This window comes from Leptodactylus fuscus, chromosome 6, assembly GCF_031893055.1.
Source record: "Leptodactylus fuscus isolate aLepFus1 chromosome 6, aLepFus1.hap2, whole genome shotgun sequence".
Lineage (NCBI taxonomy): Eukaryota > Metazoa > Chordata > Amphibia > Anura > Leptodactylidae > Leptodactylus > Leptodactylus fuscus.
This window is the reverse complement of record NC_134270.1, coordinates 128,333,035-128,477,213: the sequence shown is the minus strand read 5'-3', so window position 1 is coordinate 128,477,213 and position 144,179 is coordinate 128,333,035. Positions and strand designations below refer to the sequence as shown.

At 42.9% G+C, this 144,179-nt stretch overlaps 5 protein-coding genes across 7 annotated transcripts; 3 read left to right on the top strand and 2 right to left on the bottom strand.

Annotated features, from left to right (window-relative positions):
- The first annotated feature begins 45,745 nt into the window (after positions 1-45,745).
- Positions 45,746-57,611, top strand: SP2 (Sp2 transcription factor). 3 transcript variants are annotated; one of them, XM_075277203.1, is made up of 8 exons: positions 45,746-45,846; positions 48,533-48,691; positions 51,154-51,222; positions 52,969-53,832; positions 55,799-56,084; positions 56,233-56,407; positions 56,531-56,724; positions 56,819-57,611. In XM_075277203.1, the coding sequence occupies exons 3-8, from the start codon at positions 51,160-51,162 to the stop codon at positions 56,917-56,919; spliced, it is 1,683 nt and encodes a 560-aa protein (XP_075133304.1). In that variant the 5' UTR covers positions 45,746-45,846; positions 48,533-48,691; positions 51,154-51,159; the 3' UTR covers positions 56,920-57,611. The 3 variants fall into 3 exon arrangements, with proteins under 3 accessions (XP_075133304.1, XP_075133303.1, XP_075133305.1); XM_075277202.1 differs by having other exon boundaries at positions 56,528-56,724; XM_075277204.1 differs by lacking the exon at positions 56,531-56,724 and having other exon boundaries at positions 56,819-56,924.
- Positions 57,612-65,766: 8,155 nt separating this feature from the next.
- Positions 65,767-75,394, bottom strand: LOC142208594 (uncharacterized). The gene is made up of 7 exons (XM_075277199.1): positions 75,241-75,394; positions 73,274-73,430; positions 72,713-73,188; positions 69,208-69,278; positions 68,794-69,102; positions 68,424-68,670; positions 65,767-67,169 (listed from the first exon to the last, which is right to left on the bottom strand). The coding sequence occupies exons 2-7, from the start codon at positions 73,384-73,386 to the stop codon at positions 66,916-66,918; spliced, it is 1,470 nt and encodes a 489-aa protein (XP_075133300.1). The 5' UTR covers positions 73,387-73,430; positions 75,241-75,394; the 3' UTR covers positions 65,767-66,915.
- PNPO (pyridoxamine 5'-phosphate oxidase) lies at positions 75,342-100,651 on the top strand. The gene is made up of 7 exons (XM_075277201.1): positions 75,342-75,499; positions 92,183-92,307; positions 92,460-92,559; positions 93,746-93,799; positions 97,900-98,028; positions 99,989-100,059; positions 100,143-100,651. Exons 1-7 carry the CDS (start codon positions 75,371-75,373, stop codon positions 100,300-100,302), a joined length of 768 nt encoding a protein of 255 aa, XP_075133302.1. The 5' UTR covers positions 75,342-75,370; the 3' UTR covers positions 100,303-100,651.
- A 1,962-nt stretch (positions 100,652-102,613) lies between these two features.
- PRR15L (proline rich 15 like) lies at positions 102,614-106,023 on the bottom strand. Its single transcript, XM_075278397.1, has 2 exons — positions 105,585-106,023; positions 102,614-103,620 (listed from the first exon to the last, which is right to left on the bottom strand). Exon 2 carries the CDS (start codon positions 103,606-103,608, stop codon positions 103,318-103,320), a length of 291 nt encoding a protein of 96 aa, XP_075134498.1. The 5' UTR covers positions 103,609-103,620; positions 105,585-106,023; the 3' UTR covers positions 102,614-103,317.
- A 6,388-nt stretch (positions 106,024-112,411) lies between these two features.
- Positions 112,412-135,336, top strand: CDK5RAP3 (CDK5 regulatory subunit associated protein 3). Its single transcript, XM_075277198.1, has 14 exons — positions 112,412-112,506; positions 114,153-114,198; positions 114,998-115,129; positions 115,610-115,710; positions 120,797-120,845; positions 124,602-124,780; positions 125,301-125,437; positions 129,059-129,212; positions 129,299-129,388; positions 131,443-131,527; positions 132,337-132,425; positions 134,093-134,298; positions 134,422-134,593; positions 134,715-135,336. Exons 1-14 carry the CDS (start codon positions 112,501-112,503, stop codon positions 134,778-134,780), a joined length of 1,512 nt encoding a protein of 503 aa, XP_075133299.1. The 5' UTR covers positions 112,412-112,500; the 3' UTR covers positions 134,781-135,336.
- The last annotated feature ends 8,843 nt before the right edge of the window (positions 135,337-144,179 follow it).

Genomic DNA, 144,179 nt, shown 5'->3' with positions numbered 1-144,179 from the left:
TCCAGCGCTGCAAGGCTGCAGTGCTAACCACTGAGCCACTGTGTTGCCCCTTCAATGAGTTTTTGTTGTATTTTAATCTGCATTTATTCTTTTTTTTACTAAATCCGTAGGGAAAACACTTGAGATCTGCAGCTAAAATAAACATGTTCCATTTTTCAAAACACAAGCATTTCACAGTTTGTTTTTTTTGGCCGCAATGTGTGAATGAAATTAAACAAAATCTCATTCACTTTGCTGGTACTGTAAAACACAGCCTTTCTGCAAAGTGTGGCCTTAGCCCAATACATATGCATCACATTTTAAAATCCAATATACATGTTGCTACTAGAGATGAGCGAACACTAAAATGTTCGAGGTTCGAAATTCGATTCGAACAGCCGCTCAATGTTCGTGTGTTCGAACGGGTTTCGAACCCCATTATAGTCTATGGGGAACAGATACTCGTTAAGGGGGAAACCCAAATCCGTGTCTGGAGGGTCACCAAGTCCACTATGACACCCCAGGAAATGATGCCAACACCTCTGGAATGACACTGGGACAGCAGGGGAAGCATGTCTGGGGGCATCTAACACACCAAAGACCCTCTATTACCCCAACATCACAGCCTAACAACTACACACTTTACACACTCAATACCACCTCTCTGACAGTAGGAAAACACCTTGAAACATGTGTATTTGGCACTTGCAGTGAGGAGAGCTTGTCACCAGCAGTGAATTTGGCCCTTGTAGTAAGTTGAGGTTGGCACCAACATTTGTTTTGAAAATCAGGGTGGATTGAGCCTCTAACCAGCAGAGTTTGGGCAAATTCATGGTGGAGGGAGCCTCTAAAAACCCCAGTTTGGACCAATTCATGGTGGAGGGAGCCTCTAACCAGCCCAGTTTGGGCAAATTCATGGTGGAGGGAGCCTCTAAAAAACCCAGTTTGGACCAATTCATGGTGGAGGGAGCCTCTAACCAGCCCAGTTTGGGCAAATTCATGGTGGAGGGAGCCTCTAACCAGCCCAGTTTGGACCAATTAATGGTGGAGGGAGCCTCTAACCAGCCCAGTTTGGACCAATTAATGGTGGAGGGAGCCTCTAACCACCCCAGTTTGGACCAATTCATGGTGGAGGGAGCCTCTAAACAGCCCAGTTTGGGCAAATTCATGGTGGAGGGAGCCTCTAAAAAACCCAGTTTGGACCAATTCATGGTGGAGGGAGCCTCTAACCAGCCCAGTTTGGACCAATTAATGGTGGAGGGAGCCTCTAAACAGCCAAGTTTGGACCAATTCATGGTGGAGGGAGCCTCTAAAAACCCCAGTTTGGACCAATTCATGGTGGAGGGAGCCTCTAACCAGCCCAGTTTGGGCAAATTCATGGTGGAGGGAGCCTCTAAACAGCCCAGTTTGGGCAAATTCATGGTGGAGGGAGCCTCTAACCAGCCCAGTTTGGACCAATTAATGGTGGAGGGAGCCTCTAACCAGCCCAGTTTGGACCAATTAATGGTGGAGGGAGCCTCTAACCAGCCCAGTTTGGACCAATTAATGGTGGAGGGAGCCTCTAACCACCCCAGTTTGGACCAATTCATGGTGGAGGGAGCCTCTAACCAGCCCAGTTTGGACCAATTCATGGTGGAGGGAGCCTCTAAAAAACCCAGTTTGGACCAATTCATGGTGGAGGGAGCCTCTAAACAGCCCAGTTTGGGCAAATTCATGGTGGAGGGAGCCTCTAAAAAACCCAGTTTGGACCAATTCATGGTGGAGGGAGCCTCTAACCAGCCCAGTTTGGACCAATTAATGGTGGAGGGAGCCTCTAAACAGCCAAGTTTGGACCAATTCATGGTGGAGGGAGCCTCTAAACAGCCCAGTTTGGGCAAATTCATGGTGGAGGGAGCCTCTAACCAGCCCAGTTTGGACCAATTAATGGTGGAGGGAGCCTCTAACCAGCCCAGTTTGGACCAATTAATGGTGGAGGGAGCCTCTAACCACCCCAGTTTGGACCAATTCATGGTGGAGGGAGCCTCTAAACAGCCAAGTTTGGACCAATTCATGGTGGAGGGAGCCTCTAAAAACCCCAGTTTGGACCAATTCATGGTGGAGGGAGCCTCTAACCAGCCCAGTTTGGACCAATTAATGGTGGAGGGAGCCTCTAAACAGCCAAGTTTTGGGAAATTCATGGTGGAGGGAGCCTCTAACCAGCCCAGTTTGGACCAATTCATGGTGGAGGGAGCCTCTAAACAGCCCAGTTTGGGCAAATTCATGGTGGAGGGAGCCTCTAAAAAACCCAGTTTGGACCAATTCATGGTGGAGGGAGCCTCTAACCAGCCCAGTTTGGACCAATTAATGGTGGAGGGAGCCTCTAACCAGCCCAGTTTGGACCAATTAATGGTGGAGGGAGCCTCTAACCACCCCAGTTTGGACCAATTCATGGTGGAGGGAGCCTCTAAACAGCCAAGTTTGGACCAATTCATGGTGGAGGGAGCCTCTAAAAACCCCAGTTTGGACCAATTCATGGTGGAGGGAGCCTCTAACCAGCCCAGTTTGGGCAAATTCATGGTGGAGGGAGCCTCTAAACAGCCCAGTTTGGGCAAATTCATGGTGGAGGGAGCCTCTAAAAAACCCAGTTTGGACCAATTCATGGTGGAGGGAGCCTCTAAACAGCCAAGTTTGGACCAATTCATGGTGAAGGGAGCCTCTAAAAACCCGTTTGGACCAATTCATGGTGGAGGGAGCCTCTAACCAGCCCAGTTTGGGCAAATTCATGGTGGAAGGAGCCTCTAAACAGCCCAGTTTGGGCAAATTCATGGTGGAGGGAGCCTCTAACCAGCCCAGTTTGGACCAATTAATGGTGGAGGGAGCCTCTAACCAGCCCAGTTTGGACCAATTAATGGTGGAGGGAGCCTCTAACCACCCCAGTTTGGACCAATTCATGGTGGAGGGAGCCTCTAAACAGCCAAGTTTGGACCAATTCATGGTGGAGGGAGCCTCTAAAAACCCCAGTTTGGACCAATTCATGGTGGAGGGAGCCTCTAACCAGCCCAGTTTGGACCAATTAATGGTGGAGGGAGCCTCTAAACAGCCAAGTTTTGGGAAATTCATGGTGGAGGGAGCCTCTAACCAGCCCAGTTTGGACCAATTCATGGTGGAGGGAGCCTCTAACCAGCCCAGTTTGGACCAATTAATGGTGGAGGGAGCCTCTAACCACCCCAGTTTGGACCAATTCATGGTGGAGGGAGCCTCTAACCAGCCCAGTTTGGACCAATTAATGGTGGAGGGAGCCTCTAACCAGCCCAGTTTGGACCAATTAATGGTGGAGGGAGCCTCTAACCACCCCAGTTTGGACCAATTCATGGTGGAGGGAGCCTCTAAACAGCCAAGTTTGGACCAATTCATGGTGGAGGGAGCCTCTAAAAACCCCAGTTTGGACCAATTCATGGTGGAGGGAGCCTCTAACCAGCCCAGTTTGGGCAAATTCATGGTGGAGGGAGCCTCTAAACAGCCCAGTTTGGGCAAATTCATGGTGGAGGGAGCCTCTAAAAAACCCAGTTTGGACCAATTCATGGTGGAGGGAGCCTCTAACCAGCCCAGTTTGGACCAATTAATGGTGGAGGGAGCCTCTAAACAGCCAAGTTTGGACCAATTCATGGTGGAGGGAGCCTCTAAAAACCCCAGTTTGGACCAATTCATGGTGGAGGGAGCCTCTAACCAGCCCAGTTTGGGCAAATTCATGGTGGAGGGAGCCTCTAAACAGCCCAGTTTGGGCAAATTCATGGTGGAGGGAGCCTCTAACCAGCCCAGTTTGGACCAATTAATGGTGGAGGGAGCCTCTAACCAGCCCAGTTTGGACAAATTCATGGTGGAGGGAGCCTCTAACCAGCCCAGTTTGGACCAATTAATGGTGGAGGGAGCCTCTAACCAGCCCAGTTTGGACCAATTAATGGTGGAGGGAGCCTCTAACCAGCCCAGTTTGGACCAATTAATGGTGGAGGGAGCCTCTAACCACCCCAGTTTGGACCAATTCATGGTGGAGGGAGCCTCTAAACAGCCAAGTTTGGACCAATTCATGGTGGAGGGAGCCTCTAAAAACCCCAGTTTGGACCAATTCATGGTGGAGGGAGCCTCTAACCAGCCCAGTTTGGGCAAATTCATGGTGGAGGGAGCCTCTAAACAGCCCAGTTTGGGCAAATTCATGGTGGAGGGAGCCTCTAACCAGCCCAGTTTGGACCAATTAATGGTGGAGGGAGCCTCTAACCAGCCCAGTTTGGACCAATTAATGGTGGAGGGAGCCTCTAAACAGCCAAGTTTTGGGAAATTCATGGTGGAGGGAGCCTCTAACCAGCCCAGTTTGGACCAATTAATGGTGGAGGGAGCCTCTAACCAGCCCAGTTTGGACCAATTAATGGTGGAGGGAGCCTCTAACCACCCCAGTTTGGACCAATTCATGGTGGAGGGAGCCTCTAAAAACCCCAGTTTGGACCAATTCATGGTGGAGGGAGCCTCTAACCAGCCCAGTTTGGGCAAATTCATGGTGGAGGGAGCCTCTAAACAGCCCAGTTTGGGCAAATTCATGGTGGAGGGAGCCTCTAACCAGCCCAGTTTGGACCAATTAATGGTGGAGGGAGCCTCTAACCAGCCCAGTTTGGACCAATTAATGGTGGAGGGAGCCTCTAACCAGCCCAGTTTGGACCAATTAATGGTGGAGGGAGCCTCTAACCACCCCAATTTGGACCAATTCATGGTGGAGGGAGCCTCTAAACAGCCAAGTTTGGACCAATTCATGGTGAAGGGAGCCTCTAAAAACCCGTTTGGACCAATTCATGGTGGAGGGAGCCTCTAACCAGCCCAGTTTGGGCAAATTCATGGTGGAGGGAGCCTCTAAACAGCCCAGTTTGGGCAAATTCATGGTGGAGGGAGCCTCTAACCAGCCCAGTTTGGTCCAATTCATGGTGGAGGGAGCCTCTAAAAAACCCAGTTTGGACCAATTCATGGTGGAGGGAGCCTCTAAACAGCCCAGTTTGGGCAAATTCATGGTGGAGGGAGCCTCTAAACAGCCCAGTTTGGGCAAATTCATGGTGGAGGGAGCCTCTAACCAGCCCAGTTTGGACCAATTAATGGTGGAGGGAGCCTCTAACCAGCCCAGTTTGGACCAATTCATGGTGGAGGGAGCCTCTAAACAGCCCAGTTTGGGCAAATTCATGGTGGAAGGAGCCTCTAACCAGCAGAGTTGTGGGAAAGCAGGGTGGAGGGAGCCTCTAACCAGCAGAGTTGGTGGAAATCAGGGTGGAGGGAGCCTCTAACCAGCAGAGTTGGGGGAAATCATGTTGGAGGGAGCCTAGTATTAGCAGAATTGTGCAACGCTTATGGTGGATGAGTATGAGGATGCGGAGGAATTGGAGAGGTTGAGTACAGACATGGAGTTTCATGTTGGGGTGCTTTACACAGGTGGGCACAAAAATGAAGGCTCTATCCAGTGGTGGTTCATTTTTATCAAAGTGAGCCGGTCGGCACTCTCAGCTGACAGACGGGTGCGCTTGTCAGTGATGATGCCACCGGCTGCACTGAACACCCTCTCAGATAGGACGCTGGCGGCAGGACAGGACAGCACCTCCAAGGCATATAGGGCAAGTTCAAGCCACAGGTCCAACTTCGACACCCAATACGTGTAGGGCGCAGAGGGGTCGGAGAGGACAGGGCTGTGGTCGGAAAGGTATTCCCGCAACATGCGCCTATACTTCTCACGCCTGGTGACACTAGGACCCTCCGTGGCGGCACTTTGGCGAGGGGGTGCCATCAAGGTGTCCCAGACCTTAGACAGTGTGCCCCTCGTTTGTGTGGACCGGTGAGAACTTGGTTGCCTACTGGAGGAACTGCCCTCCCTGCCGCCAACGTCACATGCTGGAAACATCTCCATCATATTCTGCACCAATTGCCTGTGGCAAGCATTGATGCGATTGGCCCTCCCCTCTACCGGAATAAAAGACGAGATGTTGTTTTTATACCGGGGGTCAAGGATAGCAAAGATCCAGTACTGGTTGTCCTCCATGATTTTGACAATACGCTTGTCGGTTGTAAAGCACCCCAACATGAACTCAGCCATGTCTGCCACAGTGTTAGTTGGCATGACTCCTCTGGCCCCACCGGAAAGTTCAATCTCCATTTCCTCCTCATCCTCCATGTCTACCCATCCGCGCTGCAACAATGGGACGATTCGAAGTTGCCCGGAAGCCTCCTGTATCACCATCACATCATCGGACAACTCTTCTTCCTCCTCCTCCTCCTCCTCCTCCTCCATTAAACGCAGTGAAGCGGACAGATGTGTGGACCTACTCTCCAGCTGTGACGGATCGGATGCTATCCCTAACTCCTCTGTGTGATCTGAGTTATCCCTGATGTCAATCAGGGATTCTCTCAGAACACACAAGAGCGGGATTGTAAGGCTCACCATCGCATCCTCAGAGCTCACCCTCCTTGTGGACTCCTCAAAGACCCGTAGGATGTCACAAAGGTCTCTCATCCATGGCCACTCATGGATGTGAAACTGAGGCAGCTGACTTTGTGGCACCCTAGGGTTTTGTAGCTGGTATTCCATCAAAGGTCTCTGCTGCTCAACCACTCTATTCAACATCTGAAACGTTGAGTTCCAGCGTGTGGGGACGTCGCACAAAAGCCGGTGTTGTGGCACATGCAGGCGTTGCTGGAGAGATTTTAAGCTAGCAGCGGCTACTGTCGACTTGCGAAAGTGGGCGCACATGCGCCGCACTTTCACCAGTAGCTCTGGAACATTGGGGTAGCTCTTTAGGAAACGTTGCACCACTAGGTTGAAGACGTGGGCCAGGCATGGAACATGTTGGAGTCCGGCAAGCTCCAGAGCTGCTACCAGGTTCCGGCCGTTATCACAAACGACCATGCCTGGGCCCAGGTGCAGCGGCTCAAACCATATTGCCGTCTCATCGAGGAGGGCATCCCTCACCTCGGAGGCAGTGTGCTGTCTGTCCCCCAAGCTGATCAGCTTCAGCACAGCCTGCTGACGTCTACCAACGCCAGTGCTGCAACGTTTCCAACTCGTAGCTGGGGTCAATCTAACAGCGGAGGAGGAGGCGGTGGCGGAGGAGGAGGCGGTGGCGGAGGAGGAGGCGGTAGAGGAGGAGGAGGAGGGGGGTGTTCTTCTCGTGTCCCTGCCAGGAATGTTAGGCGGGGAGACGAGGTACACCGGGCCAGTTTGGGAAGCAGTCCCAGCCTCAACTACATTCACCCAGTGTGCCGTCAGTGAAATGTAGCGTCCCTGTCCGCATGCACTTGTCCACGCGTCGGTGGTCAAGTGGACCTTTGTGCAAAGCGCGGAACTAAGGGCCCGCCTGATGTTGAGTGACACGTGCTGGTGCAAGGCGGGGACGGCACACCGGGAGAAGTAGTGACGGCTAGGGACGGCATAGCGAGGTGCCGCAGTTGCCATCAGGTCCAGGAAGGCGGGAGTTTCAACAAGCCGGAACGCCAACATCTCCTGGGCCAGCAGTTTAGCGATGTTGGCGTTCAAGGCTTGCGCGTGTGGGTGGTTAGCAGTGTATTTCTGCCGCCGCTCCAATGTCTGAGAGATGGTGGGTTGTTGTAAAGAAACGCCTGATGGTGCCTTTGATGGTGCAGGAGAAGGAGATAAGACAGGACCAGGGGAGGATGAGGTAGAAGTCAACAAAGTGGCGGAGGCAGATGAAGTGGTGTCCTGGCTCGTCCTCTGGAGTGCATCGCCAGCACAGTCAGCAGTGGCAGTGGCAGAGGCAGAGGCAGTGGCAGAGGCAGTGGCAGTGGCGTGAACGGCAGGCGGCCTTTGTCCTGCCGTTGCTGCCTGCCACTGATTCCAGTGCTTGGATTCCAAATGACGGCGCATTGAAGTGGTGGACAGGTTGCTCTTCTCAGAGCCCCTAATCAATTTCGAGAGGCAAATTGTGCAGACAACACTATATCTGTCCTCGGCGCATTCCTTGAAAAAACTCCACACCTTCGAGAAACGTGCCCTCGAGGTGGGAGTTTTTCGGGGCTGGGTACGAACTGGAACATCTTGGGAGATTCCGGGTGTGGCCTGGCTTCGCCTAAGCTGCTGACCTCTGCCTCTGCCTCTAGCTACCCTTTTTGGTGCTGCACCTGCCTCAACATCCACACTACTTTCCCCGCTTGACATCCCCCCTGTCCAGGTCGGGTCAGTGTCCTCATCATCCACCACTTCCTCTTCCAACTCCTGTCTCATCTCCTCCTCCCGCACAATGCGCCGGTCAACTGGATGCCCTGACGGCAACTGCGTCACATCATCGTCGATGAGGGTGGGTTGCTGGTCATCCACCACCAAATCGAACGGAGATGGAGGAGACTCTAGTGTTTGAGCATCTGGACACAGATGCTCCTCTGTTAGGTTCGTGGAATCGTGACGTGGAGAGGCAGGTTGAGGGACAATGAAAGGAGCGGAGAACAGCTCTGGGGAGCAGGGACAGTTGGGGTTATTGTTCTGTAAAGCTTCGGAATTTTGGGAGGAAGGAAGACAAGACTGTTGGGTAATAGGAGGAGAGGAGGCAGAGTCTGACTGGCTGCTGGAAAATGTGCTGTAAGCGTTCTCTGACAGCCATTGCAAGACCTGTTCCTGGTTCTCGGGCCTACTAAGGTTTGTACCCTGCAGTTTAGTTAATGTGGCAAGCAACCCTGGCACTGTGGAGTGGCGCAATGCTTGCTGCCCCACAGGAGTAGGCACGGGACGCCCTGTGGCTTCACTGCTACCTTGCTCCCCAGAACCATTCCCCCGACCTCGCCCACGGCCTCGTCCACGTCCCTTTCCGGGAGCCTTGCGCATTTTGAATTCCTAGTTAGAAATTGGCACTGTATACCAGTAGTAAAAATTGTGGGTGCACGTAACCCCAATATATTCTTTGAATTCCCAGTCAGACACTGGCACTATATGGCAGTAGCAAGAAATGAGGGTATTTGTATTCCCAATATACTCTTTGAATTCCCAGTCAGACAATGGCACTGTATACCAGTAGTAAAAATTGTGGGTGCACGTAACCCCAATATATTCTTTGAATTCCCAGTCAGAAACTGGCACTATATGGCAGTAGCAAGAAATGAGGGTATTTGTATTCCCAATATACTCTTTGAATTCCCAGTCAGACAATGGCACTGTATACCAGTAGTAAAAATTGTGGGTGCACGTAACCCCAATATATTCTTTGAATTACCAGTCAGAAACTGGCACTATATGGCAGTAGCAAGAAATGAGGGTATTTATAACCCCAATATATTCTTTGAATTCCCAGTCAGACAATGGCACTGTATACCAGTAGTAAAAATTGTGGGTGCACGTAACCCCAATATATTCTTTGAATTCCCAGTCAGAAACTGGCACTATATGGCAGTAGCAAGAAATGAGGGTATTTGTATTCCCAATATACTCTTTGAATTCCCAGTCAGACAATGGCACTGTATACCAGTAGTAAAAATTGTGGGTGCACGTAACCCCAATATATTCTTTGAATTACCAGTCAGAAACTGGCACTATATGGCAGTAGCAAGAAATGAGGGTATTTATAACCCCAATATATTCTTTGAATTCCCAGTCAGACAATGGCACTGTATACCAGTAGTAAAAATTGTGGGTGCACGTAACCCCAATATATTCTTTGAATTCCCAGTCAGAAACTGGCACTATATGGCAGTAGCAAGAAATGAGGGTATTTGTATTCCCAATATACTCTTTGAATTCCCAGTCAGACAATGGCACTGTATACCAGTAGTAAAAATTGTGGGTGCACGTAACCCCAATATATTCTTTGAATTACCAGTCAGAAACTGGCACTATATGGCAGTAGCAAGAAATGAGGGTATTTATAACCCCAATATATTCTTTGAATTCCCAGTCAGACAATGGCACTGTATACCAGTAGTAAAAATTGTGGGTGCACGTAACCCCAATATATTCTTTGAATTCCCAGTCAGAAACTGGCACTATATGGCAGTAGCAAGAAATGAGGGTATTTGTATTCCCAATATACTCTTTGAATTCCCAGTCAGACAATGGCACTGTATACCAGTAGTAAAAATTGTGGGTGCACGTAACCCCAATATATTCTTTGAATTACCAGTCAGAAACTGGCACTATATGGCAGTAGCAAGAAATGAGGGTATTTATAACCCCAATATATTCTTTGAATTCCCAGTCAGACAATGGCACTGTATACCAGTAGTAAAAATTGTGGGTGCACGTAACCCCAATATATTCTTTGAATTCCCAGTCAGAAACTGGCACTATATGGCAGTAGCAAGAAATGAGGGTATTTGTATTCCCAATATACTCTTTGAATTCCCAGTCAGACAATGGCACTGTATACCAGTAGTAAAAATTGTGGGTGCACGTAACCCCAATATATTCTTTGAATTACCAGTCAGAAACTGGCACTATATGGCAGTAGCAAGAAATGAGGGTATTTATAACCCCAATATATTCTTTGAATTCCCAGTCAGACAATGGCACTGTATACCAGTAGTAAAAATTGTGGGTGCACGTAACCCCAATATATTCTTTGAATTCCCAGTCAGAAACTGGCACTATATGGCAGTAGCAAGAAATGAGGGTATTTGTATTCCCAATATACTCTTTGAATTCCCAGTCAGACAATGGCACTGTATACCAGTAGTAAAAATTGTGGGTGCACGTAACCCCAATATATTCTTTGAATTACCAGTCAGAAACTGGCACTATATGGCAGTAGCAAGAAATGAGGGTATTTATAACCCCAATATATTCTTTGAATTCCCAGTCAGACAATGGCACTGTATACCAGTAGTAAAAATTGTGGGTGCACGTAACCCCAATATATTCTTTGAATTCCCAGTCAGAAACTGGCACTATATGGCAGTAGCAAGAAATGAGGGTATTTGTATTCCCAATATACTCTTTGAATTCCCAGTCAGACAATGGCACTGTATACCAGTAGTAAAAATTGTGGGTGCACGTAACCCCAATATATTCTTTGAATTACCAGTCAGAAACTGGCACTATATGGCAGTAGCAAGAAATGAGGGTATTTATAACCCCAATATATTCTTTGAATTCCCAGTCAGACAATGGCACTGTATACCAGTAGTAAAAATTGTGGGTGCACGTAACCCCAATATATTCTTTGAATTCCCAGTCAGAAACTGGCACTATATGGCAGTAGCAAGAAATGAGGGTATTTGTATTCCCAATATACTCTTTGAATTCCCAGTCAAACAATGGCACTGTATACCAGTAGTAAAAATTGTGGGTGCACGTAACCCCAATATATTCTTTGAATTACCAGTCAGAAACTGGCACTATATGGCAGTAGCAAGAAATGAGGGTATTTATAACCCCAATATATTCTTTGAATTCCCAGTCAGACAATGGCACTGTATACCAGTAGTAAAAATTGTGGGTGCACGTAACCCCAATATATTCTTTGAATTCCCAGTCAGAAACTGGCACTATATGGCAGTAGCAAGAAATGAGGGTATTTGTATTCCCAATATACTCTTTGAATTCCCAGTCAGACAATGGCACTGTATACCAGTAGTAAAAATTGTGGGTGCACGTAACCCCAATATATTCTTTGAATTACCAGTCAGAAACTGGCACTATATGGCAGTAGCAAGAAATGAGGGTATTTATAACCCCAATATATTCTTTGAATTCCCAGTCAGACAATGGCACTGTATACCAGTAGTAAAAATTGTGGGTGCACGTAACCCCAATATATTCTTTGAATTCCCAGTCAGAAACTGGCACTATATGGCAGTAGCAAGAAATGAGGGTATTTGTATTCCCAATATACTCTTTGAATTCCCAGTCAGACAATGGCACTGTATACCAGTAGTAAAAATTGTGGGTGCACGTAACCCCAATATATTCTTTGAATTACCAGTCAGAAACTGGCACTATATGGCAGTAGCAAGAAATGAGGGTATTTATAACCCCAATATATTCTTTGAATTCCCAGTCAGACAATGGCACTGTATACCAGTAGTAAAAATTGTGGGTGCACGTAACCCCAATATATTCTTTGAATTCCCAGTCAGAAACTGGCACTATATGGCAGTAGCAAGAAATGAGGGTATTTGTATTCCCAATATACTCTTTGAATTCCCAGTCAGACAATGGCACTGTATACCAGTAGTAAAAATTGTGGGTGCACGTAACCCCAATATATTCTTTGAATTACCAGTCAGAAACTGGCACTATATGGCAGTAGCAAGAAATGAGGGTATTTATAACCCCAATATATTCTTTGAATTCCCAGTCAGACAATGGCACTGTATACCAGTAGTAAAAATTGTGGGTGCACGTAACCCCAATATATTCTTTGAATTCCCAGTCAGAAACTGGCACTATATGGCAGTAGCAAGAAATGAGGGTATTTGTATTCCCAATATACTCTTTGAATTCCCAGTCAGACAATGGCACTGTATACCAGTAGTAAAAATTGTGGGTGCACGTAACCCCAATATATTCTTTGAATTACCAGTCAGAAACTGGCACTATATGGCAGTAGCAAGAAATGAGGGTATTTATAACCCCAATATATTCTTTGAATTCCCAGTCAGACAATGGCACTGTATACCAGTAGTAAAAATTGTGGGTGCACGTAACCCCAATATATTCTTTGAATTCCCAGTCAGAAACTGGCACTATATGGCAGTAGCAAGAAATGAGGGTATTTGTATTCCCAATATACTCTTTGAATTCCCAGTCAGACAATGGCACTGTATACCAGTAGTAAAAATTGTGGGTGCACGTAACCCCAATATATTCTTTGAATTACCAGTCAGAAACTGGCACTATATGGCAGTAGCAAGAAATGAGGGTATTTATAACCCCAATATATTCTTTGAATTCCCAGTCAGACAATGGCACTGTATACCAGTAGTAAAAATTGTGGGTGCACGTAACCCCAATATATTCTTTGAATTCCCAGTCAGAAACTGGCACTATATGGCAGTAGCAAGAAATGAGGGTATTTGTATTCCCAATATACTCTTTGAATTCCCAGTCAGACAATGGCACTGTATACCAGTAGTAAAAATTGTGGGTGCACGTAACCCCAATATATTCTTTGAATTACCAGTCAGAAACTGGCACTATATGGCAGTAGCAAGAAATGAGGGTATTTATAACCCCAATATATTCTTTGAATTCCCAGTCAGACAATGGCACTGTATACCAGTAGTAAAAATTGTGGGTGCACGTAACCCCAATATATTCTTTGAATTCCCAGTCAGAAACTGGCACTATATGGCAGTAGCAAGAAATGAGGGTATTTGTATTCCCAATATACTCTTTGAATTCCCAGTCAAACAATGGCACTGTATACCAGTAGTAAAAATTGTGGGTGCACGTAACCCCAATATATTCTTTGAATTACCAGTCAGAAACTGGCACTATATGGCAGTAGCAAGAAATGAGGGTATTTATAACCCCAATATATTCTTTGAATTCCCAGTCAGACAATGGCACTGTATACCAGTAGTAAAAATTGTGGGTGCACGTAACCCCAATATATTCTTTGAATTACCAGTCAGAAACTGGCACTATATGGCAGTAGCAAGAAATGAGGGTATTTGTATTCCCAATATACTCTTTGAATTCCCAGTCAGACAATGGCACTGTATACCAGTAGTAAAAATTGTGGGTGCACGTAACCCCAATATATTCTTTGAATTACCAGTCAGAAACTGGCACTATATGGCAGTAGCAAGAAATGAGGGTATTTATAACCCCAATATATTCTTTGAATTCCCAGTCAGACAATGGCACTGTATACCAGTAGTAAAAATTGTGGGTGCACGTAACCCCAATATATTCTTTGAATTACCAGTCAGAAACTGGCACTATATGGCAGTAGCAAGAAATGAGGGTATTTGTATTCCCAATATACTCTTTGAATTCCCAGTCAGACAATGGCACTGTATACCAGTAGTAAAAATTGTGGGTGCACGTAACCCCAATATATTCTTTGAATTACCAGTCAGAAACTGGCACTATATGGCAGTAGCAAGAAATGAGGGTATTTATAACCCCAATATATTCTTTGAATTCCCAGTCAGACAATGGCACTGTATACCAGTAGTAAAAATTGTGGGTGCACGTAACCCCAATATATTCTTTGAATTCCCAGTCAGAAACTGGCACTATATGGCAGTAGCAAGAAATGAGGGTATTTGTATTCCCAATATACTCTTTGAATTCCCAGTCAAACAATGGCACTGTATACCAGTAGTAAAAATTGTGGGTGCACGTAACCCCAATATATTCTTTGAATTACCAGTCAGAAACTGGCACTATATGGCAGTAGCAAGAAATGAGGGTATTTATAACCCCAATATATTCTTTGAATTCCCAGTCAGACAATGGCACTGTATACCAGTAGTAAAAATTGTGGGTGCACGTAACCCCAATATATTCTTTGAATTCCCAGTCAGACACTGGCACTATATGGCAGTAGCAAGAAATGAGGGTATTTGTATTCCCAATATATTCTTTGAATTCCCAGTCAGACAATGGCACTGTATACAAGTAGTAAAAATTGTGGGTGCACGTAACCCCAATATATTCTTTGAATTACCAGTCAGACACTGGCACTATATGGCAGTAGCAAGAAATGAGGGTATTTGTATTCCCAATATATTCTTTGAATTCCCAGTCAGACAATGGCACTGTATACCAGTAGTAAAAATTGTGGGTGCACGTAACCCCAATATATTCTTTGAATTCCCAGTCAGACACTGGCACTATATGGCAGTAGCAAGAAATGAGGGTATTTGTATTCCCAATATATTCTTTGAATTCCCAGTCAGACAATGGCACTGTATACCAGTAGTAAAAATTGTGGGTGCACGTAACCCCAATATATTCTTTGAATTCCCAGTCAGACACTGGCACTATATGGCAGTAGCAAGAAATGAGGGTATTTGTATTCCCAATATATTCTTTGAATTCCCAGTCAGACAATGGCACTGTATACCAGTAGTAAAAATTGTGGGTGCACGTAACCCCAATATATTCTTTGAATTACCAGTCAGAAACTGGCACTATATGGCAGTAGCAAGAAATGAGGGTATTTGTATTCCCAATATATTCTTTGAATTCCCAGTCAGACAATGGCACTGTATACCAGTAGTAAAAATTGTGGGTGTATATAGCCCCAATTCTATTGCTAGGGGACTTGCAGGGTATTTCTGGGGTGAAGGTGGGGGGGCACACCGTTGGAACGGGTATCGGGGTATATATCGGGTATACGGGAATACACTGACAGTGTATTCCATTCAGGATCCTGGGAAAGCTGGGTTGCGGCGATTGAGCCCGTCAGTGCCACGTTACACTGACAAGCTTCTCCCTGGAATTTAGCTCTTACAAGAGCTGTTGGTTGTCTTCTCCTTCCTATCCTAGCCTGTCCCTGCCTACCCAGAATCTAAGCCCTAGCTAGCTGGACGGAAACCTCCGTCCTCGGTGAATTGCAAGCTCAGAATGACGCGAAGCTGGGCGGCGCTGTTCTTTTAAATTAGAGGTCACATGTTTTCGGCAGCCAATGGGTTTTGCCTACTTTTTTCAACGTCACCGGTGTCGTAGTTCCTGTCCCACCTACCCTGCGCTGTTATTGGAGCAAAAAAGGCGCCAGGGAAGGTGGGAGGGGAATCGAGTAATGGCGCACTTTACCACGCGGTGTTCGATTCGATTCGAACATGCCGAACAGCCTAATATCCGATCGAACATGAGTTCGATAGAACACTGTTCGCTCATCTCTAGTTGCTACCTGTGATGGTTTATCATTGGTAATCCATACAGTAGGTAGAAATCAATATCTAAATATTTATGTGAGAGAAAAAATCCAACATGCCAATTTACCCAATTCCTCTTACTTGACATCTGCCTATCCTGAGGATGGTTGACCAACACTGCTGAAACAGGGGTGTAACTTGAGGGGGTGCAGAGGGTGCAGTCGCATCGGGGTCCAGGAGCCTTAGGCGGCCCATAGGCACTGGTATCTGCATTGAGATTGCAGCTTCTAACTGGCCCATAAGCCAAGGAGAGCCACAGATTACCCGAACCACACTAAGGAGGATTAAGCTGCTTAGCACCTATAACCATCACTATCAAGAATTCGCTGTAGTGTCCATTGCTAAAATCTTGGATGAATGTGGTGCTCAGTTTTGAAAAGTGTGCTGCCGGCGTATTTTTATGTTCTTTATGTTGCACACTGCTCATAAATATGTCATAAATGCCAGGTAATATAAATTTTGGTGCAAATGTAGACCTGGGGCTGCAAATAGAGTCATTGGGGTGTATTTACATGCTGTAGTCACATTGTTTTCTATCAAAAAAACACATGGTATCACAAAGCAGTCAACAACGAAATGTGAGTAACCCCATTGTGCTAAATACGGCCCCTTGCAGACGACCATGGCCGTGGTCAGTGTGTTAGTTGTGTATTTCACAGATAGCACACTGACCCATTCTTCTCTATGGGCCCATAAACACAACCGTGATTTTCATGGTCCCGTGTGCGAGCCGACAGTCTGGGCCGCAAAATATAAAACAGGTCCTATTCCTGTTCTATTTTGCAGCCCTTGCTTCCGTGGCGCCTATTCGTTTAATGAAAGGATTAGCAGAAGCACGGCGTGTGCACATGTGGCACACAGGGATATCCTCGTGTCCCCTGTGTACCACCTGTGCTATTAATTCATGGCTGGCCAGTTGTAGCGCGACCGTCTGCAACTAGCCTAAGGCAAAAGAAAAGCAGAACTGATGTAAATTTTTTTAGAAGTCTACCTGATCACATATATAGAGGTGTTTCAAAGTTTGTGAACCCATAAAAATTTTCAATATTTTTTCATAAATTCAACCTAAAACTAAGGCCCCACATAGTGGGCTACAGCAAAAAAGCGCTGCGGGAAAAACCACGACGGAAACACATTGTGATTTTTCCCACAGTGGTTTTCACAGAGGTTTCTTCTGTGGACTTTCTGCTTTAATTATACCTATAGGGATACCACCAATTTTTCAGCAGTGTGTATATTGGATTCTCATCCACTTTTCAGGAACTGTCAAATGCAGCGTTGTGCGCCACATGGGGCCCTGGCCTGAAACTGATTTTCATACAAGTACTAAAAGTTTATAAAGAGAACCATATCAAACAATTGTGGTAAAATATTATAATTGGTTATTTATAGAAGACAATGAACAATATAACAATATTTTGTTGCAGAGTTTGCTGCGTATTTTGATGTCTACAAAAGAAATAGAAAATATATAGAGAATTCTTATACTTGTATATTTTGATCAATCCACTCCAAACTGTGGTTCAAAAAACTAGAGCAAAATGTGCAACAAAAAAGGGGGTGTGGCCTAAATGGAGATTCTTTTCACGCTATAATTATGACTTGTGCCTTTTATAAAATTGTGTTTTTTCCTGCCGCCTTTTTGCTGAGGTTTTTTTTTTGCAAATTTTTCTTTTCTTTTTTAATGTAGATTGTAAGCCCCATATAGGGATCACAATGTACTTTTTTTTTCCATTTAAGTATGTCTTTGTAGAATGGGAGGAAATCCATGCAAACACGGGGAGAACATGCAAACTCCTTGCAGATGTTATTCCTGGCGGGATTTGAACCCAGGACTCCAGCTCTGCAAGGCTGCAGTGCTAACCACTGAGCCCCTAATTTTTTTTTTGCTAATTTTTTGCCCTTTATATCTATAGAAAAAAACGCCATTGTTTTGGCAAGGTATAATTAACATGCTGCGATCTTCAAAAAAGCAACTTTTCCCCTGTGGGTTTTTTTTTCTGCAATGTGTGGATTATGAGCCATAATTTCATTCACTTTGCAGGTACTATAAAATTCAGCATTTTGGAGGGGGGTTTTGCACTGCGTTTTCACAGCTGCAAAAACAATGAATTTTCACAACTAGGGTTTTAGCCTTTCTCGCCTTCTCCAAGTTCATCCCTCTTCTTTGAATTCATCTGTATCCGTGTGATCTGGAACGCTTTTAACTGGCCTCTACAAGTGCTGCAACGTTAACAAAGAAGGTGAAAGTGTACTCATAATATAAATATGGGATAGAGTTCCAGGACTTTCTGTCTTGGGTTGTCATGTGTCAAGAAGCACATGAAAGGATATCAATTTTTAACTTTGCTATGGGGCCTCCACTTTGCATTTTTATCATATTTTTCTTTGCTTTTTTATGTTTTACACCATAAGTTATATTAATAGAAAACTCTACTAAGAATTGTGCAGAATACAGGAATTTATATCCTGCTATCGCATAGACAGCTAGAAGCAAGAAGCAAGGACCCTGATGTTGTAGCTGGAGTTTCAATGTCAAAGTAACATTACAAGGGATTAGATAAGGAATCTGAGTACAGAATCAAAGATGTAGTCTAGATCACAAGGGCAGGATGAGTGCCAGGTAAAGGCAAGTCATGTTCAGTGCAAGCAATGAGCAGCAACATCAATATCAGGGAACTAAAAGACATTCTGAATAATTGAGATACCTACTTTTTTTTGGTTATTCCAAATATTCTGACCACTGGCAGACCTCCAGGCAACTATATTATCAGTAAATTTCTGCCATATATCTTAGTGCATTTTTTCCTTTAGCACAAGCAAGGGTAAAATAATGTCTTCCTCCTTCAGTATATAATCAGAAAAGTATTATATACCTATGCCCGCTCCAGTACTACCCAACTGCATCTTGTTGATGGGTGCACAACCGGTACGCAATGGTAACACAACTGCCTGGTGGCCCATTTGAAGCAGGCAATGGCTTTCTGATTCTTGCCCAAGTATCAGTTTTCTGTTTCCAGATTCTGCCTATAGCCTTCATACATTCTTATGGATGTTCTTGACACAATTTCTTGTATTTGGACTCACCGCTTGGCATATCAATGGCAGTTCCGTTACCTTGAAAGAGTCTGGAAGGTCTTACCCCAGCAGACACACAGCTTTAACTAAACATTGTATATGCAGAATGCAAGCTGTTGTAAGCGGCTGTGTGTTTGTATCACAGAGGCAAGGAATGTGAATTCATCAAACCAAAACTACATTTAAAGGGGTTCTATCATTGGAAAAAGTCATTTGTAACTAATCACATCCTTGCATAACCTTTAGAAGGGCTATTCCACACCTAGCTTTTGTATGTAAATTGCCTCAGTAATTTTTGAATTAGACCGTTTTTATTCATATGCTAATTAGCTTCTCAGTGCACCCCGGAAGTCTTCTGTATATACAGCACAGGCTGCTACTGACTCCTCCCTGCTCTCATAAATAGCACACAGCATAGAGATGAGAGCTGGCTGACAACTTCCTGTGCACGGAGGAGCCTGATTAGCATATAAATAAAAACGGAATTTTTCAAACACTACTGAGGCGATTTACATACAAAAGGTAGGTGTGGAATAGCCTTTCTAAAGGCTATGCAAGGATGTGATTAGCTGAAAATGACTTTTTCCAATAATAGAGCTGTTTTAAGGCTAAGTGCGTTGGGAGGAATTTTCTCCGCAGGTTTCCACTGGTAAATCGCTTTTTAAGTGGGCAGGGTCTCATTCTTTTAGCACCCATGCAGACTTGAACGACAGAGACCCGAACACTAGTGCGAACCTAGTGTATGCCACTTATATGCTGTTGTAGGTCCGGTTAGTGGATAAGTGAACATATCGTTCTTGTGTCAGATTGTAAACTTCCTGCTGAGAAAATCAATATTCATTTCATATGCAAATTAACTTCTCGATGCCCTGAGGGTGAGGCCACACCTGCCAGAGAAACCTTTTTTCTTTTGTGGTCACCACCCAGTGCCACCCCCAATAAAGAAAGACTGACATGTCCCGTGGACAGTGATTTTCAGTGACCCTGCAAAATATGGTGCTCCAGCAGGTGTGGCACTGCAAACTCTGCAGTAAAGTCTGTGCTTTACGGACAAAAATGTATAAAGATTACTTAAATAGCAGAAATGTATTAAGATTACTGTTTATTATACACAGCAAAATGGTTGCTAAATGGTTTCTTGCCTCATATAAAATGAGACCTGTGAACAGGGCAGCAGGGGAGGCCAGAATCTGAATCTTCTGCCTCCCTTGTTGATGCTCTGACTCTCGGTCATGTGATTGACTCCGCTCTACTCAACAAGCAATGGCAGGGAGCCAGTGACATCAATGAGAGTCAGAGGGGCTGCAGGGGAGAAGAGGAACAAGAGTTCCGGCCTCCCCAGCTGCCCTCCACACATGTAATGTAACTTCAAGGCTCCAGGGGACCAGCTTCTATATTAGTAATACAGATTACCAGTGCAGGGAATATGCCAATAAGCTTCATTACACCCCCCCCCCCCCATGACCCCTTTAAGTGAATGCCTACAGTCCCCAAGAACTATGATGAATGTGGATAATTTTACCTTACACGGGGACTTCTTCTATTAAACACATATACCCCAATAAAGCATGTCATAGGGGATTGTTAAAGTAGGCAATTCCTTTTTCAATCCATACATGTCAGCAAGATACAGAATGGATGGCGATTAGTCTTTTCTATGAAAGATGGCTGACATATCATTGTAACGCACTTGTATAAAAGAGGCAAACTGGAATCTGTCCCATGGATGTCATAGATGAATAGACACACACGTGAAAAATTGTTCATAAACACGTCACCATCGCACTACATGCACTCCTGCCTGAACTGGCTCAGGACTTCACGTGACTCCTATGTACCTCACGCCCCCAGTTCAGAACATAAACCTGTCAGTCAGGACCTGATGCCACCTGTATTAAGGAGACATCTCCCTACACGCGCAGTGACTCAGCCACAAGTGGAAAAATACATTGCAGAGTTACACACCATGTCACTTTCAGGTCACCGAGCCTGCCATTTTACAGTGACCTCTATATGACTGCACAGACAGACTCAGATAGTCATGACTTTTCAGTATCTAGTATCTCCTCACTTTGGAGAATTATCAGGACACGATCGCACCGTGCTGGGTTTCTGTGTAATGTGCAGTGATCTCCTGACCGCGGGTTATCAGGACAGGATCACACAGTGCTGTGTTTAAAGTGCATCTCCATTTCTAGATATCCATGCACCGCATGGAGCAGGAAACATGAATGTACGGTATTTTGGAAGGTATATGTATTTATTGGCAACAGAAAATGCCAGTATTCATGTGCTTACTAGGTATAATCCTCCATGATCAGTCCGGCCTACAGCAGCAATTGGCGCGTTTCTTCCTGATATCAGAGCTAGACATTGGCCGACTGCCCTGTTAACACCTGCTCAGGTCTAAAATACTGGATGTCGCGCACATACTGCGCCTATATAGTACTGACTGCAGGCAAGCACTGTGTAGCCACAAAGGTCAATTTACAGTGTCTTTTTTCCTCTAATATGTTATACAGATAGCTGAAAGGTCACATAGTAGATTAGGATCTACAATTACAGTGCTCCTATACCTTCCATGACCTTCCCAGCCGAATACTCACTGGGCCCCTCAGCTATTCCTCCTGATCCCTTATATACATGCATATTCCGTTCGTTCCTTCCTTCCTTTCCTCAAAGATTATCTGTCAGGGGATGGGAATTTATTAGGTTAGGTTACTTAAGGCTAAGATTCAATTTTGTTAAAACGCAGCATTTTTTCTGCTTGTGGAAATGTAGCAGAAAAAAACGCTGCGTTTTAGAGTACCAGCAATGCGAATGATATTCTGGCTAATCCTATCCACACAAAAAAATCGCTAGGGAAAAACGCAACTTGTCAATTTTGCTTGCAGAAACAGTGGCATTTTCCCTATAGATATAATAAGGGACAAAAGTACAGAGAAAAACGCAATGAAAAATGCTGCGATAAAAAACACATCGCGTTTCTGCTGTGGTTTTATCCGAAGCATTTGTGGCAGTCCACTGTGTGGGGCCTTAGCCTAAATGTGTATGAGACTTGAGACCTTGGAGCAGTCAACTGACTTCTCATAGGCGGAATTATACAGAGTCTCAGCCAGGCCTGGCTTGTGTGGATCTCACTCTCTGACATACATTCACTTTAGCATCATTTGAGCAAGTGCAATAAGTAACTAGTTTCTGCTAAGAATATGATGGAGACATCGGAGCATCTGAATTAGAAGCATGCAAAAAAATTTGCAGCAGTGTTCTCTACAGGCCATATGTACCTATCCATCCTTTACAGACACAGTGCAGTGGTAGCAGCCGCGATTGGGCCATTGACCCGGAAGACGCTCTAAAGGTCTCTCTGCCACGTAAAATATGACACTATTTTAAATGGAACAAGGTTGGTAGTGGCCCTATTATAGATTGTACACTGGGGCCCAGGAGCTTTATGTTACACCTTTGGTCCCTTGTCTCCACAATGGATCTTCAGTCTATCAGGGTAAGATCACTTAGTGCTAAGTAACTATGCATGGCGATCCCCAGCTCAGGTTCTATTTTTTGCAATATAGTAAGTTACGATTCTCTGACACCTGGCTCCAGCAGGAAGGAATAGCTTTATACCAGTTCCCTTCTCATACAGGCAGACATGGGAGCAGCTGTGTCAGGATTAGGGGATACAACAAAGGTAGATAATAGGTACATCCTGTGTGCAGTCTGCAGCCCTGAAATTAACAGGCAGCCTGTAATTCCAGAGCACAGACCGGCAGCCAGGAAACCAGACAGAGCACTGGGCACAGCTTCAAACAGGGGTATTGAGGAAGAGTGTGGCGGGCGGGGGGCTGAGGAGAGAGGAGGGGATGGGACAACATATCGCACATAACAAGTGACTCATGCAGAGTCCATTTCAGTGTACCCCTTCCCTGGATACAGAAGGAATCAATGTCTGTGTACAAACTGACCTATGTTACCGGCCTTTCAAGTATGGCTACAAAATGCTGTTCAGCGAATAGTTACTACTAGCTACTTATTAGTAAAAATTATTGTAGTGATGTAGCAATAGAGGGTGTGGAGGATATAGTGTGGATGGGATTGACCAGAATCCCATCCACTTTGCAGATACTGTAAAACGTTATGTTGTTTGCTTTTATCCTTCTATATCATTAGGATAGGTCATAAACTGAAGATCCTTGGTGGTCCTATGGGGGATCCCTGAGCACAGCTCCTGCTTTACAAGCCATGTGAGGTCAGATTCGTCAGTGACATGGCCTTATTGAAGTTCAGTATCATTCAGGAGAAGGGGCTGAGCAGTGATGGCATGCACGGCCGCTGTAGAAATGTATGGCCCTGTGCCTGGTGAACAATAAAGTCGCTGCAAAGTGTCGGACCCTGGACGATCTTTAACTGATGATCTACCTTAAAGATAGGTCACCAATTAAACCCCTATAAGTTGCTGCATCTGCATCAATTTCCAGCTAAAATCCATAATCATATAATAGTTTATAGGAGTGTTACTGAATATGAATATACAGTGAAATCTCTTTAAGATGGCCACTCAAATTTGTATAGCAAATGATCTATTATAGGGATGGTCCTCTTCTAGAAAAAGCATACAGAATGCAGGTTAAAGTGTATATTGGTTATATTGGTATCAGCAAGCATGTACAGCCCCCAGAACCCTGCAGAAAGTGATAAAAGATCATATATTTATGCTTGGTATACATCAGTATATTACATAAACTCCAAATGAAATCAGGGCTAATAACATCGCAATGGTACTGTACATAAATTGCTCCAACCCTCACACATAACCATAGGCGGCTCAAAACCTTTCTTATTTCTCTGGTATGTAATGGACCGACTTCCTCAAGGGATTGGGTCGAGGATAAAACAGCGCTCGCCAGTAGATGTAAAATTAAACTCCTTTATTGGCATACACAACGCGTTTCTGGCAAATAGCCCTTTTTCAAGTGTATAAAATTCTTAAAACAAAACAAAAAATACACAACATATAGCATATTATTTCACAGAATCTGGCGTGTTTAGTACATCACAAAATTATATGAAAAATAAAACTGATATATAATATATATGAGACATAAAAAAAGAATGAGTAAAACCAGGTTTCTAACAATAACCAGTATCACACCCAATGATGCACACTGATGGGTATAGTTATACGCAGAGCATAAGCCATAACAATAATATATAACTCTGTATCTTTGTAGAGACGTCCACCAAATACAAATGAAGTAGTGACAATTATACAAACACGCAAGCGAGTACTTTAGCCAACCGCAACAGGTCAACCATACTCTGTGTTGACGCTTGCGTGTTTGTATAACTGTTTTATCCTCGACCCAATCCCTTGAGGAAGTCGGTCCATTACATACCAGTATTCTACGTCCCTTTGGCGTCTACAGCTGCTGCCTCCGCTGCCTTACATGCTATTCTTAATGCATTAACGGTTGTTGTGTCATTCACACAACCTTTCCAGGTGAGAGGCTAATTGTTTCTTCTTACCTACCAAGTGTTATTGATTAATGCACAAGGATCCGCTCGGTGTGGCCTTCTCTCTTTTTCTTGTTTTTCTTATTTCTCTGGTGACTTTCTAGTTTAAGATGGCCACACCATTGTTGGTTCCTTAGCACAGCATCTCTCTGAGGCTCAATTGACACCAGTGCTTGTACTCCGTACAGGGATTCTGTTCCACTCTCCGCATGAAAAAGCGGTGCTTTTCACTCTGCATTTTTCGCTCTTTTTGAGCGGAAACTGAACCATATGGACCCTTTTATAGTCTATGGGTTCTGTGGGTTTCCGCATTTTTTTAACGGATTAGATTTTTGTTCAGGGGGTCCCCAAGTGTACCTTCCAAATGGTGCCTTGCCTCCCCAATCACAAAGCACTATATGAGTAACTGCATGAGCTGCTGAGTTCTACAGGACCCAGGTCAGCTCTAAAGTAAGTGATGCCCCCCAAAGATCTAGAAAATTATTTGAATAACCCATAAGAAAAAATGTTATATCCCTGAAAACCACATGTATGAAAAAACCTGAAAATGTGTCCAGTCCTGAACCAGGGAAAATGGCCCGATCTTGACATGTTTATTGTCACAACAATAAACAGAGATATTAACTTTATGTGAAGAATATCTAAAAAATCTACAGAAAAAAATGATAATTTTTAAATATTTTCCTGTAATCATCAGTTGTCGTAATTCTTACTTAATGTCATAACAATATATGGAGATATGAAAAATCTATTTAAAAAAGTATTAAAAATCTGAGAATTTTCTGATATTTTCCTGCAGATATCAGCACTCATAATCGTTCTTTAATGTCACAACAATATATGGAGATCACCTCTCCTAATCTCACATGTCATAACTCACCAGGAATGGAGCAACAGGCTTAGGCCTGTGTTAAAGATGTTCACAGGCACCTGTCCTCCAACATCAAAGCCCCAGGCACAGCTGAAGCCCTTCTAAAGCCCTCTAACTCCAGGCTTGGCGCACAACCACCTATCTATCCAGCGGAGCAATATATCACTTGTACACCTGGAATATTACTGGCGAAGGACCACAGAATTGGATTTATTGCAGCGTTCTATAGTAGTTACAGGTAAAGCTGAAAACAATAAGATAAAGCTCATATAAATCCTATTATAAATGTGAAAGTTTGTGAGTTTGTGGGTTTGTGTGTTTGGATGTTTGGATGTTTGTTCCTCAATCACGCAAAACCCGCTCGACCGATTTGGCTGAAATTTTCCACAAACATAGTTAATACACCCGATTGCGCAATAGGCTACTTTTCGTCACAATAGCGCACATACGTTTGTGCCAGGACCCCCACAAAACCCAAACTCACACCACCATCTCTGCAATCTCACACACTTTGGACCATAGCAAGCCCCAAAATTCATATTACCCTCTACAGCCTAGCCCCTAACCCCACACAATCACATATACTTTACCACTTTGCCCCTCACCTTAACGATACTCCAGGAGGCTCTCTTTAACGCTCCGGAGCAGTCATGTTTGCCGACCCCCACCGCTCTGACAATCCGCGACACCGCCCACCCATGTCAATACCCCTAGGCAGTCTAATAAATGCAAAAAAAAAAAAAAAAATAAATAAAATAAAAAAAGTATTACAAATTGAAATCCCCCCCCCTTTCCCTAGAACACATATAAAAGTAGTTAAATACTGTGAAACACATACATGTTAGGTATCCCTGTGTCCGAAATCACCCGCTCTACAAAGCTATACAAATATTTTGCCTGGACGCTTAACGCCGTAGCGGCAAACATACTGAGAATACAAATATCAATCAAAAGTGATCAATCCAATAGCATTTCCCGAAAATGCAACAACTAAAAACTACACCCGGCCCTGCAAAAAAAGACATCCGCCGACACAGACAAATAAAAAAGTGACTGCTGTCAGAATATGGCAACTTTTAAAAACAAAAAAATGTCAACACACTACTGGCAGAAAATAACAAAGCATACAATGTCGTATATCGAGGTATATTAACTTCAAATACCTCTGTCCCAAAGTCACTATGTACAGTTTATACCAACACCGTATAGCAGCTCAAATACAAATTAACTTCAACACAAAAGTCTCACGTATTCTCGCAATTACAGCAAAAACAAGATACACAGTTACATTTCATATCCCATACCTTATACACAGTACAAAAACCTTACCCGCGCCTGTATTTACCCACTTCTACAATCACTGCAGACGAAGTCGCGGGTACCAGCTAGTCTATTATATTATATGGATAAACACCAGTCAAAATTATATAAAGTAGATTATCTGTTTGTTCTGAGCCTTAATCTCTGTGTCGAAAAAAATATCTATTGGGTGTAAAGCCAGTTATATACATTAGATGTAGCTTAGCCCATTCACCCAACCATCTAATGTGTATGGGCATCTCCCAACTCTCTGCCAACATCTGCCGTGGAATTTGAACTCCCCAATCCTTTTGTTCTTGGAGGAGATATTTACTGGGGGCCTCCTGACTACCCCAGAGATTAGATGTCCAAGGAGAGAATGATCAGACATATTGGATTTCATGATAGAGTTGCCACTAGTGAAGTCTGGAAACAGCTTACTCCCCTCTCCCCATTGCACTCTCAGGGCTCGTTCACATCTGCGCCCGGTCTCCGTTCTGCAGGTTTCCGTTTCCTGCATAAAACAGAGCAGGAGACGGAAACCTGCAGGACTCTTTCTCACCCATTCATTTGAATGGGTTTGAAAGCTGTCCGGCCGTGAGCAGCGGTGAGCGTTTTATGCTCTCTGCCGCGAAACCGGGTTTTTTAATCCGGACACAGAGTCGGACATGCAGTACTCTGTGTCCGGATTTAAAAAAACGGTTTCAGGGCGGAGAGCATAAAACGCTCACTGCCGCTCACGGCCGGACCCGCTCTGTGGTTTCCGTCTTCTTGTATGCAGAAGACGGAAACCACAGAACGGAGACCAGAACCCAGGTGTGAACCTAGCATCAGCCGGGATTAGTAAAACAGTTATCTAATGTGTGTGGCCATATTATATTAAGGAGGCGAGGTTATGAATGTCTCACGAAGTGAGAAGTCAAGAACTACTTCAATGTTGGAACAGTAGGAACATGTATTTGTCTGTATGCAAATGTAGAAAACTTAGCGGTGCTGCTTCGGGCATACCTGGAAGAAGATATCTGTGAATTTCATTACATGTAATTCCTTCATGTAATACAATTAGTCACCTCAATACCACAGAAATTAGCAATTGCAACAGGGAGAAAGGAAGTTATAGACAAAGGAAGAAGCTGTCAGGTGATTTCTGCTGCCGTATCTGAGAGCTGAGATCGAGGGAGAGAAGCTGAGCTCTGTCATATATAGGTTTATATGACTTAGAACAGGGTTTTTGAGAGAAACATTGGCGTAAATCCTGACATTAAGTCTAAGGCCCCACATTGTGGAAACGCAGCTTTTTTTGTTGCAGATTTTCATTCGTTTTTTTGAGCCAAAGCCAAGAATGCTTAGAAAAGGAATGAGCAATATAAAGGAAGTTCTTATACTTCTACTTTCCACTGAATCCATTCCTGGCTTTGGTTCAAAAACTGCAGTAAAATCTGCAGCAAAAAAGTTGCGTTTCCGCAATGTGGGGCCTTAGCCAAAGGGAGCCTTCACACGGAGTTTACGCTCCACTCATTCTGAATGTAAACTCGTTCAGAGTGAGTGGTGTAAAAAACAGATCCCATTGACTTCAATGGGTGCCAGCATATGCGCGCTACCCATTGAAATCAATGGGAGGCTTTTTTACCTATTGCTTTTAATGTGATACTCACGTAAACCGGCACCCATTGAAGTCAATGGGATCTGTTTTTTACGACGCTCACTCTGAACGAGTTTACGTTTAGAATGAGCGGAGCGTAAACTCCGTGTGAAGGCTCCATAAAAGTCCTGATTACCCGGCCCACACACAGTGATTGACAGGTCTGTGTGCACACTGATACAGGGAGAGCTGTCAGTCACTGTATATGGGCGGGGTAATCAGGACTCTCACTGTCTCTTCTAGGAGTCCTGTCCAGATTATTCTGCATTATACTCACAAATCCTGCTCCAATCATATATATCTTTATCTCACAGAGCTTAGCTTCTCCCCTCCATCATATCCTACTCTCAGATAGGACAGTGTAAATCACTTGACAGGTAGATATTATGTTGACTGAGTTATTACATCTACGTGTTCTCCAACCTGTAGCTCCCCATCTGTTACTCCCAGTATGTCCGGACAGCCATCACATCTTGAGGACTAGTGGATGGAGACTACTGTCCTACAGAAAGCAGACTATGGCCTACTAATGGGTTGCAGGGAAACCATAAGAATGCTAAATTCCACAAGGCCAACCCTATGTAATATACTACAGAACTGCAGCTAATTCCTAATATTTTAGAAATTGTCTTCATATAACTCCTGGAGATATACGATTTATAAGTATACACTTTTTCTCTGTAATAAGCATTCATTACTAAGGAATGTTGCTGTGTAACTTTTAGACAAGTAGATCCTATGTTTCAGTAAATCAACATAGGCGTGCACCTTGCATTGAAGACAGATATATATCTTTCTGCTTTACATCACATGACAAAATTCACTCAAATTTATTGCATTCATTGAAATAAGAAAAAGGTAAAAAAAAATAGTTTAAATAAGTCTGTCTTCACATTGGTTAACACCCACTCAATTTTGACAGGTAGAAATTCGATTTGGCTTTTGATCAAGATAGATGCAAATCTGGGGAGTTTTAAAGAATTTTATAGTATAATTGTTTCATCGAGACAATTTCAAATTGGTCTGATCTTACGCAGTCATTACTGACCATCCGAGTTCATACGACCAATGAGGGGTATTTGGAGGTTACAGAGTAATTATCCGGTTGCTCTCATCCATTATACTATGAAAGCCACAGACATTAATGGTAGAATGCAGACTGGTGTCATAGTATTGTAAGCGGCCATTTTCTCGTGGCTGGCAGGCATGTGCAGTCGGCTTGCCCTAGGCCCGAGGCCTAGAACTTACAAGCCGCCACCGGAAGAAGACACGATGAAGACCTTGCTGCAGAAGAAGAGGAGGCGGTGCTGGAGACAGTTCTCTCGCAGCATTGGGGCCGCCCCCACTGCTGTTTGAGCACTGGGGTCCGCCACCAGTGCTGCGAAAGAACTCATTTACATACCGAGAAAAAACGGGATTTTAGGTGAACGGCGGTACGGAGAAGACAACAAAAGATAGGAGACGAATAGCCTTTCTTAAGGCTATTCCGATGTGTTAGTTAGAAAAAAAGTGATTGAATGATAGGATCCCTTTAAAACATTGGATGATAACATGCACATATGCATGTACCCCAACTGCACATGGAATGTTTTTAAGAAAGGAACAGGATGTCATATGAATGACCCTTTTAGGGGGATTGACTTAACATCAGTACTGCACCAAAAGGAAACCTCGGAGTGGTGGCTCTGGTCTGGCTATGCATCTAAAAGGTAACATCTGCTTCTTTTATTATTTTATACAATTTCCCACCATTGGATCATCGTTTTCTTGATCCTGGAAAACCTCTTCAATTGCCCAAAATGTAAAGCGACAATTAAAAAGACACATCACTACCAAATCACAAGAACTGCATTTAATTATATGTGTTTTTTTGTTGTGAAGCTTTGCTGTCAATTTGATGTTGGTTAAATAAATATAACACCCCTAGAGATGAGCGAACAGTAAAATATTCGATATTCGTTTCGAATAACCCCTCAATATTCGACTATTCTAACGAATATCTAACCCCGTTATAGTCTTTGGGGAAAAAATGCTCGTTTCAGGGGATCCCACTCTTCGACTCAGGAGAGTTACTAAGTCCACTATGACACCCCAGGAAATGATGCCAACACCCTGGAATGCAACTGGCACAGCAGGGGAAGCATGGCTGGGGGCATCTAAGATGCCCAAGTCACTGTATTACGTCGGGATCCCTGTCAGCTTGCGATATATGGGAGCTGACTTTTTCCCATAGGAATGCATTGACCAGCGTTGATTGGCCGAATGCCATACAGAGTACAGTATTCTTTGATGCAGCAGAGCTGAGTGTGCAGCAGGGATCAGGACACACTCAGCTGTGCTACATTTCTGATGCAGCAGAGCTGAGTGTGCAGCAGGGTTCAGCGCACACTCAGCTTTGCTACATTTCTGATGCAGCAGAGCTGAGTGTGCATCTGGGTTCAGCGAACACTCAGCTGTGCTACATCTCTGATGCAGCAGAGCTGAGTGTGCAGCAGGGATCAGGACACACTCAGCTGTGCTACATCTCTGATGCAGTAGAGCTGAGTGTGCAGCAGGGTTCAGAGCTTTAGGCTTCATCTCCGGTGTAGCAGTGCTAGCCATGCGCTCAGTTCGGCTGCATCTCCGGAGTAGCCAAGCTGAGCACACGGCCAGCTCTGCTACATCTCGGCATAGGAATGCATTGACCAGCGTTGATTGGCCGAATGCCATACAGAGTACAGCATTTGACCAATCAGCGCTGGTTCTGCCGGAGGAAGTGGAGTCTAAGATTGGTCCACAGCAGTCTCCATTCTGGTCCGATATTAGATTCCGCCTTCTCACAGACGAGCCTCCGGCAGAACCAGCGTTGATTGGCCGAATGCTGTACTCTGTATGGCATTTGGCCAATCAACACTGGTCAATGCATTCCTATGGGAAAAAGTCAGCTCCCGCATATTGTAAGCTGACAGGGATCCTGACCAGATAGAGCCCCAAAGAGCTGGGTGAGTAACATTCCCCCCTAAATAAAGGTAATCCCTAGCTAACCCTGCCAGTACATCTATCCCTGTCTCACAGTCACATAGTACACAGTCTCAAATTAACCGAATGTTAAATCCACCATTCGTATAAATTGGAGGTCACCTGATTTCGGCAGCCAATTACTTTTTCCGATTTTTTTTCGATGCCTCCGTTGTCGTAGTTCCTGTCCCACCTCCCCTGCACAGTTATTGGTGCAAAAAAAAGCGTCAGGGAAGGTGAGAGGGGATACGAATTTTTAGTGCGTTTGCATCGTGGTATTCAATTGCAATCGAATACCTCGAACGGCCTGATATTCGATAGAATATCTATTCGATCGAACAGTGTTCGCTCATCTCTAAAAACCACGCAACAATGATTTTGCTACTGAGAGAAAAACGTGATTTACACTAAAATGAGCACCCCGATTACAAATATGAACTCGGAATTTACCTGACACGTCTAGATTTTAAGTTATACATGTAAAGCCCGTTCAGTTGTAATATTAATGCATTATATATTGGAAATATTCCAAAGGACATACCCAGACCTGTCCCGCACCAAAACGTCACACTTTCGTCATCGACACACCAAGTTACCTGCATACCATGCAATGAAAAGTGATGTCTATTTCTGTACTGATGTAAATGGTCTTATGATGGAGTTAGATGGTAACTAGAGATGATCGAGTACTGTTCGGATCAGCCGATCCGAACAGCACGCTCCATAGAAATGAATGGCTGCACCTGGTACTTCCGCTTTGACAGGTGCTGGCCGCTTAACCCCCCGCGTGCCGGCTACGTCCATTCATTTCTATGCGAGCGTGCTGTTCGGATCGGCTGATCCGAACAGTACTCGCTCATCTCTAATTGTAACATGTTCCTGATGAATGGAGGCTAAATGGAAATGATCAAATACTCAGAACATACGGTAAATGGAAAATTTGTGCTGATCTGATAGTTGTAAGCATTGCTGCTTGGCCGACAGTTAGGGTACACAATGCAGATGTGTTTCTTGTGTCTATGGAACAGTCGTGATGACAACAATCATTACAAAATAAGACCGTGGCCTCTCAGAGTCCAGCACACAGTCGGTCAGTACAATGTACAACACAAAACACTAGCAGATCCACTTTAAGTTTATCTTTCACCACTTCATATTAAACTTGGTTTAATGAAAAATTTTGTAATTGCACTTGATGGTGACGGAATGTTATCCAGTATTTGAAGGAGAAGTTTAGCACACTGAAAACTGAGGCTAAAATAAAGGCCGGTATTTTTATTGGCCCCGAAATCATCAAACTAAAGCATGAAGACACATTCAGAACAAAACTCAACCCTCCGGACCTTGCAGCTTGGGATGCGTTTGTGCTTGTAGTGCAGAACTTGAAAACTCTGCTGAATTAATAGACAACAGGCTTACAGCATATGAACAACTCGGCTGCTGAATGTCATTGAAAATACATTTCTTACATTCCCAACGTAACTTTTTTCCTCCCAATTTGGAACACGTAAGTGATGAACATGGAGAGCAGTTTCATAAAGATATTTTTACAATAGACCACAGATACCAAGGCCGTTGGAATCCCAACATGATGGTTTTTGCAACGGGAAAACATGACTGTTCACAAACGCAAAAGCAAATGCCTGAAGCACTTTTAACCCCTTAGCGACCCTTGACGTAACTGTACATCATGGGTCGCATGGGGATGTATGGAGCGAGCTCACACGCTGAGCTCGCTCCATACACGGCAGATGCCGGCTGTATAATACAGCCAGGACCTGCCACTAACAGCAGCGGTCGGTGCCCGAGCCGATCGCTGCTGTTAACCCTTTACACACTGCGGTCAAACGCGACCGCAGCGTGTAAACAGCGCAGGCGGCATGGGCGCCGCCATGTTTCGCCGATCGCCGCCCTCCTGAACGTCACAAGAGGGCGGTGATCGGTTGCTATGACAGCCGGAAGCCTATTGAAGGCTTCCAGGCTTGTCTCTGCCCGAGATCTATTAGACGATGCCAGAGGCATCGTCTAATAGAAGTGCTGCGATTCTGCTATTCACTGCAGTACTGTAGTATTGCAGTGAATAGTATGAGCGATCAGACTCCCTAGGTTTCAAGGTACCTAAGGGGTCTGATCATAAATGTAACAGAAGAAAAAAAAAAGTTTTTAAAAGTATTAAAAAAATAAAAAAAATATAAAAGTTCAAATCACCCCCCTTTCCCTAGATCAGCTATAAAAGTAATTAAAGAACATTAAACATAAACATATTTATTATATCCAAAATGCCTGAACTATTAGAATATTAAAACATTTATCCCGTACTGCGAACGGCGTAGCGGCAAAAAAAATAAAAACAGCCAAAAAGCGTTTTTTTCAACACTTTGCCTCCTATAAAAAATTGAATAAAAAGTGATCAAACCATCGGATCTTTCCCCAAATGGTATCAATAGAAACATCATCTTGTTCCGCATAAAAAGACACCACAACCAGCTCCATACATGGAAATATGAAAAAGTTACAGGTGTTAGAACATGATGACACAAATTTTTTTTTCTATTTTGCAAAGTTTATCATTTTTTTAAAAGTATCAAAAAATTTCAAATACTATATAAATTTGGTATCACCGCGTTTGTACTGACACGTAGAACACAGGTAACATGTCATTTGTACCAAACAGTGAATGCTGTAAAAATTAAACCCATAAGAAAATGGCGCAAATGCATTTTTTCTCCAATTGCGCCTCATTCTGAATTTTTTTCCAGCTTCCCAGTACATTGCACAGCATATTGAATGGTGCCATTACAAAGTACAATTTGTCCCGCAAACAATAAGCTATCATGTGACTCTGTGAACTGAAAAATGAAAAAGTTATGGCTCTTGAAATGTGAGGAGGGAAAAACGAAAATGCGAAACCAAAAAATGGCCTGGTCCTTAAGGGGTTAATACTGCTGAGCCTTGCTCAAGTAAGGGTGCATTCACACTATGGAACGCCAGCATGTATCAGAGCCGTACACGCCGGCGTTACAGCAGGGCTGCCGGACATTTCCCATTCATTTCTATGGGAGCCGGCATGCGAGCGCTCCCCATAGAAATTAATGGAAAAAAGCAGTCCATTCATTTCTATGGGGAGCGCTCGCATGCCGGCTCCCATAGAAATGAATAGGAAGTGTCCGGCAGCCCTGCTGTAACGCCGGCGTGTACAGCTCTGATACACGCTGGCGTTCCGTAGTGTGAATGCACCCTAAGACTTTTAAACTGAAAAACAAGACTTTTTGAAATTTTGTTATTCCATTACATTTTCATACGCTGTTTACTACGAAAACTTTCATGTAGATCGGGCAATTGTAGGAGTAAAACTCGCTCTATTCAAAATGATTCAATGCTTTCCAAGTGTTCAATTCATTTAGGCATACTTATGCATAGCAAAATTTCCTGACGTGTTAAAGGGGCTCTATCAGCAAAATCATGCTGCTAGAGCCCCACATATGTGTGAATAGCCTTTAAAAAGGCTATTCAGGCACCGTGATTGTTATATTAAACTACCCCCCAATTTTAAAATAACCTAAAAAAGAATGTGCTCTATTTACGGATCGTGCACCCTGGGCGGGCATTCAGGGTGTGTTTTCATCTTCCTCCCCACCCCTTCTTCCTCCGATGTCCTCCGGTCCCGTCCTCCTCCGGTGCTCGCTCGCAGACACTGATATAAAAAAACGGCCTGGGCGCATGCGCAGTAGCATGTGGCTTCTACTACAGCTACTGCGCATGCGCCCAGGCTATCACTGTCCGTTCGTGAGCGCTGGAGGAAGACGGGACCGGAGGACATCGGAGGAAGAAGAGGCGTGGAAGAAGATGAAGACACACCCTGAATGCCCGCCCAGCGCGCACGATCCGCAAGTAGAGCACATTCTTTTTTAGGTTATTTTAAAACAGGGAGGGGGGGGGGGTAGTTTAATATAACTTTTACGGTGCCTGAATAGCCTATTCACGCATATGTGGGGCTCTGGCAGCATGATTTTGCTGATAGAGCCCCTTTAAAACAATTCTGACTTGGGATTTGGAATCCGCACTCTCACTTTAGTATAGGACAAATGTTTTTTGTCCAGTAGCAGACGAAATGTTTTTTTTCTGTTGTGTGGTGTAATGGTTCGCATTCCGAGTTCTAGGTAAATGTTTCTTAGGCCTACAAGACTGCGAGGATGGAACAGCAGACTATACATGTCCCTCAATGTTTAGGATGAAAACCCTTTATCTTTAGAAATAATTACTAGAGATGAGCGAACACTAAAATGTTCGAGGTTCGAAATTCGATTCGAACAGCCGCTCACTGTTCGAGTGTTCGAATGGGTTTCGAACCCCATTATAGTCTATGGGGAACATAAACTCGTTAAGGGGGAAACCCAAATTCGTGTCTGGAGGGTCACCAAGTCCACTATGACACCCCAGGAAATGATACCAACACCCTGGAATGACACTGGGACAGCAGGGGAAGCATGTCTGGGGGCATAAAAGTCACTTTATTTCATGGAAATCCCTGTCAGTTTGCGATTTTCGCAAGCTAACTTTTCCCCATAGAAATGCATTGGCCAGTGCTGATTGGCCAGAGTACGGAACTCGACCAATCAGCGCTGGCTCTGCTGGAGGAGGCGGAGTCTAAGATAGCTCCACACCAGTCTCCATTCAGGTCCGACCTTAGACTCCGCCTCCTCCGGCAGAGCCAGCGCTGATTGGCCGAAGGCTGGCCAATGCATTCCTATGCGAATGCAGACTTAGCAGTGCTGAGTCAGTTTTGCTCAACTACACATCTGATGCACACTCGGCACTGCTACATCAGATGTAGCAATCTGATGTAGCAGAGCCGAGGGTGCACTAGAACCCCTGTGCAAACTCAGTTCACGCTAATAGAATGCATTGGCCAGCGCTGATTGGCCAATGCATTCTATTAGCCCGATGAAGTAGAGCTGAATGTGTGTGCTAAGCACACACATTCAGCACTGCTTCATCAAGCCAATACAATGCATTAGCCAGTGCTGATTGGCCAGAGTACGGAATTCGGCCAATCAGCGCTGGCCAATGCATTCTATTAGCCCGATGAAGTAGAGCTGAATGTGTGTGCTAAGCACACACATTCAGCACTGCTTCATCAAGCCAATACAATGCATTAGCCAGTGCTGATTGGCCAGAGTACGGAATTCGGCCAATCAGCGCTGGCCAATGCATTCTATTAGCCCGATGAAGTAGAGCTGAATGTGTGTGCTAAGCACACACATTCAGCACTGCTTCATCAAGCCAATACAATGCATTAGCCAGTGCTGATTGGCCAGAGTACGGAATTCGGCCAATCAGCGCTGGCTCTGCTGGAGGAGGCGGAGTCTAAGATCGCTCCACACCAGTCTCCATTCAGGTCCGACCTTAGACTCCGCCTCCTCCGGCAGAGCCAGCGCTGATTGGCCGAAGGCTGGCCAATGCATTCCTATGCGAATGCAGACTTAGCAGTGCTGAGTCAGTTTTGCTCAACTACACATCTGATGCACACTCGGCACTGCTACATCAGATGTAGCAATCTGATGTAGCAGAGCCGAGGGTGCACTAGAACCCCTGTGCAAACTCAGTTCACGCTAATAGAATGCATTGGCCAGCGCTGATTGGCCAATGCATTCTATTAGCCCGATGAAGTAGAGCTGAATGTGTGTGCTAAGCACACACATTCAGCACTGCTTCATCAAGCCAATACAATGCATTAGCCAGTGCTGATTGGCCAGAGTACGGAATTCGGCCAATCAGCGCTGGCTCTGCTGGAGGAGGCGGAGTCTAAGGTCGGACCTGAATGGAGACTGGTGTGGAGCGATCTTAGACTCCGCCTCCTCCAGCAGAGCCAGCGCTGATTGGCCGAATTCCGTACTCTGGCCAATCAGCACTGGCTAATGCATTGTATTGGCGTGATGAAGCAGTGCTGAATGTGTGTGCTTAGCACACACATTCAGCTCTACTTCATCGGGCTAATAGAATGCATTGGCCAGCGCTGATTGGCCGAATTCCGTACTCTGGCCAATCAGTGCTGGCCAATGCATTCTATTAGCTTGATGAAGCAGAGTGTGCACAAGGGTTCAAGCGCACCCTCGGCTCTGATGTAGCAGAGCCGAGGCTGCACAAGGGTTCAAGCGCACCCTCGGCTCTGATGTAGGAGAGCCGAGGGTGCACTTGAACCCTTGTGCAGCCTCGGCTCTGCTACATCAGAGCCGAGGGTGCGCTTGAACCCTTGTGCACACTCTGCTTCATCAAGCTAATAGAATGCATTGGCCAGCGCTGATTGGCCAATGTATTCTATTAGCCTGATGAAGTAGAGCTGAATGTGTGTGCTAAGCACACACATTCAGCTCTACTTCATCGGGCTAATAGAATGCATTGGCCAGCGCTGATTGGCCAGAGTACGGAACTCGACCAATCAGCGCTGGCTCTGCTGGAGGAGGCGGAGTCTAAGATCGCTCCACACCAGTCTCCATTCAGGTCCGACCTTAGACTCCGCCTCCTCCAGCAGAGCCAGCGCTGATTGGCCGAATTCCGTACTCTGGCCAATCAGCACTGGCTAATGCATTGTATTGGCGTGATGAAGCAGTGCTGAATGTGTGTGCTTAGCACACACATTCAGCTCTACTTCATCGGGCTAATAGAATGCATTGGCCAATCAGCGCTGGCCAATGCATTCTATTAGCGTGAACTGAGTTTGCACAGGGGTTCTAGTGCACCCTCGGCTCTGCTACATCAGATTGCTACATCTGATGTAGCAGTGCCGAGTGTGCATCAGATGTGTAGTTGAGCAAAACTGACTCAGCACTGCTAAGTCTCTGCATTCGCATAGGAATGCATTGGCCAGCCTTCGGCCAATCAGCGCTGGCTCTGCCGGAGGAGGCGGAGTCTAAGGTCGGACCTGAATGGAGACTGGTGTGGAGCGATCTTAGACTCCGCCTCCTCCAGCAGAGCCAGCGCTGATTGGTCGAGTTCCGTACTCTGGCCAATCAGCGCTGGCCAATGCATTCTATTAGCCCGATGAAGTAGAGCTGAATGTGTGTGCTTAGCACACACATTCAGCTCTACTTCATCAGGCTAATAGAATACATTGGCCAATCAGCGCTGGCCAATGCATTCTATTAGCTTGATGAAGCAGAGTGTGCACAAGGGTTCAAGCGCACCCTCGGCTCTGATGTAGCAGAGCTGAGGGTGCACAAGGGTTCAAGTGCACCCTCGGCTCTCCTACATCAGAGCCGAGGGTGCGCTTGAACCCTTGTGCAGCCTCGGCTCTGCTACATCAGAGCCGAGGGTGCGCTTGAACCCTTGTGCACACTCTGCTTCATCAAGCTAATAGAATGCATTGGCCAGCACTGATTGGCCAGAGTACGGAATTCGGCCAATCAGCGCTGGCCAATGCATCCCTATGGGAAAAAGTTTATCTCACAAAAATCACAATTACACACCCGATAGAGCCCCAAAAAGTTATTTTTAATAACATTCCCCCCTAAATAAAGGTTATCCCTAGCTATCCCTGCCTGTACAGCTATCCCTGTCTCATAGTCACAAAGTTCACATTCTCATATGACCCGGATTTGAAATCCACTATTCGTCTAAAATGGAGGTCACCTGATTTCGGCAGCCAATGACTTTTTCCAATTTTTTTCAATGCCCCCAGTGTCGTAGTTCCTGTCCCACCTCCCCTGCGCTGTTATTGGTGCAAAAAAGGCGCCAGGGAAGGTGGGAGGGGAATCGAATTTTGGCGCACTTTACCACGTGGTGTTCGATTCGATTCGAACATGGCGAACACCCTGATATCCGATCGAACATGTGTTCGATAGAACACTGTTCGCTCATCTCTAATAATTACACATGACACAAAGTAACCTTTTGTGGGCTGGAGGTCGGCCACAGCTTTATTAACCTTTAACCTTTTAACTATGATTTGCATAACCATGAACCGGAAACAAAACAAATATGAGAACGGAAGGGGCGTTGCCCGGCCCCTATACTTCAGGAGGCCACTCTCACTTCCGGTACACCCCTTTTCACTTTCTCTGTACCACCGCACACCAGCTGAGACTTTGCAGGAGAACTCTCGGATTGACTGGAAAAGAATCCACAGAAAATTAAAATCGCAACCATAGTCAGGGAAATCGACACGCCTAAAACATCAACTGAAGCCCGCATCAACCGGGCGGCACTCCAACACAACCGTAACACACATTGCACAGAGGTGGACACCATTTTCCTCTTTTTTTTTTTTTTTTTTTTTTTATATAAATCACAAATTTTCATTTTCTATTAAATTTTTTTTTTTTTTTTTGAAACAACAAAACAACCTCATCTCCCACTCACCACGTTTTTTTTTTCTTTTTTTAAAATGCTTGTATTCGCCTAAAAAAAGGGGAGGGAGGGTGGGAAGATTGCTCACTTGGCAGGCGGAAAGAAAGATGGCCGCTCCAGATGAGGAATATAAAGGGCCGGAGCGTACCAAGTGGGGGCATGCCCCCATTCACAGAGGGAGGAACAGAAACAAGGAATACAACAAACTGGAGGACAAGAGAGAGTGCAGGGGAATACGAAAGATACACAAGAGGAACAAAGTCGGAACAAAACAACATATATAGAATCGGGCAATGTTGAGGGAAAGGGGGAATGAGGAGGATGAGCAACTTGCAGTTTACCCCACCATCACAGTCCCTGGCATCCTCCTTTAAAGGGTCCGGTGCCATAAATGCACACACTTTTGTTAAATAAATAAAATGAAATAAAAAACACCATGAATTGCAAGCAGCTTTGTTGGCATGTTCTCTATATAAAATGTGTACATTTTTCAAATCCTATAGAAAAAAACTATGGGAAAAATGGCAAAAAAAAATAAAAAAAATGTTACATTACATTTCATATTTCACTATAGACCGTTATATAATAACTATCTGCAGTGTCTGTGAGCAAAACCATGACAAAATGCGATGAAAAACATCAGAAAATCCATTAGGAGTTATTTATCATCTGCCCCTTTTTTGGCCATACTTTTTTGCAGGTGTGCCCTTTTTTTTTATATCAGTTTTACTGTAGTGCTTATTTAAGATGTCGGCGTATTTCCTTGTTAAAGGTTGCGCACATGTTAGTTACTGTAGATGCGCCTTTTTATGTCATGTGCACTTTGCCTCTTTTTTGGCCATAAAGGTGCAAAAAAGGCCCAATTGCCCCTTTTTAATGTTTTCTAGCCTGATGGGCTCTTTTACACTGCCCATGGACTGTTGTGTATTTGTGCTTTTTTTGCCCCTTTTTTAAAAAGATGCAAGTCACAAATACAGCGTGAAATGGATCTCCATATAGGCAACTCACCCCTTTCTCACCAAAAAGCAAAAGTGGCGAGGGCAGCATGACATTTGGAAAAAGATTCTTCATAAAATGAAACGTAGGGAAGAAAAAGACCTCAAAAAGGTGCAATTTGCACCAAAAAAAGGGAAAGGAGCTTAATAAATGTGCTCCATTGTGCTCTCCTGAAAAGCAATGGGGTATATTTATTAATAGTGCACACTTAGGGTCCATACACACGGAGGAAAATGGCGCTTTATTTGGCACTGAATTTTGGGTTCTGCTAGTGGAAAAAAAGCTAGTAGAACCGGGAGGCTTTTTTTTCAGCGTGGAAAATTCCACACCAAATTCCTCACCATTTTCCTCCATGTGAATGGACCATCAGAATAGAAAGTCTCCATCTGTGCCCAATTTATTAAAATGTCTATTCTGATGAATCTAGTATTTTGTTATACTGTCAAGTATGACATTACACCATTTATTAGATGGCTTAGTAACCTTGATGCATATTTCTGTGCATGGCATCACGTCTTAAACCACCCTTTCATGTTACAAGTCATATATATTCCTTGGGTCACTTTTATATTACCTTTGTATTGCACGATAGAATGGAGTTTAGCTCTATAATTCAGCATCCTGTGGAGAATACCATGATTTTGTTATAGGCCATCCAAAACAATCATATGTATGGCGGCATACATATATACAGTATGGTCCACAGAGTTATATAGGTACAGGTCTATACAGCACATTAATACACCCATGCGCAAGAGATCCAGATTTGAAGAAAATACATTTTATGAGTCTCTTGCGCCTCCTAGTGGTAATTTTTATAATGTGATCTCATCTAGACATGAGCGAGTACTATTCGAAATAGGAATGAATGGGAGCGGCTGGCACGCAGGGGGTTAAGCACCAGGACGCTGGCCCCGGCTGCGTGCCGGCTGCATCCATTCATTCCTATGGGAGCGTGCTATTTGAAATGGTAGTTTCGAATAGTACTAGCTCATCTCTAATCTCATCCAAACAATGTGTAATAAATAGAGTTGATTCGAATACTAGATTGGAATACCTTGCTCCATAGGAATGCATGTTAGCAGCCAGCGTCGCCAGCCGATGCTTAACCCCTTGGTGTTCGGCCGCTCCCATACATTCCTATGGGAGCGAGGTATCCGAATACCATTCGCTCATCTATAGTAATAAACTTAAAATGCTACAAACAACTTTGGAATTTTGTGATAATGTAAAGACTGTAATTTTTATTAATTTTATAATAAGCAACATTGAAAACAAAAATGAAAAACAATAATAAAATAATTTGACAAGGGCATACCACCACCACATGTGGCTGCCACACCAAACCATATGAGTAAAATCAAAAGAAGGCACATATAAAAAAAAAAAAGCAATCAATAACATTGAGAAAGTGAGAGGAGAGAGACAACAAAGGAGAAAGGGGAAGTGTAGGGGAAGGGGAGAGAGTCCAAGACCTTGTAGAATACAATATGCACCCCAGGATGACCACATAGCATGGAAAGCCATCATGGTATGATTAAGGCTGGGGCCCCACGGACCGGAAACGCCGCGATTCCGCTGCGGGAAAAATCACGGCGTTGTACAGTGCAGGCAGAGTGGATGGGATTCATGCGAATCTCATCCCCACTTTGCGCAAAAGATCGATGCGCAGACACGCTGCGATTTGCAAAGCCGTTGAGGTTTTGAAAATTGCAGCATGTCAATTATATCTACGGAAACGCCGGCGACTTTCCCATAGATATAATTGTAAAAGAAAGTCCGTGGAGGAAAACTCCGCAAATTTTCTGTTGAAAGCACTGTGGAAAGAACCGCAGTGCGTTCAGGATGCGGTTCTTTCCCCAGCGCTTTAGTGCTGCGATTACGGCCCTTGGGGCCTTAGCCTAAGAGAGGCATTCAATTAATGTTTTGGCGGCATTACAGAGAAACAGGAATAATTTGGAGGTAAGTTTACCAAAATGTCTGAGAGGTTAAGCAAATAAATCAGGGGATCCAATGGTACACCTTGTACAAAAAGGGCATCAGTAAGGTTTTTGACCTCCATCCAAAAAGGACCAATCTGTAGGCACTCTCAGCAAACATGGTACAGCGTACCCACTCCCGCCTGGCAATGCCAGCAATGAGAGAGGATGCTAGGGTTGGGAGAATGAAGCAAAGCGGGAGCGTGGTACCCATGCATGATATTCTACTAATTTGATATATTCAACCAAGTCTATCTGTGCATATTCAGTGCAAATAGTTAAAGAGTCTCTGCCATGAATCATTTTCATACCAAAAGTCCTGGAATACTGTTAATAGCTGTGTTAAAATCATTTGAAGTGTTTCTAAAGTAAATACAAAACCTCTTCAACAATTTTATTGCCTCCATGTTTTCTTAGTGCTGCTGTTATTCTTGGGACTCTATCCCCTCTGACTAATGGCAATATAGTCCCTTCCTACTTCCTATGCAGAATGTATTTTCGCAGCTATGCTGGATCTATATGCAAACATGGCTGAAGGAGAGCGACTGAGCATATGTGGCCACCAGCAGATTAGGTGGATGTGCACATTGTGCTACACTAGGTGTTGCCACACTATGTAAGTAAATTGTCCTAATTCTAGGCTATGTTCACATCTCCATTGGGATTTTTCTGTTGTGTTATAGGAGAAGAAAAATGGAAATTTGTTAAAATGTCTGTCATTTCAATTTTCAAAGAAAAAATCCTACGTATACAACTTTTACTTCTATGATTTTTGACAGAATCTGTAACTGAGGATCTGGCAATATACACTTTGAGAAAAGTCTTGTGTATATTAATCTGCATGTGACTTTTCCCTGCACCTTCTACCTTAGGCCAGGGCCCCACCTTGCGGAAACGCAGCGCTTTTTTGTTGCAGATTTTGTTGCGGTTTTTTGAGCAAAAATCAGGACTAGATTGAGCAGAGGTTAGAAGAATAAAGACTTCCTATATATTTCCAATTCCATTTGTAGCCATTCTTGGCTTTGGCTCAAAAAACTGCAACAAAATCTGCAAAAAAGCTGTGTTTCCGCAGTGTGAGGCCTCAGCCTTAATGAGCTTTTTTTTTTATAAGTGATGGAAGTGCTCAATGGTTAGGGAGCATGGAAAGCACATAGTATGGCCCTTACTCAACTGCTGCAGTTCTCGTTCTCTGGCCTGCATCAGTCTCTCGAGTGAGTTGGCATTTTATGAAGTTACTCTTGGTTCACATCTGCGTTTGGTAATCTGTTCGGGGAGTCCACATGGGCACCCCCCGAACGGACTACAGAACGCATTTGCAAACGGTGTGCAGTGAAAGCAGAAGGTCTATGACTATAATGGGGTCTGTGTGCTTGCTGCACGCACGAATCATGCGGACAGGAAAGTAAATTGTGAAGTACTTTCCTGTCCGCATGTTCCCTGCGGAGATTTTGCAGCAAGCACACGGACCCCATTATAGTCTATGGGAATCCGTGTGCTTTCACTGCACAACGCTTGCAAATATGTTCGGTAGTCCGTTCGGGGAAGTCCCCATGCGGACTCCCCCAAATGGACTACCGACGCATATGTGAACGAAGCCATAGTGTGTTTCGGCACACACAAGAGTTCATAATGGGCAGCCCAGAGGAGAAAAAGACCACGTAAAAGAAGTTGGGTGATGAGTAGTGAACTCAATACTAAGCTGTGCTCCCTGGGCCTTGTGTGGGGGAGTCCAAGTGAGCTAAGGAGAGCACTTTTTACTAAGGAGAAAACATTTTTGGGCAATAAAAAAAAAATAATAAAAAAAACCCTCACACTCATCTGTCCCCGATGTTCTGGTGTTTCCTAGCATGGTGCGGTCCTGAAGTTCCATTGTTTTCTTCTGGCAGAAGTCCCTGCCACACATGACTGCTGAGGCCAATCAGTGGGGCTCATCGAAGGGACTAGGTTATGTCATAGCTGGCGAGAACTGCCAGCAAAAGAAGACAGCAGAGCAGAAGGACCGGACCGTGTTGGGAGGACACCGGGACACCAGGGAGAGGTGAGTACTAGGCCATCAATATTACAGCCGCAGGGATCTGACAACCAGGACCTCTGCAAATCAATTTCCCAAGACAATGTGGTTACATAATGGTAACAATTCCAGGAGCCGCACTGCTTACTTGTTATACAGGGTGTAGCCGTGGGTTTAGGTAGTGCACTGGTACCCATGGTGTGCTGGGTGAGCAGCATGGCTCCCGACATGTTGTTACCTGTCTCAGTACAGCTGATCTGCAGGAGTCCTAACTGTGGGCCCCAACCATTTCAATCCGACATTGGTCACCACAAAGATAGTTAGGCCTGGGTCACATCTGCGTTCGGGTCATTCTGTTCTCCTCTGCGAACGAAAAATGTGGAGAAAAAAGTTCTACAAGCAGCACTTTTCTCTCCACATTTTTGTGTAGAAACCACTCGGACTCCATTAAAGTCTATGGGGTCTGCAGGTGGCCTAAAGTAATGCTTTTTTATGCGAATTAGGGTTCTGTTCAAGAGGTCTCCACGCGGACAACCCGAACAGACACCAATATTTAATTACTTATAAAAAATTTTTTTAGTTTTTAATTGTCTACAAGTATAAACATGGAGAAATGAATATGCCCCAGTGACCAGAGTAAGCCCCTCAACCCACCCACTCCATTATATTCTTAGCCCTTATAACTACCGGTAGGTTTTTTTTTTCTACATTGAAATTGTGTAAGATTAAATTGTCCCTACAATGTCCATTAAACTGTGACTCTTGCAGGTTTTACGCTAGACTACAGTTTTGTCTCCGACAACATGGCGTCACACCGATAAAACACACACCTCGCTCTCTAGTGGATTTCACAAGGAAACGCCCCCTAAAAGCTACAGCCAATCACGTACTGTTGCCAGACCATTCCTCTTGCCTCCCTCTAGAAGGGATGTTAGTGTTAGACACACAGATGCACTCCCTATAGATTCCTAATACCTGCCACTACACGTAGGTACGACTATAACATAAGCTCATCCGTGTGGGTACAGTTTACAGAACCTGTTCACGCCCAAAGCACGTGACGCTAAAAAGCTTATGCCTGATTGGTTATTAGCTATGCCCATCAGGACACTAATCAGCATTCTCGTTGGTGATTGGCTCGATCGCTTGTCTATCTTCTCACGACCTATCAGCTATTGGTGGCTAACTGCGTCACTCCGTTAGGGGAAGCGGATGGTTGGCTGCGCCGCTGCAGGTTGAGGTAGGCGGAACACTGTGAGTTTCGGTGCGGGCTCGGTAACAGGAGATGTCGTCATAGATAACGGTGAGTTGTATAGCTTCCGCTATTTACAGGATGATAACCGTAACGTCGCCAAGTCCATTTTTATTTTTACCGGAGATAGGGTTGGGCTGACAGAGGGTGCTTCCGGGGAGTGGGCGGGGCTGGTGTAAACAGGATGTTCCCAATTCTAACACTATAGGGAGAGAGACTGTGTTGGGGTAAATAGCTGGACTGGGCACAAGAGCTTACTATCAAAGTTAGTGGGGCATGGGAGACTGCAGTGGAGGGAATGGGCTGTACAAGACTATGGAGCAGCTGAAGCCATGTTTATAAAGTAGACCCCAGCCCCTTCTAGAAATAAGTGACAATACTAGTCTATGGAGCAGCAGGAGCCATTTTATAAAGTAGATTCTAGTTCCTTCTAGAAGTAAGTGGTATTACTGGTCAATGGAGCAGCTGAAGCCATGTTTATACAGTAGACTCCAGTCCCATCCAGAAGTATATGAAGTAACACCAGGAGATGTAAGACTATAGAACAGCGGAAGCCATTGTATAAAGTAGTCTAGTTCTTTCTAGAAGTAGTATTATATAAAGTAACACCAGGAGATGTAAGACTATGGAACAGCTGAAGCCATTGTATAAAGTAGTCTAGTCCCTTCTCGAAGTAGTATTAAAGTAACACCAGGAAATACTAGTTCATGGAGCAGCTGAAGTCAATATATAAAGTAGACTCCAGTCCCATCCACAAGTAAATGACACGACTAGTCTATTGAACAGCTGAAGCCATGTTTATACAGTAGACGCCAGTCACCTTTAGATTAGAATATTATATAAAGTAACACCAGGGAACACAAGTCTATGGAGCAGCTGAAGCCATGTTTAGAATGTAGACTCTAGCTCAGGGGTAGGGAACCTTCGGCTCTCCAGCTGCTGTGAAACTACAACTCCCATCAGGCTCCATTCACTTCCATGGGAGTTCCAAGAACAGCAGAGCAAGTATGCATGCTGGGAGCTGTAGTTTTGCAACAGCTGGAGAGCCGTACGTTCCCTACCCCTGCTCTAGCTGATCTAGAAGTATTATGTAAAATATGACTGTCTCCCTATTTACATCTTGGGAGACAGATTTGCATATTCCTCCCATGTTCCCTTGAGGTGGAGTGACTATGGCTGTATAAGTCTCCACACACCTAATAGGTGGATTCTCCTTAAGGGGGAACATTATCCCCATAATCTGGTCCCTGAGCCTCTCGCTTCTACCAAGTCTGTTCTCTCTACGCTGCGCTGACAAGGTCCAACCAGGCCGAAACGGCTGTCCGTAGCTGAGAAATTGACTTGGTAAAAATCCAACATTATGCAGTATATCAACCAGGGACAGAAATAGACTTGACAGGCTGATCAGGAGAGCCAGCTCTGTCCTGGGGAGCCCCTTGGACCCAGTACAGGTGGTGGGTGACAGAAGGATACTGTCCGTAGTGAGCTCCATGCGGGAGAACAAATCCCACCCCATGTATGGGACCTTGATGGGACTTGGCAGCACTGTAAGTGACCGTCTGCTTCACCCCAAGTGTGAGAAGGAGCACTATCGCAAGTCCTTCCTCCCAACCGCGATCAGGCTGTATAATCTACATCAGTCCAAGCGAAGATCACTCCGCACAGAGAACTAAATGACTATGAATGTCCTCCTTCTTTCTTCTCTGTTCCCTAGCTGCTATGGACTCCTAGTATATCTTTCTCAGCATATGTGTGTCTAATACTTCTGTAATATATTACTGTGTATTATCCTGTACCTTTATTACTAGGCTGCTGTAACATACTGAAATTTCCCCACTGTGGGACTATTAAAGGATTATCTTATTTTATAAGCTTCTGGGAAAGTCGGGCATGATGTTCAGGGTGCTTCCTATAGAGGGCAGCATAACAGAGGCACTGTCTCCCTATTTACATCTTGGGAGACAGATTTGCATATTCCCACTATGTAATAGTGACTTTCTTTGGCAGCTTTGGGGACACAAAGGGGGTATGGGTGTGACTGGGTATGGTTAGAGGCATGTTCTAACATTTGTAAATACTGGACAGTTACTTTTTAGACTTTCACTTAATGGCAGCCCCCAGTCAGTGGACTGTTACTAAAGTGATGGATGCAACTACATGGTATCTTTTTAAAACATATGTGTATCAGAGACCATACATGTGATGTAAACAGGTTTGGGACCGCTAAGCTACCAACATATAGAGCTACAGTTTTTCTTTTTGAAGGATGCCCTTTTCAGTGTTGTGTAATTGGGGGCATATGGATAGGACTATCTCTGAGAGCAATAGTGTTCAGATGTGCAGAAGTATTTTCCAGTGGTTCGATAAAAATGCATTGAATGACCTGAAACCCTGGATAAGCCGCAGTTTATTATACTTTCTCATGTTCTGGTAATCTAGAAAACAACATCATTATATTTGCGATAGTTCTAGAAAAATAAGCCTAGATCTATTCCTATATAAAGATCTGAGTACTGGTGTCTTTTACTACTGCTGCAATTGTCCCCATTATTCCCATCTTCCTGAGGCCTGGTTCACATCTGCATTTGAGGAGCCCGCATTCTACTCTATGGGGTCTGTGTGGTTTCTCTGCTAACGGACTCACTGAACGGACTACCGAATGCAGATGTGAACCAGGCCTTAGAAGTTTATATCAGTTAATAAATACCCTTTATTATTAACTTTTATTTTTTTTTAGGGTTCAGAATTGCTTGTCCTGCTGTAAGAGAGAAGATTCAGGAATGCCAGTTTTTGGGTCACGGATATATTATTACATGAGAAGATTTTGTGACGTGAAGTGAGATGAACCAGCTGATGTATTGTATTTACTAGACTTTCTCAATAGTGTATAGCAAAGGTCAGTATCACAGATGTGTCATATCTTTGTATCTCGCTTTACCTGGTGCTGGACTGCATGCTCTGGTGAGCTTTGCTTGTCTGTTTGCCAGATTGTATACGTGTTAAAGGTGAAGATCAGTCTATACAATTCTGTGTTGCACTCTCTTTACTTAAAATTTCCTGACTTCGTTATTATTGATTTAAAGTTACATAATTAAATATTTTTTCAGGAACCATTTTCTAATTCACATCTAGAATTAAAGGCGTTGTGCCAAGTTTTGACGTTATCCCCTCCTGAGAGGATAGGAGATAACTTCATGGTTGGTGGAACCCCCGCCAATCTCGAGAAAAGGATTCTATTTTCTTTATCGTGGCCCTTCCTCATCACTCATTATTATGGGATTGCCACAGATAAATGGCTATCTTCGGCACTCCCATGGTGGGCAGTTGGACCCCCACCTATCCTGTCAATATCAGACTGGTCTCTGTGACCTGCACTTGTCTCAATGAGACCTCCCTAGGTCACATCCCCTGCTGAACCTCACTGCAGCCTCAGGGAGAAGTTTAATAACTAACGTTATATTTCTCATCTGGTTTGAAGTTATTCTTTGGCTCAAAAAACTGCAACAAAAATGCTTTTCAGCATTGAAAGGGCAAAGATGTGGATAAATGACAGGTTTATACTGACTCTGTCCTACAAACTTGTAGATCTGCTCAGCTCCTGCTGCCTCCTGTTTGGATTAATTTATGTTGAAACTGTAAGTACAATGCAATACTTGCCTTGCACAGAGCTTAGGAGCTCCCAGATGCATGCAGAATTCTGCAGGCTTTAGACCTGAGTCCTCGGTGCTCCAGATATTGGACAGTAATGTGATGTTGGGAAAACTATTTGTCCCTTTGTATTATACGGGAGGTCATCTAGGCTGTTGTCTGTTCCCAAAGGCAATCTGCAGAATTGTCAGTGCTGATGTAGAATACAATACAAACTCCAGATTAGTACTAGAAAAGTAGTGCAATTTATTTACAAAGCTACTTGATTTATTACTGTCGATTTATATCTGTTTATAAATTGTAATCTGGTGTTGATATGACCATTTACTAGAATTGTGTCTGGGGGGTGGGGTATTGGTTGAAAAGGGTGTTCTGGCTCATAATTTTATTTACAGCATACATTGTTATAAAGAACTTGTCATAAATTAATAGGCCATCAATGTTAGAAACCAGAAAACCCCTTTTAACTTATTCTCCTGCTTCTCACCCTCAATCTGACTGTTAGTTTACATTCTAGTGTCTCCATATTCAGCCTCACACACACAACTCTGTGGAGAAGGGAGGGATGGAGTAGGATTCTCCTGCTGGCTGGTTAATTGATTTGACTCATGCTGTTCACTAATATCTCTTATCTACAACCTAGCAGTGTTTAAAGGGGCTCTATCAGCAAAATCCTGCAGATAGAGCCCTACATATGCGTGCATAGCCTTTAAAAAGGCTATTCAGGCACCGTAAATGTTATATTAAACTACCCCCCCCCCCCCCCCCCGTTTTAAAATAATAACTTAAAAAAGAATGTTCTCTACTTACGGAACGTGCACGCTGGGCGGGCATTCAGGGCGTGTCTTCATCTTCTTCCCCGCCTCTTCTTCCTCCGATGTCTTCGGGTCCCGTCCTAGTCCGGCGCTTGCTCGCGGACACTGATAAAAAAAAAAAATAGCCCGGGCGCATGCGCAGGAGCCGTAGTAGAAGCCACGTGCTACTGCGCATGCGCCCGGGCTATTTTTTTTTTTATCAGTGTCCGCGAGCAAGCGCCGGAGGAGGACGGGACCCGAAGACGTCAGAGGAAGAAGAGGCGGGGAAGAAGAAGACGGCGCACCCTGAAGGCCCGCCCAGAGAACATTCTTTTTTAAGTTATTATTTTAAAACGGGGAGGTAGTTTAATTTAACTTTTACAGTGCCTGAATAGCCTTTTTAAAGGCTATGCATGCATATGTGGGGCTCTATCAGCATGATTTTGCTGATAGAGCCCCTTTAAATCTTTTCTATTCCCACTCCCTTGTTCACAGACCCATATGTAGAAAGTAACTGATATAAGAACCTCTACTATTTATTTATGAAAGCCGATTTATAACTGTGGAACACTATAATTCTGCTGCTAGTGGAACCATAAGCATAAGAAACCCTTACTCTCCTCTCCCTGTGGCTGCAATGGTCCCCTAGCACAAACAGGACATATGTGTATACAGATTAATGGAGCTGCTGCTACTTGAGAAGGAAGCCTGGGAGTAATGGGTAATGGGTTATGTTTAAGGGTCTCAGTAGTATTAAATAATAACATTATGAGTTAGAGCACCACTTTAAGGCTGAATATAAAGTTGTGATGGACATTACTGTGCTGGAGTTTATCTATTTGTATACCGCTAATTCAGAAATGTCTTTTGTTTTTGATTTACTTAATACCAGTTTTCTTGTAATTCTTTATTTCAGTTCATTATGACTGCAACTGCTGCTGTGAGTCCTAGTGAGTACCTGCAGCCAGCTGTATCTGCCTCCCAGGTTAGTTTGTATTGAAAGATGACTAATAGAGATGAGCGAGTACTATTCGAAACGGCAGCTTCAAATAGCACGCACCCATAGCAATGAATGGAGCCGGCTGGCACGCAGACGGGGCCGGCGTCCTGCCGCTTAACCCCCTGCGTGCCGGCTGCGTCCATTCATTCCTATGGGTGCGTGCTATTTGAAACCATTTGAAATAGTACTTGCTTATCTCTAATGACTAAAGTCATTGCGGTATATTTTAGTGGGCTGTGGACCAGCTGTACACGAAGCTAGAAATGCGACCAATACATCTTGGATAACTAGGGATGGGCTATTTTGCCTAAAAATTTAAATAGCTTATTTCTTTAAACTTTTTGACAATTTTTAAATACAAAAAAAAGTTCAGTTAATTGGCACCAGAAAATGAATTTTATCATGTGCAGACTTCCTCGTCCTACTTATCCAAACATTCCTAAAAATTATATCACATATAATTAAGGGAACACAAACTCTATGTAACGTTTATTTTCAAGTTTCTTTACCTGTCCAACAAAGATTGACTACAGTGAAGAAACCTTTTAGAAAGCCTTTATGGAGCATATCAGACTCTGGGTGCTAGGTCATTGAACTCTATACACAAAGATAATTTGAGTTTACTGAAAGTCTTGTCTCCAGAACATGGTAAATGTTCTCTACAAACCTGTGTAATGTAATATACATTTACTATGCATAATATTTGATCTGCATTTATATGAGATTTCTAGTAATCATAATTAATCTCTCATGGTAAAGGCACTGTCTATATCTAGTGAGGAACTTCCTAGTGTCTTCTTCATCAAATGGTCAGGTAACAGACACTATCTTGAGGTTTTATCAGCAAACTGCAGTAAGCTGACCTGATTGCCATGACAGCAGAGCAGTAAGAGAGCCTGACAGAAGCCCCCCCAGATAGCAGTGACTCCTCCTCCGTCCTGTCTTATAAGATATAGGTCCGGCACCAAGGAAACGATGTGTAAACAATGGGAGGAAAGATCTAACATAGCAGGCAAATGAAGCAACATTGTTAAAACAATATATTTAGGAAAACTATTGATTTTACTTAAGCTAGCAGTATAGATAGGATCCTTGAGCTGGGAATACCCCTTTAAGGGAAGGTAGACAACGCACTTAAAAAAAAAAAAACGAAAAAAAAAAAACAAAGCATTTGCTTGGTATTGCATCTCATTCATACAGGCCTGTGCAGCTACATCACACAGGTGATTGTCCAGCAGTATTGGACCTGTTGATCTGGTATTGATGACTGATCCTAAACATAGTTTACCGGTATCTTAGGCCCCAGGAAACCCTTTTAATACAGAAACTGATGAAACATGACACGGTTTTGTGAGAATCTTTACGGATCTCAAATAAAGAAAAACCTCTGTATGAAATCTGTGGCATACAGTAGGCCACCATAGACTTCTGTGAGTACTCAATAATAGCTTTATTCTGCTTAGAGGTTGTACAGGGACTTAGCGGGGACCTTTCTTAAGGCTGACCTTTTCTATGCCTGTCTTATTCCGTGCTGGTGCAAGATGCTCCAGAATTCAGCTTCAGCCTCTTAATAATTCAGGCATAAATAGAGGCCTTGTTCCAAAAATAGTTAATTCCTTCAACGTGTTTGCATGCAAGAGCCTTTAGCATCATTCCTGTGTCTGTTACTTTTTAAGGTCGACAACTATTTCCCATGTAACATAGCATCTGCCTTCTGATCCACTCATGCAGGACACACAACCCTCTCCGCTGGCACTCTTGGCAGCCACATGCAGCAAGATTGGTCCTCCTGCAGTTGAAACAGCTGTAACTACCCCTGTACCACAACGGCCAACTCGCAAAAGGCTGATACCCATAAAACCAGCACCGTTACCGCTGAGTCCAGGAAAGGCAGGTATAGGACTTTTGTCTACCAAAGGGAATGTCATCCAGATTCCACAGTTGGGGACAGGAAATGGACAGCTCTTCTTCACCATACAGAACCCAGTGGGCAAGACTGGACGCTATCAAACTCTGCAAACCTCCTCTCAGGCAATTCCACAGACTCTGGGCACTCAATTTCAGATTATTAATGCCACGGATGCTGGAACAACCCTTCAGATTTCACCAGCCTCAAGTTCTACAAAACACGTGCCCATAAAACCCGCTCCTCCACAAAAAAATAGCAATGTGATGAAGTTGACTGGAACTGCTGGCAACAACCTCACTTTGGCCTTGCCTCTCAACAATCTGGGAGACCCTTCCTCTGAAATTAGCAGTCAGCTTCTTCCTAGCAAACAGAGTAAGAAGCCCCGTAAGAAACCTCTTCCACCAGCGCCAACGCCTGGCTCTCCTACCCAGGAGCAGGTGGAGACTGTATTAATTGAAACTACTGCGGACAATATCCTACAAGCTGGAAACAACCTGCTCATTGTCCAGAGTCCTAATGCAGGTCAGCATGCTGTACTTCAACTTGTTCAGCCCAAGGCTGAAACCCAGCTGGTGCAGATACCACAACAGGCACTGAGAGTGGTACAAGCAGCCTCAGCTACGTTGCCAACCGTGCCGCAAAAACCAGTACAAAGTGTCCAGAGCACAGAACCTCTTCCCACCCAGGTATGGTATCTCATGGATGCTTTATGTATATGTCTGGCTGTGACTTATTACCTTCAAGTATCTATAATAAGGTGTAAGTTTCGGTAATTAGAATAATATTTTATTCTGCACATTTCTGTTCTTAGATATAATTACAACCCAAGACCAAAGCCGGGGCTACTGATGTTAGGAGCCTGTCCCAATCATGCGATTAGATCCATGACACCTTTACTAGAAGAGTCCCATAGAACCAGTCATGTAGTCTGTCTTGGCAATACCATTGAACTGCTTATTGTTACTACATCATCATCTAATAGCTGCTTTTATTCAAAGTGCTCACTCTGGTGGAAGATTCTCCTTAAAGGGGTTGTCTAGTTTAGAGAACCAACTACAGATACACACTGCTAGTGAACACTGATCTAAAATGTACCTAAACTTAAAAACAACTTTTGATTTTTCCTACATTATTTGTGTCATTAATAGGTGTTGCAGTATACTTTATTAAAGGGATCCTATCATTGGATACACTTTTTTTTTTTCTGACACGTAGGAATAGCCTTAAGAAAGGCTGTTCTTCTACCTTTAGATGTCTTCTCCACGCCGCCATTTGTTAGAAATCCTGGCTTTCTTCAGTGTGCAAATGAGTTTGCTCGCAGCACTGGGGGCTTCCCCAATGCTGCGAGAGAACTCTCCAGCGACTCCTTTATCTTCTTCTGGAACACCTTCTCCCTGTGTCTTCTTCCGTCCTGGGTTTCAATCTTCTAGGCCTCAGGCAGAGCAGACTGCGCATGCCTTGCGGCCACAAGAAAATGGCCGCTTACACAGTAGTCAGAAAAAAAGGGTATCCATTCATAGGATCCCTTTAATGAATTTTGGCTCCTTTCTATGAAATCCTTCATTGAAATCCACTTTTTTCTGTTTTTATAGTGGCAGCAGAGATCTGTACACCACTTCTCACTGGAGTATGGATGGGTGGGCTCTCATATAATGCAGGAAAGCTGATTGGGTGGGGGGGTTCACATCACTCATTTATTTCAGGAGATTCTCTCCTTTAAAACAACACCAGGACCATGATGCTAGGTGCTACAGAGCCCAACATATCACCATCTGAAATGATTGTCCCCTCCAGCTTTTCAGTTGGACTCTTCTCAGCTAATATGCATACAGACATCTAGGGTGATTGAATGGGTGATATATACCATATTAGAGAAAAAGCTAAAAAGATATCTTATACCCTGCCTGACAGTGCTGTGGGTTTTGCAGCAAAAATCCTGGTGACCGCTTCAATTTTAATTCCCTGAAAACAGTTTTATAACAAATGTTTATTCTGGAACTAAAACCCGAAGCTATAGATTCATGTACTCCTAGCCACCTCTGGTTGCTGCACAAAGATGGGATTTATGGTTGGCTGAGACGGGAATGCCACTTTAAAGGGATTCTACCATTAAATTCAAATTTTTTTTTGTATATTACATGTAGGAATAGCCTTAAGAAAGGCTATTCTTCTCCTATATTTAGATGTAGCCATTTTTTTTTGTGGCCTGTGGGCATGCGCAGTCGCCTCTGCTTGAGGCCTAGAAGTTTGAAGCCAACCCCTGGGAGAAGATGTGCAGAGCGGCCATTACTGAAGAAGGTAAAGGTGTCGCTGGAGAGTTCTTTCGCAGCATTGAGAACGCCCCCAGTACTGTTTGAGTGATGAGGACCACCCCCAGTGCTGCGAGAGAACTCCGGGCCGAAAACGGGGATTTCTACCGAACAGCGGTGCAGAGAAGACATCTAGAGGTAGGAGAAAAATAGCCTTTCTTAAGGCTATTCCTACGTGTGATCTACAAAAAGTTTGATTTTAATGGTAGAATCCCTTTACTAGACCTCAGATGGATCAAGTCCTTGTTTTATTTCTTTTTATGTTTTCTCCTTTAGATATTTGCACTTTTTTTGTCTTGTATTTTGCTTCTCATGCACCACCTTTTTTTTTTTTCTTTCACAGATCTATTTACGTACATCAGCAGGAGATGTACAGACTCTGATGGTACAGGAATCTTCGCCTCAGACATGCTCCATGGGAGGCACAGGGGCCCTGCCAACAATATCTACTACTCCTACGAAGAAAAATGTTCTTCGCAAAGAGCGGTCCTTTGCCAAAATTGCTCCGGCTGGGAGTGTCATTAACCTGAACACAGCACAGCTGTCGGCCACATCCCAGGGCATACAGACTATCAGTATCAATGGTGTCCCCGTGCAAGGAGTACCTGTCACCATCACCAATGCTGCAGGTGTATATCCCAGTATGAGCTTGTAAGCAAGCAAAAACCCATGCTACAGTCCTTACACTTCATGAACATTTAAGAGATTGGTATGACTTGCTTGCTTATCCTGCTATTAAATAAATCAACACACCCTTGTGTTTGTGTATCCAATCAGGGCAACAGCAAATCAGTGTGCAGAACGTGTCCAGTAATAACGTTGCCATCAGTGGCCTCAGCCCTTCCCAGATACAGCTACAGATGGAACAGGCCTTGTCTGGGGAGCTCCAGCCAGGAGAGAAGAGGAGGAGGGTGGCCTGTACATGTCCAAACTGCAAGGACGGGGAGAAGGGGTGAGAGTGTTCACAAAGCACAGTTCAAGTTGTGTGAGCCCAGTTAAATAAGGGGCACAGGTGGGAGGGGGTTAATGGAGGGAATTATTGTGCTGAGGAGAGACACTCTCTCCCTCTCAGCAGGTGGGGTCCCCCTGGCAGGAAGAGGCACGTGTGTCACATCCCTGAATGCGGGAGAACGTTTCGCAAGACTTCACTCTTGAGAGCCCATGTTCGTCTGCACACCGGGGAGAGGCCATTCGTGTGCAACTGGGGATTCTGTACTAAGAGGTTCACCCGCAGCGATGAGCTGCAAAGGCACGCACGCACGCACACAGGTGTGTGACGCATGTATGCACGCATGCACGTGTAAGGCACTCTGACCCACATGTATGACATGTATACTGATTTTACTCTGCTGTCCCTGCACAGGTGACAAGCGCTTTGAATGTCCTCACTGTCAGAAGAGGTTCACACGCAGCGACCATGTCAGCAAGCACTTCAAGACACACCTCGCGCCAAAGAAGCTGTAATGCAAGTGAAAAACCATCTTAACTCTGGGACCCCAAAAATGACGCCATTGCGTTTCAACTTGGAACTTCTCCAGATATGTTTGGGCTACTGTGAAATAGCATTGCCCTATGTATGGGACTACAAGCGCAATAATGCTAGTAGTACTTATCACCACTCCCTAGAAACTGTCATACTGCTGGTATGTCCCCAGCAAGCCGATGGCAACGTTGTGAAGTCCACCATGAGTTCAGTGCTGAGAACAAGCTGGCCACAGTATGTAGACTACAGATCCACTCTGTATATGTCATCATCAATGAGTAGAGGACTGTTCAGCATAGTATCTACTATTGCTGCTATACATGAAGGACTTAGCTTGGGGGGAGAGTATGTATACATTATCTGACACCAACCTATTGGCTGGACCGGAACATTCCTATGTTTACACCGCTCTCCCCCCTTAAAGGAAGGTGCCTTAATATCTCCCCTCTTCCAATATTCTTGAGTGTAAAAGCTTAATTGTACCTGTGCTACTTGCATACATACCTGCTCCACCATTTACCAGGCCAGGAATTCCCACAGCCCTAGAGGCAGGAATCACATGTACATTCTTATATTTGGGAATTTGTGCCAGAAGATCATTTTTCCTTTCTTTTCTCAGTGTGTACAACAAATGTATTTGCATTATTAGCTGTCACCAAGCTTTTAATAAAAGAGGGGTTTTAACTTAAAACACATTGTATGACGGGTGCAAACTCCATGTCCATCTGTTTCTTATATGTCATGAACAGAATGATACAACTCACTGACACGTGAATCTTCCTTTGTAATGAATGTGCAGTTTTCCTCAATAGTAACTGCTGAGATCCAGTTTGATCACTGAATTTTAACTGTTGGCTAATTGTTGTAAAGCTATTCTTCTAAGGAGCCAAACTCCTTGTAGCTTCTATAGAGCTCTGTTGTCACCATTTCCATATGAACCATAGAATAGAATATTGACTTTCATAAAATTGGTGGCCGGTCACTTCTAGATTAGTCCAAGCGCCGAAGGTCAGCCGTTTTTAATAACCGCAACTCCTGGCATTGTTAACATGTGAGAGCTGCAGTTCTTACTTGTCTATTTTATAGTGGCGCTTACAAGCAAAGCTTGTAGTAGACACTTACAAGGGTAATTTTATGCTGTAGCTGTAGATCCGTCACAAATAATGTTATCGGGCAGATGAAATAATGGCATCTAAGGAGTTAAGAAGACCTTGCCTTAACATTGGGCTCCTACATGCTGAGATTGTGGGAGCGGTTTGGTTGCTAGGGCAGCTGGGAGCATTTTGAAGGAGGCCCACAATGGCAATATTATTTACCTGTGGCCTCAATAGTAATACAGGGATTTTACCATAGACTGCGTTATAGCAGTACTGCAATAGGATAAGTAACCTAATGATCACAGCTTCAAGCTCCCTGGGGAAGAGTGGCTAATAAAAAAAAAAAAAAAAAAATTCACCCCCTTTTCCTAGGTCACACAACATTGGAAAACATTAGGCATCCATATATCATAAAACACAGACTATGAAAATACAAAATGATTTATCCAATACAGTGAGCATCTTATTGGGAAAGAAATCAAAACACTCAAATTGCCATTTTTAAATTAAAGGCCATCAATTTTATAACAGTGGATAACCCTTTTAAAGGGGTCATTTCATCACCAATTACAGTTCTTTAAATCCTTTTATTGGCACTGTTCCACTGATTTTTTAACTAAACTAAAATCAACACCATCAGAGACAGTCTCACCCTACACCCCCGGCAACCCCTCTACCCAACTGCTCCTCATCCTTGACCTGTTTCTCCACTGTCACTGATGGAAAAACTCTCCTCCCTAATCTCCAAATCCCACCTCACCTCCTGCGTGCTTGACCCGATCCAGTCACATCTCATCCCCAAACTCACTGAAGTCATTACTCTGGCCCTAACCCATCTCTTCAACCTATCCCTAGCCAATGGATCCTTCCCCTCAGCCTTCAAACACGCCACTGTCACTCCTATACTTAAGAAACCGTCCCTTGACCCGTCCTCTCCTGCCAACTATCGTCCCATCTCACTGCTCCCGTACGCCTCAAAACTGCTTGAGCAGCATGTCCACTCCGAACTCTCCTCCTATCTCTCATCCAACCTGCTCTTTGACAGACTACAGTCAGGCTTCAGACCCTGGCACTCCACTGAAACTGCCCTAACAAAAGTCACTAACGACCTGCTAACCGCCAAAGACAAGCGCCATTACTCTGTCTTCCTCCTCCTCGACCTCTCCTCTGCCTTTGACACAGTCGACCACTCCCTATTGTTAGAAATTCTCTCATCGCTTGGTATCTCAGACCTGGCCCATTCCTGGATCTCCTCATACCTCTCTGACCGCACATTCAGCGTCTCCCACTCGCACACCACCTCCTCACCTCGCCCTCTCTCTGTAGGTGTCCCCCAGGGCTCCGTCCTAGGACCCCTCCTGTTCTCCATCTACACCCTTGGCCTAGGCCAACTCATAGAATCTCATGGTTTCCAGTACCATTGCTATGCCGATGACACCCAAATATACATCTCTGGACCTGACATTACCTCTCTACTGGCCAGAGTTCCAGAATGTTTATCGCCCGTAGCCTCCTTCCTATCCTCCCACTTTTTCAATCTCAACATGGAGAAAACGGAGTTCATTAACTTCACCCCACCTTATATGGTCCCTCCACCTGACCCATCTGTCAAAGTTAACGGAACCACACTTACCCCTCTCCTATGGGCCCGTTGCCTTGGGATAACACTGGACCCCAACCTATCCTTCAAGTCATACATTCAAACCCTCAACACTTCCTGCCGCCTCCAACTCAAGAACATCCATCAAATCCGCTTCTTCCTCACCCCTGAAATGACTAAGACGCTCGTCCAGGCCCTAATGCCTAGATTACTGCAACACCCTTCTCCATGAACTCCCAGCAAACACCCTCGCCCCCTCCAGTCCACCTTAAACTGCGCTGCTCGCTTAATCCACCTCACCCCCCGATCTTCATCAGCTGCTCCCCTCTGCCAGTCCCTCCACTGACTACCTATAGCCCAGCGAATTGAGTTCAAGCTACTAACGCTAACATACAAAGCCATCCACAACCTGTCCCCTCCATATATCTCTGACCTAATCCTCCGCTACCTGCCCACACGTAACCTCAGATCCTCCAATGACCTCCTACTCCGATCTGTTCTCATCCGCTAATCACACAACCGTCTCCAAGATTTCTCCCGTGCATCCCCCATACTCTGGAACTCCTTACCACGACATAAGACTGACCCCCACATTCACAGGATTCAAGAAGGCCCTGAAGACTCACCTATTCAGGAAGGCCTACAATAATGCTACCACCACACCACCATCTAAACAGTCTCCCCCTCTCCTTCTGTCTCTATCCCTCATAGATTGTAAGACCTTGCAGGGCCCTCTACCCCACTGTGCCAGTCGGTCATTGTTAGTATTATATCTACCTGTATATTCTGTGTACTGTATGTAACCCCCAAATCTAAAGCACCATAGAATTAGTGTTGCTATATAAATAATAATTTTTGACACAGTCTGAATTTTTCTCTAAGCTCCCTCCATTCCTGAACCATCAGTGCAGTTAGTGGTGTCAAAGTAGGCAGTCTCAGGCAAAGCTGTGTGATTCAGAGCTCTGACGCTGTCCAGATGTTGTTCGTCTACTCCTCTGAGACCAACCAATTGACAGCAGAAGCAAAATTGGCATATCAGGCACCAAAACTAAATGCACTGATTTCCGGCGAATAGTACAGGCTAGAGAAAAAATTTAATCTGTGTCAGAATTAGTGGAGTGGTGCCTATTTAAGGAAGCAAAGAGGCGATTTGAGATGGTAAAAGCTTGTCTTTAGTGTTCTATTACACTTGGGTACTGCATGTTGATTCCAAATAATATTTCAGATGCATCTGGAGCGCCATAGTTGGTTTCAAGTTGCAAATCCAGGTACAGCCTCTGAATTACCAGCAGTCAGTGCCCCATATCCAAGAGCTGCCACTAACATAAGTATTAGCACCCATCTCACTCAAGACAAAAATCAAGCTGTGACCACAGAAACACAAACAGGACTTGAACTATCTCGAGATTGAAACAAATGGAAAGAGGTACTGCTATGCCCAGAGGTACTGCTATTTGGAATGTTATTCACAAGGTAGAAGGAGAGTCATCTTCTTGGAAAGAGGGATGGTCATCCAGATCGCCTTCCATCTCCTGGTGTCTGGAAACCACTAATATGATGTCCACAACAGCGCGGTTCTTTCACCAGGAATTAAAACCCACCCGATACCCATAGGATATAGCAGAAAAAGCAAGACATTTTCAGTTTTGCCACCAACCAATGTAGCCAAGAGGAGGCAACAACAAAGAATATGGAGGGAACTAAATTTTACCTTTCATATTCTTGGGCACACGCGGTTTTATATACCGCTAGAAAGCCAACAGTGCAATGAATTCAGCGCACTGTTGGCTTTCCCGCTACGTGCCCCTGAAGATATCGGTGCCGTTACCGATCTCTGCCCACTGTCAGAAGGACGCTCCTGACAGTCTAGCTGGGCTGTGAGGAACGTCCCTGTCTGACAGTACAGAGAGATGGACAGTATTGTCAGAAGAGGCATTCCTCTCAGCCCAGCTAGACTTGTCAAGAATGCCCATCTGACACTGGGCAGACAACAGTGCCATTATAACTGCACGGATATCTCCAGCCTCGGGCACATAATGGGAATGACAACAGTGCATTGTCTGCTTTTTAGCGGTATATAAAACTGCACGTACCCGAGGACATGAAAGGTACTCTGTAATATCTCCATGCCATTTTTTTTTTTTTTTTTTTGGGGGGGGGGGGGTTTGGTGTATTTTTGGTATCCTATTAATATTATATGTTTGTGGGTTTGTGTGTTTGGATGTTCAGATGTTTGTTCCTCAATCACAGCCAAACGGCTGAATGGATTTTGGTGAAATTTCACACACACCTACATATTTCCCACGAAAGTGCAATAGGCTACTTTAAATGTGGGTCACTCACCCCAAATCGCCACAGTCACCCTCCAAAGACCCCTCCGGGCTCGGCTATAGAAGCTGGCATTCTGCCAGCGCTGGCCTGTCCACACTCCTCCTATTGGTGCATGGCAGGCTGTGGGTGGGCTATAGAGCCAGGGCTGTGGCACCATAGGTTGGGGGCTGAATGTGGGCGTGCCGATTCTCCAGGGACACAGTGAAGAAGATGGCGGCAGCCCACATAGTCCCGGAGCCGCAGCTATGCCAGGCTGCCACACACATCGCGGAGAAGGAGAAGGCTGCTGCACCCCACACTACACATACAGGTCAGTACAGCGGGGGGGGGGGGAGGGGGTATCCCGGGGGGAGGGGGGGGAGGCGGTGTCCCCAGGTGGGTGTCCCCAGCTTCAGTTCCCCCCCTACATTGGCCCCAGTGTAGTACGACTCAACATGGCCTCACTCCTCCATTGCTGTATGAAGCACAGCGAGGTCCGGCGTCTGGTTGCTATGACGCCAGAGCTTGCTCTGCTACATACACGACACAAGCAGCAGCACGAGAACTGTCTGCACTCAGCGAGCAGACACAGGCCAAGGTGAGTCATACTACACGTGGGGCCGATGTATAGGGAGGCAGCCAGATACTGGGGGCAGAGATGGGGGGGGGGGGGGACAAGATACTGGAGGCAGAGATGGGGGGGGGGGACAGCATACTGGAGGCAGAGATTGGGGGGGGGGGGGGACAAGAAACTGAAGGCAGATGAACTAGACTGGGGGCACAGATAGGGGGTTAAGAAATATAAGCAGTTCGGCGCCACCGCCAAACCGCAGACGAAGTCGCGGGTAGCTGCTCGTTTTTTATATTTTAAAGGGGCTCTATCACTATCAAAAGTAATTTTTAACTAATCACATCCCTGCATAGCCTTTAGAAATGCTACTTCACACTTACCTTTAGTACCGTATTTTTCGGACTATAAGACGCACTGGACTATAAGACGCACCTAGGTTTTAGAGGAGGAAAATAGGGGAAAAAAATTTTGAAGCAAAAACTGGTAAAATATTTAATATATGGGAGTTGTAGTTTTGCAACAGCTGCAAGGCCACATTGACAGGTGACCCTGCAGCTGTACGGGGATGCATAGGGTGTTTTTTTTTGCGGGTCCAGAAGTACTTTTTAGTTATACCATTTTGGGGAATATCTATTGCTTAGATCACCTTTTATTGAAAAAAAAAACGGTGGTTTATGATATATGATTTTCTACTTTTATATATATATTCTAGGGACAGGAGGTGATTTAGAACTTTTATTTATTTCATATTTTTATTATATATTTTTAAAGCTTTTTTTTTTTTTTTACTATTTTATTCCCCCCCCGGGGCTTGAACCTGTGGTCACTTGATCGCAAGTCCCATAGACGGCAGTACAACTGTATTGCCGTCTATGGGACATTCTGTCTATTAGTATTACGGCGGCTGGTCATAGAGACCAGCCGCAATACTAATATAGCCGTGACAGGCCGGGGAGCCTCATTAGGCTCCCGGCTGTCACCTGAACAGGTCGGCTCCTGCGATATCGCTGCGCAGGAGCCGGCCTGCATCTTTACAGGTACGGGGGAGGCACAGGTTCGGGGGAGAAGGGGCCGCTGATACTGACCCGGCATCCGCTGTACTAGAGAGGCGGATGCCGGGGAGGGATAGACGCCGGGGCCTGAGACATCGCTGCCCTGCCCTTCATGAAGCCAGCAGCGGGAGGAGTGATGCTATTCCGCTCCTCCGTGCCCCCGCCGCTGGCTTCATGCAGGCAGCGATGTCTCAGGCCCCGGCACCTGTAAATGGCGTCTATCACTTGCCGGCTTCCACCTCTCTATTACGGCGGGTGCCAGGCGCCACATTCGGCCTATAAGACGCACCCTTCTTTTCCCCCCAAATTTGGGGGAAAAAAAGTGCGTCTTATAGTCCGAAAAATACGGTATGTAAATTGCCTCAGTGGTTTCTGAATAAGTCCGTTTTTATTCATATGCTAATGAGCTTTCAGCCAGCTCAGGAAGTTCCCAGCAGCCTCCTCTCTCCTATTATCTCCTATGTGTGTGAGGTAAACAGTAAACAGTAAACAGCAGTCTCCCATAGGAAACAACAGGAGAGGTGTGCACGATGCATCGTGCACCAGTCTAATTAGCATATGAATACAAACGGACTTATTCAGAAACCACTGAGGCAATCTACATACTAAAGGTAAGTGTGGAATAGACTTTCTAAAGGCTATGCAAGGATGTGATAAATTAAAAATGACTTTTCCCAGTGATAGAGCCCCTTTAACAAATTTTGTCTCATTTCTGTGAAATCCTGCATCTCTGTATTCTTTCCCCAGCTTCTTTATTGAGAGTGGAGTACAGGGCTGTGGAAAATGTGGGTAGGGGAGGGTCACTTCAATCAGTTATATCTGAAGCGTTATAAAACGTGCAAACTTGGGCATCATATGAAATCTTGGAATCTTTTGGAGTCATATGAAAGAGGCGATTCTCTTATTTCACATGACTATCTAAATTATATCCAGAGACATCACTGGTCGAAAACAGTCAGGATAGGATAATATATATAATATATATTATACAGCTGCATAGAAATACCCTAATCCCGACTGTGTTTTCAACCAGTGATAACTCTGGAAAGAATATAGATAACACTGCAACTTAATAAAAGAAGAGAATCTTATCTTTCATATGGCAGCAAAAAGTTTTGTACCAAGATATAACTGAAGCGACCCTCCCCTTATTTTCTCTAGATGTTACACAGCATGTCCTCCGAGCCCTTACTACATACACAGTATACACGGACCAAAAAAAATAGCAAAGAAATAAAGACTATACTCAGCCCAATTGTGTCTTGTGTTTCTTGCGGGTGGTTAATCGCCACCCGTATATGTTCTTGTTGGGTTTTGCCCGGAAAATGTACTCCTTCGGCTTGGAGCGACATGCATAGAAAATCCTCAATAAAAGAAGAATCCAGCAAAAACCACAGAGGAATGATAGAAAATTCTTCTCCTTTATTAATTACATCTTCATAGTAAAAAACACAATGGTGCACACAACATGGACACACAACATGAATCCATTCTGGATTCTTCTTTTATTGAGGATTTTCTATACATACACAGTAACCTTCAGTGAGAGGCAGGAACAGCTCTCAATACAGAAGCAGCAGAAAAAATAAAAAGATGCAGAATTTCACAGAAAGGAGCCAAATGGGTTAATAAAGTATATTCTAACATGTATTAATGACCCAAATACTGTCTGAAAATCCAACAGTTGTCAGAAAGTTTAGTTCCGCTTTCTCTTTATAATTCTGCCGCCAGTGCTGGTCTTAATAAATTCCACCTTTGTGTCTTCTGACCTCAGAATGTTGCGCAATAGCAATTATTTCTCACCCCAAAATCCAAGTAGACTTGTCTCAATGTCATTTGAGGGTTTAGCTCCACATGGCAGATTTGTTGTACAAATTTCTGCAACTCTCCCATTTATTTCAATTTTATATTTGCAGAAGAGTCTCCAACAAAACTGCACTTTCATGCTAGAGGCCAGTGGCAGCCTGAGATAAGACGTCACCAATGTAACTATGACAAACAGTAGATGGTTGTGACTGGATGTTACTTCTAAACATTCATTTTGTATGGAGTGTGTCGTTCTGTGTCCCCATAGGGCGACGTGTATCAGGCCCACTCCAGTGGTCTTTCCCAGTGTTTCTCATCCTTTTCAAGGCAAGTCATGAAAAGAGTTCCAGCCATGTACACCAAGGGACACTGGTGTCCAATGTGACAAATTCTGCTCACGAAAAAAAAAAAAAAAAAAAAGTCTGCATAGCAAGCCAGAGAATCCTATTGCTTACAGGGTACCTATAGCAGGCACGCATTTGTCTATTCAGCACAGACTACCTTCTGCTGTAGAGGAGACCCTGACCCAATGTCTTCTGCGTCACAGCCACTGTGCCTCAGTATTACAAGATAGTTGGGGGCCTCGGAAACTTACAGTAGAACTCACAAAATCTGCCGCTTCCTTAGAGCTGGTTCTCAGCCATGAGCATGTACCCCCCGTGGTACGCATACCCTATGTTAAGGACCGCTGGTCTATCCTAAGATTCTGCAGCATCTCTTTAAAGGGAATGTGTCACCGGTGAGGTTTTGCTAATTAAAATCAAATACTGGTTTTTTTTTCTCATCTGTTTTTACTTTTCTAATAGATTTTTTTATTCTGTGGTCTGTACATTATTAAGGGTGCATTCATACGAAGTTTTATGGCGCTGTTTTTGCCACAGTAACACGTGTAAAGAATGCACGCGGAAAATAAGACTTCAATGGGATTTTTTTTGTTTACTTGTGTTATTTTAAACATCTAAAAACCGCTTCGTGCCGAAAAATACATAAAAAACACCGCCTATTTTTACACGTGTAAAAATCAGCACCACTTTACTCCGTATGAATGCACCCTAAGGGCTGTCTGGCCATTGACTATGAGGGGGTGTTGTGGGCATACTCAGGCCTGTGCAATGGAGATGATCACAGCTCCTCACCTTCACAATGTCTGAGCTTCCTGGTGCTTTATTTCGGCATTTGTACAGGAAAGATATGTATATAGAGCTTATGCATGGCCCCACACACTACTGCTACTAGCTGCATGTGGATAAATCTGGGGATAAACTCCCTTGTAAGTTGTTACTTTCACAAAAGCTTCTTTTCTTTTGCTACACGCTTCTCTATAGCCATTATTTATCCAAACCAGCCAGTTTTATTTTGCCAGTGTTACATTTACAGATGTCAATGGAACATGCATTTTAATGTACCCACAGTCATTTTGTGTCACCAGTGATCACTGTAGCAAGTGTTGCTTTGGGCACATTTATAGAATTCCTTATCTGGCAGGATTGAAGCATTTTGCGACTGGCTGTCTGAATATCTGTAACTTTCTGCACCAACGCTCAGTTGTTCTGTGGCACGTTCTCTGTCATTAAAGTCTCTGTTGTCTTTGTTCCAGTGACTGTAGCCTTTTCATTGGGAGACTGTAGCCTCTGAGCTGGTGATTTGGATGAAGGCCTGGGGCAGTGTTTAGCGCCTCCTTCTGTCCAATCGATGCGTATTGACATCTTTTTCACAGCCCTTCGGGATGTGCCGCATTTACTATTTATAACTGCGTTGAAGTTACAGCCACGGCCGCAAGCTCTTGTCACATAAGCTGGAAAAGAAAGTGAATATTAAAATATAAAACAATGATCTTTATAAATAACTACTTTCTGAATTTTTTTTTTTGGACGGGGGGCAGGGGGCCTCATTGGGAGACCATTTTCTTATGATATGGTGTTGTAGTCAGTTTTAGAATACAAGGTTACAGAAACTAGAAAAGAAAACACACCATAAATATCTGATTGTATTTAGTATTTCCCTATTTTACTTCTACGTGTATCACTCCAAGAAAAAAAATAAGATGTATGATCTTATATGGATTTAAGTAAATGACCAACTATACACAGTCCTAAGACTCCTTAGAGAGTAGATTACAAATGAATGTACACTAGAAAGTTAAACTCATTTCAATGCTAAAATAAAAAGCAAAACCGCAGAGGACTTCCTTGAAAACGACCTCTCACCACCTATACCAACTCCAGTTTTTAGCATTGACTCAGTCCACGGTCTGATTTTTTTTCTCCAGCTCCCACCATTCCTGAGCAATCAATACTGTTAACTTTGGTGCCTGATATGCTACTTAGGCTCTCTGTCAGGAGCAGGCGTGATTCTGAGCTCTGCCCACCTAATAGTATAAAGACTACATAACATATCATGCACCAGAACTAAAAGCACTTGCTCAAGAACAATGGGGGTTAAAGAAAAAAAATGACAACCGTGCCAGAAACCGCAGAACAGTGCCTATTAAATAATGCAAAGAGCTGGACTTGGCAGAGGTGATGAAAGGTTGTTTTTAAATGGATTAGGCCTAACCTTAGAACAGGCAATAAATATGTGATTGGTGGGGGACAGCCAGCTCTTGCACAGATCAGCTGTCCAAGGCCACTTTGGATGTCTATACTACAAAACTGCACAGAGTCAGAAGCAGATGGTTCTGGTTCCTGTATATTGGCAGCGAGCCAGTACTGCAGGTCAGCGCCCACTAACTTCAATGGGAGCTGCTATACTGGTGCACAGCCAATATACAGGAACTGTACCTTGTAGTGTACAGTATGGGCATTTGAAGGGGCTGTGAACAGCTGATCTGTGCAGGGAGGAACGGTCAGGATATGCCATAAATATCTGATTGCTTGGGGCCAAGTATAGGCCATAAAAACCTGGCTAAATCCTTTAACATGCAAATTGCTTTGGTGCGGATATACACTACTGAAAAGTCATAGGAGGAAGAACATATTTTGGCCACTGGATTTTTCATTCCTTTTAACAAACTGCATTTCACATGATTTCCAAAATTGTTCTTGCTCACCTTTAATAGCAGTTACCACTGTATCCGGCAGCCGCAGCGGTTTTTCCATGGTGGTATTATTATGTGCAATTCGTTGTCCTGTGGCTGAAGATCGTGCTAGGGTCTCCCTAGAGAAGAAGTAATCCAGTAGACGCCGAGTCATTAGTTTAGGTTTATCTGGTGGAATAAGAGAGAGGTCCTCCAGCTGCTGGTATGTGATGTACACTCCGGATGCTGGCACCAACTCCAGTTTTGGACGTCCATTACTCTAAATATAGAGAAAGCACAAGCTAAAATTACCACGTTTTGTTTATAATTATACAAATAACTCTGAGCACCAGTCTCTTTTCTTCACTGTGGTGCAGGACAAGTCTTTAGAAAGGTTATATACCTCTATAGGTGAAGCCCATGCTGGAGTCCCGTCTGGCAAGGTTTCTTGTAAAGGTTCTTCCCACAAAACGCAAGATTCAGGTATTGTGTTCTCACCACCATCATCCATCTTCATCCAGTATTGAAAGCCACTTGTCACCCCAGTGACCCGCAGCATGCCATCGGGAGGAGTACTGGTCACCTCATTTAGTGCATTTGGATGGCCGGGCTCTGGAGTGGATGGTGGAATAGGGGACGCCAGGTTTTCTGTTGATGGCATCTTGCTTTCACTCGAGGGGTGGGGTGTAGATAAGTTTGGAGGAGAGGAAGTCTATAGTGGAAAAAACAATATAGCTAAAAGGCCAGAACTATAGAAACATAACACTTTACACCTAATAAATGAAAAAAAAAAAAAAAGGCTTTTAGTATCAAATACCTGTGACTCTGAATTTGTCTCTAGAAATCCAGCCAGGTTCTTCAAGAAGGAGACGTTGCTGTCACTGACCACTAAAGGGGAAAAACATTTTTTAAAATAATTGGAATTTTTTTTGTCAAGCCAAACCCAGAAGTGGATCCATCCCAGATATGTATAGCCTATCTTTCTTAAGAACAAGCATGTTCATCCAACTCTTATAGAAGTTACTGAAAAGAGTCACAAAGGTGAAGCCACCTCTACAGTCAGAGAAGATGTGTAACAAGTCAGGGGACCAGGTTCTGAAAACAGGTTCAAGTCTCAGAGGTAGGAGCTGAATCTAATTTTTTTTTTTTTTTATGTAGATTGTGAGCCCCATATAGGGATAACAACGTACATTTTTTTCCCTATCAGTAGGTCTTTGTAGAATAGGAGGATATCCACACAAACACGGGGAGAATATACAAACTCCTTACAGATGTTGTTCCTGGTAGGATTCAAACCCAGGATTCCAGCGCTGCAAGGCTGAAGTGCTAACCACTGAGCCACCGTGTTGCCCCTGGAGCTGAATCTATTTGACATTTATAGACGACCTTTCACGTCTTCTGGTTCTGGCACCAGCTGTATTATATGCCACTAGAAACCTGACAATGTGCGGAATCCAGAGCACTATCAGGTTTCCCGATGCGCGTCCCAGTATGCTGTCCACTTTCAAGCGGTACACAATTCTGCTGGTACTGGAGGACGTGAAAGGTCCTCTTTAAAGCATCTTCTGCAGAATAAAATCCAAAATTGAAATTTTAAACAGATTTGTACAGTGGTTGGACAAACACCTCTGTTTTTGCATAGTCAAATTGACTTCTTCCTGACACATCTGCAAACACTGGTAAAGCCCCCCTTTCATGTAGCCAATATTGCCATTAATAAGCTTTATTGCTGGTGCTGTTGTAAAACTTTATTTATTTTAGGGGCATGATATACCTTGCCCTTAACCTTGCATTCAACTCTGCAGTAATGGCTACAATTCGACAGAGTGCTGTTCTGTTCCAAAGGTCAAGCTTTGACTTTCAACCACATTCACTTTTATCCGCAGATGTTTTGCTAATCTTTGCATACTGACATGTGAAAACAAAGAGAGAATTACTCCACACACCCAACAGCTTGGGCCACAAACACCCCTAACCAGTTGCACATTATCGGTCCCCTTTGAAACGGTCAGGTCAGACTTATCACGCATCTAAAAGAAAAAAACAGATTTTTACAACAGCACATATGTACAAGGAAGTTTAAGCTTAAAAATAAAAGCTATGTGACTGAGAAAAAAAAAAGAAGAAAAATGGGACATTACCAGGATATAAGGTGTGTCAGGAAGAGATTAAAGGGGTGTTCAGAAATCTAAGTACTTGCCCAGGAGACTGATAAAGGTGAAACATTAAAAAAATAAAAATACAAAGAATATTCACCTGTCCCCATCCGTGCCAGTGGAAATTCTCACCACACCTGACCACTGAGGCCATTCAGTGGCCTACGGAAAGGAACCAATGACGTCACCGGTTTCTTTCCGGTCACCGTTTGGTCTCAGCTATCATGAGGACTTCTGCTGGTATGGATACAGGTGAGTATTTTTTTTTTTTTGTTTCACAAGAAAATTTTGATAGGAAAAGATACGTTGAAAGTTTATTTACACTTCAAATGTGGTTAAACAACTTCTGCATAGCCTAAAAGGACAAGAAATGCATCCATAATAAACAGTCTACTGGTGAGCCCCCAGAATACTAGTATAAAATCCCCAGCAAAAACCATAGAAGCATCACACCGGCCCCCGTGTATTTACTCACAAGTGAATACCTAAATCACAGGTATGACAATACAACATGCGGGCTTCATGAATTTCCTCAAACAAATGAAAGTGAATTATTTTTATTAAAAGGAATATGTTTCTGTAGAGGGAAAAAATATGGATTCATTCACAAAAAAAAATAATAAAAAAATACAGTTTTCTGTATTAAGTGGATTCCAGCTCTCTCAAAGAGTGATTGACAGATCCCATTGGCGAGACAGAACTGTCATGGACCAATTCTATAAACCTCCACCATCCGTTTTCAATCAGATCATGATCTGGACTGTTTGCTGGTCATTAGTTGCGATAAGCATTTCCTGAATGCGGCCAGTTTTTAGATTTAGTTTTAGAAATGCAAATTATATAAGTTGAACAAGTCCATTATTTTTTTCCTTAATAACATACAATCGCATATTTTCTTGTACTTGATCTCCAAGAAACATATCCCATGAATTAAAATAATTTACTTTTGTCTTTCATAAAGCCAGAAGGATCACCTAAACAATGTTTTGTATCATATGTGTAAATTTCCTAAGGCCTCAGTTATGTTTTTTTTTTTTTAATTATGAAAGTCTATGGATGTATTTACATGTCCATTTTTTTTTAATCTGTGCATTTTGATGGCCACATGGACTCAAAAGTTAAGGGTTCAAAATTAATGGCCATCACTCAGATTGCAATCCATTTTGAGGGCCGTCAAAGCCCTATTGTCACAGGCTGTACACAAACTCTTTACTGACCTCTCCTCCCACCTTGTCAATGTTGGCTATTCCTGTAGTAATACTCTTGTTACCTGGAACAGAATAAATAGACAACACATATGCACCCTATAATCTAGGGATGCAAGTTCTTCCTCTTAGGCGATGTTCAGTTGCAGTGGATTTGTTGCAGATTTCCAGTGTGTTAATCTGCAACAAAGTACCATATATACTCGAGTAGACCCGAGTATAAGCCGAGGCCCCTAATTTTACCACAAAAAAACTGGGAAAACTTATTGACTCGAATATAAGCCTAGGGGGGAAATACAGCCGCTACTGGAAAATTTCAAAAATTAAAATGGTCAGAGATTTTGGGTGCAGTAGATGCTAGGTGCTTTGGTTGTCGGTCTGCCCCTTCCCTGAGGACTGAGTTTTTTTTCCCCCACTTGGAATTCAGCCTGGCTGAATATAGGGTATCTGCACTGCTCCTATTAACCCCTTCCCGATGGAACAGGAGCACTGCAGATCCCCTATATTCAGTAGACCGGGCACTGTCAGACACAGGGATACCTAATGTGTTTGTGTCTCACAGTTATTTTCTACTTTTATATGTATTCTAGGGAAAAGAATGATTTAAAACTTTTATTTACTTTATTTTATTATATTTTTAAAGCTTTTTTTTTCTCACTATTTTATGGGAGATTCTATAAAATAGAATTTTTTATTTTTTTTGCTTGACTCGAGTATAAGCCGAGGGGGGCTTTTTCAGCACAAAAACTGTGCTGAAAAATTCGGCTTATACTCGAGTATATACGGTACGTGAATGGGGGTTTAATACTTATCAGCTGCTGATGCACACAAGAAGGCAATATTATTTGTGCATGCACATTCATAGAACACCCTACCAAGGTTTTCAGTTTCTTGAGGATAAAGTTCTAACTCTAGACTTTAGAAATCAACATAGACTAAGTGCCAAGTAAAGACTTCTCACCCACAGACTGACCATCTGGTCCCATGAGTCGATCACCTTCTTTTATTGCACATATTCCCCTACGGGATAGAGCATCATTCTGCTCCTCCAAAGTCTGGACGTGTCTCCTTAATTCTTGGTTCTCTTTCTCAAGTTCTTGGATTCTCCATTGCTGTACTTTGGCTGCTTCATCTCGAGAAGCCAAGATTTGATGCAGTTCCGCAATCTGTGCCTCCAGCTCCCGAACTAACTCTGAATAAAGTGCAGTTACTCGGCTTCCTGACCGTGCAGTCCAGTATTGTCCTCCAGGCCCTGGCGGACAACTCGAGTCTCTATTTGAAAGACTTCTGTCATGATCGTTAGTTCTCTGAATGTCATGTGGAGTGGCAGTGTGATGGCGAAGAACAGTGGGCGAGCACACAAGTCCATTCAAAGTTCTCTGACGTTTTCTGGAGGAAAAGTCCTCTTCAGTTTTGTGGACAATTGATGACAAACATCTAAAGATCAAGAACAGAAACATTACTACTGTCACATGTAACATTCCTCAAAATAAATTCCATTTTAGATTACTTGTTCATTTACCTGGGTGTCTGTATTGTTTGACCAGCTCCATCTTGCGAGCTCTGTGTGGGCACATTGTTGAGCGTGCTATCTGACTCTTCTTGCCTATGTTCAGGTTCTGCACAGCGGTTCATCTGCTTTAATTTGGAGGGTCTTCACAAGAATGCACTTTAGTTACCTAAAAGACATACAGTAATGAAAGCAGTGATCATCTGGAGAGGGTAGGTTCACACTACCATCTGTGTCTGTTACTCTGCTACAGTTTATGTCCATTGCTGTCATCTTATGACAGATACAAACAGACATTAACATTGGTGTGAACATAGTCTTAGAAAATGAAGTTCGCAACTAGGCCCAGAGAAAGAGAAAACGGGTAAACTCCCATCTGTAAAACTAAAAGGGTCATTCACATGGCGGAAAGTGAAGAGGATTCACAAATTCCTCTCCACTAGCTGACCCTTTGTAGAAATATATAGGCGTGTTGTCACAGATAACACGATTACTAGCAGGGATAGATTCAGCCTTCTAAATGCTTGCTCATTTCTACAGTAGATAGGATATAGGTACGGTAGTAAAGGTGTAATAAAGACCCACAAAAGCTCAGCTACAAATGCTGTAAATTTCCTTTGAGTTTTGAGGCAGGACCGAATCCAGATGGACTCTGTCAACAAGCATGATAGCACTTGCTGTCAGCTCCACCCACTAAGTCCTGCTTTTATCCAGACAGAAGCAGCAGCGTGATCACTGGCGGAAACCTACTCCAAAACCCACTTTCCAAAAGAGATGTTTACATGTAGAACCAGTGAACGACCAGGGACACATACTAGTATTTCTGACAACTGTTATAGCAAATGTATGAAATAATCAAATGTAGGATTCTATGAGTAGACAGAACTGCAAAACCCAGTTCTTCCAAGACACTGTATGTGGCATGGAATGGCAGAACCAAGGGATGTATTAGAGAACTACAAGTCAAGAACTACAGTACCCCTTAGACTAATATGGGATCTGCCAGGTTTTGGTCCGAAAAATACGGAGAAAAAAAAAATAAAGTTCTTCTTGCAGGAATTCTCTCTCCACATTTTTCAAGTGGAATGTGGGATGGAATTCATTTGTGCGGGCAGTGAGCGGCAAGCACACGGAGCCCATTATAGTCTGTGTGCTTTGACAGCACATTGCTTGCAATTGTATTCCGTCCGGGAGGTCGGATGGAATAGTGTGAACCAGCCCTAAAGTTGTGTCTCCCTCCTACAGACACAAGGCTAAAACTGGTTAGTATAGAGTCTGTGGAGAGGGTACAGCCCAGAGGCAGAGCCGACATCCTCTGTTGTTGCTAGTATCTACCTCCTAGTGGCTAGGTCTATAGCCAGGGTCAGCATGCAGCCCCCAGACCCCCCAATAATGATGAGAGACAGGAAACATGTCTTTATGCTTCAGCACATTACACAGTGCCAGGTATTACATCAACATATCACACAGAACCAAGCTTAGACTCGCTCTAATGGAATAGCCATGGCAATGTATTCAAGTCACTACAAACCACAGACACAACCGGTCATACCCCCCTGCTGAAGTGCACATTTCAAGACAGCCCCATCATTCTTGGTCCAGTATTATAGGATATCAGTAGTCATTACAGTCAGAGTACTAAGAGCAGAGAACTACACGTCCCAGCATGTCCAAGCTGCAGATAATATCTGCTAGGATTGACTATTGGCAGACACTACAGCCAGAATAGTAGAAGAGGAGAGAACTGCAAATCCAAGCATGTCCAGGCTGCAGACTGTCATCAGCAAGAGGCGACAACTACAAACACCAGCAAGGCCAGGCTGCAGATAGCCAGTATATCTACACACACACACAAGGGTTTCTCAGTCACCACAGACAGACATGGACTGCAGCGCCCCCTAGACCGGTGCTGTATGTCATGGCCGCAGCCTCCTCCTATAGCCATACAATGTCTGCCCTATGTGCACGGCTTCATTTACCTGACACCACAGTGAAGTTTCGTAGAGCGGCCATTACTATAGCTTCTCCAGTGCCCAGCACAGCTGTCCTCCTCCTCACACGTGACTGATCACATGACCGTGACATCATGCAGGTCCTCCAGCACCTAGCATGTTTGTGTGTCGAGTGCTCTTTAGACCTGCCTGTGTATTACACACCGTGCGGGCTGTGAGCTGCAGGACTGGAAGTGACATCATGGATCTGGGGGCCATGCGGAAGAGTTACCGGAGTGATAATGAGGTAAAAGCTTGTGACGTCATTAGTAGGTATCTGGGGAACTACAAGGCTCAGCACAGCTCTATAATGTTGCCATCTGTAGGTTGTTGGGCCAGGAATAGGAAAGAACCACAAGATACAGCAAATAAAGTCACAGATTTAAGTGATATTTGGGGGAAATGTATGAAAAATACAGTGAATGAAAATCATTGTTTTGTTCATAATAAGCAATAAGAATAAAGTTTTTTTATTATTATTCTAAAGCTCAATAGATAAGGAAAGCCGCCACTTGATTGGTTGCTATAGGCAACTGCTCTACTTTTCTTATGCATTAGTGATTGGAATAGCGCCCCTAGTGGTCATAGATATATTCAGGGTTCTGGATCTGAATGGCAGACTGGTTTTCTCTGGTGTCTGCTATTAGGCTATTACTGAACTGTACCTGTATGTTAAAGGGATTCTACCATTCAAAATTATTTTTTGTCTCGTTAACACGTCGGAATAGCCTTAAGAAAAGCTATTCGTCTCCTACCTTTAGAAGTCGTCTCCGGCCCGCCGTTCGGTTAAAAACCCGGTTCTTATCGGTATGCAAATGAGTTCTCTCGCAGCACTGGGGGCGTCCCCATTGCTGCCAGAGAACTCTCTCCAGCGACGTCTCCATCTTCTTCAGCAACCGCCTCTTCATCTTCTTCTTCCGGCTGGGGGACACACGTCGACTCTTGCGCAGTCGGCTTTGCCATCGGGCGGCTGGTAGAGCCAAGTGCACAAGGCGGCCGTTTTTTTGGAGGCCGTTTACACGCGCATGCGCAGTACGCTCCTATACTCCATAGCTTTTTAATGATAGAATCCCTTTAAAGAGAACCCATCGCCTCTCCTGACAGACTGTGTTAGTAAATATCTGTAATACTGAATCATGTCTGTTTATAACTCTGTGTGGTGTCGTTCCTCTATTGTTCTTCCTGCAAATGTATGAATAAATTGACAGCTATGTGTTACCAGCTGGCAGCGTGTCCCTGCACAGTCTGATATGGTCCAGTAGGTGCTGCCAGTGTCAGAATGTATTGCAACACACAGAAAATCCAGTGAAACGAATATATTAAAGGGATCCTATCATACAAACTCATTAACACGTCGGAATAGCCTTAAGAAAGGCTATTCTTCTCCTACCTTTCGTTGCCTTCTCCGCACCGCCGTTCCGTAGGAATCCCGGTTTTTGTTGGTATGCAAATGAGTTCTCTCACAGCACTGGGGGGCAGTCCTCCAGCACCGCCTCCATCTTCATCAGCAACGTCCTCTTCTTCCGGTACAGGTTTCAGACTACTGCCCGAGTGCTGCGAGAGAGCTCATTTGCATACCGACAAAAAACGGGAAAAAAAAGAGTTTGTATGATAGGATCCCTTTAAGACTGGCATTTTATATGTTAGTCTTTATAAGGCTTAGGGGGCGTACACACTACCGTCAGTGTCCGACAGGTAGTGTCCGCTCCTAGTGTCCGTTCAAAATCTCGCACTGACATTAGGAGTGGACACTAACTGTGTCCGTGACACCTGTCATTCATTTAAATGGCGATCGGCCATAATGCCGCAAAATCACGGACGCAAACTAGCGCAGCGAATACGATCCCCGCTCCCATTGAAATCAATGGAAGCGTGTACAGCCCGCAAAGGGTCCCGCGGCGTAGACGTGCCACATCACACGGCACGTTACACCGTGTGAACCCTCCCATAGAGGGCGCAGTTTGAGAATGTAAGGTAGGTAAGACAACAGCTTCCTCACCACCACCAGAGGGCGCAATTTGAGAATATAAGGCAGTTAAGACAATAGCTTCCTTACCACCACCAGAGGGCGCAATTTGAGAATATAAGGCAGTTAAGACAATAGCTTCCTTACCACCACCAGAGGGCGCAGTTTGAGAATATAAGGCAGGTAAGACTAAAGCTTCCTCACCACCACCAGAGGGCGCAGCACTGTTAGGTCAGATAGGCAAATGACACACTTCTGTATTGCTATATTGGCAGAGCTGCTCTGGTGGCTAATAGACCGGGATAGCTGAGGTTGTTGTGTGACTTACTGTTCACCACCATTGCCGTGCAGTCACATTCTATCCTGGGGTGTGTTATATATTGTTATTGTCGGCTAGTAACTTTTCTAACCTAATCTAGACAATGGTAACATTTCGATTTGTCATAGATATATCAGAAGATGATGGGGTTCATGAGTTTAGTTACCCAAAGATTCCAGAACCACAGTTCTTCTAATGTCCCGGCTTTGTTGCTGGTCGGAAATATCTTTTTTTCTATACTTTCTAATCTACTATTGGTATATTGTCTACTACCGACATACTGTATACCACTGATAGCAGATGACAGTACTTACAGGTTTAGCAATAAAGAATACCCTGGTGGGAAGGATATAATGGAGCCATCTTGTGCTGGATGTTTGAGTGCCATTATCCTATTAGAGACTGGGTCCATGAAAGGATCATCTGAAACTCAGAAGGCACCCTTAACTCTGGCTGGAGGTACTCATGTTGTGATCCATTGTTTTCAACTCGAGCTTAATATCTTACTTGCCATGAAAGGGGCTGTATAGAATTAGAAAAGCATGGCTGCTTTCTTCTAAAAACAGTGCCACACCTGTCCCCAGTTTGTGTGTAATATTGCATCTCCGCTCCATTCACAACCCTTAAACAGGTGTGGTGCTGCTTTTGGAAGTAAGCAGCCATGTAGAACCCCTTTAAATATTATTGGTATATATAGGCCCTTTACTAGTTAGTATCTCCTGTACTAACAAAGTGTCTAGTAGAGCTCACTAGTGTTCAAGATCATCCACTTTCTATATAGAGTATTTATTTATTTATGAGATTCCTTTGTGCGTATTAACCCCTTAAGGACTTACCTATTATGAGCCTTAAAGGAGTTGTGCCATCTGGACAAGTTATCCCCTATGCACAGGGTAGGCAATCGTTTGCAAATCGGTCAGGATCTGAGATCGCAGGCCCCTACGGATCAGGAGAATAGTGGCAGTTTTTCTCCCCTTCTAAGTGAAGCAATGGTTGGAACTACAGTGCTTGGCCGTTTCCTATTTAGTGTACTAGTGAGCTTTTCCTATTTGCAAAGACAGCACTTTGGGTTCAATACTAGTGTTCAGCTCTCCATCTTTCAGGTTCGCATGGGGACTCAAAAGACAGAGAGCCTGTCCAGTTGAAGGGATTCTTCCATTAAAAACGTTTCTTTTCTCGTTGACACAACGGAATAACCTTAAGAAAGGCTATTCTTCTCCTACCTTTAGATGTCTTCTCCGGGCCGCCGTTCTGTATAAATCCCAGTTTTCGCCGGTATGCAAATGAGTTCTCTCGCAGCGCTGGGGGTGGGCCCCAGCGCTCAAATAGCACTGGGGGTGTCCCCAATGCTGCAAGAGAACTCTCCGGCGCCGCCTCCATCTTCTTCAGGGACAAGGTCTTCACGCGTATACCCCCTGTACTTTTTTCTGTCTTTCTAATTTTTTACATAATAAAGCAATTTTAATGGAACAGGATTATATATATATATATATATATATATATATATATTTTTTTTTTTTTTGTAAACTTTTTTCACTCTTTATTTTAGCCTTACTTTAGGACTTAAAATTCTTTGTGCTTGCTCACTCATGTAATACCCTGCAATATTTCTAGCACCGGCTGCCATGACAATCCCTCAGCAACCCATAATCACATTTTGAGGAAGCCAAGGAGCTGACAGAGGGAATATAACATAGAACATATATATATATATATATATATATATATATATATATATATATATATGTATTTTTTTTTTATTTTTTTTTTTATTTCATGGTTACTATTGACCACAGCATTTAAGGGGTTAAACTGCTGCGCTCAGACTAGTTTCTGATTTTGGCAGTAAGAGCAGGGCTTTGTAATTCAGATCTATGTCTGCATCAGATCTCATGGGTGTCCTGGCTGTACCTGGAAGATCACCATGATGAAAATACACGTCATAGAGTCTTATCAGATTCTTGCCTGTGATGTGTGTTTTTTCGTATTGGATTAACAGGTTAAGTTACTTTGTTAAATAAAAAAGATGTCTTCAATATGTTCACTCATTTATGTTGTACACTGCCTAGTCTTCATGCTTGTATCTGTATTCAGTTTGACACTGTGTAAAAGCCTCAAGTAAGTAAATGTATCTTGTCTTCAGGCTTTGTAGCATTCACGTTTATGACCTTTGCACTTTGGCGTAGGAAAAAATTTGCCATTAAGGGTCCACCCTATTACTTGTAGCATAATACATCTTACTTTTAGGGAGCATTCACACTACCATTGGTGACCGTTACTATTGTCTGTCACAAATTCGATAAAATTTCCATTCATTTCAATGGGATTTTATCTTCTGCCCGTTATACACCCAATCCATACTGTGTCCGGTTTTATTTTCACAGACAAAAAATCCTACATGCAGGACTTTTGTGTCTGTTAAAAAGACGGTTTCATAACGGACATCAAGTGTCCATTATTTTTAAACATTAAAATCTTGGGGTAACGGACAGTAACAAACGTTACCGTCCATTATTACTGACCATTTTTTTTTGCGCATGTGCAGAAAACAGAAACAAAAAAAAGGACAGTGTAAAGATGCACACTATCTGATACTCATGTGTCCATTTAATGAATCAGATTGTGTCCATTAATATCTGGTATGATAGATGTCCGTTTTTATGTTTTTTTATCGGACACTATCATAACAGACCTCCAACAGTAGTGTGAACATTGCCTTAGACATTTGTTAATCAATATGAATTAGTCACGAGAAATTTGCTTCTTGCAAGTGTTTTTGTTTACAGGTTTTTCATTTTCTGTTATTGAAGGCCTATCCTTGTCTGGCAGCAGGGACCCTTACATATCATCTTTTCCGGAACAACATGGCACCCCCATAATGTTTACATGCCTGGAACTGCACTGCTCACTATTTATATGCTGCCCTGTAGACTTCAATGGAACACCATTGCAGTACATAAATGGTACAGCGAGTGAGCAGCACAGCTCCCAGGATGCGCTGTCTTGGAACAGCTGATCTAATATTGAAGGCCTATCCTAAAAAAAAATAGATAACCCCTTTAAGGGAAAGTTCACAAGGAGTTTTTTTTTGTCAGGGTTTTGGCATTGTCAAAACCAGACCAGAAAACGCGTTTTTTTGCCATTTGAAGCATTTCCTGAAGCGTTTTTTGAGGAGTTTCCTGATCCGTTTCCTCTTGGGATATGGTCATGAATTATATTTTAAAAAACTGCCTGGCGTTTCCTGATCAGGTTTTTGCCAAAAACGCTTCAGGTTCCACTTCAGGTTTCTGACCAAAAAACGTAAGCAGGAAAAACCGGCTCACATTGACTTGCATTGAAGCCGTGAGCCGGAAAACGCTCAGGCTTCAAAAAAGAATGAACATCTCGCTTCTTTTTTGCCGCTAGCGGAAAAGACTCAGAATAGTAATAATAATAAATTTTATTTATACAGCGCCAACATATTCCGCAGCGCTGTACAATTTGTAGGGTTCAAATACAGACAGAAAGATGCATTACAAAGAAAGTCATTTCACACAATGAGACTGAGGGCCCTGCTCACTAGAGCTTACATTCTATGAATTGTTTTCTATACTTTGAATGCTGAGGCGTTTTTTGGTTCAGGGTTTGGAGGCGGATTTCTGCCAAAACCCTGATCAAAAAACTCTGTGTGAACTTAGCCTAAGGCGCTATTCACATCTGCATTACAACCTCTGTTGCAGATGCCATAAGATTTAACAGGATGAATAGCTACTTTCTATGTTCTGTTCTAAAACAATGGCGCACAACGAACCTGACAGACCCCATTGTAAGTCAGTGGCATATGCTGAAGACACATGGTATCCATTGAACTATTTGTCATAAATGGAAACCACAGCATATGAATAGAGACTGACAGAGAAATTATAACTGCATACACATAAGAAGTGAATGAAAGGACAGTATACCATAAAATTCTTTACTAGTGTCATTTTAGAACGGCTACAAATATGACTTGTTGTATATTGGCTGGGCATGCTATCAGGACATGGGCCATGTAACATGGGATAAAAGGGAATTACAACAAAAATCCCAAATATTGTTAGAAAACTAATACACGCCATTAAAAAGGTGCTTGACCACAAATTATATATGAAAAATGACAAAAAACCATTTATTATAGAGTTTTATAGTTGAACTAGTCGATAGTTATGGGTGGTATAATTAATATATAATGTTAGAGTTATAACGCCAGTACTATTGGATATATTCGGTATATAAATCCCCCTTGTGTCTTACACCAGTCATCCCAAGCCACTATGCCACCACTTTGTGGTTTCACAAGGCATATGGAATAAACATTGACATCACCTATACAAACCTGTTATAGGTATTTCCATGTTACATATATCTGTCATTAAATAGGTATCTTTTTATGAGTGTTGCTAAAACCTAGTGATAGGATATAAAGGAGGTAAAGATCCATGTGACAGGAACAACAGGTTTGTAAAAGGTCTTAAAATATAAAGTCATACCTTATGCTGAAGGTAGCAGTTTTCATTCCAGCTCTGTAGCATAGGTAATAATTGCCGAGAGGTTTTCTTCTGACTATGTAGAGGTTTGTTCCTAGGCTATGTTCCATCATTCCTGTCATGGAACATATGGGAAGCCTATTCAATACAGTGAGATTATAAGGCAAGTTATGGCGCCAGCAGCAAGGATCAGTTACTTAAAGGGTTGTCTGACGAATTAAAGTAACTATCATTAGGATAGGCCATCGGTAAGTGAATGGTATGGGGTCTGACACCTGGGACCCACACAGATCAGCCACTCAGGAGAGCAATGCTTCCGCTTCATAGGCTTGTAAGAGCTTCTTGTAAGAGCTTACAATCTATAAGGTAGAGGGGCGGCACAAGAAGTTGAAGGGGCGGCATAGGAGATAGCATTGCTTATACAGTCGGGTAACTCCTCAGATAATCACTGGCTATCGGTCAGTGCCAATGGGAACCCGGTAGAAGATACTGGAGGGGGACCTGAGAAGAATCAAAATAGGAGTGGTGGGGAATCTTAGAATTGAGCATGCATTAAATAATTTGTAGTTGCCAGAAGACCCTTTTAAGACCGGTGGTTTCCAGGCTGTGAGAACATATTGTACTGATGAAGAGCCACAGGCAGATAAGCCTTAGGTAGGTGTTTAGAATTTGCCCCCTCTGATTTTAGGAGACACCCTGGAACTTATGGCATTATTAACCAGCGAGGCACAGCGTTGACACGTCAGAATAGCCTTAAGAAAAGGCTATCCTCCTACCTATAGATGTCTTCTTCGCCCCGCCGTTCGGTTAAAATTCCGTTTTCCGTCAGTATGCAAATGAGTTCTTCACAGCACTAGGGGCGGGCCCAGGCAGTCAAACAGCACTGGGGGTGTCCCCAATGCTGCAAGAGAACTCTCCAGCGCCGCCTTTATCTTCTTCAGGAATATCCTCTTCATGCATCTTCTTCCAGCACAGGCGGTGGCTTCAAACTTCTAGGCCTCGGGCAGAGCCGACTGCACATGCCCACAGGCCACAAGAAAATGGCCGCTTACTTACTGTGTAAGCGACTATTTTTGTTGTGGCTGCGGGCATGCGCAGACAGCTCTGTCCAAGGCCTGAGGCCTACAAGTTTCACCGCCTGCGCCGGAAGAAAACACATGAGGAGGATGTTCCTGAAGAAGATGGAGGCGGCGCTGGAGAGTTCTCTCACGGCATTGGGGATGCCCCAGTGCTGTTTGATCGCTGGGGCCCGCCCCCAGTGCTGCGAAGAACTCATTTGCATACCGACGGTAAACAGAGTATTAACTGAAAGGCGGGGCGAAGAAGTCATCTATAGGTAGGAGAAGGATAGCCTTTTCTTAAGGCTATTCCGACGTGTCAACGACAAAAAAAAGTTTCTAATGGTAGAATCCCTTTAAAACATATTCAAATTAATGGGTTTTAAAGCTGACCACCGGGAAGTCATCCGCTGTCCAATTTCGCCAGGGCTTATGACGGAAACCCGGTGGAATGACACAGGACGGACAGGGTGCAAGTGTGAACACCCCCTAAGCTAAAAAATACATTATGGAGTTAATTAAAAGTGAAGTCCAAAATGTTGAGATGAAGTAATGATATCAAAATCCTAAGGCTTACTTTTTGTCCTTAGAATCAAAGGGCTGTTGTGTAGTCATTTTGGGGATTTTTGTAGCATGAGCCTACTGTCTGCCTAAGCTTCTAATATTATTCCTTCCAGAACGATCATACTATATAGCACATCAGTGGCTACTGAAATTATATTGGCCTTCTTCAGAACCAAGACCATAGATATGTCAATTTTTATATCCAACTGTCTATGAACTATAATGTTTCACCTGTATGGTCCCACAAAGCCAGAGGGAAAAAGATCATGACAAACAAGGCCATAGGTGAGAAGCTTAGGGAAACTTGGTACAAACATGCCTCAGTACAGTGGAAAAAGATCACTTAGTTCATATGATGCAGAGCAAAAGAATTATATTTTTGCCATAATATTCTCACCCTTTTATTACACTAGCCATCTACATGTCTGTGGGCTGCTTTAGTGCCACTGTTCACACACTCAGTTATAAAAGCCTAAAAAGGGTCATAAAATTGCTAAAGAAATAAAGTTGTGTCTTGTGACTTACTTGGAAAGTACACAATGTAAAGAGCGCTGGTAATGTTTAACATGACTGTAGTGTAATGTGGAATTAGGGCTCAATCGGTTGACATTCAGGAGAACAATAGAAAGTTGAGAAATTTAGAATAATAAAAGTTTTCTTTGGTGTTCTACACCATAACTGACTAGCACTGAAATATTAGTAAATTCACTGCAACTCAGAGAACCTCACAAGCCAATCTGAGACATGATATAAGTAGATGGATGGACATATAACATCATAACCCCAAAATCAAAATAGTTTGGACGCTGTGTAAAACGTAAAGAGAACAAGAGTGCAATGATTTGGAAATCTCATATAACCATACTATATCCACAATAGAACACATATCAGAAGTTACATTTCCCATTTCACTTGGGGAAAAATAGCACATCGAAACATGGATGGCCCATCTCAACCATAGCCATGTCTACCATTGTGCAGCAACCTCTCTAATTTGGGAAGTAAGGAGACCAATTGTTGGAGTTTTAGAGCTAAAGCTTTGTGCAAGATGTTTGCGTGTGTCGGTGGGACTTTTTACCCACTGATCTAGTAGAGCACCTTTGAGGTCAGACACTGATATTGAATTAGTGAGTCTCCTTGCAGTCCAGTCAAGTTCTTCCACACCAGACCCACCCAACGAAGCCGTCATGGACCCTGCTTTGTATACTCATACAGTCATAATGGAACATAACAGAACCTTCCTTAAACGGTTTCCGCAAAGTTAGAAGCCAACAAAGGTCTAAAATGTCTTGTTGTGGTGAAGCTTTAAGATTTTTCTTCACTGGAACTAAAGGGCTTAGGCCAATCCCTAAAAAAACAACCCCAGAGCTTTATCCCTCTGCCACCAAACTTTACAGTTGGCACAATGCAGTCTGGCAGATAACGTTCGTCTGGCATTCATCAAACCCAGACTTGTCCATTAGGCTGCCAATAGAGAGGTGTAACTCCTCAGAACACGTATTCACTGCTCCATTGGCGGCATCGTGCGTCACTGCCCTCTATCCGATACTTGGTATTTTGTTTGTGCTATAAGGCTTGTATGTAGCTGCTCAGCCATACAAACCCATGCCAGGAATCTCCCGGCAAGGCACAGTTTTTGTGCTCATCTTACTGGCACAGGAAAGTTATTCAGCCACTAGAGCGTGGTGACTTTTATGTGCTTTGCTTGTTATACCAGGAATGTTGTAGGTTTGTTATGCAGCCTATACTATACAGGTGTGTAATGATTTTTCCTTGCTGGTATATTTTGTGGATCTTCAGTTTTTGATATTTTTTATGCACTATGCACCTCAGCACTCAGTGACCCCCTGCGGGCATTTTGTGGCTGACTTGCTGTGATTTCCTAGACACTACAACTCAATACTACCGCTCACAGTTGGTGGTGGAATACCTGGGAGTGAAGAAATTTCATAAACTACAGTTATATACACAAGACTCAGCCATTTTTTTTTCCACGGATCCATTCACCTCAGTAGGATCACGGGCACCACACAGCTGATGACTTATACCAACAGTGGCATCCTGGCACCCAGCACCATGCTGGAATTCAGTCAGCTCTTTATTATGACCTGTTCTTTCCCAAGTGGCTTGGAGCTGGATTTTATATATCTGTAGCAATGGGACTGAATGACACACCTGGATTCAATCATTTAGAAGTATGTCCCAATAAAAAATTTACAACCTGCAGTGTTCTGACAGCCATCCTGATACTTTGTATAATGTGGAGACATCATTCTGCTACCGTAGGACTGTTAGTATCTGGTTGGCACTAACCATTACATCCCTTACTGCATTCATCCTCTGCTCATTTTACCCTTGGTTACTGGACTACATTCACTGCTTTTGTAAAAAAAAAATTATAAAATTACAACATCATTAAAATGAAAGCTACTATGACAAAAACCTGATGGACCCCATTATAGCCAGTGCCCTATGGGAGGCACTGTTGGTGTCTGTCATATCATGGATATTGCACTAGTCTTATTTTTGGTTTTCTGTTCTTATAATGGAAATAATACAGATGTGAATGTGGCATTAAAATAATCTCCATTGCCACCTCTGTCTCCCCATCTGCCTCTCTGTTTCTATCACTAACCATTTCTTTTGGCCTTTTACTTTCTTCTTCCCCCGCGCAAAAAACAGCAATATGATTGATCTGACTTTCATGCGTTTCTTTCAGATTCTAAATTTACTGACACTTCCCTCCCACTTTCTGACAATCACCTTCTTTCATTTACCATCAGTAGTTCCTCTACTTCTCAGAATACAGCTGCCCATAATATATGTATATGTAATATATATATATATATATATATATATATATATATATATATATATATATATATATTCACCGGCCACTTTATTAGGTACACCATGCTAGTAACGGGTTGGACCCCCTTTTGCCTTCAGATCTGCCTCAATTCTTCGTGGCATAGATTCAACAAGGTGCTGGAAGCATTCCTCAGAGATTTTGGTCCATATTGACATGATGGCATCACACAGTTGCCGCAGATTTGTCGGCTGCACATCCATGATGCGAATCTCCCGTTCCACCACATCCCAAAGATACTCTATTGGATTGAGATCTGGTGACTGTGGAGGCCATTGGAGTACAGTGAACTCATTGTCATGTTCAAGAAACCAGTCTGAGATGATTCCAGCTTTATGACATGGCGCATTATCCTGCTGAAAGTAGCCATCAGATGTTGGGTACATTGTGGTCATAAAGGGATGGACATGGTCAGCAACAATACTCAGGTAGGCTTTGGCGTTGCAACGATGCTCAATTGGTACCAAGGGGCCCAAAGAGTGCCAAGAAAATATTCCCCACACCATGACACCACCACCACCAGCCTGAACAGTTGATACAAGGCAGGATGGATCCATGCTTTCATGTTGTTGACGCCAAATTCTGACCCTACCATCCGAATGTCGCAGCAGAAATCGAGACTCATCAGACCAGGCAACGTTTTTCCAATCTTCAATTGTCCAATTTCGATGAGCTTGTGCAAATTGTAGCCTCAGTTTCCTGTTCTTAGCTGAAAGGAGTGGCACCCGGTGTGGTCTTCTGCTGCTGTAGCCCATCTGCCTCAAAGTTCGACGTACTTTGCGTTCAGAGATGCTCTTCTGGCTACCTTGGTTGTAACGGGTGGCTATTTGAGTCATTGTTGCCTTTCTATCAGCTCGAACCAGTCTGGCCATTCTCCTCTGACCTCTGGCATCAACAACGCATTTCCGCCCACAGAACTGCCGCTCACTGGATGTTTTTTCTTTTTCGGACCATTCTCTGTAAACCCTAGAGATGGTTGTGCGTGAAAATCCCAGTAGATCAGCAGTTTCTGAAATACTCAGACCAGCCCTTCTGGCACCAACAACCATGCCACGTTCAAAGGCACTCAAATCACCTTTCTTCCCCATACTGATGCTCGGTTTGAACTGCAGGAGATTGTCTTGACCATGTCTACATGCCTAAATGCACTGAGTTGCCGCCATGTGATTGGCTGATTAGAAATTACGTGTTAACGAGCAGTTGGACAGGTGTACCTAATAAAGTGGCCGGTGAGTGTATATATATATATATTTATATATATATATATATATATATATATATATAATATATAGTAAGCCGATGGCTGGTCAGGTAATGGAGGGGGTGTACATCTCACCCAGACTACTCAGGTGGGTGAGATGAGAAAACTCCAGGAATGTTTGTTCTCAGCAGACAACTTTCGTCTGCCGAGCATTTTGGTAAATGCTCAGTACTGGGCTGGATTTTTAGGAATGACAGGTAGGTTGGTAGTGGGACCTGTCATTCCATCCCCCTCCAGTCCACACTTTGGGGATGTTCCGGCAGCGACTCAGCTGCAGAGAGTCTCCTCGTCAAGGAGGCTTAAGAAGTTGCTCCAGCAGCAACACTTGGGCAGAGCTTGGCTGGAGAGCTGACCGAGAGGTCATATTTTTGGGATCTGTGTCCTGAATGATTCTACTGGCTTTTTGGATTTCTGTTGTCCTAGGTGAGGTAACCTATTCTATGTTTAGTTAGAGCCTAGCCTTTCCTTTTGTTGCTGCACTTTTTGAGTGAAAATAAACTTTACCTTAGTTTTGGACTGAAGAAACTGGTCTTGTGTGTCTATGCCACCCCACCTAGCAACCCCAGACCCTGACTATATATATATATATATATATATATATATATATATATATATATATATATATACACACGAATGGATGTGCCATTAACAGTCAGCACCTCTAGGACATTTTTATTATTGTTCTCTGCCAGTCCTTTCTCCTGAATCAATCTGGCCACCACTCACAATACTAAAACTCTTAGAAGTGTGCTGTTTGGCAGCCCTACCTGAATCTTGACATAGGTGGGAACCTTGGCACATACCGTAAACATGCTTTCTTCAGCGGTGCGCCAGGTGTGATGAATGTCTGTAGAGAATGTCACATACACCACAGAATTCCTTCTCTTCAAGTTCATGCTAAAACCTATAGCTGCCCTTCATCTCACCAAAGAAGCCAGTTCCACCACTCTCATCTTCTCTTTGTTGATAACCAAAACAACTCTTTATAACTTTTCACTCCTTCCTTACTCCTAAGCAACAGGCCCTATCTTCTGTGCCAAGGACCCGGAAACGTTCTTCAAAGTCAAAATTGGTTCTTTCTCCTATCTCTTTGACCGCACCCCTCTTCTCCTGGCCATCAGGATTTCCAGGCCTCATTTCTAAGGTCTTTACACTTCTTTTGGTTTTAGGCCATCTTTATGCCGATGACACCTAACTATATATCTTTTCTTGTGACATTGTACCTGCACTACTACAGAACACTAGCGATTGTCTCTCTGTTGTCTCTAATTTCAAGTCTTCCCTCTATATGAAACTCAATCTTTCAAAGACCGAACTACTGGTGTTTCCACCTTCCACTAACCCTGATATTTTCATTTCAGTCTGTAGTCTCACTTTAACTCTGAAGTAGTATGCTTGCTGTCTTTGGGTTATGTTTGACTTCTTTACCCTCTGTATCCAATATCTTGCATACTCATGCCACCAATACCACAAACCATCTCCAGAATCCATTCTTTTCTTACTATGAAAATATAAAAACATTTCCACTTATTATCTTGAATACCTCTCGGTTTATATACTGTACAGTCCTATGAAAAAGTGTGGGCACCCGCTATTAATCTTAATCATTTTTAGTTCTAAATATTTTGGTGTTTGCATCAGCCATTTCAGTTTGATATATCTAATAACTGATGGACACAGTAATATTTCAGGATTGAAATGAGGTTTATTGTACTAACAGAAAATGTGCAATATGCATTAAACCAAAATTTGACCGGTGCAAAAGTATGGGCACCTCAACAGAAAAGTGACATGAATATTTAGTAGATCCTCCTTTTGCAAAGATAACAGCCTCTAGTCGCTTCCTGTAGCTTTTAATCAGTTCCTGGATCCTGGATGAAGGTATTTTGGACCATTCCTCTTTACAAAACAATTCAAGTTCAGTTAAGTTTGATGGTCGCCGAGCATGGACAGCCCGCTTCAAATCATCCCACAGTTGTTCAATGATATTCAGGTCTGGGGACTGGGATGGCCATTCCAGAACATTGTAATTGTTCCTTTGCATGAATGCCTGAGTCGATTTGGAGTGGTGTTTTGGATCATTGTCTTGCTGAAATATCCATCCCCGGCGTAACTTCAACTTCGTCACTGATTCTTGAACATTATTCTCAAGAATCTGCTGATACTGAGTGGAATCTATGCGACCCTCAACTTTAACAAGATTCCCGGTGCCGGCATTGGCCACACAGCCCCAAAGCATGATGGAACCTCCACCAAATTTTACAGTGGGTAGCAAGTGTTTTTCTTGGAATGCTGTTTTTTTTTGGACGCCATGCATAACGCCTTTTTGTATGACCAAACAACTCAATCTTTGTTTCATCAGTCCACAGGACCTTCTTCCAAAATGAAGCTGGCTTGTCCAAATTTGCTTTTGCATACCTCAGGCGACTCTGTTTTTGGCGTGCTTGCAGAAACGGCTTCTTTCTCATCACTCTCCCATACAACTTCTCCTTGTGTAAAGTACGCTGTATTGTTGACCGATGGACAGTGACACCATCTGCAGCAAGATGATGCTGCAGCTCTTTGGAGGTGGTCTGTGGATTGTCCTTGACTGTTCTCACCATTCTTCTTCTCTGCCTTTCTGATATTTTTCTTGGCCTGCCAATTCTGGGCTTAACAAGAACTGTCCCTGTGGTCTTCCGTTTCCTTACTATGTTCCTCACGGTGGAAACTGACAGGTTAAATCTCTGAGACAACTTTTTGTATCCTTCCCCTGAACAACTATGTTGAACAATCTTTGTTTTCAGATCATTTGAGAGCGGGGTGTCCATGCTCGGCGACCATCAAACTTTACTGAACTTGAATTGTTTTGTAAAGAGGAATGGTCCCCTGGCTTAATTTAAAACTTTAAGCTCTCCCCACTACAATCCATCCTAAATGCAGGCACATCCTTCAGTCTAAACTCTACACTGTTACCTTCAGTCTGTGCAAGTCACTGCACTGGTTTCCTGTTCACTGTAGAATACACTTTAAATTTATCACCCTCATCCACAAAGTCTTGCTGCATCTTCCTACATCTCCTCCCTCCCCTCAGTGTATACCTTACCTGTGACTCCCTTTTCCCATTCTTGTCACCTAGACTTCTTCTGAGTTGCACCAGTTCTCTGGAATGCTCTACTCCAAACAATCAGAGGAACATCCAACATCCACAGCTTCAAGTGCATCCTAAAACCACTTCTCTTCAAACATAACATTTCCTAATCCAACTTCTCTAATGGCACTCCCCAAACTAAACCTTCACTGTGTACCCTTACTCCCCCCCCCCCCCCCAACATACATTTTCCTAGAGGACATAATGCCTTTATCTAAGTATAACTCTGCATATCCGGCTCATACAGCTTTATTTATTTGTGTTACCATATCATATAAAAATGGCTGTACCACTGTATAAGCAAGTCTCCCTCTTGTGTCGCTCCTTATATCTCGTAGATTGTAAGCTCTCATGGGGCAGGATCCTCACTCTTATTGGGTGACTTGACTTATTACTTTGTAATGTCTTATTTTGTCTGTACATGGACACCATGATTTGGAAAAAGCTGCAGAATATATTGGTGCTATATAAATAAAATGTATTATTTATTATTATGTGGCTATAATATTTCAGCCTCTCTCACATTTGGAAAAAAAACTTGCCCTGCTTTGAAGTAGAAAGTGCTATCTAATATGTGCCAGTCTTATAGTTGCTACCATATGTATGAGCTCTAGCTCCAATGAGAGCCAATCAGTGTGCCCTGCTCTTCATAGCTTCTGAATTGTTGTACCTATAGCTGTACCCCGCTCGATGCACCAATGGATTTCTCCATAAATATAGAAAATGCCTTTAGCTACTTAAATAGAAAGCATAGAGATGACAACAGTGCGCACAGTATAATGATATTATTAGCTTTGGGGGTTTCTGGGATTCCAGATTTTGAAATATTGGACTAAAGACTTGGTACAATTGTTTTATAAAGAGCTTTGCCATAGAGACATATGGTACACAATTTTATCACATCCCACCATTTGCTCTGCAGTTTACGGTAAAGCTGTGGCATACAGCTCTCATTATTACATGTATTGTGAGCATATTATTACAGGGATCAGACAGAACAGGAAGTGTGTGTGATCCAGTTTCAGCCAATAGCTGCAGAGCAGGAAGTGATGTCAGGGAAGAAAATTCTGCTGTATCGGCCATAACTATTGTTATTTTATGTAGTGCACAGAGTAAATTGAGAAACTAGTACTTGAGGGATCTGACTGAAAGAAAGTCCCTGAAATGGCAATTTCTAAACAGTATACTAATTGTGAATGATAAACCATCTTAACCATAGACTCTAATACTTCTAATACTATTATTTTTTACTCAGGCATTTGAAGAAAACCAGCTAGTTTCCCTTGATCCCTTTGCTCAGTTCAATGCATGGTTCCAGGAAGTATTGCAATGCCCAGCTATTGCAGAACCCAATGCCATGTGTTTGGCCACTGCTACCAGGTAATGACCCAGTATTAGAATCCATTATTTAACTATTGTATCCCTTTTACAACCTCTCTCAGTTTCTCTAATACACAGTAAATCAAACATTTGTATCTACTTTTACCTCATTTTACCATTTCTTATATATATCCGTTTACCTTCCTTTGTAGTGATGGCAAACCTTCCGCACGTATGGTTCTTCTCAAAGGGTTTGGCTCAGATGGGTTCCGATTCTACACTAACCAGGAAAGCCGAAAAGGGAAAGAGCTGGTGAGGGAAACGTTCACCTGCTGGTGACCAGATCTTTTTTGTGTGTGTACCTGTATCCAGTATTTCTCCATTCTACACAAACCAGTATTTGCTATTTTTGCAGTTTATACATTTCCTTGTGACCTTTTATACCAACTCTGATAGTTTAGAAATAAACATACTGTAACAGGCGAGAGCATACTGCTAGTACAATAGACATGGAATAGGTGACCGGTGTCTTATTGATCACGGTCTGACCACTGAGACTCCAATCAACCAAGAGAACAAGGAATCCATTTCCCTGTATATGAGCGAAGTGGCAGTCGAGCATGTGTGTTGCTGCTCCATTTGCCTTGAAAAGATAATGCTTGGCTATTTTCAGTACTCCCATAGTCTTGTGTGATGCAGCAGCACCCATGCTCCACCACTGCTTCATTCATACAGTGGTACACTGGAGTTGCATTCTTCCAGTTAGACTCCGGATCAGATACTTATCACCTATCCTGTGAATCCTCTTTCAAACCTTTCAGTCTTATGGTGCCTATATGCATGAGAGAAAACTCAGTGAATGCACTTATTTTTTCACAGGATCAGCCAATGTGTATCAATACCAGCACTTAATAATAATAATTTCTACTTAGAGTTAAAGGGGTTGGCCACTTTCAGATCAATACTGAGAAACAAATGTTATTGTTTGTACAATAAAAGGATATACAATTTTCCAATATACTTTCTGTATCAATTCCTCACGGTTTTCTAGATCTCTGCCTGTTGTCATTCATTCTGCTTATCTCTAGTGGATAAAAGTCTGTCCATGGTCATGTGATTTACGGTCCATGGTCATGTGATGAGCACACAGGTGCACAGCTGATTACCAGGCAGATGTCTGATTACTGTGCTGTGACTATAACGAGCAGCACCTGTATACTCATCACATGACCATGGACCGTACATCACATGACCATGGTCAGAGTTTTATCCACAGGGAGTAAGGAGAATGAATGACAGTAAGCAGAGATCTAGAAAACTGTGAGGAACTGATACAGAATGTATATTGGAAAATTGTACAACTTTTTATTTTACAAACCATAACATTTGTCTCTCAATATTGGTCTGAAAGTGAACAACCCCTTTAAATTCATTTGAATCCTACAACCCATTAAACATTAGATTGCTGTTTTTTAACTTTGCTGCCTTACCTCTGTAGGAATCTAACCCATTTGCTTCGCTGCTATTTTTCTGGGAGCCCCTGAATCGTCAGGTAAGAGCCTTTTGTAGGATACAAGTTTTAAAGTTTTTGATTTTAACATAGAGATCTGTCAATAAAGAACAATTTACCTTTTACTGCTTCTGACGCCTTTTTGGCTCTGGCTCTGGCCATTTATTTAAGGAAATCATTGGAGGATGTGGAAAAATAGAGGAGTCCGTTGTTTGACCTATCATCTTCATAATACATTGATACAGTGCAGCCAGACGATCAAATAAAGAACTATGTAGCGTCCGTCCACAATCGACGGATGTATAAGTTCCGCAAGTCAATGTTTTGGTTTGGCTGTTGCATTGTGAAAGAACGGGCACCCAACAGATCCTTCGGGTTCCGTATGTGACCCATTTTGGAGTGGTCCACTTAGACGTCATTCTGGTCCTCCGACGGACTGTAACAACAGATAGGCCGAAGCTAGTGTGCACCTAGCATCGCTGATTCATTCTTTCCTATGATTCACTGTTGTATACACATGCATGGAACACATGCAAATATTTGCCCCAATGTATAGAGTCTTTACATTAGTTACCCACTCTGTGTATGGTAATGGAAATACTTAACCTTTTCCCCTAAATTTTTGGAAATTTCTGCGGACATTTACATTCATATCACATTCATATCATAGATCACCGATCTTTTGTTCACTAAACACTACATTCAATATTGAATGGTGTTCAAGAGTCACATTCAATTGAAAAAAGAAATAAATTTAGAGAAATTTTAAAATCACAAACATTTGCAAATATTTTACGGTAATTATCTGTACATTTTGGATGTAGGTTTGGATACATATTCAATATTGTTAGTATTTATGTCATATTGTAACCAGTGTTTATAGCCATAATTGAGGGCTTCCATTCTGAGCCACACAGGTAGGGGATGTAATGCTCCATTGGGATGTCACCATTGACCATTGTGATGTCACAATGCCCCATTGGGAAGTCATAATATCCCAATGTGATGTCACAATGCCCCGTCCTCATTGTGGTATTACAGTTAACCATTGTGAAGTAACAATTCTCCATTGTGATGTCACAGTACCCTATTGTGATGTTCCCGTGCCCCAAAGCAATGTCACATTACCCTATGATGATGTCAGAATGTCCTATAGTGACATTAGAGTTAACCATTGTGATGTCACAATACCCAATTGGGATGTTACAGTGTGCGATTGTGATGTCATAATATTTGTGTTGTAGAAGTATACCTTTGTGATGTCCCAGTGTCTCATTGTGATGTCACATTTAATCATTGTGAAGTGACAATGTCCCGTTGTTAGTGTTTATCCTTGTGATGTGACATCACAATGGGCCATTGTGACAATACCCCTTTGTGCTGTCACAGTTAACCATTGTGGTCTCACAGAGCCCCTTTGTGATTTCAGAATTAACCATGGCGAAGTCTTAATGACCTTTTGCTCACTTTTAGCTACATTCAAGTTTGGTGTTTCAGAGCCCCATTCAATTAAAAACGTAATTTTGGAGAAATACATTTTGAAATTGAAAACATTTGCATATATTTAAATGATATTATACTAGTAGTATTATATGATACCATCTAAATTGGCACTGCTAAGAGTTTCAGGGACAATTTGAGCCAACGAATCCTGCCAGAGGAAACAGGAAATGGAAAAAATGTTCTTGTATTTCCTAGAGTTTAAGGTTTAAGGAGGACCTTTCACCACCTCCACCATCTTCACCTGTCTTCATTATCTCATTGTTGCTGCTCCACGGACTCTGAACAGTTGGATTTTTTTCACTAGTCCCCACCATTCCCATAATTTTTGTTAATTTCAGCATCCAATATTAGTCTCTCTACTGTCAGGTGAGCGGTCCCCGACTCTCTCTTTTAGTTGAGGACAGTAGGGAGCCTTATTAACATATTTGGTGTGGAAACAAATAGTGCTGATAGCTATGAAATGGCGACGGCTGCAGAAAAATTCCACAAGACAAACCTGACTGGTAAGAACCCTGGGTAATTCAGAATGTGCGTTCACGAACAGAAGGTCCAAACACCAAAAATGTGAAATTTTATCATAATTATTAGAAGGTCATCTTTTTAACAATATCTCAAGTCAATGTCAAGTGTGGATGAAGTAGCTCTTTAAAGGGGAACTCCAATAAAATTAGAGCTTCTCCGTCCAATTAGTGCATCAGACTCCATTATTAATATTCATTTACACTGTTTACCAAGTAGCTTAATAGGTTAACCGAGAATGCGACTAAGTGGTGACGGTGACATTGAACAGAAGGGTTAGTGTTGTATTTTCATAGCCAGCACCAGCCCTTCTGAGTGTACATACCAAGACAGGAAGGTGGCAGCTGCCATCAAGTGCTGGGTCACTGATCTCTAGATAAGTATTTATGTAGTTGCAGTTTTGGTGGCGTAGGCTGGCTCAGGATTTCGGCACCTTCAGTACATCATTTACTTATGCTAATATGACTCTTTCCATTTGTGGATCTATCTAATCCAATAAAACAATATCTAGCCATGCCAAATGCTCATAGAGGGAGTTGTGTTTTGTTAAAGTATTAAACCCAATACAACACTAACAACAGTCAGCTAAACTGCTGACACGTGCACGAAATTCATTGCTCAGGAACTTGTCCAGTTCCCGTGTGGCTTTTGCTACCTGCTATTTAAGTGTCTAAGTCTCAGTGAGAAACAATGGCCCATACAACAACACAGAAACTGGAAAGGCTGCTCTTATCACAGCGAACCTCTCCCCATGATTCATGCCGAATGCTTCTGACTGTCATTATGGGGTTAAAAGGTTTCTATGGCAGCGTTACTGTTAACCTGTTGTGCACCCTGTTCTGACTTGTGAGGATGGCTTTCCCCAGCATGAAACGCTTGCAAGAAAGTAAAATATATGGATGACTGCCAAATAACTTCTAACACATTTTCATACATGTGTCTATGGGCTATTTTATTTTTAGGCTGGAGCTACAATGGCTGTTTTCAGGAAATTGACACACCAAGAAATAACATGCAATTTTTTGTTGGGCAGCAACCTGTGAAGATATTCTTCTGTATTATTCATTTGGTCATATAGGATCAGGAAAGAGCTGTTCACGTTGTTTCCCCAGCCATTGTCATTGAGTTAAAATATAAAATTCCACCAAAGTTATAGGAAGATTATGAGTTTACTGCGGACCGATATGTAGCGACATGACTAATAATACAGTATGTAGGAAGTCCATAAGCTCCCCTATTGAGGGCAGGATTTTATCATTTAAAAGGGTTACCCTTTAACACTGCACATAATAGGGTGTAAATGTCTGATAGCTTTGGGCCTAACCCCAGAATTCCAATATTAATCCCATACACTGTGGATTATGGATAAATGTCATTATGCCACCACTGTCCATAGGATGGAGGATAAATTGCTGATCAGTGGGAGTCTGACCCCTGAGATCCCTACTGATCCTGAGAATGGGGGTGTTTTACCCTTGCTGGAAATTAAATTGTGGAAGTGGTTGAACACCCTGGTGGAAGTGAATGGTGATATGGGTGCATCTCCATCTACTTGGGGGTTCAGGCGTTTTTCTTGTGGTTATATTACCGGGAAGAGGGGGAGTATGGAATGTTGGACCCAAAAATGACATATCAATAAAGTATCTATGAAAGAATAATTTTTATTGATTTTTCTTATAATTAGACCCTATCAACAGTTTGTCTAACCGCTGGAACTCCCCTAAGCATGAGAACAGAGGGGCCCTCCCCCATTTGAATGGAGTGGCAATCAATTATGCTCACTAATACTCCATTGACAGCCTATGAGACTGCTGAAGATAGCCAAGTACAGACCTTCAGATTCTCTAGCAGTCGCATACAGTGAGAATGAGTTGCAGTGCACATGCTCAAACACTGATACATTCAAGTCTGGGATATAGGTCCGCTGTTCTTATGGTTGGCGGAGGTTCCAGTGGTTGGAAACCCCCCCCCCCCAGCAGTTATCCCATATCCTAATTATGAGAACAATCCTTTAAGATTTAAGTGCTATATTTTTAGTTGACATATATTTATGTTCATTATTGCGCTATATTTCTTTTGTTGCTCCTTATTTCCAGTGACAAGGCTTATGTCTCACTTAGGTACGGGTAGAGGGTTCCGTGGTCCGACTTTCAGACCAAGAAAGCGAGACTTATTTTCATTCACGTCCAAAAAGTAGCCAGATTGGGGCCGTGGTGAGCAAACAGAGCCAAGTTATTCCAGACCGGGAGGTGAGTGACTAAGAAAGCCTGCGTTATTGGCATTGCTACTTGTTATCTGGCACTAGGACACCATAGCTACTTGTAGCATGTCATAGGCACGCCTTCTCTTGTGACATGTGAGATGTTTCCTACTGGTTTATCAAGCAAATAATTCTTCCCATGCTATTGTTTTCTTTCTGGCAGACACTGATGCATTCCTTCAGGATTTGTCATATCAGTCAACACACTTCTATAATTATTGACTTGGACTTGCTAAATCTTATACTGAGAAAGCTGAGGTCTCCCATTGAAGTTCTATAGCACCGCCGTATAAGAAGTTACTCAGACACCTTCTTGTCTATTTGAAACATACTGCAGCCCACTTAATCTTTAAGGCTACCTGCACACAACTATGTGTCATGTACTGATCTGTAAAAGACAAACAGACGGCACACGATGGCGTTTATGTGCGGTACACAGACCCATACACTTATATGAGTGACCCTGATCCTCAAAACAGACAGAAATAGGACCTGACTTAGAATCACAGTCCAGTGCCTGTGGCCATACAAATTAATTGGTTAGTGTACCCTCCGTGGAAAAATAGATGAATGGCGCACTGATGAAAAATATAGTTGTGTGCACGGAGCCTAAAGCTTAGTCTGTCATGGCGGTCACAAACACAAATACCTGTGGCTGTGGTATTGGCTCAGTGACAAAACTACTGAAATATCCAGGTACTGACTGTAATAACTTTATATCATTTGACTGGGTAGGGCTACTTGAAAGGACTCATTGAAACCGCACATTTCCATTGCAGTATAACTCACTTTTATTTTGTTTGCAGAATATTATGGGTCTGAAGGAGGACCTTTTACCACCTTGACCCACGCCAGTTCTTTGCATCTATTAATAGACACTTCTCCACTGATTCTAGTTCAGTTGGAATTTTTTCTCTAGACCTCCCCCCACCATTGCCGAGCCATCAGTGCTGTTAGTTTTGGTGCCTATTGTGCTACTTACTATCAGTTCTGTACTGTCAGTGAGCAGTGTTGGTCAGGAGCTGGAAAGGCGTATGATTCTGAGTTCCAGTAAGTGGTGGCCAGTGTCAGAGCTCAGAATCACACCCCTTGCCTGCCCCTGCCTGACACTGTCCGCCTGACAGTACAGAGCCTAAATAGCTTATCAGGCACCAAAACTAACTGTATTGTTTGTGTGGGAACAGTGGGGGCTAGAAAAAAAATTCCAACTGCACTGGAATCAGTGGAGTGGTACTTATTAAAGGATGCAAAGAACGAGACTTGGCAGAGGTGATGAAACGTCCTCTTTAAGGGTATGTTAAAACTCTTTCAGATCGGCTCTGTCCTTTCGTCAAAGGAGTCTAATTCCCAATGATGGCAACCTGCAGAGAATGAAGAAGCTGGAAACTTACCAATAAACTTTATGTAAAAATTCTGCTTATGACCCACCAACAATAGTTGTATGTGAGCTCTGCAGAATGTAGTCGCGGTCATGTGAATACATCCTCCATTGGCTCTAGTGGTTACAGAATTTATAAATTCATTTTTAATGTTAAGTTACCTGCTTTTTGTTTTTTCTTCTTCATTCCCTGCGGGCTCGTACAAAACCAACCCCTGTGCTTTGGGAAACTTGTCAAGTGCAGCCAATGTTCTGTTATGTCCTCATACAGCAGGAATGTTTTACTGTCCATAAATGTCCACCTTCTACATTTGTAGGTAAGGTATGATGTAATGGTCCTTTAGCAGACCACATTGAATTGTTCTGGAATAGATGGAAAATAAACCATTTCTGATCTACTATCCAGGCCCAAAGAACAGAAATTAGAATAGTGGTAATCTGGGGAAAAAAAGAGATCAGGAATAGATGACAAGTGGATACCTAATCTTCACTACAGCATATTATGGTGGTGAGGCATAAGATGGAACACAAATCTTAGCGTACCCTAACAATGGCTATATCCCATTCACAGTTTTTGCGTAAGAAGAATGCTGAACTAGAAGAAGAGTATAAAGACAAAGAGGTACCCAAACCACCTCAATGGTGAGTGTCAAATAGTAACCCCTGGGGTAACCGGATCCATTGATGATTTTCTATACTAAGGATGTCCTCTGTTTATTTTACAGGGGGGGTTACATTGTACAGCCATCTGTGATTGAGTTCTGGCAAGGACAGACAAACCGTTTACATGACCGCATTGTATTCCGACGACCAACGGGAGAAGAAACTGGTCCTTACACCCATAAGGGTGAAGGTGGATGGGTCTATGAGCGACTTGCTCCGTAACGTCTAAAGATATGGTTCCCAGATGTAACTGGATCTAAGCACAATGATGTTCTCCTGCTCCATGAACTACCTCCGGATTCCAGTATTTGATTGTGCCAAACTATTTTGCAGATAATTGAGATAAATCTTTGTGTCTTCTTTACCTGTGATCTGTGAAGTGCATCGGTGACATTGTACTTCTCCCATCTATTGGGATATTGCTTTCATGTTGTGGAATAATTCATGTGAGGTGTAAATGACGGCTACATAGATAAGAATATATTGCAGAACATGTAACTATTGTGAAATGTATCATTAACTTAATAAACAGTAGCAACAGGAAGTTTCTTTATTACATGGAGCAAGGGTTTAGGAGGTAGGGAAGATGCATTGAATATTTTCTTTACTGCGTAGCATGAGACTATATGACAACTAAAATTATAAGGCTCTAAAAAGTGCAATGTGGCGAGCTGAATGAACGTGACAGGTACAGATAGAGTGAGCCTGTCACTCATATGTTAGAAGCTGAGTCACAAGGAACACCTTGTGCAAACATGGAGGAGGTAGAATATGACAACAATAAAGCTGAAGGAGCGGCAGCACCATTGACCTACAGACATATATGATGGACTAGGCCAGAAGCCGGTATCTGTTACAAAGAGTCCATACAATATTGTGGTTTATTGCAGTCATGGAAAAATACTCAGTATTCTATCTATCCATTTCATATATAGGATAGAATACTTTATTGATACCAGAGGAAACTTGGTCTTTCAACCAAATATGTGTATGAAATTCTGTGTGACAACCAATATGGCCACCCTAGCAGTTCACATAGTGATTGTCATCCAGCGTTCCTGAAGTCCAGAGCAACAAATCTGCCTAGCTATGCAATGACATATCTACTTCTTCCTATCTTATACATACGTGCAACAGATTTGATATTCAGAGTCTGAGCCTGGCAACCCCATTGAAAGCCACAGGGATTTCCAACTTTATAACTACAAAACTGACAGAATATACTTTTTAATTGCATGGTATAAAACGTCAACACAAGGGCTCAGAATTGCAGATGATTTTTCATCAAAGGGGTCATCTCATACGCATCCCTTTTAATATTAGAGCCACAATGGCGATCGATTGTGAGTTTGGCTTACAGGAAACAATGAATTTTCTCGAGGATAGTTCCAGATGACTACTATAGGGAAATTATACAATAGTATTACATGCAGCCATTCAAATGAATGGATGGGTATTTAATACGAAGAGGGTTGGGGTCTGCCGGAATGAAAGCTTGCTACTCTAACTAACAGAAATAAGAGAATCAAAGGGAGCAGCCATACAAGATTTCTGTAGAAGACCAGTAGGATAGGATACTAATACTGAGGAATTGTGGAGCACAGAAATCTGATAGGTGAGACATAAATAAATCATGAAACCCTTATACAGCTAAGATGCCAAGACACATTACTACAGGTAATATACTTAAGTTACTCTTCAAATAGTAGCTAAACAATGTAAGGAAATGAACAGGTGGGTTTTGGACCAGGTTTCCAACGTTACATCCATGAACATTTCGATAAATCATAGTGACAGTGCTATAGATATGACATTTTATTTTGTACTGTAACTGTTTGCATTATTGTACAGAGGAACTGCTCTTACATATTAGTCTTAGTCCATGTGGACTGAATAGGAAAAAGATAATAACATGTCCTGACTAATGACCATGTTACATGGTGACATCAGCCATTCATGCCTTATGACAAGCAGGTCTAGTCACAACACTTTTCACACTAACGTCACGTTCCAGTATACTAATCTTCAAAATCTGGTTGTGGTTGGTTTCTATAGGCTGCAAAGACAACATTATGTTAGTTTTTGCTGGACTTGAAGCAACTCTTGTTGGTTACACCCCATTCACATATGTGCTTTGATTTACTTTCTTCTGGCCAGTTGGACGATCATAAGAATGCAAAAGTGGGCGACAATGGATCCCAAAAATGTTATACATGAACGGAGCCTTAGGGATGCCATTGATTATAATGGGATATGAGGAATGTTCTTTAAAAAAGTGAGGCTTGCAGTACTTTATGATCTGGCGATTTTTGACAGATCTGCGTTGGATGGATATCCAGCGCAGATGTGAACATCGTCTCAAACCTTGTTATCATAGATTGACATAAAATAAAATGTGCACCATACCCAAGAACTGGCTGATACCAGCTCCAGACATGAACAGAGAAAAACTATCTAATCACAATCCTTTCTTAAAACAAAAAAAAGAAATCAATCCCTGAACTCCCTCCCCTTACATGGACATGGTAAAATCATTCCTGAAAAACTACAAATATGCAGATAGTCTACAGTAGTCTACATGCATTACTTAGTGGCACCACAAGTTAACATTTATATCATATGTTGTGCAATTTATTAGCACATAGAAAAAAACTGGCAAATGATCCGTTACAAATAAAAAAAGGAGCAATATACAATAAATTCATTATGTTACAGACGTGCTGCGCTTTACATCCGCATACGTGCTTCTTGTAGATCTTTCTCAATTGGTACGGAATATGTACATCTTGTTTGCATGCTGGACCTGAATGAACTTGGCAGGCTTGTGATGTGGTCATGTGATAACATAGATACACACATTTTATATAACGCCTATAGTACAGTATGCTGTATGACCCAGCACATGTAGGTGGCACACATTCTGTAAACTGTTGGGTCTGAATGTCTCTTCCTGAGATGCCAATGGGTGCTTTAGTGGGTAGGTGGGTGCATATGTATTCATGTGAAATGATGTGTACATACATGGTCAGGAAGGATTAACACTCGTACGTATGTACAAGTACGTCTGTAAACACTGGGAAGAGCCAGATGATCCTTTCCCCCTCTTAAAGACATCAAAGTAAATCAATGGCATTTTTGGTCCATATTATCCTCAAAAAGCTTCACATGGAGTGCTTGTTTCTTGAGAATGCCTTAAATTTCTGTTCACAGAACGGATGTACTGTTCAAGAATTTGCTTCATTGTCCATTTGTAGGTTCTGGGCACAGTCCAGGTGTCTCATTTAGTGAAGGACGGACTTTCTTCCTTTCCTTGAAGCGCCCAGAGTTGGACACCTTTACATGTTTTCCTTTAGTGTTTTTGTCCACAATTTTTTCTAGTCTTGCTGTGTAATCGGTATTGCCAGGGTTCTCATCTGGTGCCTTCTCTGTGCCCGCATGCTCCACTACCGATTCATAGACAACTTTTGGAGTGGATTTCTTTTTTCGGAGAAATGTAAGTTTCCACCAACTATGTGAGGGCTCCGCCATGGAGCTGAACAACTAGAAGAGAAGAGGACAGCAGTTTTGTATGGAATAACTAACAGGAAATTTAGAAATATATCAAACATCTTCAGCACTGAAATCTTATACAAAATCTAATAAAATGTCATGATCCAGTCCAACTTTTGAAAAGTAGTGAAGTCAGCCCCATTCTCCATAACGACTGATGTGGAGACAGAGAAGGGTGGTGGCATAATAGATAGATTGTAAGCCCTCGCGGGCAGGGCCCTCAACCCCACTGTGCCAGTCAGTCATTGTTAGTATTATATCTACCTGTATATTCTGTGTATTGTATGTAACCCCCAAATGTAAAGCACCATGGAATTAATGGTGCTATATAAATAAATAATAATATATTGAACTGAGCCAGACTAGCATCACCAACACAAAGAGGGGGAGGAAACTCCTGGCCTGTGTTGGAAAAAATTTGGAGGTTCCAGGACCAAGAGAAAAGGACAGAAATAGGTCACCAAGAAGATTTGATAAAGTATGTACCTTTATTGTACATTTGAAATAAGACTGATCCTTCATTGAGCAACCCCTTTAAGGTGACCATACATTTTATGATATTATAGCGACTCTGATGTTCAGTAGATAAGTGTTATCATGGGTGTCTAGCAACACTTCCGTTGCTTCTATAGAAATAGGAGTGCATTCTAATGTATGTCCACCTTAAGAGACCTTCCCAACATCATATATTTTTATGGGCATCTCCACTTAATACTAATAACCCCTCCTCGTAAATATCCTTCTGTACATTGGGAGATATATAAGTAAGTTAATGATTGCGGAGGGCTTTTTCTTTTATTGACATTAAAGAAAAATCCTTGGCCGTATGTTTAGACGTTGTTTACACAGCCATGAATGTTGCCGTCGTCTCATATGTCACAGGCTTTGGCTGCTCATCTAATGTGTACAGTCAAGCTGATCTTGTATGCTAATAGGGAGATTATGTGTGGTATCTGGGGGATGAAAACATAGGTAGTTGTCTAATGTCTATGGCAAGCCTTGGTGTATCATTCCAGACATAGCTCCATTTTGTTGGCAGGGATCACATATTTGTTTTCAATCTTTTATCTCTTCATTATATACAGTCTATATTCTGTATCTCTCATTTTGGACATGATTTATTTTACACAATGTTGTGGTACGCAGTAGTGCTGGCATTAATGTTAATGGCTAAGGCCCACAATATATAACGATGGACAGTCCTTCATTACTTTATGAGGCAGTGAGCTATATAGATTGAAGGGTCGACTAGGGACGAAGGTTACTACAGTTGTAAAAAATTAATAGTGTCGCCCATGATTGGAATATTGACTTGTCGTAAGGGAGTGAAAACAGTTTTTTTACGCCATATCAACATTGCTTATAGATGTGTAAAAACTCATACAGCGATATTATCTGCTACAAAATAGTACTAAGCTACAAACCATGCAAGATAAATAGCTTATGAAATATAAGGGTTGACAAGACCTCTACCTGCCAGTTCCCAGTCCTACAAGTCCAGCACCAACAAAGCAGGAGTTAATAGATGTTTGAACATATTTGAAACTGATTTAATTCATGTGATTGAGGTCATCGGAAGTGATTGATCTCTTCTGATCTTATATGTTACAAGTCATTTATTAGGCCTAAAATAGACCCATGTATGGCCTCGTTTCAAGAAGGCCTCCCTTCAGTGGGTCATTGAAGACTCACTGCTAAAGTTATCTTCCATGACCCCCTGCCAGTCTCTGACCACCTAGAAATTCTAGGAGCAAAACCTCTATAATAATTGAAGAAACACCAAGCATCTGCTAGAATATCCCAGGCCTGGGACAAGTTAATCTTGATAGGTGGCAGATTATATTGTTGTTATACAAGTATAGGGACAAAACAGAAAAAATAGCTTCATAATCTGCACAGCATATGCTATAGATGTCAGGTAAAGCGAGACACACTGCAGACAACCTTAAGCTTACCTGTATCTCAAACAATGTCTTGTTGTCACAGCACTCTTCTTGGTTACAGGTGTATCGGTTTCTCCCACCTACAGCACTCTCTTAGATCTGTTGTCTCCAGTGGATTGTGAAGTTTCTTCCTCCGTATGGATGTATCTATGCGGCTGTAGTATCTTCCTTGTCAATATACTTTCTAGTAAACAGGTGCCTTTGTTCTGACCTAAAGTTGAATGTGTTTTCCTCAGCTATGAAGATATGGCACTGGTGTAGATCTTGGTTAATTCTTGACTGGGACAGAGGTTTCTATTGGGGACACAGGAGTCTCGCTCAGCCTGGTACAGGTGTCTCGGTTTCTCTCTCTCTCGCTCTTTCTCTGAAGGTTAAACCTGACCCTCCCAGCTCAACAAACAGGAGAGAACAGGAACTGAGACATGAATATTTATAGGTAGGACACACCTGTCACATTTTAACAGAGTTCAGCAGGTGAGTGTGACAGAAGTGTGTAACAATAGAAATCAGGGCTGTGTATCTCCGCACACCCTAGACATCTAACTATAGGTAAAGGTGAAAGTAAATTTCCTTTATAGTGTCTTACATGAATGGCCACACATCATGGTGGTCATCAATTCTATGGCAAAAGTTCTCTGAAACCATTTGGTGTGGGCAGTGTCCTATTACCTAGTCACATCAGCATTCAGCTTCTAAGATCCTTGGAATTTTTTCAAGGACCCATAGGCTCTACATTTACACTGTTTTTATATTACATTTCATTGCATACATTACCTGCTTTATTAATTGTGTTTTTGATAAGATATGACTTTAGTTGAGTATTAAATGCAGGAAATTATGAAATATAACAATGACTCACACTTTAGGTATTTGCTTGGGTCTGCCAATTTTAGGGGTAGAAGGTACAATTGTATTTCTTATAACTTCTTTTTTTCATGGTCAACTCCCTATCTAGAACAGTTTAACTTGTTCTTCTGAACAGAACTGCACATTGTTTGAGTGGTGAGCACTAGTGCCTTGTATAGGATACTGTCTTAAAATCTGGCCAAGAGTAATGTCTGCACATGGAGTTTGTATATTCTCTCCATAACTGCACAGGATTCCTCTGGATAAGTATCTGCCAGTAGTCACGGTAGCATGCTTAGGCTCCAGCGCCGCACCTCCCATGAGGCGACCTGAAGCGACCGCTTCAGGCGCGCTATGCCAGGGCCCCTCTCTGTCTGCTAACGCCGCTCCGCCACCCCCCCCTTCCCTCTGCCCCCTCTGCTCCGCCCCGCCCCCTCCTCCCAGGGGGGAAGGAGGGGGGGGCGGCTTTCTGTCGTCCGCCTTGGGCGGCAAAAAAGGTAAGTTCACCCCTGAATGTACAGTATCACAGCAGCAGACGGCTTTCCTGTGCACACAGAGCACCACACACAACGTTCAGCCGGCTGCAATGATTTTCTTTATACAGTCTGCACAACAAGCACATCTCAGCGTAGTGCAGTGATGGCAACAGCACACAAAAATAAAATAAGTCATCCCCAAAAATAAGACATAGCATATCTTTAGGACCAAAATTTAATATAAGACACTGTCTTATTTTCGGGGAAACATGGTATTATAGCGGTATATTTAAGTGACTTTTGGGGCCCCCTCAGAGTCCAGGGCCTGGTAACTACTGGCATTGCTGGAGGGCTAGCATTGTGTTCTGTGTGATGCACCATGGCACAGTGTTATGGAGGATTTAAGAGTGGGTGCCATGGCTCTGCTAAGTGTGTAAACAGGGATATATCCGGCATTGGGCACATTGTGTATGGCTGTGGGAGCTGAGGCGCCTTACAAATAGTGGAGTACCAGCCGTGAGGAAACATGAAGGCGAAGACGAGTTCCTTTAAGAGTGATTGGTGCATCCCCTTTAATGGCATATAAGAGGGCTGCCCATTGAAGGAGGTAGCCCCATAGTGGCACATTAGGGCAGGATGTGTAGCCTACAGTCACTTTGGAATAACCCAACCTAGTGGAAATATCCATGAAGGTTGAGATTCCCATGTTACCTTTTTCCAACATCTGAGTCATACTTGGGACCCCTATTATATACTTCTTTAATTTGTGTACCTTACACCATTTTTGTCATACGCCCTTTCCAAAAACAGAAAAAGGAAGTAAATGGTATACTGATGTTACTTTTTACTCGTTCTATGTGCATCAGTTGCCTATTCCAAATGAATTCCACTAAGCTAACCATTATTCCTCCTGGACAACATCCATGACTACCCAGCCCTACCAATAAGAACTACTTGTACATCTCCCAGGCATTGTTAAAAGAATGTTTTAGGATAGGAAAAAAAGAGTAAATATGATGCATCTTTGGTGCAGTATGGCGTGTCTCTTGTGCTTCTACTTTTGGCTAACATTTTACAACATGCTAAACATGAGGGTGTGTATTCTAAAATAAAGGAACTTGGCTTAAAGGGGTTGTCCAGAGGAGGTGAAAAAAAACAAACTTGCTTACCTGTCCCCATTGTTCTGGTGCCTCTCAGCGCTGTCTGGTACTGCTGCTGCCATATTCTCTTCCGGCCAATGTTCATAGTTTTTACCCAAATGTAAAATATGGGTTATATCAGAAGGACTCATGATTTTCTAGAAAAAAATCATAAATATATTAAAGTTGTCATCAAATAATTAAAGATGTGGCCTGCAGATGAAATTAGTAAGGTCCTTTATTAGCCTCAAATAGTGTTTCAGACCTGGACCAGACCCTTTTTCAGTTTATTATACACCTTATATAAAATCTTTCCTTTGCTGCAGCATCCAGTGTAACACATATCAATGTAAATATTCAAGATAAAATATTCCTGTCAATAAAATCCTTGTAACACACCCAATCCTTTCATAGATATGTGATACAGGAAATATACAGAATAGTTACATCCGTTGTCAGTGTCAATTGTCAGATTTATTAAAATGGTCTTAAAAGCAAAACTGTCTTAGGTTAGGGTAACGTGTGACTGATGTTGCAGTGTCAGTGGAAGATAACTGGAAGATCACTGCATGTCCGACTTTGTGTCCGGTTAAAAAAAAAAACGGTTTCACCGCGGAGAGGTACGAAACGCTCATGGGCGCTCACTTTTCAAACCCATTCACTTGAATGGGTTTGAAAACTGAGTGCCAAGTTTCCGTCCCCCGTCCAGTTTCTCGGGGCAGAAGACGGAAACCCAGCTGGATTGGCTAAAGCGTGCACGGGTGCAGATGTGAACCTGCACTTATCAACCATTATCGCATTATTTTTTAATAGGACTAGTTTTCCCAAATATAAAAAAAAAACAAAAAAACTTGATAGTCTTCAGTAGTTGATACCTTTTTAATGGCTAACTAATAATGATGACAGATTACAACGTTTCGGAACTCTCGGCTCCTTTCTCAAGTAAATTTAAAAACCATTTCTGAAGGATGCATATTTATATACAAAAAAGGGCACATAGGGATAGAATTCCATGAGGAAGGGGGGGGGGGGGGGGTTAGAGGGTTATTAGTTATTGGTAGAAACAATGTAAACACTTCCAGGTTCTTATCAGTTCTCAGGGTCTCAGGTCAGTGATTTCTGTAAGATGCCATAAACCCATGTGACAGATTTAACCCCTTCTCCAGTGTTTGAAGCAGGGTCATAAGTTTATACTTATAAATCTGTCGCTCTTTCCTTGATTTAAAACTTGCTCTCAAAACCAAAATTTTCATGTGATCGGTGATATTATGATCCTCATTCCAGAAATGTTTTGACACGGGAAGGTCCATTCTTCGTTCTCTAATTGTATGGCGATGTGAATTCATACGCATTCTAAGCTGCTGTCCGGTCTCTTCAACATACAAATTCAGGCTTATGTACAACTTCGAAAAATTGTGGTAAAGAATACATTTTAATTCAAATATATAGAGAATAAGTTTTAGGAAATATTCCTAGAGTTGGCCCTAAGATAAATTACATTTCAGTGCTGTGTAGTGGTTAAACAACATGCTCTAAAAAATGAGAAGTTGTTCTCATAGTGAATTCACCAAGTCAGTATACATATATATTGTTTGACCATGCTGCATTTTAACAAATTTATCTTGTACAATCTATTGTGACTTAATACAGAGCCTCACGTGCTGTAAATGCGGCACAAGCCACAGCATCCACAAGCGAATCCCATCCACACATTGCAGAAAAATATGCACAGCAGAAATGCTGCAATTATCACATTTTTTTAAATCGCAGCATGGCAGTTATAGCTATAGCTTTATAAGGGGCATAGCCTTTAATTAACATAAAAAATTGAGTATAAGGAAAATGTTTGTTCTCGTAACGTGTTAGCCAGTGGGTTGGAAATATAAAAAAAAAAAAAAAAAAACTTGGTAGTCTTCAGTAGTTGATACCTTTTTAATGGCTAACTCATAATGATGACAGATTACAACGTTTTGGAACCTCTCGGGTCCTTTCTCAAGTAAATTTAAAAACCATTTCTGAAGGATGTATATTTATATACTAAAAAGGGGTTAGAATTCCAGGAGGACGGGGGTAGAGTGTTGTTAGTAATTGGTAGAGACAATGTAAACACTTACAGGTCCTTATCAGTTCACAGGTTTCTGTTAAGTGACATAAAACCATGTGACAAATTTAAGCCCCCTCTCCAGTGTTTGAAGCAGGGTCATGAATTTACACTCATGAATGCGTCGTTCTCTCTTTGATTAGAAATTACCTCCCAAAACCAAAACTTTCATGTGATCGGTGATATTATGATCCTCATTGCAGAAATGTTTTGATTCGGGGGGCATGCCAAAAGTTCGCTACGGGTGTAAGGGAATTGCTAAGACAGCAATTCCCAGAACTGTAAAACCCTGGGAGGGGCACAAGAGACAGTGAGCCCTAAGCTGAAGCTCCCCGCTTTCCCTTCCTATTGCCAGGCCCTATCCTAGGTAATAGGCGACAACCACGAGGACAGTCCCTCCCTGAATATGTGAAACACAAAACGCAGACAAGACGAACAACAACAAAGGGAGGTCAGCTAGCAGGGTTCGGTAACAGGAGAGCGATGCAGTGCCAAATCGGAGTCAAGAGAATAGTCAGTGAGGAAAGCCAAAGGTCAAGTATAATAGTATAAGCAAAACAGGGACAGTAAGAGCAGGTATACACACGGCAATAACAAGCACTGGTGTGAATGGGAACCAAGGCTAAATAGGGAGGAAGAACCCGCCCATGGAGTTCACAGAAAGGCAGCTGTCAATCACAGGGCAAGGCCAGATTAACCACTTAATGGACAGCGGCAACCTTGGCAGAAGACAGGTGTGGTGCAAGTCCAATTAAGGACTAGAGCCGTGTTCACACAGTGCAACTAAAAACTTTAAGCAGATTATCAAACTGCACACGCCTCCTGCGCCGCAGCACGCGAGCAGAGGGTGGCGCAGAGGCCCGAACAGGCAGAGATGTTACAATGGGGCTTCCTCTATTCCTAGTTATGCCACTGGTCACTGTGAAGTTAGTTGAGCAAAGGACCTAAAAACAAGATATCCTTGGGAATACTGGGTAAATTGACAAGTCTGTGTCCAAAATAGCTCTGTACTCATCTCTAGTTCTCCCTGTGCCTGTGTACACTGAAGCCAAGGTGTAGCACTATGCAGGAGCTGGGTGAGTGTAACAGTGGGTAGAAATAGGGTAAGGGCAAGGGTATTTGGGACACAAAACCATTGGTCCATGAGGAAATGCGGATGGTTTAGTGCAGGATCAGAAAACAGTAGCAGACAATAGGGCAATGGGGACAGCTTAGTATGAATTTCCTGGACTTCTAAAATTCCTTGTTAACCCCTTTAAAGCTAAGATCTCATCTGCATTAGGAAGTATACTTTTCTATCCCAACATAGCAGTAGAAAAGTGAAAATTCAAGTTGTGACTGATCCATCACATAATGGACACCCACAGATCCCGACAAACCGACTGAAAAATCCAAAAGTGTGAATAGAGCCTAACATGTCCGAACATGGACTGTGGACACAAAACAAACACTATGATTGGTCAGTGTGCAGCAAGGTCTCTTTCTGGCTGATAGATATTAGAAAGCCTGTAATGGCGCCATATTCTATGCCATTTACCCTGTTTCCCCCAAAAGTAAGACATAGTAGAGGTTTTGTTGAATTTCCTAATATAAGGCACCCCCCGAAAGTAAGACATCCCCAATAATAATAATCTTTCTGCGCAAAGATTGTGTGAAGTGAAACATTGCCGCCGGCTGAACACTGTGCGCGATGTTCCGTGTGCACAGATATGCCGGCTGCTGACGCCGCTGCGATACATTGTATCCACTGTGATACATTGTATCCACTGTCCCTGCTGCTGTAGAATGAGCCGGGAGATGCCGCTGTGCATACACTAAGCACTGTATGCTGTGGGGAGTCCACTCTCCCAGCTCATCCCACAGCAGCAGGAACAGCGGATACAATGTACTGTGGTGAGCTCTGATTGGCTGCAGACAGTTGTATTATAATGCTCATTTACTAGTATAGATATACGTTGTCATAAGAAATAACACAACATTGTTAATCTATAGCTATAAATACAGAGACATTACGGAAGCCAAGCGGTTACATTTTATTCAAAAAAATAAAGAATAAAAATAAAATCACATGTGAGGTTCTCCCTCATCCGTATCTATTCAGCCGTGTACGGTGCGGCGTCACTTCCGGGTAGCTGCTAATACAGTACATAGAACTGACTTACAGGACGTCTATATCGCCCCCTAGCGCTACGTCCTGCCTTTGTATCTTATCTATTAGAACGCTGTCTTCGAAGTATAGCTCCGCCTCCTTTCGTGTCATTGGCGAATTCTTTGTATGGGCGGGGCGTGATCAGCGACTCTCTAACCTGTGATTGGTGGAAACCCGTGTATCCGGTACACGTGTCCTAAGAGTCACCGGAGCCGGGATGCAGGTCTGTCCGTGAAGGGAGGGGGAGGGAGAGAGAGGTGTCGCCGTTGTTCGGGCGGTCAGCGGTTTTTGTGAGAGTCTGTGACAGAGCGGTGTCCTGTGGCTCTGGTAGTAATGAAGGCTTAGGCCAAGTTGTGGCGTCCAGCTGTCATAGGACTAGAAGTCCCAGCATGCCCCAAGTGACTGGCAGTGTTTGCTGACACCTGTACACATAGGTCACATCTGTTACTAAGCTAATGGTCAGGGCTGATACCTGAAGGACTGGATGCAATGGGGCAGATATAGCAATATACTGTATTTGCTTCATTATTCTGGTGTAAATACACTTACAATCTAATATTTGGGCTGACCGCCATATTTATGACATCCCTGCGCCAAACCTGTCCGGAGTGTAGAGCTTTATTCAGGAAGGACACTCCCACAGGGTCTAAAGGCCACGCCAGGTCTGGTTTACTCAAGAATGTCTTGTCCATTTTTTCTGCAGAAGTTTCTAAAATGTTAAATAGCGGCTTATGAAAGACCTAAATAGCAGGCGCTCTGACCCCGCACATCACTGCCCATGGCTACTGCATGGAAACTGACCGCTGTCATCATAACGTCCATAATGGCAGATAGAGGGGATCACTATGTCTGGATCTGAATGTTTTAGGCCTTCATGCACATTAGCGTATTTTTCCATTTTTCATCAGGGGTTTGTAAAACTCAGGGCAGGTCCTATCCTGATCTGTTTTGTGATTTGGTTCTGGTTCATTCATTCAAGTGTATGAGTTAGTGGAAAGCATGGACCGGTCACAGATAACCAACGTGTATCAAATGTTACATTTTCCACAGACGTGGTCATGTGCATGTAGCCGTAAACTCTGGGGAAGCAATCGCATAGGGAAATCACATGATTGCTTCCATTTGGGATCTATGCTGTCATCTGTTTATACATGTAAACTATAGACAGTGTATGCAGCAGTAAGCTATTGTATGCCAGTAAATAACAGATAACTACTTTATTATTGGTGACCTATCAGGATAGAGGATTAGTGGGGATCTGACCTCTGGAACATTCAGCAATTCGGTGTCTGATGGTTATCACCGCATCCCCTTCATTGTTTATCAGGCACAATGCCATATGTTTTAAAGTGTCTGTGCCTGGTACTGTTGTTCAGTCCCATTCCCTTGAAATCTTTGCCTGGTATATCATAAGGCAGATACGATATGTCATAAGGATGGGCCATAGATGCACCCTGTTAGTAAATTTAGTGTAAGGTGCACTGAGTCTCATTTGTCAAAATTGTCTAGCAGAAAAATGGGCAAACTGATTTGTTTTTTGTTAGACCGCTTTGATAAACAAAGCCCCTATTCATACATGAATCAATATTAAAGGGATGATCCCAGTAAACAAATTTATTTGGAAGATAAATATAGTACGGGTGGGGGCCGCATTACAAGTCCCCACTTATCGCTAACTTGAAAAGGGACCCACAGGCAGCAGGATCAGCTTATGATGTGTGTTGGAGCCCGCAGCCCCTTCATTCTTCTGATCGGATGGGACGTCGCCATTTAAATGTTGATGGTTTATCCTCAGGCAATAAGAAGAATAACATATTGAAAGGCTACTGTAAAGTTTATTTCATATGCTGTTGATTAAATGTTTTACAGGACATACAAAATGTGCCCATTGACATCCAGACCAGCAAATTGCTGGGTAAGTAAATATGTCTTCTTGTGAGATTCACATGCAATTTCCCTTGTGGTAAAAATTAAGGCCGAGGGACTCGTTTGATATACGTACGTGATAGCGGGTTAGCTACCTCAAAGTACAGTAACAGCGTAGTGGATGGGATGTAAACAACTCCCAAGCACAAACTGCAGAAAAAAACTGTAGCGCAAAGTCTGCAATGCCAGTCAAGCCACTTAGGAATCACGGTTGAAAGCCTTGGTGAAAACATAGGCGATTTTACCTGTTTTTTTTTATGTGGGCAGGTCCACAAAGGGATGCCAGCTTTGGACATCCTAGAGCAGACCTGGCCCCTGTGACTGTAGCCTAAATAGGTTTTCCAGGGCTCCAATATTGGTGATGTATCCTTAGGCAGGGGTCCAGCACCCACTGAGCTCTGCCTCACAGGCCATGTGAAGTCATACTCATTGACCACATGTCTTGTTTGCAGCTCTGTCCCATTCAAGTCAGTACCAAATCATAGACAGTGGACAGCACTGTGGTTGGTAAGTACTAAGGAGGTTTCGGCGCTAATTCATACACTGCAGTCTTTACAGACTGGTCAATTAGAAGCATATACAGCTGTAAACAGATTGGTCCTTTACTTATGTGTGTGGAGAAATAAAGGCGTGGATGCGGTGTGTTAAAGAGAAGGATTTTAGGGAAAATTCCATATCGTTAATGGTACTGGTTTGTTGTAACAAGTGGTTAATTTGAGTCATTTTCTGACAGGTGAAATAAAAGGAATAATTGCACCTCTTTCAATATTTGATCTTTGTCATTACAGATTGGTTGGTCGATCGAAGACACTGCACCCTCAAATGGCAGAGTAAGGTACTGCAGATTAGAGAAAAGGTTAACCAAGCACTTCAGGACATGCCAGAACATGAGGATATCCGGAATCTCCTGTCAGGAACATGTGAGATATGGGGGACACGGGGGATATTCTGAAATAATGAACCATGTATTCAGTTGAACAACATAAGCATTAGACTTTGGACCATACTTACTGAAGACTATAGTGTCATGCAAATGTTGCATAATAAATATCTGCGACTCCTTGTAAATTTTGCCTCCTTTTCTTTTCATGTAATAATATAGGGCAGTCTTGTTGCATAACCAAAGATCACCGTGTAGCCCTGCAATTGCTTCACTTACTGTAAATGGGCAACCTGGCTAGTTTTTATGTTAGACAACTTTGGTAAATAAAGCCCCTATTCCTACGGTGAACCAATATTAAAGAGATTATCTGGGGGTTAGGTGATGTCTGGGTGGTGTGACAGGAGTCATACCAGTAGTCACCGTATAGCCCTTGCCTAAGTGACAAGATGTCAGGATTTAACTGGATCCAGGCCATGAATTTCTAGGTTTTGGTTTCATATTTTTTCACTTATTTCAGATATTAATTACTTCCACTGCTTAAAGATTGTCGAGATATTAAAGAGTACAGAAGCTGCAACCAGAAACCTGTTTGGAAGATACTCCTCTCAGAGAATGAAGGTAGGAACTTAAAGTGTAACTCCCACTTTATTTTTGGCTATTTTGTTGAGGGGTGTTTGTCGAACATTTTTTTTTAACCACTTCAGTACCGGGCCAATTTGTGGTCCAGGACCCGACACATTTTAGGTTTATTTTGTATGTGCGGTTTTGAGGTCTGTAACATTTTTCCCGTATGTCTCAGTCAACTAATTTTTGCGTCTTTTTTTCGGGGACACATAGGGTTTTATTTTTATGTTATCTTTATTTTCAAATGTGTGTTAATTTTTTTTATATCCAGGAAAATATAAACAAAATAGGAGGGAAATTGTGTCTTGTTTTCAATTTATTTATTTTTTTAAATGTAATAACACAAAGTGTCACTGAAAAACTTTATAATATAGTTTTTCTTCTCCGTTATGGTAATTTTTATTTTGTATGGTGTCGTCGGGGGTGGAGCTATAACCTTTAATAACGGCGTTTTATTAGCGTATTATTTATTTATTTTTTATTTTATTTACATTTTTTTTAAACTTTTTTTTTTTATTAAATTTTTATTTTATTTTTTTTCCAGATTGTGTCCCCATAAGGTGATAAGAGACCTTTGGGGACATCTGATCACTTTTTTTTTTTGTACTGGAGGCTGATTTCTCCTATAACTGGGGCTGCTACATTTAACGCCAGTTGCAGGAGAAATCCAGCCTCCTGCACGCTGTATATATAGCTTACTGAGCTGATCTGGGGGTCCTGTAGGAGCCAGCAGCTTTTGCAAGACTCTGCTCCCGGCGGATCACGTGTCCACCGGGTCAGAGGGCAGCTCAATTATGGCAGCGTCCATAGCTGTGTATACAGCGCTCATTGAGCGCTGTATACACAGTGATCGAGAAGGCAGGGGAGGTAATAAATCTTCCCTGCTATCTCTCTGGGAGCTCCGGCTGAAGTTACAGCCGGCTCCTATTGAAAGCAGCTGCACGATCTCTGTGCAGCTGCTGTGTTCTGGTGGACGTACAGGTACGTCCTGTCAGAACTAGGCAACCACTTCCCAGACATATATAGTCTATGGGCGGTCCGGAAGTGGTTAATATACTTTATTAACCTGTCTAACTTCCTTTTAATAGAAAACAGGCTGTAAAGTTCGTGCTAGCAATGTTTTAACTATGTCCTTCCAGGAAGAGTCCTATTAGAGGATTGCCCCTCGCACACAATAACAAGAAAAAAATTAAAATAGGAGTTACACTTTAAATATGTACAAATGATACGTTTATTGGACAACACAAACAAGACCCATAAACATGTCATATTGCTGGAAGCCTGGACCAACGACAGTCTCCTTTTTAAAATGAATTGGTGTCTAATAGTGACCAAACTGCAGTCCTTCAAGCAAGACTCCTGTTGCAAACTTCAATTTGGCTGTGGTGCCTGAGCCTGCCACAAGCTCACAAGACAGTCAGTGCCTGAAATTTGGATTTCCATTACATATAGAACAGAATGATTATAATCATATAGCGATCCTATTAAGTCTTAGTAAGGAGAGACTGGAAAGCCCCTAGAAGAGGTTGGTGGTCTCTCATTTATTATTTACTAGCTGGAACCCGTGACTTCGTCTGCGGTGATTGTAGAAGTGGGTAAATACAGGCGCGGGTAAGGTTTTCGTACTGTGTATAAAGTATAGGCTATAAAATGTAACTTTGTATCTTGTTTTTGCTGTAATCCAGAGAATACGTGAGACTTTTGTGTTGAATGTAATTTGTATTTCAGCTGCTATACGGTGTTGTTATAAACTGTACATAGTGTCTTTGGGACAGAGGTATTACAGGTTAATATACTTGGATATACGACACTGTATGAGTTGTTATTTTGCCCCAGTACATGTAAGTTTTGGGCACAGGATACTCTTGAGAAAGCAACATAAAGTCTGGCCCTGTGCATGACAGTTTAGTAACTCCATGTGCCTCTTATTAATAGCAATTAACCCCATAATGTCCCTCACATTAACCCCTGTGTAAGAGTTACTGATAGAGATGAGCGAGTACTGTTCGGATCAGCCGATTCGAACAGCACGCTCGCATAGAAATGAATGGACGTAGCCGGCACACGGGGGGTTAAGCGCGCCGGCTACGTCCAAGTGGAAGTACCAGGTGCATCCATTCATTTCTATGGAGCGTGCTGTTCAGATCGGCTGATCCGAACAGTACTCGCTCATCTCTAGTTACTGATATGTGAGAGACTTGGAGATAATAATTAAGTATCTTCATTATTGAGGTCTTTTATTAGTACCTCCATATGTCTGACATATTAGTAACCTTTATATGGGGCACACAGGGGTTAATATGAGGGACATGATGGAGTTTATTCCTATTAATGTGAGGCACATGGAGTTACTAACACTAAACTAATAACCCCAAATGCCTGACATTAATGAGAATAGGAACTAATGGAAGGTAGCTGTGTGTTTCTTACTTTCAGTTTGCTAGCAGCTTCCTCTCCTCCTCGGGGAACGTTTGCATGGTGCAGATGGCAGGAGCTATCACTATAGCAGGAGGAGACTTGAGCGATTAAGCTCCACCCCCTGGGTTTCCTGCACCCCTCTCAAAGGGGAGTGTCCTTATGCCTCAGCTCTAGCCCAGCACTGAAGAGACTCGGACTTCATTTAACTCTTGCAGGTCCTGTGCTGCTGGTGTGCCAGTGAAATATGGCAGGAGTGCCACTCTTGGCATGTGTGCCAGGGGTTGCTGACCTCTGCTGTAGAGGGTAATATGAATTTTGTGGCTTGCTATGGTCCAAAGTGTGTGAGATTGCAGAGATAGTGATGTGAGTTTGGGTTTTGTGGGGGTCCTGGGAAAAACATATGTGCGCTATTGTGACGAAAAGTAGCCTATTGCGCAATCGAGTGTAGTGACTATGTTTGTGGAAAATTTCTGCCAAATCGGTGGAGCGTTTTTTGCGTGATTGACCACCAAACATCCGAACATCCAAAGTCACAAACTCACAGACATTTCACATTTATAATTTTAATAGGATAGAGCAGAATCTAACATTCAGTGGAACCTAATAACGAATTGTTTGTGGATGCAGTCAGCGCCTGGTATTATCTTGAGTCTGCTGAAAAACTAGTAGGGCCATATTGAGTAAAATTTACATATAGTTTGAATACAGCCAAATCACCGTCTGTCACTTGTCGCCTTGTTTATGTGGCTTTATTATTTATCCAACACATCAAAGCCTTTCTATCTATTTTAGGATTTGTACAATGTTGCACTAACGTTCCGGTGTATTATTTTAGTAGTGGTCATTTTGCATGGACAGATAAGAAGTGCTGATCTACTTTATAGCTGGTTATTTCTATTTTTATGTCACAGTAAGGGCTCGTTCACATCTGTGTTCATCGGTCCTTATTGCAGGTTTCCGTTTCCTGCATAAAACAGATGCAGGAGACGGAAGCCTGCAGGACTCTTTCATACCCATTCATTTGAATGGGTGAGAAAGCTGTCCGGCAGTGAGCGTTTTGCGCTCTCCGCCGCGAAACCGGGTTTTATAATCCGGACACAGAGTCGGACATGCACTACTCTGTGTCCGGATAAAAAAATCCGGTTTCGCGGCGGAGAGCCTAAAACGCTCACCGCCGCGCACGGCCGGACCCGGTCTATGGTTTCCGTCTTCTGCCATGCAGAAGACGGAAACCATAGTACGGAGACATGAACGCAGGTGTGAACCTAGCGTAATTGTGCATTTTTTAGGTTAGTGATCACTTTTGTGATTGCCTATTTTATTTCTCTCATGGTGTTTCCATTACAAACTATAGCCAGGTAGCTGTTTTTATATAAGTAGAAAGAAGTAGCATCCAGTAACTTCCAAAGCTTAGTATAAGGCTCCATGCACACAAACGTATGGTTGTCAGTGTGCTAACTGTGTTTTCTCATCTAGCTCACTGACCCATTATTATCTATGACCCCATACACATGCCATGTGTTACTAAAGGTTCCTTGAGGGGGCTTATAGCCCAAGACTACACTCAAGACATTACCTATTTCTATATCATCCATGTGCCATCCGTACTGTTTTCCCTCGATCCTGTAAATACACACACATGTTTCTGTGCCTAACAGTGATTTTTCAGCTTCTCTATGTGACTATTCTGAAAGAGGTTTTCCAGGTTAAAATTAGGCCAGGGAGGTGGGAAAAATATATATAAAAAAAATTCTCATATGTCCCCAGTGGTCCAGTTCTGCTGCTCAGTTGCCTTCTTGCAGTGACGTTCCAGGTCCCTTCCGCAGAGGCCACTGTTTGGCAGGGACATGTAGTAGTTTAATTCATGTGTGTTGTGGATTAGCTGTCTCAGCTCCAGTGGTGTTACCTGTGTGGTTTTGCAGTCTTCACCTCCCAGCCCATCACAGCTTACACACTCAGAACCTCTGTATTTTGGGGGTATTCCATTGATGAAGTAGAGGTTTGGTGTGGATTCAGCAGGTGGTTTCTCACACTAACAGTAACAGGAGGCAGCGCCACCTAATGGAGCCTCAGCATTTCAGGCAGCACCTGATTTTATCCACTTCATTCTAGACAGGTGCTGCTTATTATTTTAGGAGCATCTCACTATGGGACATGGTAGTTCAAGACTGGCATATGGAAACACCAGTCTTAAAAATTTCTCATTATTCTTTGTGGCACAACCCCAAAGTACAGTTGTGTTGTAGGTGAAGAGGGTTTTACAAAATCCTATGTAGGCTATGTGAAAGAGAAGATTTATAGGGTGTGCTGCAGTCTGAATGAGATTTAGACCACATCACATAAATAAGACCCTAAGGGGGCATTGACACGGAGTAACACGGCGCCGATTCTGGAATGATAACTCGCGTAAGAATCAGTGCTGCTAAACAGAATCCCATTGACTTCAATGGGTTCCATTTGACACGCGTAACACATTGAAGTCAATGGGATTCTGTTTTGCAGCGCTGATTCTTACGCAAGTTAACTTGCCAGAAACAGTGCCACGTTACTTCATGTGAATGCCCCCTACGTGTTCATTAAACATTGTTTAGCAACAGGGAATTCCCATCTTAAGCATTCTATGAATAGACTTTTTTTTTTTTTTTCTTTTTTTTGTAAACAGGATTGGCAAGAGGTGGTATCTCTATACCAGGCCGACAATACCTATCTGGGTAAGTGTTTTTTTTTTTTTTTAACTGTAATTTTTATTGAAAGGATTTTTGTAAAATACAACACAAGAGTTGAAAACCTAAAAAAACATGAATGGGTAAGTGTTTTATATTGCCTCTACAGTTCATATTGGTTACACAATGAATATCAGAAATGGTAACCTTTTAGATTCATGCAGCTTTTATCTGTTTGATGGGCTGCTCCCAGGAAAAGCATAGTCCTATTGTGCTGCCGTCTTCCCAAGTATAATGACAGCGCTGTTGACCAGTGTGTAATGTTCTGGCCAGCCATAAATAATAGAATTGCTGCTCTGTTTCCTCATCCATTATGGGGCATTGGATTATCTTTACCATCCCCTAAAGTTGTGTTGTGAGGACATTTATGTAATGTATGGGCTTTGAATTTATTTAACTGGGACTGAGTTGCAGTATCAGACAGTCACTTTTATGGAGATGTTATTAAACCCTTAATTTTACTGCCTTGTCGTCAGAGCCCCATCATTCAAATACTGATGTGCTGTTCTGAGGATGCAATGTCAGTGTTTGCCATTCGTAAAACTGCTATGCCCCATGATGATTTAATGGCCATATTCTAGGGATCCTTATTGTCGTAATAAATGCAAATGCCATTACCCTTTTGGACAATTTCAGTGCATAAGAACATCTGACACTTGTGTCTGTATGAAAGCTGCACATTCTGTACCTTCTTTTAAAGGGAGTCTGTCACCAGGCTGAGGCATATTACACCAGCAACACAGTTAGACAAGTCAGGCTTGTATCACTTTTTCCATGTGAATATGTGCGCTTCCATTGTTTGTATATTTGGAAATAAATTAGTACCTTAGAAAACAATTACGCTCCACTCTGCTGTAATGTGCTGCTGTGAAGGTGAGAACACAGGACCAGGCGAGTTTTCAGCTTAGCCCCCTGACCCTGTGGCTCAAAGAAGGGAAGAAAAAAGGAGGATGTTCCTGGGTAGTGTATGGTGTAACAGTTTGAAGTAATGCAGCCACCCTCACTTCCCCAGATTACTCATTTACATATTCTGAAAAAAAAAACAATCTGCAATAGAGACATGAATTTTCATGGTACAAAAGCATTATTATCAGACAAGCATGACCTATTTAACAGTGTTACCGGTTTAATATGCTTCCTCCTGGTGACAGACTCCCTTTAAGAGTACCATTCATTTCTGGTCACTTCTCAGTATAAGCTTCAATGTGTGTACACTATTTCTGGTCATTATTTGACTTACATTCTGCATTTTTTGTAGTTTTGCCCCTCTGCATGCTTAATCAGGAATTTGTAGTTAACTCTAAACTGGTGGGGAAGACTAGCTGCCATACCCTACATACACCAAGCAGAGAGGAATCTGCTCTGAAACTGTATCTCTGTCACTCAAACAGTCCCAGGACATATACAAAGAAGTACTGACCTTGACTGATGTGCAAAAGTGCTTTGGTTGTGATGGCTTCTATTCAGCTCCAGCATTTGACTACACCTGCCTTTTCCTCTTATCTCGTGAAATTTGTGCTCACTTCACCCCCTTGCCATTCCATAGATTTCTATAGATTTAAGTTATCAGAGTCATGTGACCTGCAGCCTGTATAGAGACAGGTAGAAGACTGATTTTCAGGGTGAAAAGTAGCAGATGGAGGGAAAAACAGAAATATTTCTCTCTAATAAGATGCATTGCAAAGTTTCTTTAAAGGGGTTGTCCACTTTCAGACCAATATTGAGAGACAAATGTTTGTTCATCACATGACTGTGGACCGTAAATCGCATGACCATGGTTAGAGTTTTATCCACTAGAAGTAACAGAATGAATGGAGTAAGCAGAGATCTAGAAGACTGTGAGGAATTGATACAGAAAGTACAGTACAGACCAAAAGTTTGGACACGCCTTCTCATTCAAAGAGTTTTCTGTATTTTCATGACTATGAAAATTGTAGATTCACACTGAAGGCATCAAAACTATGAAATAACACATGTGGAATTATATACTTAATAAAAAAGTGTGAAACAAGTGAAAATATGTTTTATATTCTAGATTCTTCAAAATAGCCACCTTTTGCTTTGATTCCTGCTTTGCACACTCTTGGCATTCCCTTGATGAGCTTCAAGAGGTAGTCACCTGAAATGGTCTTCCAACAGTCTTGAAGGAGTTCCCGGAGATGCTTAGCACTTGTTGGTCCTTTTGCCTTCATTCTATGGTCCAGCTCATCCCAAACCATCTCGATTGGGTTCAGGTCTGGTGACTGTGGAGGCCAGGTCATCTGGCGTAGCACCCCATCACTCTCCTTCTTGGTCAAATAGCCCTTACACAGCTTGGAGGTGTTTGGGGTCATTATCCTGTTGAAAAATAATTGATGGTCCAACTAAATGCAAACCGGATGGAATAGCATGCCGCTGTAAGATGCTGTGGTAGCCATGCTGGTTCAGTATGCCTTCAATTTTGAATAAATCCCCAACAGTGTCACCAGCTTGGCACCCCCACACCATCAGACCTCCTCCTCCATGCTTCTCGGTGGGAACCAGGCATGTAGAGTCCATCCGTTCATCTTTTCTGCGTCGCACAAAGACATGGTGGTTGGAACCAAAGATCTCAAATTTGGACTCATCAGACCAAAGCACAGATTTCCGCTGATCTAATGTCCATTCCTTGTGTTCTTTAGCCCAAACAAATCTCTTCTGCTTGTTGCCTGTCCTTAGCAGTGGTTTTCCAGCCGCTATTTTACCATGAAGGCCTGCTGCACAAAGTCTAATCTTAACAGTTGTTGTAGAGATGTGTCTGCTGCTAGAACTCTGTGTGGCATTGACCTGGTCTCTAATCTGAGCTGCTGTTAACCTGTGATTTCTGAGGCTGGTGACTCGGATGAACTTATCCTCCGCAGCAGAGGTGACTCTTGGTCTTCCTTTCCTGTGGCAGTCCTCATGTGAGCCAGTTTCTTTGTAGCGCTTGATGGTTTTTGCAACTGCACTTGGGACACTTTAAAAGTTTTCCCAATTTTTCGGACTGACTGACCTTCATTTCTTAAAGTAATGATGGCCACTCGTTTTTCTTTACTTAGCTGCTTTTTTCTTGCCATAATACACATTCTAACAGTCTATTGAGTAGGACTATCAGCTGTGTATCCACCTTACTTCTGTACAACACAACTGATGGTCCCAACCCCATTTATAAGGCAAGAAATCTGACCGGGCACACCTGTGAAGTGAAAACCATTTCCGATGACAACCTCTTGAAGCTCATCAAGAGAATGCCAAGAGTGTGCAAAGCAGTAATCAAAGCAAAGGGTGGCTACTTTGAAGAACCTAGAATATAAGACAGATTTTCAGTTGTTTCACACTTTTTGTTAAGTATATAATTCCACATGTGATAATTCATAGTTTTGATGCCTTCAGTGTGAATCTTCAATTTTCATAGTCATGAAAATACAGAAAACTGTTTGAATGAGAAGGTGTGTCCAAACTTTTGGTTTGTACTGTATATTGCAAAATTGTGTAACTTTTTATTATACAAACCATAACATTTGTCTCTCAATATTGGTCTGAAAGTGGCCAACCCCTTTAATGGCCTATAATATTCATATGACAGTCAGTTATCATACAGTCTTATCTGGCGGTATCTATTACTTTTTATGGAATTCTCATTTAAACTGAAAACTAAATTGTAGCAAAACTTTTACAATGATAGATCCTTTCTGCAGTGTGAAAAGCTGTAAAGGAATTAACTATTGTGTCTTTTGTCCTCTATAGCGGAGTGTGGCAGTCTGTTGATGCGTAATGTCAGCTATGAGATCCCGGCTTTGAAGAAACAAATGACTCGGTGTCAGCAACTTGTGGTGGAGTGTGAGCGGCGGGCTGAGGAGTGCGTGCACGGAGCAGCAGAGCAGCAAGAACAGTATTACAGCAGTTGCGAGCGCTACGGAATCAATGTGAGTGGATTAAAATTACTTTTATTGGTAATAATGGGAGAGGTTTCATACAGCCTGCATTAAAAAGGGCTTCTCAGTTTTTACTTGAAACATCCAGGTGCTGAATCTGAATCCTTGTCCTGTGCATAATAGAGTGCTCGCTCATATCAGACTGAAAATAGTGTTTGATCTGGTACAGAAGGGCTGGAAAATCCAGTTATAGCATGCATCTTAGGAAACTTTATTCACTTTGGACACAGGAAATGCAAAGCTGGTCATGATCATTACATAAATGACTGTGGATACTACAGGTCTTGGCACAATGTATTGACAATCTGTTGTTGGCATATGGCAGCAGCCTGGCTATATCCTGATGTAGGCCATTTAGAGAAACTAAAATCAGACATGTCCAATATGTTGTATGTTGTTTCCTCAGGGAATAACAGATAATATAACGTACCCCTAATAATCTCATTATATCCCAGATTACACTGTTCATACAACTGTAGCTCCAATATCTTCTTTTTTTTTTTTTTTGTAGGGAGAGGATGTTCGTAAGGAACTCCAGATGTTGGTTCGTGATGTCCCATCAGCTCTAAGACAAGTTGGATCAGATGCTGCTGGACTGCTACCTGCAATCCAGTTATACCAGGCCTGTGTGTCTTTTGTCTGTGATAGGTAAGCAGACAAGAGCAATATCTGCATGGAATGTGTATGTATGTGTTTCTTCCAGGACCAATGCTTTGATGTTTATTGCAATAAATTAACTGCGCTTTTAGAGCAATTTTGTGAAGTATTGTTAAGAAACTGTTAACTGATAGTTATGCATGTCCAGTAGAATACAGTATAACTTCTGTTGTATTCTCAGTGACAGAGGCAGAGCTATTATTTAGGCTGGACATAGACTAGCCCCTGCTTCTCAGAGAGAAAGTCCTGTGGGCAGCAGCATTTATTATAGTAAAAGATATACCTCCTCATACTAACTGTAAGTACTTAGGGAAAAGCACTTGGATAAACATCAGTAAGAAATCCTAAGTGCTTTTCCCTCTTTTTATAGAGTATATTTTAGGATGTCTACCTTTTAAAGAGGACCTTTCACCACTTTTGGGCACATGCAGTGTTATATACTGCTGGAAAGCTGACAGTGCGCTGAATTCAGCGCACTGTCGGCTTTCCCGATCTGTGCCCAGTGTAAAGAGCTTACGGTGCCGGTACCGTAGTGCTCTATGGTCAGAAGGGCGTTTCTGACCATTAGCCAGAGACGTCCTTCTGCCTCGCGGCGCCAATCGCGCTGTGCTGTGGAGCGGGGAGGAACGCCCCCTCCCTCCCTGATAATACTCGTCTATGGACGAGCGCTGTGAGCAGAGGGAGGGGGCGTTCCTCCCCGCTCCACAGCACAGCGCGATTGAATTCAGCGCACTGTCAGCTTTCCAGCAGTATATAACACTGCATGTGCCCAAAAGTGGTGAAAGGTCCTCTTTAAATACTGTTGTCCAACACTCTCTAGAAGGCATTCACTTCTAAGGCACAGTTCACCTCTGCTTGCAGTACTTTCCTCTCCACATAATTTGTGCGGACGCCGAGCAGAAATCATATGAACCCATTAAAGTCTATGGGGTCCGTGTGACTTCTTAGCTAACCGCCTTTTAATGCGTATAGGTTCCTGTTCGGAAGGTCCCTAAGCTGACTCCCCAAACGGAATACCGAACGCAGATGTGAACCGGGCCTAACAGAGTCTCACCAGATTGACATGTACAGACCTAAACATTTTTTCCACCAAGGGGTTCTATTACAACCAGATAATTTCAATGTTGTACAAAGTTACAAGTTGCATATTTGGTATTCTTATTGCCATTTGTAAAACACCTTTAATGGTCCTCTTGTACAGCTGGTAGGAAAGTCACATGTTACGCTAGATTCACACCTGTGCTCGGAAGCCCAATCTGCTTAAAAAGCACTTACCCGCGGAAAATGCAGAGAGAAAAGTCCTGCTTGCAGTACTTATCTCTTTGCATTTCTGAAGCGGAATGGGGGACAGAATACTGCAATGGACACAGGTGTGAATCCAGCCTTAGGCCAGGGCCCCACGGGCCGGAAATGCCACTGGAAAAATCATGGCGTTTTACAGTATGTGCAAAGTGGATGGCATTCATGCGAATCCCATGCCCACTTTGCTTTTAAAATCGCAGCTTGGACACACTGTGATTTCCAAAACTGCCAGTGGCTTTCCCGTAGATATAATTGTAACAGAAAGTCCGCGGAGGAAAACTCAGTGAACTTTCTGTTCATAGCGCTGCCGGAAGTATCGCGATGCGTTCCTGCTGCGGTTTTTCCCGCAGCGCTGTAGCATTGCGTATCTTCCCTTGGGGCCTTAGATGTTATTTACATGGCAGAGAAATACGTACATCACAACTCCATTTTTAACCCCTTCCCGACATGCGCCGTAATAGTACGGCGCATGTCGGGTCTGTAACTATGGCGGCCGCCATAGCCGCTGGGTGTCTACTGCCTTAAGCAGTAGACAACCGGCTCTAATGCCTCCGGTCGGTCCCCGGACCGATCGGAGGCATTAACCCCTCCGATGCCGCGGTCAAAGGCGCCGGAGGCGACATTTTCCCGGTGGCGCATGTGCGCCGCCATTTTGCCCGGGATCGCCGGCTCCTGGAGCATGCTCCAGGGCCGACGTCATGTTGCCATGACAGCCGGGAGCCTGTACAAGGCTCCCAGGCTTGCCTGCAATTTGTCTCTTTTGCAGGCTGGTCTATGCAGCCTGCAAAAGAGAGGATGATTTTTTGCAATGCATTAGCATTGTAATGCATTGCATTAGTGATCAGACCCCCTGGGGTTCAACACCCCTAGGGGGTCTAATAAATGCAAAAAAAAAAATTTAAAAAAAGTAAAAAAAAATATAAAAAAATATAAAAAGTATTAAAAGTTCAAATCACCCCCCTTTCCCTAGAACACATATAAAAGTAGTTAAAAACTGTGAAAAATATACATGTTAGGTATCCCCGCGTCCGAAATCGCCCGCTCTACAAATCTATAAAAATATTTTTCCTGTTCGGTAAACGCCGTAGCAGGAAAAATAGTCAAAAGTGCCAAACTGCCGTTTTTTCACTGTTTTGATTCTGATAAAAATTTGAGTAAAAAGTGATCAAAGCAATAACATTTCCCGAAATGGTAGAACTAAAAAGTACACCTGGCCTCACAAAAAAAAGACGCCCTATGCATCCCCGTACACTTGCGTATAAAAAAGTTACGGCCGTTGGAATATGGCGACTTTTAGAAAAAAAAATTTTTAACACAGTTTTGGAATTTTTTTTTAGGGGGTCAAAATGTAAATAAAACCATATAAATTTGGTATCCCTGGAACCGTACCGAAACACAGAATATAGGGGACATGTCATTTTGGCTGCACAGTGAACGCCGTAAAACCAAAGCCCGTAAGAAAGTCGCAGAAATGCATTTTTTCTTCAAATCTACCCCATTCTGAATTTTTTTCCTGCTTCCCAGTACATTATATAGAATAATTAATGGTGGCATCATGAAGAAAAATTTGTCCCGCAAAAATTAAGACCTCATATGGCTCTGGGAGCGGAGAAATAAAAAAGTTATGGGGTTTAGAAGGAGGGGAGTCAAAAACGAAAATCAAAAAATGCCATCGGTGGGAAGGGGTTAAAAACAAATGAATGTGAATCACTCTGCCCACTTTTTCTTTTTTTTTTTTTTTTATTCTTAATAAAACAGTCCATTAAAATTGGGCTGTGGAGTCGGATTCAACGCCAGTTTTGGGTGGAGTTGGATAAATCTGGTTTGGAAGTAAAATGAATATTTTTAATTATAATATACAATTTTATTATATTGTATAATTATATAGATGCATAGTTTGTTACATATTTACTTTAATAAGAATATCAGTCTCTGGCATTTTAATGAATTAGAGATTTTTTTTACTGCTCCTGTCTGCTATTAGCCATTTATGAAGGAGTCAGAGTTACTTTGTGGAAAAATAGAGGAGTTGGTAGTTTGGCCTACAGACTCGACAGCACGTGAACAACATACATAGTCATGTGAATAAAGCATCATCTTCTATTTGCAGCATTGATTTATGAGATGTTTTCATGTAATTCATCTTTTATGGAATGCATTCTAAGAATATTCATATTTAGCAAATCTTTTCTTTTCTTTGATGTGTAATTTTATAAAATTACACACAATATCCAGCGAGAGTACAAAAGTGCTTGGACTGTGATGCATGCAGATAATGGGGGATTAATGTAATTCTCTTCTCTCCTTTAGTTCCCCTGAACAGGAACTTCCTCTTATCCGCTACGTGCAGGAACATGGAGACACCACAGTGTATGAGTGGCGAACAGGAGAAGTCCCAGCGACAGTAGAAAGGCCAGAAATCAAAGAGGTGGAGGAGAGTTCCACTCCCGCAGAAGAAGGAGATGTAAGAGTGGACTTGTGCCCTAAACGTCTGTGGTCACTGTCACTGAATCTTTATATGCAAACCCTGTATGCCCTATTTTTTGTCAGATCGATTGGGGAGATTTGGGACTAGCTACAGAGACTCCAGCTCTGCAAGCGTCAGAGGAAATAAACTGGGGCATTGTATCAGAGACAGAGGTAAGATGCCTAGATTTTATGAAGAAAACTTTTAGCCGTTACTTTATCTTGTAGACAGGAGATCTCTTCAATGTTTCTCTCATCCCTGGACAATCATCATGTCTCATTGGAAATACTAGTGGATACTCGAGTTGAGCCGCACCTATAACTGTAAAGGTTCTTCAGAAATGAGCTGATTTAACTGCTGCAGTCAGTTTTTCTTATTGGCGAATGTTGCAAAATAAATGCAGTGTTTCAGGGTGTTCACTGACGTCCACTTACAAAACAATGGCTTTGTTTAAAAAAAAACCAAAAAAAAAAAAAAACAACAATTGAAATGATACACCTATATCCTACAATAGATATAACACATATTGTTAGTAATTTGTGGAGTATTCATTTTACCTCTGCCTCCTTTGCTTATTAATATAGGGCACAGCTCGCAGGTCACTCACATAAATCATTGTTCATTTATGGCACTGTGATGGAGTGAGCTCAGGGCCTGAACCTGCCCCATCAGCAGTGGGTGCCAGCTGTATCAATAGTGACCGTGGCATCTTAGCGTTTAGACAGAGGTAGAGTACTTTCTTTCACTCCATGACACCCCAGCAAATGCAAACTCAGTGTGCCAATGGGTTGCCATGGCAGCTAATGACCCTCAGGTCTGCCATCTTTGTATTGGGCCTTGCCTCTGTGTTACATTGACAGGCAGAACTGGTTTTGTTGCAGCTGTAACAACCTGTATTAAACTAAGTATCCTGCACAAGTATTCCATTAAAAAAATTAAAATACACCAAAATTGCTATGATTTTTTTTGTTTTGAAAAAACACACAAAAAGTCATTTGTATTCTAAAATGGTATCAATAAAATCTACAGCTCACCCTGCAATATACTAACCCTAACACAGCTAATGTGCCAGAAAAAATGTAATTTTTTTTTTTTTTTTTTTTTTTTTTTATTGTGCAAAATAGTAAAACTTTAAAAAATGTATGCATTCGGTATTGCTGTAATGTAACCTGGATAATAAAGGTAACATTTCATTTATGTTGTTAAAAAAAGATTAAAGATGTTGTGTCACTGCTTTGGGGCTGCCAGGACTGTAAACTCCAGCAGTGTTTGCAATCCCATTGAAGTGAATGGAGCCCCAATCACACAAGTGCCCTGGGACTTCATTCACAAGCAGACTTTAGGGGGACTTTTTATTCCCCATTCTCCTCATCACTGGGGGATCTGGCCATCACACCAATAGGACACTTGTTTCCCATCCTGTAAATAGGAGATCTTAACGACACACCCACTTTTAATAAAGGCTAATAAATGAGACGTCATAAAATGGTGGCATTGAAAATTGCAAGTTGTCCCACAGAAAACAGTTTCTGATATGATTTAAGACATCATAGTATTTAAGAGTTATGCCTTTCATATGTGGAGGAAAATAAAATTAAAATATCTCTGCACTCTTAGGGCCCATTCACAATGAAGAGGAATTGCGGTGGACTTCCACTCCAGACTCCTCTATTTTCCGTCCCTATAGCTCCCTTAGCTTCATCTGTCTGCTGTGGCTGTCACTGGCTGATATATGGGGCCAATCAACCAGGTGTCTCTCGCTACAAGTCCTGTGACTGACCAGTTGTGGATTCTGCAGCAGCATCGAGCAGGATGCTTATTTTTTTCAGCGTCCTTCTTCAGTCTGAGAAAACAATGAGAAGCAGATTCATGGTGGAACATGGCGCTCGTATTGAGGCAGAATCTGTCTCAAAATCAGCACCAAATTCCTGTGTGAACATATCCTTAAAAGGGTTTTCCCATTAATGACACTTATCTCCTCTCTACAGAAATGGGGATAAGTGTCTGGCGCCTACTGATCAGAAGAACAAGGATCCCTAGGGTACCAGCTTTGAGTGAAGCTGTAATTGCGAATGCTCAGCCACCACTCTATTCATTTCCATTCGCCAATTTCAAAAAGCTTTCTAATTGTTTTAGGCATGCTGTTATGTAGAAACATAAATGGACTATTTTTGTAATAGTTTTTTTTCTGTTATTTAGTAATATGTTTTGGGTTTTTTTCTTGAAGGCTACAGCAGCTGATGGCATAGTCTGGGATGTTGAAGAAAGTGTGCCTGGTGAAATCATAACTGTGCTGGAAGATGGGCATGACGGTGAGACCTAAAACTGAAGACAGCTGATGGACGACATCAACACTGCACATGCATTAGTGCTATAACTCAGAACTAGTTATGTAACTAGTCCAGTTACCATTTGGTGTGAGATGAAGGGGGGCGGTCATGTATATTCTCAGTCTAGTAGAAATATTTAATTGAGTCATTCACATTTTGCCAAGGACAGATATTGGATAACTCCATTGTAGGTTCTTTCTTATGGGGAGAATTAAGGTTTAGAGTCCAGCAATGACATTTAGCCTCATTTCTTTAGGAAACATTGAATTACATCACTTTCCCTCAGGTCATGACCTTGTGGTCATTGCTGCGAATTCACCAGTTGCTTTTTTTTTCTCTGATATAGAGTTATACTTAAATATCATATATTTGGTTGTTCAATAGATTCTTAGACATGTAGTTTTCTAGAGAAGACTAAATAATCTGATTTCTAGTTAACACTTGATGACTTAGGTGCCCAGACGTATTAGACATTGACCAAAACTGACAATTTCTACACAATCAGGCAATCATCTAATGTGTATGGGGGTCTACTGTCTTTAGATTTCAATATGTTCTTTGTACCCTCAGGAGATAAGCAGCTATTAGATGGGTCTGGCAGTGGTTTATTCCACTATCCTGTTAAAAAAAAACACAAAAAAACACGAAAACATGCATTTATATGGTGGTGGTCAGGAGAAGTATGTTTATGGCCACCCTTATTGGTATTCTACAGTACACCTTGACTCAGTAAATGTAGCACTTTCAAGCTGCAATGCCCTTTTTTATTTCTACCCTTCTGTTTCTCTCAGTCCCCCCAGGTGTGGCGCGAGGATCTGATGCCCTGACAGTGTTAGAGAACACAGACACCCGCAATCAGTTTGTAGATGAATTAATGGAGGTGACTACCCAATTTTTAACTACTGCACTTTATTTCTCTATATGTCTATATTCTTCATACTTGAGGCCACTATGTTCATTGTGTAGGTATGTTTGCACATTTTTTGCAGACAGAAAAAAAAAAATCACAGAATTTTGAGATTAGTCAGACATTTTCCCTTCATTATGATTAATGGCGAATATTTTGGTCACGCCTTTTTTACAGTATGCGTTGAGAGAACTCCACAAAGTTCGCCCGGCTGTTTTTGTTCGGACCGAACACAGCTGAACCAAAACTGCTATTATATTCTGGGGTTGCTTCAGACCCCAAAGAATAGTAACTGAAGGCCCAGGGGAGGTCATCAAACATAAAAACTAGAGATGAGCGAGTACTGTTTGGATCAGACGATCCGAACAGCACGCTCGCATAGAAATGAATGGACGTAGCCGGCACGCGGGGGGTCAAGCGGCTGGCCGCCGTCAAAGCGGAAGTACCAGGTGCATCCATTCATTTCTATGGAGCATGCTGTTCGGATCGGCTGATGCGAACAGTATTCGCTCATCTCTAATAAAAACCATTGTGACGCTGGGTTCACACTAGCGTTCGGGTCTCCGTTCTGTGGTTTCCGTCTTCTGCATGCAGAAGACGGAAACCTATCAGACCGGGTACGGCCATGAGCGGCGGTGAGCGTTTTATGCTCTCCACCGCGAAACCATTTTTTTAAAACTGGACACAGAGTACTGCATGTCTGACTCTGTGTTCGATTTAAAAAAAAAAAAAAAAAATGGTTTCGCAGCGGAGAGCATAAAACCATAAAACGCTCACCGCCGCTCACGAATGGGTTTGAAAGAGTCCTGCAGGTTTCCATCTCCTGCCTCTGTTTTGTTCAGGAAACGGAAACCTGCAGAATGGAGACTGGGCGCAGATGTGAACGAGCCCTTACTCACCTCTCCTCACCTCTGTGCTCACCTGTGTGACAATCATAGTAATTAGCTGTCACATGGGTCACACAAAGTTGTGACGCTTGCGTTTATGCATCACAAGGCCATGTGAAGCCCAATGACAAGCCTCAGCCATCCCTGACAGCAGATGACCTGAAGACAGCAGGGAATCTCACCAGAGTCCAGGAGAGATGAGTAACATTGGTGAGTATAATAGCAGTATGAATTCTGACATGATTAGTCCGAATGAAACTGCAGGTGAACAAAATGACGTTTGTTATCTTGGTTGATGTTCAGTTTCTGTTATTTTTTGATTAATCGCCCAGCCCTGTTTGTCAGATTTTCGAATTACACACAGTCATTAGTGTTGAATTTGGCACTGATTGTGAGACAGACGTTTTTTTTTTGTTATTATTGTATCTTGCCTCTAGTTCTTCTCTGTGTTCCTCAATTTTGCTATATTTTTTTTCCTTTTACCTCTTCTTTTCACCTCTGTATTACGCGTGATTCTCACATTTTATTCTTCATTTTGTATTTGCATATAGTATTTTACTGTTATCCATGTCTTAGTGTTCATTTTTCCTCAGTGGATCATCCAGCGCTGTCCTACTCCTAATCTTCTCCTTTAACCTGATCTCCATTGATGGACTGATACTACATATTTTCTTTCTCTCGTTCTGTTGGTGCACCATGTGTTTGCCTTAAGTTTTCTTACTAATTCTTTTATATTTATTTTTTCCCTGCCAGTTGGAGCTCTTTCTCGCTCATTGGCTTCAGGGTATTGATGGTGAAACTGACATTGTCACCGTCACACAGTTCCAGACGGCCCCATCTATTCTGCAGGGACAGACCCGGAAGAAAGTTGATTCTATGTTATCACATGTTAGGGACTTAATTGGACGTTTAACTGATGTCAAAATGCGCCATCTTTTCCTCATTCTAGCATCTCCACGGTTAGTGTGATCTGTTTCTTTACATAGTTCCTGCTTGCTAGAATCATATACAAATCTTACTTGTGTTTAGCAGATCAAGGTTCCTTCTTGGAGTCAGACTAGATCTCGTCATGTTTCTTACAGGTATGTTGATCGAGTAACAGACCTACTACGACAGCGCCTGAAACAAGCAGAACTCCTAGAGAGGAAAAGAGAGGCCTGGCTGGAGAGAGGAAAATCAGCAGAGGAAGAGAGAGAAAGCCTGGAACCTAAGATCTCACTTCTTCAGGAGAGGAGTCGTGAACTTCAGAAGCAGGTGAGTGGTGGGGACTAGTGGAAAGTAGTGGTAGGTAAGTGTCCTTTAGGCCTGTTCAGAGGAAACCATCAAAATGAGCCTTTGCAAAACTAGCACCAACTACCTTTCCATTTTTTTGCAGATTGAAGCTGATATATCTCGGAGATACAATAACCGCCCAGTGAAACTTATCGGCACTGGACTTTGAAAGTCATCGTGTGAGCTCTGAATCCGGTGGTTTATATATTAAAACATCACGTTTATAAAGTGTTATAACAGTGTCCTGTCCTTTAGAGTGATATCATTGCAAATGACAATGACCCGCTTCACCTTTATCTCTCTAACCTGTATGCTTTTTGACCATTTTGCGGATGACACATTCCATCTCCCTCCTTGCTTCTCTCTCTTAGTACCACAGTGCGCCATGCACGCCTCTCTTCTCTTCCTGGCTCCCTAATTACATCCCATCAGAATGACGAGTGACCTGTCACTGCTCATTATTCTGGCTGCTCGTTATCTCGCTTCTTGGGGGGGGAGAGGCGCCCTCCAGCTGGACACTGAGTGATGGCATCTATTAATCAGCAGCCTCACGGAGCCATACCTGTAAGCACATCGTGCAGCTCTGCCAGTGGGCGGGAAGCCATGCTTTGTCGGGTTCTGACTGGATGGGTTTACAAATGACGCTGCGGGATTTTGGCTACAAAGGTGTTATGGAAGCCTCGGCATGGATATCTAATTGAACATGGTCTATGAGCGGGATGCTTTGTAGGTTATGCCATTTTAAGGATTAGATGCAGAAATTTATACAAAAAAAAATCAGTCTGAATGGGGTTTGTGAAATTCCATGGACGTGCTGCAGAAACGCTATGGAACCTTTTTGGAAACATCTTCCTATGTGTGAACATCCTAAGGATAAGGCTCTGTGCACACGACCTTGTGCCTTATTTGTACCATGTTTTTCGTGGCTAGGACACTGACCCATTCATCTCTATGGCCACATACAAACGTCTCTGTATTACCATGGGCCCTATACAGCAGTGAACCCAGGGTGAAATGGAAGGCAGGTCCTATAAGTGTCCGTTTGACAGTCCTGACTCACTAGATGAAGTGAATGGGTCCATGGAGGCACGGGTAGTAAAGGGACGTCATCCATGTACCGTCCATCCAGTTTCACCACAGACCCCCTACATGCACATAATCATGTGCATGTAGCCTAAGGGTCTTATGTTTAATTGGTCTATGTTCAGTATCATTATAGGCCACACTTAAATGATAGTCTAGCAGTTCACCGTAAAAAAAAATGGGATGATGGACTCAATAAACACAACACACAAAGTGATGGGCCTAACATTATTTGTTATATCCCACCATTCCTTATAATGGTATTCCCAGGCTTTAGTATTTTACTTTGTAAATGACCCTTGTCCTACATATAAGGTCCACAAATGCAATAATAGGGTCCCTTGTGAGCTTGTCATACATCTTCTGGGTTTCCTTACAGTAAATGACTACATATGTGTGTGTTTATAATGGCAGCCTGAGCACAAATAGGATATATTTTTCCTCATCTTTGTAAACTCTAAAATGACAAATTTCAGAATTATATTTAACATAGACAGGTTCACTTACACAGTGCCCTCTGCAGCCGAGCATCAGATCACCTCTAGGGACACAATTTTACCAGCTAGCATATGTGAAACTTATCAGAAACTGTACATATTCGCCCAATTATTTACTTGAATTGGTACTTCTGCTTTTTTTCTTACCTCTATTGTGTAAAGAATCGGGTACATAGTAGCTTTGTGGTTAGTTACATACCAGTTCAGTCAGTGGCAGCATACAGCCAAATGTAAAACATTGTCTTCAGTGTTATGTATCTGAGGTTTTCTGCTGCCATAGGAAATAATGACATCATAGGCAATCTGCTGGTGTACACAATGACCCTGGGTAACCATGATAGTGTACTTTACCTATAACATGCATGTGTTGTTTTTTTTTTAATCTTTGCACCTAAAACTCACAAAGCATGCCCTGTGCAGTGTGGGGCTCTTCCCTGCTTTGCATGATACACCATCCCCCCACTGAAAGGCCTGCGGTTCTCATCCCTGTGTCTGTTGTGTACCCAGCATCCCTCTGTTTCCTGGACTTTGTCACCTGTCAGTTGTGACAGTCTGTGTGTCCCCTCTGCATAGGATGCAGTGCCTTCTCAGCTGGCACGCACAGTATAATTACCAATTAGGGCTCGGTCCATCTGCTCCTGTGTGACACTGGGTTTCCCTTCCCTTTAATTAAACGTCTGTTGTGCTGCTCAATCAATTAGCTGAACAGCAGCACGCACACGCTAGAGACCCCCAGACTGTGTGGATGTCTATATGGGCTTCGTAGACCCCCTCATTGTGCTGATATACGTCATGCAGTCCCGTCATCACAATGCTAATATATCTATTCTTGCCCCTTCCGCCATTATATCACCTATGCCGCCTCCTCTGTTTGTCTATCTCAGTGGTATAGTCACTTTACAGGTGTCAACCTTTTATAGAAAAGTGAAACAAGTTGTGAATTTTACTGTTCGCCTTTCTATAGGGCTTTAGACCCTCCGTTCCAGGCAGATGCTGCATATGTAGGCGTTTTTAATATTTTACTGTATTTTTGTGCTATGCAACTTTATTCTTTCTTGGATCACAAAAAATGGTCACAAATTGATTAGAAAATGGAACAGTGATATGCACCAAGTCTGTAATACTGACTTTAACAAATTCTGTTTAACATGGATGAGCCTAATATGAATATACCTAATATTGGGAAATTAATCATAATATAGCAAGACAAAGGACAAAATCATATTCTTTCAAGGAGTTGTATAACATGTAATATATGCTGAGCCAGAGATGCAATACAGGCTGATAAGACAGTGATGTGAATTCTGTTCATGGGTATACCTAGCAATGGTGGGAGCCAAAGCCGTGCTGCCTGAGGAAAATGCAGTGGTGTAATATCTACTACTACAGGGAGCAGTCACTAGGAGTACTCCCTTTGTTACTATTGTCAGTCTATGATCTTTGCCTTATTGGTACTTTGACGCCATTTGCTTGGCTTATTAAGCTCTAGTTTAATGTACAAATGCAGGTTAATTTTTGGCTCAGCAATACCTTTTAGGCTAAGGACCCAAGTAACGAAACACATCTAAAGAAACAACGTAAACCTGTATTGTGTTTTTTTCCGCTGCAGCCGAAAACTCTCCATTTCTACAAGGCAGGCCCTTCTGTTTTTGTTTTTTTTTATTTATTAGACTAAGGCTAGGTTCACACCTGTGCCTGTATTCCGTTCGGGGTTTCCGTCCCCAAACCTGCTTAAAACATGCAGAATTTTTTCGCAATTCTGTCCAGAAATCCGGCAGACACCAGTATAATCTATGGGATCTGCTGATAACCGATATTTAAGCGGGTTTGGTTTCCATTCTTTGGGTCCCCAAGTGGACCTGAAGAACGGAAACCCAGACGCAGTTGTAAACTTGGCGTAAGGCTGAGGTATATAGAAAGCCTTGTTGCCATATTTGACATTAACCAACCCCAGGATTACTGCTTGTAGTTGTTCTGTCCTTATTATGGGATTGCTAGTTACATAATTGTCTAATGTAAGAAGACTCCAAACCTAAGGTTTACTTTACTACAGGGAAAGGGGGGTCCACATTAGTGAATGGTTGGGTGACATTCATATTGGATATGCCCATTGTCCTGCTAGAGAGAGATTCCTGTATAACACTAATGTATAAGGGTATGATTAATGTCCTCTCCGAGCAGCTCTACATAATATTGTTTCATGGAGGAAATATATAAAATGAAATGAAATATTTTATAAGGGCTGACAGGAAATGGATAATCTATGTAGTCTGTGTACCTTCATATTAAAGCGGTACGAAAGAAGCCTAATATTCTTCCTATTTCATACATCTCCTTCATGTCCACTTCATTGTGTCTAATAAATTACTGGATAGGCTCAAGTCCATAAGAATGAGTCATTTTAGGCGGAGCTATGATTGTCTTAGACTGTGTTCACATGGAATATAAGAACTGCATTATTCTTTAACTGCAATAATGAGTATCACATTGTCACTAGATATGTAAAGTGTTATAAAAATCATATAACAAATTATGGTTTGCTATATGAAGACACATACACATGCTATATGAAGACACATATAAGTGCCTGGGGATGCCAAGCTTGGCCGATCCAGAAGCAAAATCTCAAAGCATTGCACTTACATCTTACAGTAAGTAGATAAGAGTGTCTGTGCTTTGTGGAATCTCTTCTCTAAAATATAGTGATAATGTCTGTGCATTGTTCCCAGTAAGGCTGTGTTCACACTACAGTCACAAGCTTCGGAGCCTCCATCACCAATTCTGTTCCATTTGATGATAAGACTAGTGCAGCATGCGGTGCTATTCTTTCTGTCAAAACGACAGAACCCCAACAGACTCTATTGTAAGTTATTGGGATCTTACATGGGCTTCGCCTTTGCTGCATTTATGTTTTAGTCTTGACCTGTTATGCTAAATGTTAATTCTGCTGGTGATTTCAGGGACCGTTTCTTGGTTCTCTGGTATTAGACCATTACTGCTGTATACACTGGGGTTGAGTTCTCACGTTGATCATATGCAGTGTCTATGAAACCAAAGCAGCATCTTACACTGTGACAAGGCTGTCACTGGTGCCTCCTGACCCGGGCTGACAGCTGGCACCTCTCCTATTGGGGGATTGTTGGTGCGTCAATCACTGAGATGTGTAGGGAACAATGAAAGTGTCAAAGAACAAAACTGAGCTGCAGACAGAATGTAAAACCTCCCTGTCCCTTCTACCCCCCTCTATTGACTCAGTCTGCTACTCTGTCTATCTTATGTTCATTTATGTGCGTGAGTTTATTGTACAGAAGTATGGGAGGGGTTACTAACATGGAAAGTATTATATATACATTACATAATAAGCAATGAATAGGCAACTAATAAACAATCTTGTGTGTGTAGGGACAACTCTCTTACCCACTGCGACTAGCAGCCACTAGGTCTAGGATGCCTCATTGTGACCATACACTGATAGCCATGTTAGAAAAACCACCTACTTCATATTGTGTCGATTCCTTTTATATTGCCAGAACAGTTTTGTTGCGATATGGATTTGCATGAATCCCATCCACTTTGCAGTTACTGTAAAACATCGCGATTTTACCTGCGGTGTTTCCGGGCCGCGGGGCCCCAGCCTTAATAGTCACTGCTCCACTGCTTCCAGCAAAGTTGGAATTTTTTTCTGTACCCACTTCTATTGGTTTCAGCTAAATAATGCTCTCTTCTGTCTGCTCCAGCCCAGGACCGCCAGAGAGCCTGATTTTGTTGAAAAAATATTAGCTTTAGCATGTTCCTGGGTTCCATAGATTTCAGCACCAATATCCCTCCACTGTCAGAAGGGCAGGTCTTATTGGTCAGAGTCATCGCTGAGCTGTGAGGAACGTAATTCTATCTGCAATAGCATATGAGATCATTTTAATACCTCTATTTTGGGGGGTTGGGTAAATAGCCCAATAATGTACAAAGCGCCCATAGTTTACATGAATCTGACAGTTTTTTTTTTTTTCTGAGCTATTAGCCTGAATGATCTGTGTTTTAGGAGACACCGGTAAATTCACCAGTTTTACAATTATTATTTATTGGGATGCTGAAAATTATTTATTTTCCTTAGGATAGGTTAATAATATCAGATCAGTGGATGGTCCAACAACCAACCCAAACAATCCGTTATTCACAACAGCCTGTGTCGCCGAAAGCAGACAGCGCCATACATTGTAGTGGCCATGCTGGGCTACTGCAGCTCGACTCTCCTTCACTGGGAGCTGAACTGCAGTAGCCTGGTACTAAACAGCCATAATACAGCAGTGTGCGCGAGGCGTTACAACAATAATGCATCATGCAGGTTAATGGTAAATTATTTAACTCCTGATTTATTTGATCAGCAAAAATAATATTGCCCTATAATCTAGTAGGCTAGCAAAATGAATATTAGTATATACAGATTCTCGTTACATAATATAACGTATACAGCAATTATATTGAGCAGCTTCTGACACCTCTACAAATGGAGACCTTTCAGCTGCAAATATATGCTGCAGGGATAGATGATATTTTCCCATGCACAGCAGGCTTCTAGTTGCCCTTTCCCCACTATGGTTAGCCTCTCTTCAATGCAAAATATCTTGTAATATATCATAATATACAATAATTGCCTACAGTATAATATCAAGTGAGAGCTTCACAAGTCGTCATTTATTATCTACAGTATATAAATACATATACTCTATTCCAATAAATAAATATCATTTGCACGGTGGAATAATACTGATGTTACGTAAATTTATATCCACATTTAGCATATTGAGCGCTTTTAGGTTTTTTGGGGCTTGTGACTGATCTTTTCTTACTATTTTCAGGATCTCTCTCATCAGTTGATGGAAAGTTTCTTGTTAAACTGATAATTTGTATATACCGTGCTCTTCAGACGCTACAAATACAAGTAAAAAATGTCAGAATGATATGAATTTATTTTGTATATAGCCCCAGGCAATTGATCTAGGTCAAAAGAGATAAGAAAGATTATTAGCTATAAGTCCGAACATGTCGGAAAGTCATCCATGAAGATGTAGAGTATCTAGAGGTATCTCTAGATATTCACTCAACTGACCGAAACTTTATGATTTCTATCCAAATATATTATTTATTGTCTGTATTGAATTTGATTGATTGCCTGATTGTTGTATATTTATAAAGTCATACCACTTTGAATTGCGCAAAAATCATCAGTGCCGTGGATTTCCTTCTGTTGTGAATGACTGCAAGACGTCTTTCACCGGCACCCTATTTTTTCCAGTTTTTTCATTGTCAGGTTCTGAAACCTATAATTTTTTTTATTTTTCAGTTGATCTAGCTGTTTGAAGACTTGGTTTTGCATTATGGGTATTTTGCAATAGCTTCATCCTAGGGTGCCTATAACTTTTATAACATTTTATTAATTCTTGGAGGGGGTGAAATTATAACGTTATATTTGGAGTTTTGTGCTGTTCACCATACAGTATAAATAACGTTACTTTGAGGCAGCTGTCACACATCAAAAAATGTATGGTAATTATGACGATTATAGCACGATGCCCCATTTATACATACACTCACCGGCCACTTTATTAGGTACACCTGTCCAACTGCTCGTTAACACTTAATTTCTAATCAGCCAATCACATGGCGGCAACTCAGTGCATTTAGGCATGTAGACATGGTCAAGACAATCTCCTGCAGTTCAAACTGAGCATCAGTATGGGGAAGAAAGGTGATTTGAGTGCCTTTGAACGTGGCATGGTTGTTGGTGCCAGAAGGGCTGGTCTGAGTATTTCAGAAACTGCTGATCTACTGGGATTTTCACGCACAACCATCTCTAGGGTTTACAGAGAATGGTCCGAAAAAGAAAAAACATCCAGTGAGCGGCAGTTCTGTGGGCGGAAATGCGTTGTTGATGCCAGAGGTCAGAGGAGAATGGCCAGACTGGTTCGAGCTGATAGAAAGGCAACAGTGACTCAAATAGCCACCCGTTCCAACCAAGGTAGCCAGAAGAGCATCTCTGAACGCACAGTACGTCGAACTTTGAGGCAGATGGGCTACAGCAGCAGAAGACCACACCGGGTGCCACTCCTTTCAGCTAAGAACAGGAAACTGAGGCTACAATTTGCACAAGCGCATCGAAATTGGACAATTGAAGATTGGAAAAACGTTGCCTGGTCTGATGAGTCTCAATTTCTGCTGCAACATTCGGATGGTAGGGTCAGAATTTGGCGTCAACAACATGAAAGCATGGATCCATCCTGCCTTGTATCAACGGTTCAGGCTGGTGGTGGTGGTGTCATGGTGTGGGGAATATTTTCTTGGCACTCTTTGGGCCCCTTGGTACCAATTGAGCATCGTTGCAACGCCAAAGCCTACCTGAGTATTGTTGCTGACCATGTCCATCCCTTTATGACCACAATGTACCCAACATCTGATGGCTACTTTCAGCAGGATAATGCGCCATGTCATAAAGCTGGAATCATCTCAGACTGGTTTCTTGAACATGACAATGAGTTCACTGTACTCCAATGGCCTCCACAGTCACCAGATCTCAATCCAATAGAGCATCTTTGGGATGTGGTGGAACAGGAGATTCGCATCATGGATGTGCAGCCGACAAATCTGCGGCAACTGTGTGATGCCATCATGTCAATATGGACCAAAATCTCTGAGGAATGCTTCCAGCACCTTGTTGAATCTATGCCACGAAGAATTGAGGCAGTTCTGAAGGCAAAAGGGGGTCCAACCCGTTACTAGCATGGTGTACCTAATAAAGTGGCCGGTGAGTGTAGTATGCTTATGTTTCACAAATTTAACACACTAAAAAAAAAACCACTTTTTTAAAGAAAAAAAAAAAAATCATGTTATGCCAGTATATTAACTCTATAATGGCTACCCAAATGACACAATATCTTTTGTTACATACATATCATCGTAAGGAGAGATGAGCGAACAGTGTTCTATCGAACACATGTTCGATCGGATATCAGGCTGTTCGATGTGTTCGATTCGAATCGAACATCACGTTGCAAACTCCAAAAAAATTTGATTCCCCTCCCACCTTCCCTGGCGCTTTTTTTGCACCAATAACAGCGCAGGGGAGGTGGGACAGGAACTACGACACCGGAGGCATCGAAAAAAATCGGAAAAAGTCATTGGCTGCCGAAATCAGGTGACCTCCATTTTAGACGAATAGTGGATTTCAAATCCGGGTCATATGAGAATGTGAACTTTGTGACTAAGAGACAGGGATAGCTGTACAGGCAGGGATAGCTAGGGATAACCTTTATTTAGGTAGGAATGTTATTAAAAATAACTTTTTGGGGCTCTATCGGGAGTGTAATTGTGATTTTTGTGACATAAACTTTTTCCAATAGGAATGCATTGGACAGCGCTGATTGGCCAGAGTACGGAACTCGACCAATCAGCGCTGGCTCTGCTGGAGGAGGCGGAGTCTAAGATCGCTCCACACCAGTCTCCATTCAGGTCCGACCTTAGACTCCGCCTCCTCCGGCAGAGCCAGCGCTGATTGGCTGAAGGCTGGCCAATGCATTCCTATGCGAATGCAGAGACTTAGCAGTGTTGAGCCAGTTCTGCTCAACTACACATCTGATGCACACTCGGCTCTGCTACATCAGATGATGTACATCTGATGTAGCAGAGCCGAGGGTGCACTAGAACCCCTGTGCAAACTCAGCTCACGCTAATAGAATGCATTGGCCAGCGCTGATTGGCCAATGCATTCTATTAGCCCGATGAAGTAGAGCTGAATGTGTGTGCTAAGCACACACATTCAGCTCTACTTCATCGGGCTAATAGAATGCATTGGCCAGCGCTGATTGGCCAGAGTACGGAATTCGACCAATCAGCGCTGGCTCTGCTGGAGGAGGCGGAGTCTAAGATCGCTCCACACCAGTCTCCATTCAGGTCCAACCTTAGACTCCGCCTCCTCCGGCAGAGCCAGCGCTGAT

Coding starts and splice junctions, on each gene's coding strand:
- SP2 (XM_075277202.1), top strand. CDS start 51,160: ATGACTGCAACTGCTGCTGTGAGTCCTAGTGAGTACCTGCAGCCAGCT. Junction 53,833..55,798: donor CAGAACCTCTTCCCACCCAG/GTATGGTATCTC, acceptor TTTCTTTCACAG/ATCTATTTACGTACATCAGC. Junction 56,408..56,527: donor TGCAAGGACGGGGAGAAGGG/GTGAGAGTGTTC, acceptor TCTCCCTCTCAG/CAGGTGGGGTCCCCCTGGCA.
- LOC142208594 (XM_075277199.1), bottom strand. CDS start 73,386: ATGAACCGCTGTGCAGAACCTGAACATAGGCAAGAAGAGTCAGATAGC. Junction 69,103..69,207: donor AGACAAATTCAGAGTCACAG/GTATTTGATACT, acceptor TTTCCACTATAG/ACTTCCTCTCCTCCAAACTT. Junction 67,170..68,423: donor AGTGGTAACTGCTATTAAAG/GTGAGCAAGAAC, acceptor TTTCTTTTCCAG/CTTATGTGACAAGAGCTTGC.
- PNPO (XM_075277201.1), top strand. CDS start 75,371: ATGTTTGTGTGTCGAGTGCTCTTTAGACCTGCCTGTGTATTACACACC. Junction 93,800..97,899: donor GGGAGCCCCTGAATCGTCAG/GTAAGAGCCTTT, acceptor TGTCTCACTTAG/GTACGGGTAGAGGGTTCCGT. Junction 100,060..100,142: donor GTACCCAAACCACCTCAATG/GTGAGTGTCAAA, acceptor TTTATTTTACAG/GGGGGGTTACATTGTACAGC.
- PRR15L (XM_075278397.1), bottom strand. CDS start 103,608: ATGGCGGAGCCCTCACATAGTTGGTGGAAACTTACATTTCTCCGAAAA.
- CDK5RAP3 (XM_075277198.1), top strand. Junction 115,130..115,609: donor GAATCTCCTGTCAGGAACAT/GTGAGATATGGG, acceptor CACTTATTTCAG/ATATTAATTACTTCCACTGC. Junction 115,711..120,796: donor ACTCCTCTCAGAGAATGAAG/GTAGGAACTTAA, acceptor TTTTGTAAACAG/GATTGGCAAGAGGTGGTATC.